This window comes from Ischnura elegans, chromosome 6 (genome assembly GCF_921293095.1).
Source record: "Ischnura elegans chromosome 6, ioIscEleg1.1, whole genome shotgun sequence".
In the NCBI taxonomy this organism is placed as follows: domain Eukaryota; kingdom Metazoa; phylum Arthropoda; class Insecta; order Odonata; family Coenagrionidae; genus Ischnura; species Ischnura elegans.
In genome coordinates this window covers 78,783,367-78,914,172 of record NC_060251.1, presented here as the reverse complement: position 1 = coordinate 78,914,172, position 130,806 = coordinate 78,783,367, and the positions used below count along the sequence as shown (strand labels likewise).

The following is a 130,806-nucleotide window of genomic DNA, read 5'->3' as shown; positions in this document are numbered from 1 at the left end:
TTTCCATGCTTAAATCTTACCTATAACTTGAACAACCATTGCTTGCCCCCCCCTCCCCCCCCAGTTTTGATCCTGGGTACGCCCTTGCTGTAAATGGCAATATTTTGAATCAGGATTGACCACATCTTAAACCAATTCCTACTCGCATAGCAGTTGCTGTCAACAACTCAAGTGTAATCAATGTTAACACATTAAAGACTGGATTTTTTTTTCGAACATACCCCTGTGGCCGGATAGGTATATTCCCCAGCAAGCTTGGTGTTTTGCTGTCAATGTTAATTAATTTAATAACTCTATAACTAATAGAAACACCAAGGCAATTGAGTTTAATACATTGTCTGCTGATTTAATCTCTGCTTACACAAACTAGTTATGATGTATCATTACATGTGGCATATATTAACTTGTGACCCATTCATAACAGATGGTACATGGTGGCGAAAGGCAACTCCTTTATTTTGCTTTCATTTTTCTCTATACCTTGCTATATTTATAACTTTGTCATGCCACACTGCTCTACCATATGATGCAATGGGCTGTACCACCCCATAGTACACCGTTGCCATTGATACACTCCCATAGGATCTACCGAACCTTCTTGCAGAGTGAAATATTTTTAAAAAATTTTTGTGAGACTGAGTGTGGAAGTTAATTTTTTCATCTAAATGTACTCCCAGATACTTAAAACTAGTGCTTCTTTTAATTTTCTTACTATAAATTTTTACACAAGGGATCCTATGGAGTTTCCCTTCAAAGACCACAAATTCACTCTTAGTTGTGGAGAGCTTCAGTTTATTTACCTTAGCCCAGTTTTCTACCTTGCTAATACAGAATTTGGCTTTAGTTTCCATTTCAATGCTAGTGTTGGTATTTATGAGGAACACAAAATCGTCCACGTGGACGATTTTGTGTTCCTCATAAATTTGAATTTTTTCACATATGTACACGTGTGAAAAAATTCAAATTTACTGGAAAAGTTTACTTTCAATAAGTACCCATGATTAAAGCACAAATGGTAATATCTACACTATTTTATTTATCACTTAACCAACCATGGTTTCGGCACTTGGTGTCATTTTCAAGGTAATCCAACAAAAACCTCTCTCCGTATACTATATATATACCTATATACCCAGGCCAAGGTAGGAGGTGGGGGGCATATGGAATTGGAGTGAGGGGAGTGGGAGGGGGAAACAGTTTTGGTGAACAAATGAGTGAAGGCCGAAACCAGAAGACGTACAACAAGAGGAGCGTGAAGGTCAGGGTTTTGACGTCATGGGGAAGCTTATAACTTTAACAAAGGTGAGTCCATATACAAAATAAAACATCATTACAAAGTCCATCAGGGCTGTTGGCAATTTCAAATTTTTCCATAAAATCTAATTTAAGCCCTTCGTCAAATTAGATTTTATGGAAAATTTTGAAAAAAATTGCTGCATGTATCTTAAATGATACATATTTGAAATCCCACATCCATCCTTGGAGCTATATTTATGTCCCTGCACAGAACGTATATTATTTAGGGCAAAATGCAAGGGAGCTTTTCCAATGTATTCCCTGATATAATGTTGGCTCCTTAGAGCATGCACGCATAAATTATGCATTGTGTTCCCTGATCTAATGTTGGCCATTTAGAGCATGCCCACACAAATTATGCATTGCATTCTGTAAGGCTAAGGTTGACTATAGTAATTACCCATGCTGAGGAGCTCTTCACCAATCATACCTGACGGTCTACTAAACGGCTTTCAGCCGGCCGAAACATAATCTGTGGGTAGTTGACTGTTAGAAATATTATTGGTACCACATAAGTCTCATCCTAACTCTACAGGTAGGAAACTAGTTGAAAATCGCGCCATGATTGCGCGTATCGCGTGTCTTTAGCTAGTTCCACCTATTATCACAGATGGCAGTAACTTCCGTATAAGCTTGCAATTCAAAATGTCCAGACGAAAGTGGTGTTGAACTTATAAATCCATGTTTTTGGAATAATCCTTTTTGTCATAGCATTCATAGTTAATGGTGTATGAAGTTTCCTTTACTCTGTTATACGTATTAGCCAAGATGAATGAAGATGATATGGAATTACATCCTATGGTTTGTATTCTTATTGAAATTATATTTGCGACAGTGTGATTACATACATGCAGTTTTATGGTATTTATCTTTATTTTTCCTTTAAAACAGTAATTATCCAAATATTAAGTTGGTAAATATAATAGAAAGAGGGCTAATTTTTCTAACGATGCGCATTCGGGAAGGGAAAAATACATCCTCCTAAGTTATATCAAATTATTACTTAAGTGATCTGGTTCACTTACTTGGGTGCGAGAATTTAGCTTTTGATTAAATTATCTCCGGGGAGCGTGGTTGGGTGGTGGGTAGAGCATTTTGCTGCTGATCGATGGGCTTCGGGTTCGAATCCCGGGTAAAGCCTTTGGACACCCGGAAGCATATCTTAGAGTTGTGTGGTGGTCCAGGGAATTGAACCGTCCAAAACCTGACTATGTGAATTTAACTAGCTTTAGCCAAAGTCTGGGGAGATATATACCCTCACCTATTCAAACCGACTTTTTGGTTGGGTCACTGAAAGAGCGAATTTTATCTCATTTGCTACCCAAAACTTATCATCTAAATATAGTCTTTGAATACATATTGATAATAATAGTAGTTCTGGCTTTTTTTTTCAAATGCTCAAGGCATTTAATACAATATAATGATTACTTAGTTTTTCGATCAAATTATTGAGAAGCAAACTGAATATTTATCGTTTTGCGTGGGTGATAATTCCAAATGCAATGTAATCTCTACCTTCAAATTAATCAAAGTTTACCCTCAGTCTATATTCTTGATATTTTTTTGTGTTAGGACAGTCTGATAGATGTAACAACCGCTCTACCATAAGCAACTCTTATTCTCCTTGAACATTTTGATTCTATTGTTTTAAAATATCATGCGCTATACTCAAATCCATTTGCAACTCATAATAAAAACTTTAAAAATATCCTGAACCTTTTCCTGCATTGGAAATATTTCAGCCTTGCTGATGTACATATTCCCTATCCAAATGAGCAGCTTAATTATGGAACTCCCAATCCATATTATCTCCTTCACCAAATGGCCTAAATTCAAGTGACCTGGCAAAATGTTTTCCACCTATGGCCTTTTATGGAATGACCCATATGTATACAATCATTGTCCATTGAAGTCTATACAAAGGAGAACTGGTCACTACGCACCGTGTAACGGAGTAGCTGAAGTCCATTTGGGCCCTGCAAACATGGCTGACTTTCATGTATTTTAAGATTGTTAACTGGGTACATTAGCCCGTACGAGTGTATGTCTAAATGTGTGAATGCGAATGCATGAATGAACATGGAAATTCACCATGTAATCACCCAACTTGTGGGAATGTATGTACGGAAAATAGAACCTGTTCAACTTTGGTTCATGCATTCATACATGTTCTGTTCTGGTCCACAAAAATCGTTTATGCAAACAGACATCAACTCTTATATGTTAATGTATCATGTAAACAGGACTTTAAATACAAAAATGCTCAAAATTCAATTAAAAGAATAGTGTATTTTTAGGTGGAAATACTGTTATATGGGTTCCAAGTCATTTATTTAAGTTGCAATGGCATCCAAATAATATTAGTTGAAAAATGTTAAAAAGTTGGATCATTTCACATGAACTTTAATGGAGTGCAATTCCAGGGGCCCATCATAAGATGGCCATATGCACAATTTCTTGGCTTCACTTGGGAAGAGAGAATTCTATTATTTACAGTTCAGTGCCATTACCCGGTATTTTATAGTACATAATTTGTTCCAGGTGGAGAAGATGTATGCATTAGGTTGCAAGTCCAAGCGCAAGATCTCGCTCACTCTTCGAGTTTTTTTCGATCTTTGTGAAGGTATTTTCTTAAATCTTGCTATGTTACATGTTTCTGTTATGACTTGTGTGAAAATGTTTTTCTTTTTAGTTAAAGGTATGTGGGACACTCAATGCATCTATAATTCCAAGCTGGACTTGATCTATATCACTGGAAAGTGGGGGAAAAAAGATTCAACTGAAATTGTTGTGCCAATGTCAGCCTCGTCAAGTGTTTCTCCATGTAGCTTGATTGAGCTTCAATCTGAATTAATCCCTGAAGGTGAACGGAAAATGTAAGTCATGTCAGGAGCAGATTCAACATCAATTTTGGGGGGAGGGGGGGTCATGACCTGGGTCCGGGGACTATGGAATACCCCTGAGAAGTGGGGCATTCTCCTGTGTAGAATTTTTTAGTGAGTGGTAGTAGTGAGACTCAGCTTATTTTATTTTTTGACCTTGTTTTTTACAGTAGGGAGTGCTTTGCTCTGTGAGAAATACGACTAAAACTTCTCTCATGATTGGGATTTATAGCTTTGCATTTGAATATACAATCCCTTTACTCCTTTACAAGGGTAAAAAACTATTAAACCAATAAAAATTCAAAATTTAAAAAAAAATTGGGGGTTTTCATGACCCCGGAAACCCCCTCCCTAAATCTGCCACTAAGTCATGTCTATTGAAAAAATATGTTGATAAATCAACTGTACTTCCCTTATTTTGAGTTGATCAAACTATGTATTCCAAAGAATCCAAGATCAGGGGTGGAATGTAGTCATTGTTTTGGGGGCAGTTCATTGCTGTCTTTGGTACCTTGGTGGTATGCAACTCCTCTCATTGATAATGAATCTGATGTGTAAGGAAGTGGATTTTATATGGCCACCAATTACGTTATTTTGTAAACATTTTTTGTGAACCTGGTGAAATAAAAACTTTCAATGGAGAGCCATCTTAGAGATGACCATCTTTTAGATTTTTCCAAAATTATGGGGGGCAGCTGCCCTTCCCCATTCCCTCCTCAATCTGCTGCTGTTTAATATCGGTCTGTGAAACCAGCTTCATATTTTTAAGGGATTACAATGGATGTCAATTATTTTTTAATTTGCATTTTTGAGACTTCCTATTCTTATCTCTTTTTGTAACTTCCTCCCATGGCCTTAAAATTGCATTAAAAAGACTACCCTATTGCCTTACTTTGGTGATGCTGTTGTAATTTACCATGGATTAAACTGTTTATTTATCTTAGAGGTCGCTTTCTATAAGCTTACCTCTCATGCGGTATGTGTTTGCATCCGACAGAGATATAAAATTTTTACAGGATTCCTAATAGAGAATCAGCTATGGTTCAAATGCTGTCATTAATTCATTACAAAGGAAGCATTATTGAAAAACCTAATTTAGGAAATGATAAAATATATTTAATGTATATCTTACTATATTGTTCCCCCACTTTCTTTCAATGACTCAATGGGAAAAGTAGCATGAGATCCATGTTGAACACTGGTGACTTTGGCATATATTTACAACTTTAAGAGGTTGTAAATGATATCACTATGGAATGATGATTCCGGTGTTCTTTAAAGCCAATGCATGATATTTGGCCAATCTTTGTCCAGTTTTTAGACAGAAATACACCAGTTTTAACAGATCATGTCACATTTCATGAATTTGAATGGTATATCCTATTTGAAGTGGTGCTTTTGTCTGTCTTGGAGAAAAAATTCTCTGTTCAGCTTAATTTTTGGAGGTTTTTGGGTGAACCGTTACAACACCTGAAATGTGAGATACATAGTGCGTCTCATTGAGAAACCTCTTTTAATGACCACCCCACTTAAAGACCAGTAGGTATTAAACGGAACCAATTGTAGTTCCTGTAAAGTTCATGGTTTTCATAGATTACCCCTCACTCCCACTAACAGCCATGCTTCTATGGACATTTCCCTATGTTTAGTGGATAAAAATGCTTAGGTGAAATGTTAATGTGCATGTTGTCTTTTGTTTTTCGTGAGAATAATGAGACGAATGCGGAAGGTGCTGAATTTTTCTAACCTTGGTCTTAATGTCTAATTTTCCAAACTGGTTTCTCATGATTTATCAACTACAGTCATAATAACTACTTTAGCCATTTTAAGTAGAAAGACTTGTGAAGTTGTACGAGTGTTGATAGCATGTATTTTGCATATGACCATAGTAAAGAAAAATAAATGTTACTGAACTGAATTTTCCATTTTAAATAAACTCTAACATTTCTATTTTTTTAGAATAACGATTGCATTTGTGGTTGGAGATTCATCAATTTGCTATTACCAGGCTGAGAGTGGGTTACATCCACCAGATTCTCCAGAAACAGTCAGGAAAAGAAGAAATCAGGAAGAGCGTCGTCAGTGTAGGGCTGTGGAAATGATTCATAAGGCCCGTGATATGTTGTCTAATGTTCTAGAAAGTGAATCAGTGGATGAGACTACAGCAAGTGATCCAAAAGGATAATTGCAAGATCCTCTTGATACTAAAGGAACAAGGTGATTACGTAGGTACTGCGTGTCTTTTGACATTAAGCGATTTTTTTATGCCCGGGTTTTTTAATTTATCCTATCTTTGAAATAATAATTCTTGATTATATGCAGATAATATTTCCTCGTGTAAAGTTGTAAAATAATCTATAAATTCTTTAAATACTTTTTATCCATATACATTGGCCATCACCCTAAAGAAAATATCCTTTTTCTTCCTTAAGTTCTTGAAGTGTGTCCCCGACCTAAGATCTCTTCCTACCCAAGGACTATGAGTTATTGAAAGTGAAGTGAATTAATTTGAGAGTATGAAGAAGTTGATTTACATGTCTTAGAAGGTAATTTTTATTTGAATTATTTAAAAACTCTTATATTTCCTTCATAATATGTAATCCTTACATGTAGTAGAAACAAATCATCCATGTGAGTCATGAATTTCATATGTATTTGTAATTTATGGCTTTCTGAATGTCTCACTCCAACAACTTAATTCCCTTGTAATCTAATAGAATTTTGGATGACTGGGATAGTATAAAAAATAAAATTATTCAAGTGCAGTCTTAGTTTCTGAAATGGACTTTTTAAAGTTAAAAGGTTGATTTTGAAGAAATAACTGATGAAAGCTTGAGTTAAAAAGGGAATTTTTAATTTAAAATTAATTTAGTTTTTTTTTAAGGTGAGTTTTCTCGATATATTTTGTGTTTCCCACTTATTATTAAGCTTCTTCTTACTTAATGATAGCCAAGCATTGTTTGTCAAGCCCTTTTTATATCATTATTTAACTATGAAAGCTTTGACAAATGGGTGTTCCGTGACGATGAAAGCATGCATTATTGCATCACCTACAATAAATATCTATAATTATATTCTTAAATCCATGGATGAGGTTAAATTTATAAAATGATTGAAGTAGAAAAAACTGAAAATAATCCTTGTTAGAGTGATCTGAAGTTGAGATTAGATGATGAGTCATCATAAACGGCTGTTGCCCAGTTTTCTAAGAAAGGAGGATTAACTTTTTCTGCATCTCCAAAAATTGAAAACTTGTTTGTTTTGAATTTAGCCAATCGGTGCCATCGCCACCACCTCTCTAATTCCCTTCTTCCCTATCCATGTGGCCGTCCAGCATTGCCAATCTGCAAAAGTAAATGTATGCTCTCTCAAAAGCAAACCACGCAAATGAATGCTGTGCGATCTCCATGAATTATGTTTGACAACACAGTGGGCTTGAGAACAATCTTTACTACATGGAAGTGAGATAGAGACTGAGGCCCTTATTCTCAGTCGCTCTTTCAGATCTTGTCTTCACATAGGATTCCTTCGACGGCCTCTTTCATGAAGGACGCGATTACGTTCGAGAGGCGATCCTCAGTGAAGCTCTTCTTTATCTTCTGACTTAAGCTGGTCTTTTGGATTATTTTAGTCACTCATGGAATGTCCTGTTCTGAGATCCGTTCACCCAGTCAAACAAAGACAAAGCATAACTCACCTAGCGTCACATGGGTCACAAGATATGCCAAAATGGAGCGAATGGGTAACACGGAAAGAGTTTTTCTGTTTATTTTGGTAATCAAACATAGGGATATTCTAGAAAATAAGAAAACGGACATTGTGACAGTATGAATTGAAATCAGAAATCAAATTCACCGAAAATTCATAGATAATTCATACTTCAAATATACAACAGACCGAAGCGTGGGGAAAAAACAACCAGTTTCCTCAGTTAGATGATTAGTAAATATCAAGTATAGTCTTTAGGAGTCGAAACGTACACCTAAACAATCTAGCATTAACATAAGCCAACATGATGATTAAATAATTACTGGAGTATAGGTCATATAATGCAAAAAGTTGTTTGCCAACGTGTTGGTTTATTTTAAAACCTTCATCAGGGCTATGAATGAAAAAATGAGAGAACAATAATATACAATATTGATACATAAATAAAGTTTACAAAAAAGTTTATTTTTGCAATAATATAATGAAAAAATGTGAAAGGAATACACAAGGATTTTGACATTTAAAAATTATTTTTATGTCAAAATTCTTGTGTATTCCTTCCTCATTTTTTTATTGTATTATTGTAAAAAAACTGCTTTGTAACCTTCATGTATGTACCAATATTGTATATTATTGTTCCCTCATTTTTTCATTCATAGCCCTGATGAAGATTTTAAAGTAAACCAAAACGTCGGCTAAAAACTTTTTGCATTATATGACCTATACTCCGGGAATTATTTAATCAATAATTATAAGAGGTCAGGACAAGAGAAAAAGGAAAATCCAATTATGTAAACCAACATCATAAAACATGAGATGCATTAAAAATATTCGTTTATATAAAAATTCATTATTCTGTAGCATATCAAACTATTAAGCACTTTTAGATGAGTGATGATGCAAACATGCTAGCTTACCACGTCCGCTAACTAAGTATGTATAACGAGAATATCATGAGAGTTTATCATGCACGCTTGAAATATATTAATAAACCAAAACTCTATCATATAAATGCCAAATTACTACTCAAATCAATGATTTTTGAACATACCATCCCTTCACAAGACAAAATTTCAGCACACACGATCACGAAATAAAAACATTACCTGCTGTGCTCGGTGAACATGTTTACATTAGTTCAAATCAGTTTTCCCAGGCAATATATTACTGATCTGGTACTTTAAAAATCACGTAAAATGATGGAAAATATTATGATTATCATTTCCTTCGACGAGGTTCGTACAACGTTGCATGACTCAGGAAGACCACAAAAGAGGGAGTATCACATAACACTAAAAATGATTCGTGATGTACATAAATAACCTCTGCTTGGTGTTTTTCATGTAAATAACTGTCGAGTACGAGGTATGAAGTGACATGATATAAGGTAAAGAAAACAGCCTTTTTCATCTACGCCCTACCAGTTCGACACAATCAGCTGTTCTCATAGATGCCAATGATGCCGTCTCTGGGCAACGAATGTTTGGAGTGGGCAGTCTTCAAAATGCACGATTTGAATAATTAACAATATTATACATACCACACTTTTCAAAGAGCTATTTATGATCACATATCACCTACCTTGATTATCTCAGACACTGTGGATTGCGTCATCTGGGATAATTCAGAGCAGACTATCTGTAAACGACGAAATCATAAAATTCATAATGGCATTCTTGGAAATCAGAAACATGCTAAACTTAGATAGATATATCACATAATACACTATCTGGTGTCACACAAACAGAAATAAATAATAACGTAATGGCATTCGTGTTTTCTTAGTAACATTACCACTTTTAAACAAATAATCTACTGAGGTGAATTTACGTTCAATTCTGACAAAGAAACGAATATTCTTAACACATATTTTAACGGAGAAATGAGCACTTAAAGAAGATGATCTTAGGCTTTCCCGGCGTATAGATTTGTGGAACGTTACACAGGATTTCCACTGGGTCAGGTTCTCCAAATCCATCTCGGCCGACGTTTCAATGGGCGAGTTGTCCATCGTCTTCAGGGTATGTCGAGTCTTGAAAATCGTCCCCCTTATATATGGATGATGGTATCAACCGGGGCAGGTGTTGTGTGATTGGTTGAGAGCTTCCCACGTTTTTCCTCGTTCCTCACGAATGCTCCTCAGCACCGGTTTCTATGAGGTGCTCAGAGTGTAGCACTTAAAGGCTATTCCACAACATGCGGAAGGTTGTTATTGTTGGCCTGTGCCAATATTGGTAGGAGTACATCTGTCACTGTCTCCTTGGAAAACCTGTACCTTGACATAAATTCCCTCTCCGAATAAAATTCCACTGGTTTTTGGCGATTCCTCAAGTAATGCCAAGGTAAGTAATCGTACACGGAAAAAAAAGTTTAGTTAGAACTATCGAATTCTGAAGAAAATTATCAAACTTTTCGGTCATCATATGGCTCATTGAAAAATTCAGTAACAATTACCAAACCAGTTAGATAAATCCTATCAAACTGGTTTGGTAATTGTTACTGAAATGGCCACAGCAGTTCGATTAAAACTATCAAAATCAAAAGGATAATAAAACCGACGTAGCGTGCACATGTGAAAGATTTTCGATCCAGAAAACACTATTCTGATTGAAAATCATAAAATTAATAGTTTAACGTAAGTTTCTGCAAAATAAATACAATAAAGAGCGGAAAAAAATTTGCCTGCAAGCAGTATCGAATGTGGGCCCTCCGCGTGGTAACAATGGACTCTAACAACTGGTCTATATCAGTTGCTGTAATATTTGCTCACAGAAACGCAGTAACATATTATTATTGTAAATAATCAACCTTAGTTTTGAAATGTGAATAAGATGTGACTAAACCTTCCCTTTGTAAGCTTAAGAGGAATACTTGATGCACACAATAGGGTAGTTTCCTTCATCAAAGAAACCGAAAGGCATTGATTGCGATTTGTTACCCACAATTACTTACTGTATTCATAATATACAAATTATTTCGTTTTAGAAATACCGGTTTCGACGAATGGCAATGGTTCATTTTTATCCTCATTTGAAAAGGGCCAGATTGGCGCCCATGCGATGCCACTCCACGTGACGTCACAGGGACCTAGTTTCTATAGGAGAAGATAGGAGTTATACATCGTCTGAGATTACCAATGCATGCATGAGGCGCAGAGCTCAGGGAAACATGTCTTAATAATCACCTATTAAAACTGGCTAAGGTCGGAAAGTTTTCTTCGTTTGATAAGGTATTAATAAACCTTTTTTAAGCCAAGCGCTACCAGACAGCAAGGTACTCAGCTACCCTCTAGCATCCTGCGTCCTATCAGCGCTCAGAGCCTCGATCAAGGTCACCTCACAAGGCGGGAGGGGGAACCAGAAATACGTCACACGGAGAGATTTCCTTACCCATCGCGTTTTCGCGCGCTTGAAAATTTTCACTTTTCATTTTATCGCGAAAAATAGATATCGTCATTTAAAAATCTAAAAGCGTGAAATACGTACTCCAGGAGAAATAATCTTCCGATATAGGCAATAAAAAAATAATCGGAAACCACCCTATTGCATTATGTAGTTACTCCATATCAATATCTAGTGCAGATGCGCAAGAAAACTTTATTTGTAGGCTTTTTACATCGATGTATAGATGATTTTAACATGCTGGGTGATATCCTTAGCATTGATTGGGTCTAGTATGACGACTTTTATCACATGATCACGACCTTATTCAACTTGATCGCGAATGATTATACCTCGGGAATACCAGATGCAATCTTCTTGTTGGTGGCCATGAGATCATTTTTTTATATTCTATAGTGCCCTCCATGAATAACACTACCATGCAAATGTCGATTGTGGTATTTTTTTCTTATTAATTTTTGGCTTGCTTGCTAATCTTCTGTGAATTTGTCATTTAGTTCTCTGCATTAATTCTCATTCTTAAATCTCTTGTAACATTTCCATTAGCCAAGAGCCTTAGCTTTGGTGTTGCTCTACTCATTGTTTACCTACCTTCCCATTATATCGTTTGTCACTGCAATTTGGTCCAGTATTCTTGTATTTTGCATCATGAGAAAGATATTTTTCCTAATATGGAAGAGCTTCGAATACTTTTAGGAAACAGTTATGATGCGCTGTAGGTGTCGCCGCATTCTGCCGAAGCTATTCTAGTGCGTGCCTACCTGTGACCCATGCCGTGTCTTTTTAAGACTACCTGTGGATCCCCGAGCGGTCTCGCTTTGAGATTATGTATGCACGGCCAATCCCTCTTCGTTTTTCCTCCTCGCTTCCGTGCCCTCTCTTCCCCACCTTCACCTTCCCCTATTGTTACCCCACTCCGTATTCCGTAGCCGTGCCTGGGCCTCCCCAACTCCCATCCTCCCCACACCCCACTTTCTTTGCGCACGGCACCATCTTTCTCCCGCTTCGCAAGACACCTGACCGCCAAACAGCCGGCTTCCAGGGCATTGTCGGTCGGCTTTTACCTTTGCTCTGCACCTCATCACAACGTGCCGGACACCTACTGCCGTGAAAGGTGAGGGAAAAGTTGCATTCAACGCAGGGATTGTTTTGTGTTTCCTCAGTGCAATTCTCGGCGAATATTCCGCTGTATTTTTTCTGTCTTTACTTGTTCGTTCGGTGGAAAATGTCCTGTTTTATTTTCGAAGGAACTTGATGATGAGTGTGAACCATCGTGTGATTGTGTTTTCTTGGTGGTACGCTGGCGTTGAAATTGCTGTTGAGCATCTTAGTGATGAAATAACGCGTTTCTTGAAGAGGATGAAGGTTGATCTTTTAGAATTCGAGTTTCATTCGCAGTAATTTGATTTGTTTGCGTTAATGTTGTCGAAGTTTGTTGCCTAAGGGTCGTGTGCTATCATATCGTAGGTGAGATGGGTTCGCTGTGATGAAGTGACTTATGTGTGTCGATAATTTTATCTCGATCTTGGAGACTCGGTGTCGAGAGATCTTGGTACAGCGCTCAGCACCCCCTCTGAAGTCCTCAGAGTCGGCGTGTTTACATTCAATGTTTCATGGCGGGAATGCAGTCGAGTGTCCATGGGCTCCGCTGGACGGAGGGCGTATTGCATTAACACCTTGAAGCCTCGGTAGTCGCGCTTAGCGATAGTACGTAACTGTCGCATTGAAATAATAAGTTACACTGGGATATCGTTGATGAACAAAAGAGCAATGGCGTAACTATGGGGAGGATGTCTGAGTCTTTGGCAGTGGCGGATACAGATGGGGGGCGCAGGGGGAGAGCGCCCCCCCCTTGCGGGTCCGCCTGTATTGCCGAACATTGCAAAACCACAATTGTAGCTTTTTTATATCATAAGATGGCATTGTCATTTACATGTTTATAATCACTTTAAATAAAATTTTCATATACTTTGCCTATGACTTGATCATGTTTTATTACGATAAAAGTAAAGACAACTCAAGATATGTTGCGCCCCCCCCTTGAGTTTTTTTCTGTATCCGCCACTGGTCTTTGGAGGGGATAGATCCCCCCCAAAGCCTCAGAAAAATAAAAATATTTAAACTATTGTGTAGTTTTTGACATTTTATAGCTGCATCTGCTTAAAGCTAAATTTGTTCTGCCAAAATTATGTAAAATATATTTCCAAGCATTTCAATTTTCCCGGACCCTCTTTGCCTGAGGGTAGAGGGGGGTCGCCACCCCAGGCCATCCCATCCCACCCAAACCATATTCCTAGTCACGCCACTGCAAAAGAGAATATATTTATTAATCCATCCAGGCCTAATTTTTAGTGGCCAATTAATCACGTATGAGGTGCTTCGCCGTAGGTACGGGGGTTGTGTCTGCGGATTAACCCCCTGTCCCCCTAAATTCTTGGGAGTTAATGAAGTTATGGGAGTTCGTTCCCCTTCGAGTAACCTCCCCCTGAAATGCAACCCCTACTCGGGTGGATCCCCTCAAAAATGTTCTGGCTATTACTATCCTTATTTGTATCCTGGTTAACTATTCGTCTTTAAAATTATTACGTTGAAATTGACAGGAAAAAAGTAAAAATCAAAATTAGTGTTTATTTTACTGAAATTGTAAATGTAGAAAGTTTTACTTCAAAAAGTTAAACTGAAAAAAAACACTAAACGTGGAATTAAGAGGGCTAAATGATACCAATCCCTTCTATATGCTCGCACGTATAGGTACTGTTCCGTATATAAATGATTGAAGCAATTATGGTTGGTCAGGGGCGGAACAGGATTTTGTTCTGAGGGGGGGGGGGGCACAAGGATACCTCGTAATACAAAACGAACGCAATGATGATGGGACCGTAAAAAAATCTTGCATATATTTTTAGGGTCTGAGGGGGGGCACATGCCCCCCCCCCCCCTAGACCCTCCTACGTGGTTGATCGTACAAATTGTCATTGCACTCATTCAATCTTGTTTCTTGTGGTCACGCTGTGAATTTTCTTTAAATGAAAGTGTAAATGAACTCGTACGAGTGTGATAATTCCATCCGAACCAAAAATTTGGGTAGAGTCGATTGATTTCGAAATAATTCGTGCGGATGCAACGCAAAAGAGGTGATCATTTTTAAACTTATATAGGGATGAATGTCTATATTTTTCCGAAGAAAGTTATATTTTTACTCGCTTACTATTTCGTTTCCCTGGACATTATTTATCTATCTCGATCTTTAATTTCAGCGTATTTTTATATTTTGTTCCTTGCCTTCGGAATATGCAGAGGTATGAAAATTTCTTAATTGTTTCTTCACTAGTGATCTCGATTCCCGCTTAGTCATCATCACCCCTCTCTGTATCACGGTTTTCAGCATTCCCTCGACGCCGTGTACTCGCTCCATCCCAACCCTGTTTTTCCTTATTTCTGCTAGAATTTTCGTCTCCTTGCTGACTATGTCTAGGACTTCGTCGTTCCTCCTCCTCTCCGTCCGCTTCACTTTCCCATGCTTCTCCGCTCCTACATCTCGGATCAGGTATTGACAAATATCATATTCTCTTCCTTCCTCTCGCTTGTTTTCCCAACATTCTACCCTCTAACACTGTTTTCAATATCTCTTCCCTGCTAAGTACTCGCTCCGCCCATACCTACCTTTTGTGTCCTCCGCATCTCATCTATAATCTGCGTCTCCTCACCCACCAAGTCCAGCACTTCGTCGTTCCGCCTCCTCTCCGTCCATCTCACCTTCTCCTTTCTCATTCACTCCCACATCTCGAGCGTCTTCATTCTTCTCTCACCCTTCTTCTTTTCCATCCACATTTCCACTCTTTAACAGAGTAAAGGTCCATACCAGTCATCACCATCTCTTTCCTTACACTCCACTCTAGCGAACCTGTCATTCTGGTAACCTGATTGTTGTGTCTGTATTCCTTTAATGTGCCACCCAAATACTAACTTGCTCACCCGCTCAAATTTGGTATCGGCTACATTTGATGTTAATACTCTACTTTCTATGTCTCTCGAAACTTGGCCAGCAGGTATTAATTAATTGTTAAAAACAAATATGTATGAATCTATGGAGAAAATTTGCCCCGAATTATGGCCTTTTTTCCGGGGCTAGGTGTGTGGAGGGCGTATCTTATCGATTATTGGTCATGGGATATTATCCTTCCATCCGCCGATCGTAATTGTTTCACTAAACATAATGAATAGTAATCGAGCGCAACTATGCGTGTTAAAATAATATATTTTTCAGCAAAATTTTATTTCTTATTCATTAACTCATTTTCCTCGTTCCAATTTTGTACTAATTCGAGCGAAAATAATGCTATGGCTAATGCCTTATTCTATGTAATGATGAGCCATATGAATCCTTTTGTCAGAATTGTAGTAATTAGTTTTCTTTCATCCAAAGTTTTGACCCAATTAATGAATGGAGGTGAGCAGTGATATCCTAGTACGTGCATTCATAGATATATCCTGTTTTCAATCTGTAGACACGGAGAAGGAAACAGGAGGGGAGACGTACGAAAAGAAAAGGAAACGTGGCGGTTCATGATGTGGTGGGTGAATAGAGGGAACTTCTAAGGCAGGGGCCGATAAAGATTTTTTTTGGGGAGGGGGTCATTACCTACCTTGGTGGTATGTAGTACCTCGCAGGGAAAATGCGTCTGTGGTCTGATATGAGTCGACAAGTGACTTTTAAATATTCCTCAATTTACTCCTAAACAATGTTAGTTTAGCGGATGAAATAAAAGCTTAAACTGGAGACCCAATTTTAAAAAATCCCTCTTTTTAATTTTTTCAGGAATTACAGGGCGGGGGGAAAGGGCAACCGCCCCCGTAATTATTGGTTGAAATAGAAAAGTCTTTATTGAGAGAATGAAATGAAAAAGCCCTTACTGTGGATTGAGTAGGAAATTTGTTAGGTGGGTGAAAGTGCAGGCTTGGATGATTCGGAAAATTTTCCCTCTTCAACTAGTAGAATATCTTTGATAATGCTAGGTAATGATACACAGCGCATTTGACTGTCCTTAGTGTTTCTGTAGACGGTAACTTTAAAATTTAAGTTAACAATCCACTTATGGATTATATCATGCATCATTAGCGCAAAAAATCTTGTCCTATGACTTCTAAAACTGATCTTACGGGAGCATTAATGTTTCTTTCGATAATGTCAGCCGTTCCTAATAAGTCGAATCATTCTTATAGGTCCAGCTGCAGTTTCTTGGTAGGTGAATAGCGAGTAATTAATCAATTTCTTTCCCTTTCTTGGTCATGTCCTCATTTCTGTGACAGGTCTCGGATTACTAGAAAATACCCTGATTATATTTGATTTATAACATCCTTATAAAACAAACCAGGTGTCTATTGGACAATGAATTTGCCTCAGTGAGCATGGTCCAGGGATACTTTTCCGGTTTGAAAAAATACCTCAAACGCGCGTGATGGCCTGATGAAAACAGTCTTAGAAGAACAGGTGGAAAGGAAAGATACGGCTCCGAATGAGTTTAATTGGATAGGTTACAAAGGACGTAAAAGAGAAGAAATCCGTCACTTTGAAAAGGCTTGAATATAGGAGAGCGGAATGGAGAGCTTCGTCTAACCAATATTAGGGTTGTTGACTTGTGATGATGAAACATTTTAGCGATTTTGAGACTTACAGTAGTTGAAAAATACTTCTTTTTCTCTGCATAACTTCAGCGCGGCCGTTTAAAAATTGTTTATTTCTCTTTCTCCGATGGGTTGCCGTCCTTTCTTCCCCCTGTAAGTTCGTGATAGAAAGAATGATGCTGAGGAAGAGAAGAGGGTTAATGGATAGATTGAAGAGTTATTGGAACTATGCGCGGGATCGGATTGTTGAGGTGACTAGAATGTTGGCTTCCCTTTTTGCGGGCTAGTACCCAAATCCGGGCAGTAGTTTGGATTTTTAGTGTGGTCCCTGGTCTTTATTGAGTGCTAGGTGGTGGGCACTTAATTGTAATCTGTGACGGATCTATTGGGTGGGGGCTAAGGGGGCTATAGCCCTTTGGCCTTAAATAGGCCTTTGGGTATCCAATTTACACAAGATAGAATGGTAATTTTTTTCCGACCCCCACTACTGCTGGAATTTTAACCCCCACTTAGCCCCCCCCCCCACTGTCCCTATCCTGGATCCTCCACTGATGGTATGGTATTATAGGAGGCGACCGATAGCTAGGGTCATTTGCGCCATGAGGGAAAGGTGGAGAGAAACCTGGCATCGGCCTGTTTTTAAAGAGAGCCGCTAAGAGGACCATGGCTTAACGTCCCATCCGCGGACGGGCTGCTGCGCTTGAAGTGCCCTCCACAGAGCTCTCAAGTATGAATTGCAGCCTCTGAAAAATCTCTGCCACCGCCGTGATTGAAACCGGACCATCTGGGTGGGATGCCAGCACTCAAGCCACCACACCAGCCCGATCTCCGTGGGCACTTGAGGTACAGCCCCAGTCGCATGGGATACTAGGCCGTGGCCCCCCTTAATGCCAATGCCGGGTTACCCTCCAGTCTCCACCCTATCTTCATGGCCCAAAAGCCGGCCTCGGTGGCGATGGGGTTAAGTCCTCGCCTCCCAAACCGTAGGTCGCGGGTTCAAATCTCGCCTGGGTAGGTGGTCCTTATCCAGGGCATGGATGTTTGTGTCGTGCTTTGTTAATTCCTCCGTTGTAAAGGTTTCTATGCGCTGTTTACGGGGAAGATGAAAATAAAATAAATGAACTAAGCTGTCGGCGACGTCCTTCGAATACCATGCCATAAATACGTGGAGGGATTGGAGTTGAGCGTTGATCAGAAATAAGATAGGTGTGCAGTGGCAATGCCAGTAATTTCGTTCGGGGGGTCTAAAATTAGGGGGAAAATAAAAAAAGCAGAGTGCTACGTATAGGGCCTTAGACTAATTTTATCACTTTTCACAATAAAAAAACTCTATTTGTCAAAGAAATATTTTTTAAATTCATGATTTTTCAGTATTTTGTTTTGTTTTATGAAGCAAAGTAATTGTGTTTTTATATTTCGGGGGGAAGGATTCGGAGCCCCCCGAAGTTCCCCGGGCTACGCCGCTGTAGGTGTGTCATCTCCATTTTAAACTTTACTTCATCGATAGATTAACAGTAATGATGATGTCGATAATATTATTGCTGTTAGAGTATTCTACCAGTTAAGGTAGGTTTATATGGGTCATTTTGCCTATCTCCCTGTGCTGTCTCCCCTCTCAGCTTGGACTTCCTTCGTCAGTGAACAATAAGGCCTATTCCCTTTCTTTGTATCTAAAAATCCTATCTTGTTCCTTCTTTTCCGTGGCTCACCGACATCAATCCCTGTTAACATAATTAACACTGTTTTTAACATTCCCTCCCCGCTTAGTTCTCGTTCCATTCAAACCTTCCATTCAAGTCTTTTCCTTATCTCAAGCTTCCTCTCGTCATCCACCATGTCCAGCACTTCGTCGTTCCTTTTCCCTTCCGTCCGCTCCACCTTCTCCATTCCTCTCCACACCTACATCTCTTAACGCCTTCGGTCCTTCCCGTGCTCCTTCCGACCTTGTATCCGTATCAGTGTGCACTACACTCCAGGCCAGACTCGTCACTAGCCTTTTCTTGAAACTCTTGCTCAACCATTGCACTACTTTTACGCTATTATCATATAATACAATCTTCGAATTTCAATTCAAATTTTGCGCTAGCCGGTGAAACTACAGTTTGACTCCAGAACTCAAAAGAAAAACCCCAGAACTTACATTTGGAGTATGATTCTCTACGGAAGTGAGGCATGGACAATGACAGCTGCGGATAAATCAAGGGTAAAGGCCTTCGAAATGTGGTGCTACAAAAGAATGATGAGGATCAAGTGTAAGATTAGGAGAGAAGAGAAGCCTCATGAAAACCTTGGCAAGAAGACGGAGCAACCTTATAGGCCACGTCTTGAGACATGATGGCCTGATGAAGACAATCGTCGAGGGACAAGTAGATGGCAAGAACGGAGAAGGAAGACCTCTAACAAAATATATAGAACAGGTTAAGAAGGATGTGAAAGAGAAGAAATACGAAGGTGTGAAAAGATTAGCTGATAGAAGAATTGAGTGGAGAGCGGTGTTGAACCAATCTTAGGATTATTGACCAGTGATGATGATGATGAAACTTGTATTTTACTTCCGCCTAGTCCCTATTCTTCCTTTCTAATTAAGTTTCAATCAACGGTTCATAACTGTGGATTTAGTGTCGCGTGGCTTCTTACGGCGTGTTTGGCCTGGTCGCTGACCTCCTCACCCCTCTCAGATTGGATCACGTGCCGTTTCCCATCCCTCCTCTTCGCATATGAATTCCTTTCCATTTTCTATTGTTTTCTTTTCAATCCTTCCTGTTTCAAATAATCTATTCTTCTATACTATCTATTTAGTATTCCAATGCCTAACGTATTCTTGGTGCCTCAAAAGCGCCTATTTGCAGTATAGTTAAGCCTTTCTAGCCATATCGCTGTTGTGTAATATTTTATACTTTGAATTCTAAATAATAGTTCCTGTAAGTCAATCTCTAATTATCGTCAACACGCTTAGGAGAATGTGTTCTCATGTTTCTATTTGTCCTTGATTTGAGTTTTTTTAAAATTAGTCATTAACATTATTGCTTGTTTGTTATCTCCAAATACAGTCCAAGCTTTTTTACATCCAGTTAGTAATCTTAATGATTTATGTGTAACTGTCCCTATTTTCGTCATAATATACTTCCATTCTCTGCTCTCCATGAAGACTCGTTTGAATCCCAAGGCCGGGCCATATCGTTAAATAAATGCGCTCAGTCTTTCATTGAAGGTTTTCGAGAGTGTTACAATATTTTTTTCGTAGTCTTTTATTTCTTTAACCTTAAATTTCATTGTAGGTGTGACACAGTGGCGTAACTATGAGGGGATAGATCCACCCCCCCCCAAAGCCTCGGAAAAATAAAAATATTTTAGTTTTGATTTATAATAACAGCGTCTGCTAAAAGTTAAATTTTAAGTGCCAAAATTATGTAAAGTATATTTCCAGGCATGTCATTTTTCAGAAATTTTCCCAGAATCTCGTTGCCTGGGGAGGGGGGTCCCGTTCCCCTCCACCCCCCCCCCCCCACAGCATATCCCTAGTTACGCCAATGGTGTGACATAAGTATTTTTAAAGGCATTCTCCCGGTGAGGTTAGGTTTATATGGATCATTTTGCGAGTCAACCCTACCTAAAACCCCTCCCACAATGAATTTCCCTATTTCATTTACAATAAGAACTATTACCCTTCATTCTATCCTTGAAACTTATTTTTCTCATCTCATTTCTTCTGGTTCATGCACGTACTATCCTTCCCTCAAAACACGGCTTTAGATCCGCTACATACCCCAGAAAGAATACATCAGAAAGTTAACTAGCCTTTTCTTCGATATTTTACCCAGCGTTTCCGTCATCAGCTCCTCCTTATTTATTGGCGTCTCTTTTCTGACGCAATTTCTTTCCTTACATTGATGGAAGAGAGCCCATTGATTGTCTAACATAGAACTATTATTTATCAACTTTATGGATAATAATTGTTCGCATTATGAATACTCTTCACCTGCTTTTTAAAGAAAACAAAACTTCATACCATGTTCTTTAATTCTGATTTTAACATATTGTGTATTTTGTGGAGTATGCGTAATCCTTACTCTGTCGATGGTACTGTATTTTTCGCTTCATATTACTCGTTTGAAAATTATGTTATCATGCTGAAATGTTAAGGGCATATTGAGAAAACCCTTGTTAATATTTTCCAGTATCTCAAATATAAAAGTTATTCATCTGAGAAGAGTCTTAGGCGAGATTTTCAAAGTATAGGAACAGCTAAATCTTGACTGGGATCTACTATATATACGCGATGGGGGTTGTGCTTGACACTAATCGGAATTATTCCGTACGGATTTAATTCCGAGTGGCTGATTCCGATTGGCTGGGAACGCGATCGGAATGTGTTGTATTTAAAATTTTCATTCCGGCGACGATATGAGGCATCGTAGAGAGTCGGCGCGGCGGTGCGAAAATTTTCACAATAATTTCCGATTGCGTTGCCAACGAATCGGAATAAACCATTCGGAATGAAAATGATCGGAATAATTCCGATCAGTGCCAAGCACATCCCCCCTTGATATTTCAAAATGATTCCAAAAATTTTAAAGGAGCAATCCGTTACAAAAAAATACCGGTCGAGCCGGAAAGATGCGTTCGCTTGAAAGCATTTACGAAGAATAGCTATATTCGTTATGAATTCAATGTGTTAGGAATACAATGAGTCGGCGCACAGTTACCCAACGTGATCTGATTTAATGCGGTGACCTCTTAAGAAGAACGTTGATCACTCTCACTGTGACCTTTTGATTGAACATCGCGATGTTGCCTTTGTAGCCTGTTCGGGCAATGTGGAATTATGTCACTTTCATTAATATCGCCTCTACTTGCGCTTCTTATGGATTGTGAATATAAATTATGCACATCAATAATATGAAAGAGTACAAAACTCTCTCGAATGGTCTGTAGAGCAAGGAACAAGAGGCTTCCCATGAAAGTGCATGTTCACAAATTTGAGCTGGCGGAAAAATACAATTATTTGGGCTGCACATCAGTGGTGAACGGTTAAAAAAATATTCTTCCAACGGTAACACCATTTTTACATTCAATATACAAAAGATAAATAAGGTCACTTCACGTATGATACGCATCAATATGACAGCAAGAACTATAAATGTGCAGTGAAGAAAAACAATAATAATGAAAAGTGGGCATATTATGCAAAAATCAAAAACATCTAATAATGGGACGGATATTAACAGAAAGATAGTTTTAACGGTTTAACAGCAGGAAGGATATGTATAAATATGACCATAATAAACTGTATGTGCTATAACAAACATAAGAAAAAAATGAAACTACTTTATAATAGGAAGGGACTAATATCGATATTTAATAATAGTAAACTCAGTGCAATAAGATGTAAAGATCACAACAATAGTAACAATTTACAGCAAGTTATAATTTTAGCAACGATAGTAAGTAGTTACAGATAGCAAAATAACAAAAGCAACTTAAAGCGGTAAGCAGGGACACAAATGCAATTGGAAGAGGGTATAGTAGAAAGGGGGTAACAGCCTAACAGGTGGCCCGGGTACCCCCGAAACGAAGAAATTTTTTCGTCTACAGCGAGGAATCGCTGGGCATTCTCCGCAACTACTTATTCTATTGTATATTCCGATTTTTATAAAGTTCACATATTATATTTTAACATGGGACATATCACCGCAATTCAACAAGCCCTTGATCCTTAGGATCATAGTCTTTGATTAAAATTTCGGTGTGGGTATATTAACCTTTTACCTAATACAGTTTGAACTAAACTATTTTCATACGATTAATGCTCTTTCTCATTTTTGCACCTTTTTGCCCAATAAATTGCCTAAAATCATGACATCCCATATATTCCCTCATCCACTGATCGTAGATCCATGATTTTGCGTTATTTTAAGGCTTAATTAATTTGGTTAATACATTATTTATCAAAGACATTTATGTCAGTATGTAGATTATATCTTTCAGCGTTTAAAAATATTTCGCTAAATTTTCGTAAAGACTCCATCTCAGAATCACCCGATACCGTTATTTAGCAATATGGACTATAATGTAACAAAAAACAAATTAGCGACAAATCATAAATATTAAAAAAAAAATTTAATCATTAAATTTTTGCCATGTGGCCCTTAGCCTCCGCCATTAGAAGCACATTCAGTAGGCTCAAAATACAAGTACTTACGTAAAGGGGCGGTCTTGCAAGGCCAGTTGGTTGGCAAACTCCGTGGGCCCCGAGCTTTGGAGGACCCCACAACGCTCGCGTCAATTGTGAAACTTTTATGAAAGGTGTCATAAAAAAGACTCAGATTACTTGAACCGATTTTTTTTGCAACTATAAAATTCCGCGTTTTCATTATTTGCAGCATACTCAGAGTAAAAATATTCTATAAAAATAAATAAAATAAAGGTATCAGCAGATAAAAGAGAACCTGATGCTTTATTGAAAGTGGTATTGAAAAATGTTGATTTAGAGGTTTTTAGATGCCATTGCACTTTCATGGAACAAATTCATAAAATAGGTGATATAACCATTATACTTACATTATTAAATTTTATAAGCTGTGTAGTTCTCAATTTTCACAATATTTTTTATTACGAAATTTCTAGAGTTTATTAACTTTTACCTAGGTTTTTTAGAGCCAGAATAGCCCCAAAATCTATTTCTTCGTATGCAATTTCCTAAATTTTCCCGCAAGAGGACCACCACAAACCCTGGTAAGGAGGGTCCTATCATGAGCCCCGGCCGAGAGCCCTTAATAACCCTAGACCGCTCCTGAGTACACGGATATACTGATTGCTCCTTACCGAAGTGCAAGTGGTATGTCCTAAACCTTCAATTATAACTTATCAACGTCGCATTTATAAGTTATTTGTATAAATAACATTTTTTGGCGAAATTTATGTGAAAGCAGTATAATTAGAAAAAAATCATAATGTGAGATGACATGAACTTCAACCTAGGACGAAGTGGATCCCTTCAACCAATGAAACTAACACAGCCACTCTCCAATCACCCAAGGTGATATTTAAATGAGTAATTGATCAAATAACAACTTATCCCTATTTATGTATGTGTAATTTGAATGAGTCAACTTGGTACTCAAGACTTCATGCTGTTTTTCAACCCAAATCTTCAGCTTTACTCTCGCATAAACTTTGCCAAAAGCATTTGGTAAAAAATGTAAATAACACATACTGATGGTGCTGATACTTTTCGGGAGCAACGGGACGTATCACATCGGTCTGGATCAAGGGATACCTACAAGTTTTTACGCCGCTTTGCATGGTGAATGATCATACGGATGGAATCATTCGCACTGCCGTCATTCATGGGATCATGCGAGTATTGAATAATCATTTGCATGACGGTTCATTCGCGAATTTTTCCGTTGTTCTCTGCGAATTATTTCATTCGCATGATCATTCACCGTGGATAACGGCCTGTTGGCAAGGCGAGCACTTCACGAGCATTCACTTCGTGGGGTCATGCGTGCACCTTTAGTGGTACGTTCGCGCAAGGCCGTATTCAGAAATTTTTTCGGGGGTTAATTTGGAGTGTGTACACCTGTGACTGTATCCTCCAAACGGTTTGGAAAGGGGGGTGTTTGAACTCCTTGCTCCCCTCCCCCCTCGCTACGGCCTTGCATCCGGAGAGGGGTAGTTACCCTTCGCCTTGGCGGAAGGGAAGGGTCGCCTGCGGGGCGAATCAATGGAGGAGGTCCCCGGTATAAACATTTTAAGCGGGGCGCTGCTCGATCCAGCCAGGCGGTGGCGGGGCGCACCCACACCCGCCGACCCTTCTCCCACGGAGTCGTGTGTGCGAGTGTGGCGTCAGCGCGGAAAAGTGTGGATGACGTCACCGAGCTCCCGCTCGCCCGCCCTCTGTCGGTCACTGGGCCCTTCAGGCGGCAGCGGTTAGCTTTCCCCTCCCCTCCCTGCGATTCCCCTCTTCCCCTCCCCCCCACCAATCCACCCTCCCAGTTCCCGTATCCAAACGCCTTGTGTCTCACTCTCGTTTTCTCCTCGCTGCAGCACAGGCACGTAGTGAATCGAGGAGAGCTGCAAGAGACACGTTTCTCGGTCAGTCGCGCTGGTGATACTCGAACGGAACGTCAACAAAGGCTCCTCAACCGGTTCATCGCCGACCATCTCAGTGTTGGGCTGCTCCTCGTCCTTCGTGTCAAGGGTTTCCACTCAGTGTCATCGCCATGCCCAACTGCCCCAAGTGCGACAAGCCGGTGTACTTTGGTGAGTACCTTCTTGTCTCTCACTGATCGGTTTTTGTGTAAGTTTGTGCGCGTGTATTCCAGATCGCAGTAAGCCTTCTCGCGCTTGCATCGGCCTTCTGTGTCCCCAGGGGCCAAATCCACTCCTTTAAAAAAAATCAATTATTGGATACCATTTCGTCGATAATGTTGTTATTCCAGTCTGCCCCCGATTTATGATAACCGTCTGGAATATGTTAATGGTAGTGTTGAATGGGGAAGCGGTGATCATGTTTACATATTTAATTTTCCACTGCACGTAAATTTAATGTAACCCTGGCGTAATTTTATCTAATTATTGAGTTGGAATGTAACCGCGGTTTCCTTTTTGAAGAGCTCACTTATGTGATGTTTAGATTAAAAACGTAAGCGAATAGCTCCAGTCAAATCCTGGTGTAGCTGAGTTTATATGGAAATTGCTTTGCAAGTCCCTGTTTAGCATTTTTAAGGTGTGCATGAAGTATTGCTCCGTGTGTTACCGTACTTATTTTTCATACGTATTTTAAAGTTTAATGTACTATTGTTTCATATCATATATACGTAAATACCCTGATCTTGGAATTCGTAAGGTACAGGTAGGTGCCCCAAGGCACCCATTTCACGCCACTTCTGCTTCGTGATGGTGTGGCAACTGCTGCATTTGTTTACAGTTTCAGTTGTGCAGTAATCTTATAGCCCATCAAAATTAAAATTGAAGCCAATTTGGTCTAATAGGAAGGAAATTGGATCTAATACTTGGTTTGTTTACATTCTCGGACTGCGTCATTAGATGAGGATGCTACGTGGTTTTCTATGGTAAAATAAGTATGAGAATAGGAGTAAGGCGATTGTACAACGACTTGATTAATTTTTTACGTATAAGCATAGCCGTAGTGCGAATTTATCCCTCTATTGTTAAAACAGCTGATCGCAAGAAGGCCGGAGGATGCAAATTCCCTCGCTGAGGGGTGCGGGTTGCTAAAGCAGGTCATATCGATTTTCAGTTGAACTCGTGCGGTTGAGAAAATATTTCAAAAATTTCTAATAAATTTTTCTCCCGCATGTTTCCCCTTGTTTTTTTTAATACTCATGTGTTATTTGTTAGCTTTTAGTGCGCATTTTCCAGTGAAAACAATTTAAGGTGGTCTGTTGCTACATTCATTACTTCATTATCTAACAAGCACCCGTAAGGCCATTATTGTTATATTTAGTGATTTCGTGTGAAGTCATTCAGTTATATTCGTGATTCTTGGTTTACTGGAAGTTAGTGTTTTTTTTGTATGCATGCATGAATATTAAAATATGTAAATTATTGATCTCTGTGAGTTTCTCTTTCCGTCGCATATTACTGTTTTTTATGCTATCATTCAAGTTTCTTGGGTAAATTTTTTTTATGGAAAATGAATTCCTACATCATTTGCATACAAAAGAGCACTTCATTAGGGCATGCCGATGGCTGTTCACATGCATTAATAATATTTATTATTGTGCGCAATGGAGCGTAGATGGGTGGTTTGATATTTTTCATTTACTTTCGATTAATTTAGTCAGTATATGTTACTGACTTAAGGATGTCTTTCGGAGGATATATTGGGAATGTACGAAAAAATGCGAAATTTATCGTGAATTTTACGTACCACCCGAGTTGTCCTTACGGTATGCTATCCTGGAACTCTCACCATACTCACTTCTGTTCGTTACAACAAATAACAATTGTTTCTGTTAAACTCTGTTCTATGGAATGGGTTTTGCTTTTTAATGTCAAGGCATTTTATTTAAAGACTTGGAGCAAATTTCAAATGTTACTTTTCTAAAGCATACGTCCTAATGTTGGACATTTGTTCCTAAAAATTGAAAGAGCATACGATATCATCAGTCAACCTGCCCAGAATTTTCTGGGTATAATCTTCTCATTAGGAAGGACGAAGTGCTGGACATGGTGGGTGAGGAGAGGAAGCTTTTATATGAGATACGGAGGAGACAGAAGGTATGGATGGAGGGAGCACTTTGCGGAGTGAGGATGTTGAAAACAGTGCTATTGTGTAGAATTTTAGGTAACCGTGGGAGAGGAAAGAAGAGAAAAGGATTTTTTTTAGATAGAAGGAAAGGGGGTAGGCCTTACTGTGAATTGAAGAGGGAAGTACATGGAGGAAGGGGAGGCTGCCAGAGTGCTTCTTAAGTACTCGATGGGAGTCTACCTTAATCGCTAGAATACTTTAATAAAAAGCTTCTCTTGAAAAAAATACTGGTGAAGTGTCCGTGATGATTTTTCCCTCAACCATTAATTTCTAAAATCGTCTTTCTATTGATTATTAACCACGCTTTTCAAGGATTAGAATAATTAAAATACTCTCTTTCTAGAACGCTCCTTTAGTGTGCCCATATTTAAGCAGTGTGTGAATTGACCGACTGTATCCCGCCGGCTTCGGTGGCGGCGGGATAGTCCTCTCCTTCCACGCTGAAGGTCGCGGGCTCGAGTCCCGCTGTGGTAAGCTTCCCCTAACCAGGGCATGGTTGTTTATGGTCATCCTTTGTTATTTTTTGTAAAGGCCAATGAGCGCTGTTTTTGGGGCAATGAAAATAAATAAAGAATAAAAAAAATATTCTGTAGATTTGGGCACCGTGATGACGTCTTAAAAATGTTGAAAAGACGTTATTGAAAAGGCTTGCTTCAAAGACCGCGTGGCAGAAAGCCTTAAGATTTTAAAACCCGATGCGGTTGACCATGTTGACAGGAGATAATTGTCCGTCTTGTACGGCCTCCCTTGCTTACTTTATGGAAACAACGCTCTTTCCCTCGTAGTGTGGTTATCTACAGCGCTTCCAAGTAGAGAGCCGTACGGTTGCTCCCCGCCTTCGTATGGTCTCTCGCTCATTATCTCCGTGGCGTCTACCCGAATCACGTAATCCGAGAGCGGAACAGCTGACGCTCCATGCCCTTCGTCCTTAAAACAAAAACAAAAAAAAACTTTATAGCGGGTCGCGTCGCTCTCGGTGCATCCGCTCTGTAACGGATGGAGTTTGTGAGCTGTGGAAACGGGTGTGAATAAAAACCGCAATCATATTTGTTGATGGACTATGGAAAATATATATTCGTGAAGGAAATTCCCCTTTTTTGTCAAGGTTTTTTTTTCTCAAAACTGAAAAATATCAGTAGATGACGAGTTACAGCGCTAGTTTAATTTAATTTTTGACTATTCTCATCATATTTTTACACTTACGCAATTCTTTAATTTAGGTCGATTCGTTTCATGTTTTTATTTTTTTCATTGTTCTAATCTTGCATGGATTTGTTTCAGGAATTACTAACATTTGGCATGCTTTGCCTTGTAATGAATGCGCACGTATTTCATTTTGTTATTTTGCGCATTCTGCATGTTGGCGATTGATCACCCTGTGCCAAACTCCCTAGATCTGTCTCGCAGTGTATTATCAGAGAGGAGAATCCTCCTTATCCTCGGTATTATGTAGGTGTAGAATTCTCCTGTTTTATATCCTTCATCACGTCCTCCTCATTGCCCCTCTTTTACCGTTCTTCTCTTCCACTTGTTCTTCAACGATTGTTTCACATTACGTATCTCGTGATGTGGCCGGTTGAATTTTCCTTTCTTTTTCTCAAGGATTTCATAAGACCTCTCATGTCTTCTACTCTTCTTTAAGACTTCCATGTTAAGTACTCACGCGGTCTATTTGATTTTCGTTGTTTTTCTGTTACGCCACTTTTCGAACTCTTCCAACCTTGAATTCTCCGGAGCTGTCATCAATCACGCTAACTTCTATCAGTATGCATGCTCCAAATGTGGATGAATTTCTACCTTATTACAAAACTTTAATGTTCCCAGCTTTGGGTAGATTCCTCCGTTGTAAGAATGCCCTTTTCGCTTGGGGTGACCTACCATATCTTTCTTGCGTCGTCCATCGCTGGTTATGCTATTCTGCTACTCCGTCAGCTACTCTGGTAGCAGAAGTTCACATCTATAAAATACCACCTGGAAGTAACTACGTTATCTCGGGTTAAAAATGTGGTGAAGATCCTTTACCTTCCTCAACTTTCCTTATTCCTCTGCCGTTTTATGATTTTTAGTCTTGTAAGAGAGATTCCGAAGTCATATTAAAAATCGGAAAGTGGCCTAAAATAACAAGCATATTCCTGCTTTACATTCGATATAAGCGAGTCTCACCCATCACCTGATCTCAGATAATGCTATTTCACTATTGCGCAGTTTCCGAAAATTCCTCTTGCCTATGATTTCTCTGTGGCATAGCAACGTAGCTTTGTCTAAAGCCGAAACAACGGTTAAATATGAAGGAGGCAGATTTTCAATCATCTTGAGATGACATTTTCTTTACCCTTTTAATTTAATTATTTATTACGAATTATTCGTATCCCTATAATTTAATTATTTATTGCGTAATATTCATTTTATTTTAGGCTAAATTATTGACTAAATTTATTTTATTTCGGAACAGAAATTGTATAACTTCAGTCTTAAACTCCTTATCTCTTTACTTCAGGAGTGCCGACTTACAAAAAATATTGGGGGGCCCAAACCGGGGACCTTGCCCCGGTAAATTTTTTATAAGTATAGTGAATTTTAAGTTTTTTAAGCATTTTAGAAGAGCAATTGGTCAACATTAGAACCCTGATCATTCGAATCTCGATATCTGGACACTCTGGGGAAAATCGACAAGCCTGACACATTTTTCCTCACATCTGTAACGAATTTTTGGGGGGGCTCGGGCCCCCTCAGGCCCCATGGAGTCGGCGCCACTGCTTTACTTATATGATATAACGTGGTGTATGTATTTATATGGAGAAGGAGGAGAATGGAGAAAGTGAAGTTGATGGAGAGGATGAAAAGGAAAACGAAGGAGTGGACATGGTGGATGAGGGGAGGCAGCTTCTCGATAGGATACGAAGGAGACAGAAGGTATGGATGGAGCGAGTGCTGAGCAGGAGAGGAGGTCGAAACTGTTAGAGGGTAGAATGTTAGGTAAACGAGCGAGAGAAAGGAAGAGAATGGGATTTTCAGTTAGAATGGAAGGGTGTAGGTTTTACTGCGAATTGAAGAGGAGAGTGCTTGAAGGAATGGGAGGCTCCCAGAATGCTTCTCGAGTACTCCATGTAAACTTACCTTAATCGTTAGAATACATAAATAAATCAATTCTTCGCACATGGCCGCATCGTTGTACGAGCGTATAGGTCATACGTGGGTACATTTCGGTGGGCTAGTACGTTCCGAAGATATACTTTAGTTAGTACATGGTGTATAATTAGATGGGAAACTTGGATTGGAATTCGATATGTGTGTATTTTATAACTCGGATGGAACCAGTGTTAGACCGTAGGCTGGAAACTAGACTAAACCTTTTACGTAAATTGAAGCGTTGACATGGGAAAGGTAGTTAGTCATAAATAATCGAAATTTCATTTATTCATGGAGAAGGTGGTAAATGCATATTCCAATGGCCTGGATAAGGTAGAGAATCAATTGCAAAAATATATCAGTTGCTACGATTGACGAAATTCGTATACCAATAAAAGCTTAACACTGTTGGCAAACCTCTTCCTTTCGTCTACCGAAAAATTCACATTTAGTGATTTACTACCTTTCCCATGTCAACGCTTCAATCCAAGAGCAGTTTATTTTCCTAGGAAGTTAGCCATATCTTTCGATCGACAACATACTCCTTTAGATCAGATTATAACAATAAAATAAGGAAGATGGGCTATTGGTCAGATAGATTTAGAATGCCTTTTTTGCGATCGATAAGGGACTTTTACGTCGGCGTTGGCACTTGCAAATAGTTTAGTTGGCCTGTAGTGTAGCTTACTTTATGTATTCCTTGATGCATTTTTCTGAATTTACCTAGTATTTCTAACAGCATGTTTTGCATGTTCTAGCTTCATTGACATTTGGCTTTCATGTGTAAGTGGAAGGGAAGAAGGATAAGAGAAGACCCGTAATAAGTTGGTCATTGTACAAGTCAAGGATGTAAATACGAAGAAATTCGTCGCTATGAAAAGGATATCGGATAGGAGACAGCAGTGTAGAGTTGTGTCAAACCAATCTTTGGATTGTTGGCTAATAATAATCATGTAGTTGGCAAGTTTTGTCTTGGCATGAATGTGGAAGTATAATTTGCTGGTATAGGTAACATTTTTATGACCGTGTGGTGTGCATGTTGGAATCCTCTTGCTTGCTGATGAGTGGTAACCCCCTGCCAAACACCATAGAAGTGGCTCGAAGGGTATTATGTAGGTGCAGATGTACTCACGCGTGACCCGAGGCGACGCATCATGTCGCGACGTGTTGTCGAATCCTGGGGCCACGCGCGCGCGAGGGATGCAGGTCTCATCACCTTGAACGGGGTGGGTCCAAGTCGTTACATCCTTGCAGGAGGGGCGGGATGCTGAGCCCCTGACCCCTTTCCTCCTCTCCTCACTTGGCCGTATGTTTGCGATCGATATGATTTTGAGCCGTTCTCGGGTCGTTTGTGGGACAAAAACTAGCGCGCTGACGAGTCGCGCGTGCATTTTTTCCATTTTTATTTGTAAATTCCCTTCACTCCTCTCGTACGATCTCACTCTCACACTAACTCAGGAATCACAGTTACCGGAATCGCGGGATCTCATCAGGGCTGGAAACCTTGGAATTTCGGGACTTAACACGCAAGGATTACGGGGTTGAAACTCTTCTTTCCGGTGACTGATGATTTTCTGGGAGGAACTTCATACGGTTATTACCGAGTTAACGAAGGATGAGTGAATTTTAGTGCGTATTTTTTGCTCTTTGATGTGATTTTTCATTGATGGGAATCTTTATACAGAGTTTTTGCTTTCTCAAAAGAGTACAAATTCATTAAATTGAATACAGAAAAAATATTTTACGATTTTCGTATATGTTCTTTTATTTTTTTATTTTTCGTTATACGAGAAAAAAGGTTTAATGATTAGTAATTTTTAAATATCTTTTTATAATATATCTAATCTCATCATCGAACATAAAACTATCATGTATGTCCCAATTTTTTAGTAAATGGTATGAAATTGTTATCAGTGTTTTCATAAAACTCAGCCGTAATACTTCATGTTTATTACTCATTTTACACCTTACGCATGCATTGTTACAAATCAATTACTGAGTAGCATAATTAACCTTTATTCGAAAAACATGGACAAGGGCCAAGCCACTTTAATGCAATCGCTCCCGTAATGCCGTTGAAGAGTCAAGCTTTTTTGTTTTCCGGACGAATGTTGCATGGGGGACCAGTGTGGTTAAAAATGGGTTTGCCGTTATGGATCGAGAAAGGTGTGACATATATATGCCAGGACACCTTACGAAGGCTCTCTCATTCTTCCAAGAAATTTCCGCTCGATGTACTCACAATGGGCTGGAAGATTTAATGTGATAAAGAAGGTGAAATTAATATGTTTTAGAAGGGTGGGTAATAAACTCCGAAGTGCTGATATAGGCACGTTCCCAGAAAATGGAATGGAGACTTGCGGAGTAACTGTCGCAAAATCAGGAATAAAGTGTTTCTGCTAAATTAGGCTGTTTTGAAACACAGTTTGTATCACCTAAGTGGATTGAAAAACATTGTGGCTCTGAGCACAGGCGGAGGATAGCAAAATATTCGAGTGATATTGAACTGACTGGAATAAAGTTACCCATTTGTAAAACGTTTGAAGATACTCCACCTTTGCGAGGATAATGATGAGCGAGTAGTCGTTCATAAGTCAATAATAGAATGCCTTTGCATGGATGTTGATTTCGGGGAAGACAGGGAGAATTTGTTTATGGTTGGAGCACCCCGGCTTAACATTGGCGTGTTTTTTATACTCTTACTACCACTTAAATATTTCATTCCGTTCTGAAAGTCATACTGCTTACGTATTTTTTCCGGGTATTCTCTTCAAGGAAACGTCAGGAAATTTCTTTTCCACGATTTTGCGACAGAAATCATTTACTTTCATGCGTCAAAGAAATATTCTCGTATTGTAAATTCATTGTCTTTCCTTGAAACTCCCCCCTGCTGCTCTTTCTCATTGTCAACAATTGAGTTCGTATTTTATCAGAAACCCGAGAGTTGACGTCTTACTTAATTGTCCCATTACACTTTATGTCGCGGCTAATCGTATTCATTGATTTCACCGTTTTCCTCACATATTCATGGTGCGCCCGTTATTTGTGTTGATTTTGAGGATTATGGAAGAGGTTGGCGGATTTACTAAAATGCTCCGAAACTATCCTTGAATATATAATTTTTATCTCAATCTCCTCATCTGGGTGATAGGTTGTTGTCGGAATATGATTCATTGTTTCTCTTTGTCTTTCTGTAGTTCTGGTCAAATTTAGCAACAACCAATGCTTTCTGTTCATTAAAATTTCCCCATTTACTTTACCAAATTTTCCAGAAAGAACGAAGAAACAATGTTAGACTGTCAGTTGAGAAACCATCGATGTTATTTATATTCGTGTAATTATTGATTTCATTTGCAAAGTTTTAAGGACATTCACATCGCGGCAATTCATTTCTCGCGCTGGCATATATCGCGTGTTTATTCTATGAATTTTTTTACGATGTGAATGAAATGAGGTTGAAAAAGTGATCTACCCGGTCTGGATTCCTTCGCGCTTCGAGTAAAGTAATCACGCTGAGTATGTTCTCCTCGCTCGACTTGCGATCTCCGTTTGATCCGAGTATCTTTGACACGCTAACAGTGAGGGTAGCGTTTTTCGACTTCCTCGTCTTAAAAGGACCGTTTATCGTGTTCTTTTTTCTATTGCAGTTCATAGGCCGGCTTCATTAAGTTATGATGTTGAGGCTCAATTTGGCCCTCTCGTCTGAGTTGCATGCCCATCCATGTTGCATCTGCGTTGTGACATGTCGCATCCCTTTGCGTTCGCTAGTTTACAATCCGTTGCAAAATTCTGTCACCAGAGTTGGATGACCTATGGTTCAAGGAACGGTCATTCGATTTTAATGCAAAGTAAATTATAATACAGCTCCTGAGTAATGGTATGAAAATCATTTTGATGTTAATTTTTTCGTTATTCGCACCGAGTTAAATTTCAGGCGCATTTTCATCTGCTTGCCACATGGTTGTAACTCATTTACACCTTTGTGGAAACAAAACTGATTGATATTTCATCATTTTCTTTATATTAATTTTAGCTGAAGACTTTTGTAATAGTCGTATGAATTTCCATTATGCTCATTACTTTTTTAATTATTAATGCAAATTTAAACGTGTTAAAACACACTGGACGCGTCCCCATTGGTTCGCATAGGGTCAGGAATAATATAAGCTTCGTTAGCTCCAAAAGAAGCTTTGTTGGCATTGTTTCCAGGTCCAATTGCAAATCATATAATTAGAGATGCATTTTCCAACGCGAAAGTGTAGGATTTTTTTTCCAAAGACAAATAAAATGAATATAAGGCTCAGAAATTAAAGTATGGCCTTTGTCGCAAAACCCCAAGCGCACGAGTAAAGCTGATATTTTGTTTTATTTTTCGGGCAAAAAGCTGGTATCCCGACACTCCTCGTCAATCGCTCATTTAGGCGGCTAAAGGAGTAGTATTTGGATGAACGTGATGTAAACAGCTAGGGCGGTGCTGAGGAGCAGGGCTCTTGTGTCTGTAGCCCTGCAATGTCCCATATTAGCCTAGTAAAATGACTTCGGAAGTAATTATGATTTTTTTAGTTTTGAAATTTAAAGTGCATTTGGGTTCATTCTATAATTTCGTAAACAAAGCATATCTCGTACTCGTAAGCGTATCATGGATCACTCAACTCGTAGACAAGCCCTGATGACGATGGACGATACGGTTACCGAAACGTCGAAAGAGATGGAGAGACTTACCCTGTGGGAAACCCGAAACAACTTCAACATCGTCATACGCCGGGATATCCTAAAATTTTTCTTCAAAGCTTATCTCCGTATTATCATAAGCGTATTATCTTAGATCTCCAGCGTAATCATATTGCCACATACATCAACACAAACGTTTATCGACGTTGGTGCGATCCAACTAAACATTCATCCAGTTTTCGAGGCTCTATAGTAAGTCGTCAAAATTTAATACGGATCATTTCAACCTATTTGTATGAAAATTATCTTTGGTTTCTGCTGTATGTCACAAAAGCCAAATGAAAATAACATTGAGAAATAATCAGTACCAAATATTTGCATGGAGAAGTGAATAAAATCATATAATTTCCGTGGAAAAGTCTCGAGAGCCAGAACAGCAGTAATGCAATCTTCCTCTTAAAGAAAATTTTGTTTGAAAATATAAAGTTACTAGCTGACCCGGCGAACTTCGTATCGCCTAACAATTAATAAACTTACAGTTTACTTACACCATTTATAAATCAAGAGCGGCTGTATCGTTTTTAATCATGTGTAATTTATTATAATGAAATAAGGATACAAATTCAATAAAACTACGTAAATGAGTACCAAAATTGCTTGTCAGAAAGACATTTTCTTTATTGAATCTACTTAGGGTGGATCGGAGCACGTTTACGCGGATTTTTTTCAACAAATTTTCTTACGTTTTAGCTCAAGAAATTTTGGGCATTGTGGTTTAATAAAGCAGTTCATGAAATAAAAATTATACGTATTCAGTGGTTGGCTATTTGCGTTATTAGCTGTAAAAAAATGTTTTTAGGTCCAAGTCCGTTGCATACACTTGGCCCATTCAGGGGGGAGGTTGACACAACCCCAGACCGACGCTTGACTGATGCTCAAAATCGTGCAAGAAAAGCCCATATGAGGCAGCATTTGCATTAAATGACTTAAGGCGCGCCAGTTTTAGTATCTCTGTTTGGTAAAAATGCACTGCGTAAACGTACTGCATGCGTAAACGCACCACGGTGAGCCCTACACATTCGGGTTTAATGTCTTGTGTCAAGCACCTTCTGATAAACAACAGTTTTTGTTTTGTTATCAGGCGCAAGATGAAGCAGATGAAGCTAAATAAATATAGCGAAGCAAAGCAGTGACGCAGCGAGGGGAGGTTTTGGGGAATAACCCCCCCCCCAAGAGCTTAGAGAATTTTTTTATGAAAGATTTTGTTATTAATATTAGGGGGACGGATGACTAACAAACAAAACATATTTAACTATTCACACAGCCGCAAAACCCACTATTTTGAACTGTTTATCTATTTTGTAAAATGTCTGAGGGAAGTGCCCCCACACTTCCCGCTTACCTTAGCGAGTTTTCTATACCCTACAGACCCGTGGTATTAGCTGCGCCCAAAACCCCCTATCCTAGCTACGCAATTGAAGGGAAGGAAGAAATACAGAGGATGGTTTATCGACTCGTGAACATAGCACGTTAAATTGACCATGAGAAAATCATGGGTTTTCATTAGCACATGAGCACAAACAACACAAAAACTGAAAGACTGACCATGCGATTTTTTAATCGTTATCACGAATGCAACACGAATTGGAAATTGAATAAGTTTAAGCTCAAAAGGGCATATGAGTTGAGATAATGGAATCTACGGAATAAGGACTTCCTCACCTTTGAATTTTCCTTTGAGTGAAGTTGCGTGAATCACATTCATTACCAATTATTTTAATCACCAAACACGTTCCGTTGGATAGTTATGGTTGGTTTAGGCTTCGAAAGATCATGAACACAGAAACTACATTTTTCTGTAAATCGTGCCTTGGTAAGCCAGGTATGTCCAAGGACTTAAAATATTCAGATAGATAGTTGGTGATTTCTTCTTCGTTTGTTACACATTTAAAAGATTCGAATTCATGCAGAGTACGAACTATTTGAATTTACCTCGTTTTAGTCATCCGCATCTTAGTTCTTGCTCGCTAAATCAACCATCTTTGATTCTTTTGGAGATCAATCATATTCTGGAACTCTTTGTTGATGAGCTCACTGAAACTAATTTGAAATCATTCCAAGGAAATGAGTTAAAACTACTCGATTCCTCGACAGGAACACGGACATTACCGTTTGTCAACAATTGCTTGGAGATTAGTTTACAAACACGGTAGTGAAGTGTCAACTCGAGCTGGGCCACGGCTGGGCTTACAATTAGCTCGAATTAAATTTTTTAAATGTAATTTCAATTTAATTAATATTTTGAATATATTTAGTAATTAAAATGTTATATTGTTACTAAATTCAGTTATTAAAGTGGTAAAAACAAAACAAATTATTTAATTTGTAGTTTTGACCGACTTATCAATTGTTGTGTTACTATAACTCCTAAAAGCATGTCCATAGGAAAGAGATGAATTTTTTTTGTGAAATTATCCTTTTTTTAATAGCCTATATGTTAACCCCGCCTGAGACGAATCCAATGAACCAAATCTCATTGAAATCGGTGCAGCCGTTCTCGAGTTATAAGTGTTCTAACTAACACGATTTTCGACTTTCTTTTATATATATAGATATTAATCACATGACTGATTATAGTTCGCATTCATTTTAAGTTCTTTTTCTCAGTAGGAATTGAAGATTCCTGTGGATTTGCACCGTTTCCACGAATAACGGAATTGGTAGTTGACGTAAAGCATGCTCCCATTGAGGCAGAATAAGTTGTTAAAGAATCGATATAAATAAATTGAGCATTCGAAAAAATGAAAACTTTACATTTATAACCTTCATGTTTGTAGATTGGTGTGGTTGATGTGCAAAAGCAGTTCAGCCTGTCTGAGATTTTTAGAGCCGAAGTTAATACAATGGCACGCCGATTTCGTCACAGTGCTGTCGTAAAGTTTATCCCAAGGGTAATGTGGTGATGTCACTGACGTACTTGGATGGACACTAAGTACGTCGGACTTGCCTCAAGAAAGCTCACGCCTACTGTATGAGTCAGTTCATGTCTGACTTAAGGCATTGTCTTTGTTTTCTTGAATACGTAGAGCCTTCGATTATCATCATTAAATTAAAGAAAACAATACACTTTCTAAAATTGGCAAAAATATTATGCTAGTTTCTGCAGAAAGAATAGTGAATATGAAGGCGTATTTTGAAGGTAAAACAAGTTGAGGTGAGATGTGGTGGAGTCGTTCCATCTTCCAACTACAGATAAGATGTGGTAGAACATTTCCTCTTTATAGAAGAATATGAAATGGATATTTCATTCATGTGTAATAGATGGCTTCTTTCGTTCAATGTGGGAGAACGTAATTAACGAAAACTTGTTGTTTGATATTTGAAAAGTGAACTTTCTTACACCTCAATCCCTAGCACCTTTCATTAAAAATCAACTTATGTCACATCATGTGGTAGCTAATATTGTAAAAATAGAATTAAATGATAAGATAAAAAGCTTTGAAATAGGAAATATCGGCAAATACGGACCCGGAGAGAAGGAAAACTGAATAATTGCGAAAACTGGACATTTAACTCGATGCTACTGGTTACGTGACTCGACCGAACCTGCGTCAATGCAGTTAATTACTAAATTAGTGCAAAGTGAAGAGAGTCTACTGCATCGTAAGAAAACAATTCTTTGATTCCTTATCTCATTGGATAAGATTGCATAAATGAGATTATAATACAATTAAGGTGTATTAATCTTGAGTCATGAATAATATTTTCAACAAATTACCAGTCGGATGGGTCATTAGAACACTGAGAATTTAAATTAACACTGAGGAAGAGTAAATATTTATGGATTTCACGATAAGGAGTTGAATTTTATTTTTGTGTATTAACAGTTTATTGTAACGTTGAGAATGAGGTTCTTTTTTGGGATAGGGGACCGGCCAGAGTTTCTTGTCCCATGTAGACCTAAAATAAAGTTTTTATCTGAATAATTATTATCATGGTTTGAAGAGCGGAGACTATTTCTCTCTCTTCGGGCCCTAGGATGCTCAGCACTGACTATAGCTGCCCGCTTTGCACGCGCATAGCTTCGTCCTGAGGCTTTAAAGGGAATGTCAACCGGGGCTCATTTGCGTGACCTGGTTTTTCGCCTAAAGGCCTGGCCAAGATTTCGATATTTTACTTCCCCCATCTTTCAGGCTCCCGTGTTGGTAGTTGCGTTTTTATCTCGGTTGCTGGTGCGATACGATGCGAAATTTTAACTTGGTGGGCGCGTTGTTTCTTGGGTCAGTTTTTCTCAAAATAAGTTTCATAATTTATCTAGTTGCTACGCTAAAAACGATGGAAATTTTGCTGCTATTCATCCACCTCGAGCATTTAAGGTAGCGTCATAAATAAAATTTAACCTTGGAAATGTGTGTTTGGATCTGGTTTAGTTTTGATTCATTTTTCACTGTGCATGGTTTTTTATCTAGGTTGTACACTAGGGCGGATCGCAAAAATCGATTTTTTTCAAATCCATCTGGCCCAATGAAAAAAAGTTGTGGGACCGATCAAAAATAAGGCCTGAAAAATTTGAGACCTGTACGTGAACCCCTGACCCTCGCTCAAATGCAATTTAGGGGGGGAAGTTCAAAATTCGAAAAACATAATATTTTATGGTCATTTCCTATAGATTTTGCCGAGTTACTGTACTGTTAGGGTAAAATTTCGTGCATTTTGACGTATCTGCCACCGTTTAGCCACAAAATGCCTAATTTGAGTCCGCGTCCGCGAAGAAAATATTCCAACGCCCACGCAGCGTCGCGGATACCAGAGCCGCAGGCCGATCCCTTCCCCTCAACGCTCGCTTCTCCCCATCCCACGCCTCTAATACAGCTAAATTCATCTCGCGCATGCTGCTAGGAGGTCGTTATCTTTGATAATATAAATCAGAAGCTGGTAGAAGGTAAAAAACGATGCGTAGTGAGACGACTTGTCCCTTATTTGGCGCCTCGTCGTCGTTAAACAAATCGATGTTACCAACTTTTAGAGAAGTGATGAAATATTTTTAGATCTGCGCACGCAGGAAAGGAGACTACGGTCTATGAAGACGCCTCACGAGTGGCTATGAAGGTGTGCGAACTATGGTGACGCGCTTCTCTTCCATTATGAATGTGACTAAATGGATTTAGCGGTACCACAGGAAGTACTAAAACTTACGGAAAATCGTAATAGGCCAAAAGTAGGGTTTTATTGAAGTATAAGACTCAAAAACTTTAAAGGAACATTTTAAATTATGCGATATTTTTGCGTGTAAGTGCATGGAGGAGCATAAGGTTCCCCCAATGAAGAAGTATTTTGAGAGACAAGCTGACGAAAAGAAAGATGATGGCTGCTGGATTGAACCCTGAAGAAACTCGACTACTGAGGAAAAAAGGGAATCGTAGGAGAGTGTTGAGTCATCATCGTCAATTCTTGTACGGGAAAATAGTATCAAAAATTTTCTTCATCAATTCATCCGATGAAAATTAAACTGGCGAGAAATTAGCCGATTTGTATCTCTACTTTCCTCATAAAATAAACATTAAGGACTATAAGCTCAAATTGGAACTTCTTCGGGGAAAATGCGTCTGCCAACTGTGATAGAGGTATATGCAAGAACCAAGCAACCGCAATGATCGTTCCCGCAACTTTAGCTGACGCAAAAGTCATAACTTCGTAAGATACATTCAAGCTAGTGTACCATAATTACTTACGTAGACAGAAAAAGATTCTAATTACTGTGAATAAGAAAAGAGAGGTGTCATCAAAGGGCCTTATTTTATTGGAATGAAAGACTACACTCATGTCTGATGAAAAAAGGGAAGAGGACTTATCAATACAAGTTTAGAGGGGAATGTGTGGTGTTAGTTGAAGAAACAGGTTCCCACTTTTGGAGGTTTGCCTCCCCCGTCGGAGGATTAGCAAAAGTTACAAAATCTGCGATTATCGATTCCTTTCCGAGTGAAAATTAGATACACAGAATTAAAAAGGATTTTATTATGGTGGTACCAAGCGAATACCGCCCAAAAAGGAGGCATCATCCCTTTGCTATAAGCATAATTCCAACATCCCTTGCAGTGTGGGTAGACTCTTCTCGGGATTCCCACCGGGTTAATTTTTCCATAATGGCCAACATTTCAAGCTCCGACTCGGGGCTCATCCTAAGGGATAAATTGTGTTGAACCCCGAAAAGAGTTCACCCACATCATTCGCCGGGAAAGCATCAATTCCTATTTCATCCTTTACAGTGGTCTATTTGCTAATTGCACTATGTTGACTTGGATTTGCGACATAAACGTTGGGAGGGTAATCTAGGGACCCAATTTGCGTTTCTGCAAGGATGCGTTTGGCGATCAATCCGAGATATTTTTAATTGCTGGATTTTAATATCGACGTAAAGTACTACCCGCTGATGATATATATAGGAGAGAGACTCCGGTTCCTTCGGCTATATCTGAGCTTAGCGCTGTGGAATTTAAAAATCTATTGATGAAAGTTCAAATTTAAATTTAAATATTCCTTTTTTTATACAATCGGACGAGAGATTCGCGAAAAAAATTACCAAAACTTTGTTGACAGCAGCAAAAGACGAGGAGTGACACTAACATAAGATATACAGACTGGAAAGCAGGTAATTGAGTAATTCTTTCGTGATTGTTCCTTACCGGACGATGCTGATACATCAAATAATAGTAAGACTAACGAAGAAAGACGCACTTGGTGTGAATTTTGGTGCATCTGGGGCGTTCGAGGGGGGAGCGGGGAGGGGACGCCGGCGGCCTTCACCCAAAATCCATTTAGTCACAGCTGTCGGAGAATACCGGAATAGAAGTGCATAACCTAAGTTACCTAACCTTCAAAGCCACTCGAGAGGCGTCTTCATAGACCGTAGTCTCCTTTCCTGCGTGCGCAGATCTAAAAATATTTCATCACTTCTCTAAAAGTTGGTAACATCGATTTGTTTAACGACGACGAGGCGCCAAATAAGGGACAAGTCGTCTCACTACGCATCGTTTTTTACCTTCTACCATCTTCTGATTTATATTATCAAAGATAACGACCTCCTAGCAGCATGCGCGAGATGAATTTAGCTGTATTAGAGGCGTGGGAGGGGGAGAAGCGAGCGTGGAGGGGAAGGGATCGGCCTGCGGCTCTGGTATCCGCGACGCTGCGTGGGCGTTGGAATATTTTCTTCGCGGACGCGGACTCAAATTAGGCATTTTGTGGCTAAACGGTGGCAGATACGTCAAAATGCACGAAATTTTTGCCCTAATAGGGCAGTAACTCGGCAAAATCTATAGGAAATGACCATAAAATATTATATTTTTCGAATTTTGACCCTCCCCCCCTAAATTGCATTTGAGCGAGGGTCAGGGGTTCACGTACAGGTCTCAAATTTTTCAGGCCTTATTTTTGATCGGTCCCACAACTTTTTTTCATTGGGCCAGATGGATTTGAAAAAAAATCGATTTTTGCGATCCGCCCTATTGTACACCCCTGGAATTTCGAACGCTCGAATTAATAACTGAACTAGAATACCTTCAGTTTTTTCATATTTACGTAACTTTTTTTAACTATTGCTACACACACTGATGTCGTTCTGGATTAATAATCCACCGAAATTAGCTAACGCAGCCAAAAATTTAATCCCAAATTTTTTCCTAATAAGGTGGTAAATCATGGGCGTTCTTGGATTCAGTGTTTGTCCCACACTGTGGGTTGAGGTGGATGCACTTCAAAGACAGGGGTCTTTATTGAAAAGATAGTGCTCACTTTCTTATATCTATATCTGTGTATATAAGATATTATTCAGCATTATATCATGCAATTGGTATATTCAATTATCTGTAAGCTTCCTCTTGTCTGCTGTGACAATGATGAAGGCACACACTATCAACATGGTTATTGTACAAATACGACAGTATTTGAGTCACCGATTTGGTCTAAAACCGTGGTCGTATTCGTCTATTTGTCCACGTGTGTCTAATGGAAGGAGTATTTTGAGATTAAAGTAAGTTTGGGAGTATGTCTATTTTTAACCAACGACCCATTTAGGACCGATTCGTGTCATATTTTGTGTGCACCACAATTATAGTAAAACTAAAGTGTATAATAAAGCGTTATATTTGTCCCTATGTCTTGGAATATCGAATGGGGAAGGGAAGAATAAGTTTTGTTTCTAGCATACAACCAAAAGCTTTGTGGTTTATAGCATGCCATCCAATTTCGAACGATCGCCTCTTGACTTTCCTTTTTTTAGCTCTTTCTCTGGGGCCGTTAAATAATTTTTTCCCCTTTTCTTTTTGCGTGCCCTCAGTGTGTCCCGTTGGCGACGCAATGTCGGCCGGTCCTTGGGCTCCGTGACCGTCCACTTTTGGGCCGTCTAATTGGGAAAGCAACGCGGATGAAGTGAAAACCAATGGAGCGTGAAAGCGCTTGCTGAAATCACTCGTCTGGAGAAGCAGTCGTCTCCCTCCGCGGCGGGATGTGAACTCACGGACGGTGATAGCGAGCCGAAATCCTTGTTTTGTGACTTAGAGTCGCCGTTTCATTTCAATGGGACGGTTATTACAACTCCTGGCTAAACTTTTGTCCTCTCTCTTATTCAGTGTGTTAAATTCTCCGAAACTGGGTTAATGCAACGTTTTTCCGTGCATATTGTTGTTGTAATTTTGTCACTTATTTCGACGTTGACTCGAAAAATAAGTCATGGTAAGCAGTCTATACTGGTCTTATACTCACTTGAGGTCCAGTGACCCCTCTCCTCTGTTAAACTGCGGTAAAAATTGAGGCAATGGTCCGAAGTTATCGTGGTGCTAACAACCTTACCGGCCCTCGGAATCACCGTATGTGGCTCGCTCACTGTGCATATTTGTATATTAGTTTCGTATTTATGGCATCGATTTGCGAAACGTTATTTTTCCTCGAATACTTGTAATCGAGATGTGTAGTAGCTTAATATTTAATACTTTATGCTTATTTGATTGGTTATTTCAATATATTTGATTATGACTGCTGGTATTTGATTAAAGCGAGGGCCTCTACCTAATTATATACTATCAAAGTTATTCTTGAAACCAATGAATTCTCTCGCTTGGTCAATCCCACGGTAGTCCTCGCATTGTCGTAGCGGATGTCTTGGACACATGTGATTACTGTACGTACTTCATTACGTACAGTAATCACTACGTACCACACTTCTTCATTTGTGGATTTTCATTTGAATTCATTACGCCAGTAATTTTGGAATAAAAGTATCACGATTCCGATGGAGATAAAATAGACCGTTTGAAGACAAAGGTTGAAGAAATAATAAAATGTAGGGGACAAAATGGAATTAAATCGATAGCGTGAGTGTGAAGATATGTTTTGTATGAGTATTTAAAGTTTAAGGCTTGCGGATTTTTCCTTATCCCTTACAATAATGCTAGATGCTGATTTTGCAGTTTTTCGACGTTCGTCATTTCCTTGTGTTGCGCGTTGATATTGCGGAACTTCTTCGGAACTATCCTCCATCAATCCGTACTTCTAGATTGTGGACATAGTAGAAGATATTACGGCATTTTCCTCTTCACGTATATATGCTTATCTTTCCGCATTGAGGAAAGGAGTCTGGACTAGGCATGGGTCCTCCGAATCTGCGACACTCAGCATCTCTATTGATTTTCTCAGAGCAGATGCTTTGCTAGGACGTGTCATCGTCATTGCAAAATTATGAGTATCTTCCTACTCTGGGTCTTGAGCTAATAAATAGTTGACTTTGCCTATTTTAGCTTTTATTCTCGCATCTACCACGCATGGATTGTGTGAAAAATGAGCTGATGAGATTCTCTCGTGTAAATGCCGCGTCGTTCGTGTAATACGGGAGGGGTCAGTGAGCAAATGAAATGAAATATGCCACTTGGGTGGGAAATTGAGTAATAATGGGCAAAAGTTAAAGTGATACTGCACGAAAGATTGAGATGTGGCAATGGAGACTATTTTTTTTAGCTGGGGTGAAATGAAATCAGGGAGATTTTAAATAAAGGCGCCAGCATTGGTTTAGGCGGTGTTTATGGCAGGACTTCGGTGAATTGCCTTTAGGTTAAAATAAGGAATTAAAGCAAAACTGGAAGCTTGAATGTGGTGTCATGGCTTCACATTAGCAATGATAAGTCACGTAAAAATGATTTGCGGTAGTCACGACGTGTTTTGTAGACACAACAGCTTATAAAACAAAGGGAGTATGAAGGGTGAAGTTTTGTAGCATCTCATTTTTTGGTGTGGTGGAATAAAGCGGTGTGTTTGGCTGGCAATAATAAAATGTCCAGTGGCGTGTGGTGATGAATGAGAGGAAAGTGTTGGATGTCATTGTAAGCAAGTGGAGTTGTTTTGGTTTGGTATTAAAAAAATGACTGAATGGATACTCGTGGAAAATTTTATAAGGTTCATTTAAGTACTGTAGAGAAAGGAGAAGAAAGGAATTTTATAATGTTTTCGAAACAATGCATGATAACTATAACATTTAGTCCGATTGAAATATATTTCTGTTGGTAAGAATTATTTACTATTGAATTATGCAGTTATGAATACTTAAATCAACTCCTGTTGATTTGGGAGACATTAAGTGGAAGTGCTTTATTATTGCTAGAAAACGATAAAAGGACAAGGTTAAGATATTTGAAATGGAGATATTGCTGTCTCTTATATTAGCTGCTACACTAAGGTAAAGGCAATTTACCCACCTACTACTTTAGTTGCGCTAAGTACAGTATCATCAGATGGATGCTTGAACACCGTGCTAATTTCATCATTAATTAAAATGCTGTAATGAGCCAAGAATTTTTCATTAAACCTTGATCACACAGTTCATAAAGCAATCGTGTCTAATAACCTTTCCATACCGAATGCGCTTGCTCCATGATCTTTTCTCTGTATCCTCATGCCTTTTACCTACATGTTTGTGCAATTGATTTTAAAAAATTTGCTTGATGACGTAGATAGAAGCAGCTCCTCCTCAACCTTCATCTCTTTTTTTCCAGCGTCACTGAAGTTTGGATTACTAATATTGTTTTTTTTTTTAGCTCAGCAGAAAAGCTTTCTCGAGTAAACATTGTGTGGGCATCCGCCCTTGGGTGGTGAAGGGCTGCACGGTGTTTCTCCGCGACTCGAAAGCAAACGCTCGACTTGGTATTTTTGCCTGCATTTTGAAATTCCTAATGCTTGCTGGAATTTGAACCGAACCGCCTTATCTTGAAGTTATTAACGCTCACAAGGAATGTGCATGCGACCATTATCCTTAAAGAGTGTCGTCATGCTTTTTTCTGTAGTGTTTGCCTCTGCGTGGTCTACGTTGAGAGTTATGCGATGATGTATACTTTTATGTATACTTTTTTCCGGAGATAATTTAATGCTTGCTTCCCTGCATATTTCCTTTGTAAGCTATTTCTATAATGGTACTCCACGCAATTTTATGAATCATATCGAGTGTATGCCCATCTCATTTGCCTTATAACCCCTTGTAAAAACTCTTTTAAGGCTACAATTCTAAAATACTTGTTACCGTGAACATGCGAGAGTGTTAATTTTGCAATGAACTCCATTCCCCAAGCAAGCAAAAGTAAATGCGCTAAATAGCGAATCTATTTCGAGAGATTTTACATCAAGAACAAATTTTGTATGAATGTGGAAGTTTAATTTGTTAGTATGCGCAACATTTTATGATTGTGTGGTGTGCATGTGAAGGAATCCTATTACATGCTGCAAGCTGCTGGTTGATAACCCCCTGCCAAACACCCTACATCTACATCTACATAATACCCCGCAAGCCGCCTAAAAGGCGTGTGGCAGGGGGTGTTAGGACACCAGCCGTTTACAGCTATTAAAAAAAAAAAGAAGAAGAAGTGCTCTAACGAGGTTGGGACAAGCGTTTATTGAAGTCCTTTATTGTTCGGGGGAAAAACGAATTCTTATATCTATCCGTTCGGCTAAAAATCTCTCTTAATTTATCGCTTCTGTCGGACCTGGAAATATAGTGTGGCTCTAAGATTATGTTCTCTGTGTCGCTCTTAAATATATCCATTCTCAATTGCTCAAGCAATCTAAGCCTAGCGCGCAGCCTCCGAGTCTCCAACGGCTCCCAGCCTAATTCGCTTAACATCTGGGTAACACTGTCTGTACGCCCGTAGCGGTTTTTGACGAAACGCGCAGCCTTCCTTTGTATCTTATTCAGCTCGCGGATTAAGTCTTTCTGCACTGGATCCCATACACTCGCTGCATATTCAAGGTGCGGTCGGACGAGAGCGAAATAGCACCTTTCTTTTACTTTCTCATCCGAAAATCTTCCCACAATACGCTTGACGAATCCTAATTTCTTCAGGGCTATGCCGCAAATATTCTTTATATGAGTTCCCCACGTGAGGTTCGAGGTTATCGTAACTCCCAGGTACTTCACTTCGTCTGTTGCCTTTATGTTAATGCCATCCACTGCATAAACATTGTTAGTGTTGGACGAATTCCGCAAAAAATGTACCGCCATGCATTTGCTCAGATTAAGTTAGAGTCCCCACTCTTGACTCCACAAATGAACGTTGTTTAAGTCCGATGATAGATTTTCATAGTCAGAGTGAAAAGTGAGTTTTTGAGTGAGAAAAGTGAGTGACCCTAGAGGTGACTCGGAGGGTATCATCTAGATTTAGATGAATGTTCTCAAATTGTAACAGTGTAACCGCCAGATTTTAGTACTCCGTTTCACTGCTGAAAATTGTTTATATTTAAATTTAATTTTTTACGTAATTTATTCTGTCATAAAATTGTACCGTGGGCTCCCATAAAATGAGCCGTTACACTTTTTTAGTCTAACTAGGCTACATACGGGAGTCTCCGGCGCCGACGCTGACTATGCTAAAAAAAACTCCGCTCAAGGATATATACTCGATATTTGAGCATATTTTTGGGTTTCTAAACTGTGGAAGTTGAATTTTTGTCGATTTTTGACGCCAGGCTTCGTCGAACGCCGTATAATGTACGTAACTCAAAGCGCATTGAAATGTTAAAGGCTTACGCGGAGTGGTGCAATAAGAGCAGCTGGGCTTTCGGGTTGTGCTCCGCGTCGAACGACGTGACGCAAAGTTATGTACGAAATTAAGTTATGATATAGTCAATTTTAGCGGAAAAATGGATTGCCAAAATGAATCGGTAACATTATTACGATTTGAGAACATTTGTTCTTGAGGTTACATCTCTCAGAAGTACGCTATGAGGTGTGTTTACTTTTGCTTGGTCGAGGAATGGAGTCCATTGCAATAACATTGCAAATATCTCCGTCGGATGCTCACAGTATTCAGTTCGAATTATTTCGACAGGGTGGACAACCCTAAACACTAAACTGCGTAAAACACATTGCTTCGTAGTCTTCAATAGAAACAAAGTTTCACTTCTCCCACACGTCCACCTGCTACGACCGGTTTTTCGGAAATAGATTCTTCCAAACCTTATATTGTTTACTGCGCATCTGCCGCCAGCTTTTTCAAGGATTAAAGTGCCCTTTAAAGCCACCTGCCTGGGTTAAATTGGGTCATTAGGTCTGTCGGGAGAGAAACATGAAAGGGAAGAAAGAAACGTGGAGTATCGTGGCGTCTCGTGTTTCAAGTCGTAAAATTATGAAGTGAAATCCTAGGGAGTCGATTCCTTTTTTTTTAACCATTTAGTCATTGCTTTTGTTTTTCAACTTCATCGCTAATTATTTGATAAATTGTAGGGGTTGATGGTTATGATGGTTTTAGGATTTTTCTTGCTGGGTTGTGGACTACCTCCTTTTATGGGTATTATATTATTGAAAAAGTTGATGGTTTGAGGCGTAACTTTGTGAAAGCGATTCATTATTAAGATATTTCATGTGAAAGCACAAAATTTCTTCTTTTTCATTCGTCACATGGGCATACCCAGCGAGGGGATAGGGGAAGGGCAACTGCCCCCTCCTAGAAGCGAAAATAAATTTAGTTCAAAACAAAGGTTATGAACAAATTTTCCCTTTGAAGAAAAATGATATTAGTATAAGACATGTAACTAAAATAAAATCATTATTTATTCAAGCAAATAATTATATAAAAACTAATAAGTGCTGTCATTATTTCCTTAAATTTTTGGTTTCATTAATCCTTTCTGTGCAAAAAAGTTACAACTTGAATGACCACGGCTAGCTAGGATTTTGGGTACGTCCATAATTCTTCATTATATCATCGGTCATATAACATAGTTAATTATTGGGTGCATAAGTGTATAATGTCAGTATTTATTGCGTAATCAAACAGGTATTTGAAATAGTTGAATTTTCGCGATTTGTTCGGAGCTTTGAAGGTCTCTGCGTAATTTTAGGCTTTGAAAAATGTAAGCGAATTCTTGAGACTGCATTGCTCAATCCATGTTATCTCTTCGCAAAAAGTCGATATATTGTCCCAAAAAATTGTAACCGAGGATTATGGTGCTCTAAAATAAACTTTCGTAACCCATTGGGAGTGCCACTGTCTGAGATAAGATTTATCGGCGTCTTCAGCTAGTTTGTCGATGTCTCGGGCAGTTCAGCGATGTTTATTCACGAAGGTGACACTAATATCTTCACTATTATCGCTTGGGAAATATCCTCAGTTGAAATTTCCCTAATTTTATCGCTAATTGATTTTTGTTCGAATATTGGTTCCTAATGTTTCTATTGATTTCCAAGTACTGGAAATATAATCATAGTGATAAGCACAAATGGAATTTACCTTAAAACTTTCCCTTTTTTACGTTTTATGTTTCGCCTTACTTAGGAAAAGTGCTGTGAAGTTTCGGCCATGTCATCGTTACTGAACTTTACGGAAACCTAAAGAAATGGTCAAATTTTAAACTTTACACTAATATTAGATTATCATGAAACTCTCTTGATTACTTAAGCGTAATAATCGATGTAGAATTATGAATATTTTCTGTTCAAAATCTAAATATCATGCTGGAAAAGAAGAGGATTTCTAAAATTATAAAAACGACTATTTGTCACAATCACCTACATATCTCCACTCAAGGAACTTCCATGGAGAATGCTTATTGATATTTTTAAGTCCTTTTCTTTAGCATTGATCAGTTCATGGCCGATTCGAGATGAGTTGATATCTGTGCATTTGTTTGTTTATCGGTTTCATTTCTTTGATTGGATTCATTTTATGACTATAGCTTCACCGACCTTCATTGGTGAAAAGGGATCTGGTTGATGAAAAGAACATGCCCGCGATTTGGGTCGCTGAGGTGAAAGGTGACGTAAGACGAGGCGTAAGGGAAAGTGTTGGGTAATCGAGTAAGACTTAGAATATTGGTCACATGAAAGTAAGGCGAGGAATGATAAGGAAATTAGTAAACGTCTCGTATGTAACGTTCAGTTCCTTTATCTCCCTTTTTATTTTTGTTCTCTTTACAATGCTTAAAAATCATGGTGGAGGATATTTTCTCCATATTATTAAACCTTTCTCTGAAATAATCAACTGAGCTACCTTTGAAATGTTGCTGTCACTAAATGAAAATCATGACCTTTTTGTCAAAAGCAATTTTTTAAATATTTATTGGAAAAGAGAGCAGAAATTATTTTGGGCTGGTGGTTAATAGTCATCGCTAGGACAAGAGGGATAATAAACTGAACTTTTGAAATGAACTGAAATCGCTTCAGGCTTGACGTGGCGGAAATACGATATATCCGCGATAAAATATTAGCAACAAATGATAATTTCCACACTTCAATATGTAACTCCACTTAATCCATGGTTTCGACACTCTATTCAAGGATAATGACATTGTGTGTCGAAACCATGGTCGGTAGTGGAGTATGTATTTAAGTGTGGAAGTTACCATTCTCTTGGGGAGTGAAAAGAAAATTTAGACACTCCTAGAGAAAAAACTGTGATAGAAAAATTCGTGAGTAGTAGGAAACAATTGAGACTATGACTTGCCGAGGAGGGGGACGTGCTTGAAGCTAATATAAATTATTGCTATCGAATATCACAACGAGTGTCTTATTCCGACTGATTGGCTACGCGATCGGCATTTGTTGTGTTTGAAATTTTTCATTCCGACCTTGTGGCGAGCCCCACAGCCCATTGATGTTAGAATATTTGTAGATTTCAAAGGTTAAAATACTTGAGATCTTGGTAATAAAAAATAGAATTTGCTAATTTGGATCGTGTTAATGACCTTAGGAGGTAAATCTTTTCGAAATTGTGTGGGGCACTGGTTTAATTAAATATATGCTCCCGCAAACTTAAATAGTAAGCAGTTGATTATGCTCTGGATCTTGAACTCCTCGGACGGCGGAGATACGTTTGCATCCCGACGCAAATAATCATCATGTACATCGTGATGTCACGGAAAATTTCTACCGGGTGAAGTGTAAATTAGAATCGTGCCGGAATCGCAGGGATTCCTTTCCTCACCGTACAATTCACGTCTCTACGTGAGAGGGGTAGGGAAACGATAACGGCGATATTGCCTTCTTTCGAGCGCGTTTTTATGCCGCATCCAATCCCCTCTCGTGTTAGCCAATCGACCGGAAATACTCGCCAGACTGACATTGAATGAATACCTTCACGTCACCTCTGTGATGTAATAGTGGACTCGTTTGTTGCCATAATAGGGAAAGGGTTTTATTCGCCGAATATACTTGTTAGCGCTGTCTCTCGAGCATGACTACGAGGAGATCGTCGTTCACGCTTGAAAAATGGATATAAAGGCTTGAATCTATCTAAAGAGCTCATTTTTTCTCCTACGCAAATTTCGTAATTGCCAACTGAATGATGATTTAGGTGAATACAAGCGGTTGTAATAAGTGAGAGGAAATCACGCCGAATTTCGCCAAGTATGTTCCATTTCGACTTGGTTATCTATGCCAGTATTTCTAGTAATTTTGTTGAACAGAATTTAGCGCGCGGTGAATTTGGAAGTTTTGTGAAAATAATTTAAGATTGTTCATACATTTTGATGGGGTGTCGTGTGGTAATTTCTAAATATATGCTTAATGTAAAAGGGCATTTTTGGATATAGATAAGTAAGAATACAGCTATAGAGCTAAGAATTGCGTTATGACCTCTTTTGCTCCTCTTTTCCCTCCGGTGGTGCTATATATTTGTATATTCGCTCATATATGTTCCTTTAATCTTAAGGACTTTCATGGGGAATTTATAAGTATAAAATGCTGAAAATGATCAATAAACAGGGCTAAAAATGATATGACTGTTCTTTTTCTGCTATTTACTCAGCCGGTTCTTTCAATAAAACTGCCAACCAAGTTATTCTCTCGACCGCTACCACTCTTTTGCTATGTTTAGCTGTTGATAATTCAATAAATATTTCGGCCATAATTAATAAAATTTATCAGAATCACCACATTGGTTCGAAAAATAGTATTTAGTTTCTGCTTTTGATGAATTCAATTTCACCTTCACATGCAATCGTGTTATTCATATTCAAAAATATACTTCATTAAATAAGCTCGCTTACCTTAATTATCTAGTATTTATACGCATACTTGCTAATAATATTCAACTGAAACCTGTAAAATAATTAATAAATATCATTGTTTCCCGATTATTTTTTTTTGAGAAGCTTTGCTTGCCAACGTTGAATAATTGAACTTGTGAGAAATCCCAATCGATGTCGCGTAATCGTCGTAATTTACAGTCTCTTTTTCTACCAGTTATTTTTATTTCAAGATTTTTTCCCTACGCAATATCCATTTCTGATCGCTCGATTGACGTGTCAAGACGTAATGTGAGTTAAAAATCTTAAAATTGAGCCCATGCGAAGTTGTAATTTCTCTTGATGGCCTTGCAATTATACGAAAATGTTAAGTCTGATTATTTGTTTAAGAGGGAAGATGATTTAAAGACAAGTTAATTGCTGTAATTTGTTGCACATTATGCGAAAGCAATATTTTCCATTCCCAGTAAGTATATACGTCTTCAAAAAAGCCATTGATAACCCTGTGTTTTATTTTCATTCATCTTACAGTTAGATAGTTCTTTTAGAGACTTCGCTGGCAGCGCATTGACCGGATTCTCGTGAATATTTTTTTGCGGATTCTGTTTTTTTTTTCAAGGCTGTGTCCTCGGGGGAAGAATTAAAACGTCAAGTCGATCACAAAAATCTCTTTTTTACAGCGAGACTAGAATACGTATTATCTTTGTTCAACAAACTATGATTTATTACCTTATTAATGGACGACTAAGGCTTAGCCGAGAGAAAATACATCCAGCTGTTTTTGTCACGTTTATTTCGTCATCTGATATTTATTATATTGTATCTTCAAAACATCAAAAGGATCTAATCCTAATCCCTGCTTAATCTTCGTAAGTATTCCTCATCCTCCTTTTCGTATCTTTTTGCTCGGGTTGAACTTTGTCACTATCAAAATTCCATTTCCTAAAAGAAATGTATTCCATTTATCTTGTGTCCCTTCTTTAAATGAAGTTTACTCATTGAATAGGTTCTATAGATATGATCCAATATTTATTTCTGAATAGCTATGTGATTTGTATTAAAAATATCGTGCACGGCGTAGTGTTCTACGCTGTAAACTATTTTTAGCGTGTTAAAACGAATAATGGTGGCAATGTGTGGTCTTAGGAAACTATGAACTCTGTTTGTACTGAACTATGTTGGTAACTGTGAGCACTTTTAGACATTTATATCGTCTGTGGAAGATTTCTGTAACTTGCTTAATACGCACGTGGTCCTTTTTTATCGTGCGAAGTATACTTCTTCTGCATGGACCTTTATGCGCTTGAACTAGGAGATTCTGGTGGTTTATTAGCTCTTTTCATATCCGTTTGCTAGGGTTGCACTTTTGGTCACAATCAAAATTCCATTTCCTAAAGAGTGTGTTCCATTTATCTTGGGTACCCTGATATTGATGTGCGAAATTGCTTTCGTGGACGTGGGGGTATCATCACTTCGCCTTATATGCAAGGAGACCTGAATGCTCGCGGCGATACGTACTAAAATAATCTTTGATGAGGGGATGGAGTGGTGGAGTATTGCTTTACAAACATGACCTCCCAGTACAAGATGACTGAGAGATACTTTTAACTTCCTCGTAGTGTTTAGAAACTTGAAAAATGAAAGAATTATGGATCGAGGCGAACGTGTGGAGAAAGGCGGCGTTGCCACATCTGTAATGACTCTGCGCCTACATCGAAATTATTATCTTGGGTTGGAGTGACGCAGTAGTTATTATCAGTGTGAAATTTACACGAGTCTTATAATTAATGGTTTTCAGCTGCATAGTATTAAAAGAATTATTGGTATTCGTCGGAAAGAGTTATTGCTCGTCATTACTTTTGTCTAGGACGTCACACTCATTTCACAATTGTTTGACTTTTATTTCCTATTGTTTGCTCTTTTGTGTGATAGCGTTCTTGTCATTCTTAGTCTGCATTGTGGGACTAAATATAAAGTTGTATTTGAAGGCGATGAGTGCATTGGAATTTGGTGAGATTCTTGGGCGTTCTTCCAGTTGATGAAGTGGCGTTATATGTTGAAACAGGATGAACTGGGTGTCATAAAATAAATTTAAACGGAAGAATTTTGAACTTATCGAAGTGACATAATTTAATAGGTGTAAAATGTTCATTAATGCGAGCATCACTTGTGTGTTTTAATTTTTATATTTTGTTGACGTTTTCGAAATAAGGAAATACTATCGAACGTTGTCATAAACCTCATTGCTGTAGAGTTCTCGCACCTTTCCACGTGTAGGAATTTTTAATGGATTACATAGTGTAATTTCTATCGTTCCTTAAAGAGATTTTGATGCGTACTATGAAACCTGCATAAATGGCCTACTCCTTCAACAGCCGTCGGAAGCATGTTTTTCGGCCAATGGCAAATCTTCATGCCACCATTCCCTGACCTTATTAACTCTGGTAAAATACTGTATCTATTGGGAATCACTCTCAATCATTTTGAATGCTCTACGCTCTAAAGAATGCCGAAGGGAAGATACATCCTCAGCTCTTGGTCATCTTACTCCATAGAGGAAGCGGACTAAAAGGATGAACACAGCCTTGACTTGCTACCAATATTGCTCCATCATACCCCTATCGCACTTACATGCTCGAAAAACCCTGCGAGCAACCTCAACGGTGTTCGGCAGGGGGTGTGCATACACCAACATGAAGCATGCAATACTGTACGGCTTCGTAGTCGTCGAAAGAATAGGTGCCACACACATGCCACCTACACTTTGCTACAACCGTGCGAAAATATAAATTGTTAAATGGATAAATATCCATGCAGCTGCATAAAACTAGTTAAATGCCGAAAGGGAAAACAAGGACCAATAAACCGAAACCAGAAAAGGGGAAAAAAGGTTTATCATTGACGCATGAAAAAAAAATCCTGAAAACCTTCCACATTTAAATTTCGTTCAGCGGTCACCTCCCGTTTACCTTTTACCCGTCATTTTATCCGTTCGGTGCCCGCTTTGAGATAATTGCCACTGTATACTGATTTGGTTCGGTCGAAAAAGATGGAACTGAGCCATCCCTACGTTTAAGCAAGGCCATGGTTGGAAATATTGGGGGTGGTGGATGGTTTCTAGGGTAGAATGCATTTCGTGGGGAGTTCACTTAATACTGCACCTTCAAAGAATTCCGTAAGGGGCTTGAATCCCTTGACCTCACTGCGGCCCTTGTTTTAAAGTTCAGTGAGTCACTCGCTGGCCGCGTGGCAACGTCGCTTTTCTCTACGCCGGCGGTGAACGCCTATCATCTGGAGAGGAATGAATCCTTAGAGAGGCACACCCTTTCTTTTTCCCTCGGTGTTTTTTATCGTGGTTTCCCTCTTCCTCTGTGGACTTATGTTCTCGGGAGAGGTGAAGGGTGAGCCTACTCCATAGCCCCGGATGTATGCTCGGACTCGAGATCTCGCATCGGGAATATTCACCTTCCTATTGTGTCCCTGTTGGAGGTGCGTGACAGACACGTATGAATGTCAGGCTCCCACTAAAGGGCGTAGGTGAGTACGGTTTCAAGACATCCGCTAACGGCCACCTTCTGTAAATAACTTCCCATTGGTTCGTCTGTGAAACTAAAAGTGTCGTGTGTGGCTTTTATTCAACAAACCATATCAGCAGTTTTGTGTGCGTTATAAACATAGGTTATTGAATTTTGCACATTCTTTAATCCCCTTTCTTGCCTTTGGTTCGAACTTACGTTCCTAATTAGGACAGTTGCCGGTGTAGTTTAAGACTGTCCTATTACGGTTTACAATAACCCAATGTCCGATATCTGGCTCTAAGCACGTCGGTTAATCCCTTCATTCATCCCTTAAGTATTTACGTCTCATGCTGTATTCATTAAAAATCACTTTTCCAATTAATGTTGTCTGATTTTGTAAGCATCCGGTGTGGTTCTACTGTAATGCTATCTCTTGCAGAAATTGAGTCAATATATCATGATATTTATAATGAAAGGGGTAGGAAGAGAATGTGGACAGAGAGACTGACCTGGGTAATTCTAAAAAATGCTCCATGCTATCTTATTCGGTTGATGCCTTAAATGATAAGTTTACTATTCTTGCATTTATTATTGTATTAATTTATTATTTACATGGACTTTTAAGAGCCCCTCCATTTTACCATGTATCGATAAAGATTCCTCTCCTACCCGATAAACTTACGCCCTCATTTTTAAAAATTGGCAATGCTCTTCCCTCTCAGCACTTCTTTCAATATTGCTTTCATTGCCTTCTCCGAATCTTCGAAGCCTACTATTTTTCTCCCCTACTCTCTCTCTGAAGACTCGCATTTTTATAAACTTGTCACATCCTGAACGTTTTCTCCTGTGAAATAATGGAAAAATTAGTGAAATTGAAACTTAAAATGAAGATTCAGCTAATTTTTTCACGTGGGTTCATATTTATTTCCTTCATAAAACTCAAGGAACTGTGAGGGTTTCCCTATCATGCTGTGCCCGGAAACTGCCTCCTATATTGGTGTACCACCCTCCACTTGCAGCCGCAAGGCATATGATTGAAAGCGTACATTCAGGGGACACAGTAAAAGTTAGGATGACATCTACTTGTACTGCTTCTATTTAGATTTTATTTGCATATTATAGGACCAATAGTAGATCTGATGGTTAGTAGTAGACCTAGATCTGATAATTAATACTAATAGTTGGGCTTTTCCAGATGCTTCATTCCATATCTACTTGATTGAGCAACTAGCTAGTGCATCTTGTAATCTGTCCTCGCGGAGGATTCACCGGGTGGCTCGAGTTGACTTGCCTGTGGATACTGCGTGGGTCGAGGGCTATGACCTCGTGAGTTGGCGGTCTGAGAGGTGACTAAGGTCTCAAGTGTCCGAGAAATCTTGAAAGAATCTTGTCTTCAGCGCGATCTGTGCAGTGAAATAGCGAGCGAAACAAGATTTTAAAAAGACACCCAAAGATATGTAAATAATTATTCGTTAATCGTTTCCGTTTTCCTCAAAGATGTGGTACTAACAAGTAATTGGCAAAGAGGAAAATTATTGCAATCAGTTCATCTTAACATGTCTAATTATAATCCTTAATGTATATGACATTGACTCACGCTGGTTCTTGAAAAGACCTTGTCATTTGACAGGGCATAGTTTGAATGCGCTTTTGTATTTCAACGTGAATGTTTTATAAATATTCCAGCAGAAAATTTTACACTTTGTTCTCAGTTTTAAACTCTGTTATCAGAGGTGGTAACATAATGCAATTCTCATTCTGTGGACGATTAAGTAGTTAAGCATGTTTTCGTTATTGTTTATCGGTTCGAATTCGGATTTACGGTGTAATTTGGGACTTTCTGTGAAGTACTGGATGCTTTCAAATAATAAAGTTAATATAACGTTGGATCACCGTGCTCTGTCGTGTTAGAAGTCAAGAAGTTCAATCGATCTAGATTATGGTACTGGTAGACTCTCATGTATGTTGAACTTCGCTGGATCACCGTCATGTGGTGTCATACAAACATGTCAGTTTGCACAAGGTTTAATGCTGCTAATTTGTGCCGCAGTTAATCATTATCTTCAACGTAATCCCTTTCAATAACATGTATATTTCCTCAAAACTTCAATAGCTTGATATCCCATGTTGTGAGCTGATGGTAATGCGTATGCTTCGTAGATCCGAAGGTTATCGGAGCACCAAGTCAACTTTGTGACGTCAAATTTCCACGAATAAAGCACACTCAGGTGTTTTCCCTGGGTATATCATCCTGTGAGGCTACTCGGGTTTACCACGCGGTCATCCACACTTGTTTCCGTGATACTCTACCAAATGCATAGCTGACGTAATGGACTGATAAAACAAGGATAGAAATGGAATAGGCTTTGCGTTCGGATAGTTGGTGATTTCGACCAACTTTCCAAGTCGAACCGCGAGGTGTGGGGTCTGTTCTGTTTCACATTGCCAAAGGTCATGTCCCGGCTTAGAGCCGAGACGTCGTACATTCGCACTCTGAATCTGGTGGTGTTTGCTTATGATGAGTTTCGAATTCATCCATTGCCTAAGGTGTACCACTGTCGACATGAACGTGTGATATTTTTGCTAGTGAAGAAATCTGTTTCATCATTTAAAATTGTTTTCTCTGAAGGGAGAATTCACTGTTTAAAACTGGATTTATTGGAATGAACATATTATGATTGGAGCTCTTTTGGTTAAATTTTTGCTGTGTTTTTCTTATCGAGTATTATATTTTACAAAATTAAATTTTATAACATTAATCTTCTACTTTTGGCCGAGCCTTAAATGGCGTATAAATATATTTTTAAGGTCAAGGGTACGCCGAGTTGAACTCATTGATCGCTTGCAAATCTGTTTGACTATGAGATCAGTTTCTGAAATCCTTTGTTTTTATGATGGCTTGTGGGGTGGAGTAAATATCGTTTTTATGAAATGCTTAATGAAGGAAAAACGTTATAGTGACTTATTGCGAAGCAATACCTTCTGTGTAAGAAATAGTTACGTAGTTTTAAGGTGAGAAAAATGCCATTATCATCAACAGCCAGAAATCCCAAGATTTGTTTGACGTAGCTCTCCTTCTCCTATCTGGTAATCGTTTTACACTCACATAATTATCCTGTTTTACATCCTTCATCACCCACTGATGTCTAATGATTCGGCAGGAAAGTTGCCCCCGTCTTTATCTCAAGGTCTTCAAAAGACTTCTTTCCTACTTTTCAGTGTATTAGTCCGAATTTATCTCACGATCGATGCTACTGGTCATCGTCATTCTTCTCAAAGGCCACATTTCGAACTATTCAAACCTTGTCCTTTCTGTTACTTTCATCGTCCATGTCTCATTTCTTTGAAGGATGCATGCTCAATTGACAATTCAAAGGTAATAGTATGAATCAAAAATAGCGATGGAAATTTGTCTGGAATATCAAACTAGCCGTATGGGGACGATTGTAAATTTACGGTAATCCGCATTTTGATGAGATTTATGTATAAGGCTGTCTCAATAAATTATAATAACTATTTATAATAACTAACTAATTTATAATAACTAACTAATTATAATAATTATTTGTGCTTTGCGGGTGACTCCGTAAAAGTTATAACCGTGGCTAGTCCCGGTATACTTAAATAATTATAATAATTTTTGACCTTACGTAAAATGTCTGCTTTATTTTCAGCAATGATTTCAACCGTGTTGTTGTCCTTTGTGTAATGGTCAATAAGCACGAAGGAAGCCCAATGTCATTGTCATCTCCTTTTTTCTTTGAAATCGGGTTTTTGACAGCAATTATCATCCCAATCATCGCTCAAACATGAAGTTAAATTTAAAGTTCGATGTGGCTGGCAATGTACCGCAGTCTTTGGCAGTAAACTTGGAACTTCTGGCTGAAATACGATTTTGATAAATATGAGAGACCATTCTGATTTAAGACTTAGTCTATTTTCGTGGGCGACAAAGGAAGACTCGGGGTTTGTTTTTTATGCCATCATAAAATCGCTGATCGATGTCAGACAATCGGAACCCTACGAGGAAAATGAAGCTTTAGTCATGACGTTCAAGTAGAAGCAAAAGAGTTGAGATTCGTTGAGGAACTTGAGGAGAATGTAACCTGTCTCAATATAATGATGATACACGTGATATTTGTACGCAATAAGAGCCCTTGAAAGAGAAAGACTTTTAGATTACACAATTATTCCAGATAGAGCGAAACGCATTCGTACTCCTCCGATTTGAGTTTGTAAAATTATTTCCTTATGGAAATTGCAATGGCATATTTATATGTTTTACGTAATATTTGTTTTCCATTTATTTATTAATGCACATCGGCTGAAAAATGGGAATGGTAAAATGCGAAATTTTATCAGACTTAATCGTTTCTTTCAAGGTCCCGCGTGAATGGATTTGATATGTTGGTCTAACATGTGGACGTAGTGTGATTGGATATCTCCCCAATTATGACAACCAATATCTTTTGAATTGTGCTCGAGATCAGCGTTAAAGAAAATGAGTGATGATAAGTCATAACAAAAGTTCATAAGAAAACAAAGGTTAAGGTAACAGGGAAAATGGAGAAGTACAAAGCATGTGAGACATTAAATTTTTCGTATGTTATTAGGTAAATATTCTCAAGACTTGAGGATATGTTAGAATCTGAAGTCAAAATTTTAAGTGTTTTTTGTCAGTCTAGGTCTTTAAAATATGTTACACAATAAAATCAGATTACTAAAAATGTAGCAATAACATTTTCATGCGGTTTCCTGAGTCTTTGAGTGTTTTTCATTCAAGGTGTAAGAGTTTATTTCGACCTAAATTGCATTAAAAGAGAATCTTTTCTTAGTCTTCATTGTTACGCAATGACTTCCGACAGCGGCGCAGTGAATGGGGATTTTGGGGGATAAACCCGCTCCCCCCAATAGCTCAGAGAAATTTGGAAGTTTATTCCATTTCACTTAATTGAAATGATATTAATTATAGAATAGTGTAAATTAGTGGTGTAATAAAATATCCCTCAGAGGGCCGCAAAACTCACCATTTTGAACCATTTATATGACAATTTTTCCAAGGGAGGGCCCCACACCTCCCGCTTACCCTGGAGGGTATTCCACACCCTCAGACACCCCGATGTTTTGCGCCTAAAAGCCCCTAGAATTAATTCCTAGCTGCGTCCCTGACTTCTGAAGCTTGTAGTTACTTGACATTTAGTTGGAAACGTGTATTAGTAACTAGTTCCTACCTTAAGCATTCTTAATTACTTATGAATATATTAAAATGACTTGCATAAGTTGTTTTTCCGAAGCGCGAGTAAACAATTATAAATTCAATTATATTAACTAAGATTTTTTATCTAGTACACTTAAAAATATTTCAAACATCGCTCTGTGAAAATAAATTGTGCTAAACGTGATAAAAATGAAGACTGGTTACTGTTTTCACGATGAACCAGTTGAGCTTAGACTTATGTGTTGAAACCACGACGACGGAATTTTGATGGTGCTTCAAATGGTGTGTTTCAAAACGTAGATAATCTCAATGATGAATGAAGTAATATGCCATTTTGGGTTGAAATTTTAGAAATATTCTTCTAAAGAAGTGCGAAAAAAAATTTCCTTCTCATTGATAAAGATTTTCATGGAAAAACGTCATGTTATCACGAGTTTCAGCTCAAGCGTAAGGCGTATTTTGTTTTTTAAACTTTTGAAAGTCGAGCCTCTCCCATCTTCAGACCATTTTCAAGTGACGTCTCAGCGTCGCGCAGTGGTCCAGAATGCTAAAAAAAAAATGCGGCAGCGTAGCCTGTCGTAACCAAAGTAGAGTATGTATAGTTTTTTGGGGTATCTAATTACAAAATGAACCTTGTGGCTTGAAAATCAAAATTTTTGGGAACTCTAAAAATCTATAATCGTGTTTGGTTATTCTTGCAGTCCAATCATATCTACCGAGTTTAAAATATTTGCTCAATAAAATCTTGTTTTTCCAACAAATGATGCTCGATGGATATCAAGAACGATACTTACTATCTCATGAAAAGGAGATATCAGCCATATACTCATTCTTCTTGTTCCAAGTAAATCGTATTGGCTACACATAAGATACAGAATAAGCAGGGTAGGAGGTTGTCTTCATTTTTCGAGCATAACCGTTGCACGTTATCGAATATGCATCGGATGATGACGTATCTTCGTTGGTTTTGCATTGGTGAAGCTGAGCGTCACTTTTTTCGAAGTGATTACATTTCACCTTGGGAACAGTACGTTCTCACTTACCAAGAAAATTGAATCAATATAAGAAAATAACGCGTCGTCGAACACTGAATTAAAAAAATACATGTTTATTTATTCTCTTTATAGTGTACAGAACTAAAGTAAGTCTAATAGCAGCGATGAAATAACTTTCTGAAGTGGAGATTATTTTGCCTCGATAAGTGAATGCATCGTTAGTCTCGAGTATGCTTAATTTTAGTTATACATACGTGTGAAGACTAGTGTATTGCATGGTACCTGTCACTATCGCTAATATTAGTAGAAAGGATTTTCGTAATACTCCTTGCCCGCCAAATTTTTCGGAAAGAAATTTCATTTTTGAGTCTTTTGCTGATTTTCGGAGTTCTTGGACCACTGTGTGTCGTGTAAATGTGGCCACTAGCGTCCTGTTATTCCCTCTTTGCCCACCGAGGTCTCGCAATGCGTTCGATTTATTTCACTCCTTCCTCTTGTGTTTCCCAGGGAAGCCCCTCGTTTGTCGCATCCTCCCCCTACAGCCTCTCTTTCCCGCATCTCCCTCCTGCCCCTCCCCTACATTCGAGTCGAGGCCACATGACACTGTCCCACGGAAAATCGCTCCAAAGGTTTACTTCACCCGCTCATCTGTAGCCGGCGATCGCCCAAAAGTGCTATTTAATATTAAAGTTTAAAGATAATAATTTTCAGGCGAATAAATAGGTGAATATCTCTCGATTTGCACATCGAGTCAGGTTCTTCTTGCAAAGTTTCGACGTGCAACTCGGCCCTCGTCAACAGGGATCCAGGAATCCAAGTGAGAGGTCTTCACCGATTATTTAAGTTTTCCGCAGCTTGAGATAGGTTTTCGCCTAGCGTTTTTCGTATCCCTCTTCCCATTCCCAAGTTCAACTTCCTTTTTCATGCACGGAATCGGATTGGTATGATGGCTATAGTATTGGCTTCTCATCCCGTGGGCTAGGGTTCGAATCCCGGCAGAGAATTTTCAGAGACTGCCTGATCTCTGCTTGGATGTTGTGTGCAGGACATTTCAAGCTCAACACTCCGTCCGTCGCATGGGACGTTATGCCGCGGTCCCCTCAAAGTCTTTAGCTAAGAGTAGGCTAATGCCGACGCCGGGTTTCTCTCCATCCTTACTTCCATACCATTCGTTCATGGCGAAAATGACCTCAGATGTCGGTCACCTCCAAATACTACCATTTTCATGTGCAATAAGGCCTGTTCCCTTTCATTCCGTCTATAAATCCTTTTATCATCTTCTCCTTTCCTGGCTCGCCTTGACTTCTTCCCTTTAGTAAGAATTATAGTATCTTCTCCCTCTTATCACTTACTCCTTTTAAACCCTCTATCTCCTAGATATCCCCTATAGACGTTTCCTAACATCCAACACCATGTGTGCACTTGGTTATACCGCTTTCTCCTTCCGTCCACCTCACCTTCTCAATTCTGCTCCACCTCCCGCTTTTCGTGCGCCTCCAGTGTTTTCTCGTCATCCTTCCTCAGCGCTTACATTTCCGCTTCGTAAAACGCTACACTCCCGATCAGACTCTTCGCTAGCGTATAGGTCACTGCTGTAGGGGGTAAGGTGGAAAATATCAAAAGAGAAATCGAATTATATATGATGAATATGTTGGGTGTGTGGGAGGTGAGATTGAAGGATGGTGGGAACCGAATGGTGTATGATTGTATTAATTTACGTTCACAAAAAGGTTGCTGTCACTTCTCAAGCTTGACGGCCCACCAGCCGTCACATCTGATGTCTCATCTGTCCCCTAAACTTTGATGCAAAAAACATGTTTGAACTGGAACATTTTCACAAATTTACTTCCTTTCCCATTTAATCTCCCTACTCTATTACATTATTCTCGACCAACATTTTTGTGCGAAGTAAGGTGTCTTATATTTAAATTTATTATTGGAGTGTTGTCATCTTGGCAGCATTCTTTATGTGGTGTATCTATTATTGGATACGACGTGTCGATGGAGTTAGATACCTATGAAAATCAAGTGCTGTAAAGTACTGGCATGAAAGCCTGGCCTCTTTGGTATGGGTTTTGTGCTAGAGGAGACGATCGACAGCTTAGGCATTTTATCTACGAGGGAAGGAAGAGCGGTGAGAAACCCAGCGTTGGCATAAGTCTGCTCATTATGGAAGGCCCTAATGAGACTACGGCTTAACGTCCTATCCGACGGACGGGTGATACTCTTGAAGAGCCCTCCATACAACACTCGAGTACGGATCAGGTAGTCAATTCTGAGCCTCTACCGGGATTTCATCCTGGGTTCATTGGATGTGAATACAACACTCATATTCGTCATGTCTAAATGACTCCCTTCTGTTTCGTTCCTCGGAGCCCGATCTGAGATTCATATTGGGGCATGAACGTTGGCGTCAATCTTAAACAGCAGTAAACAAACAGTAAAGCAGTAAACGCAAAAGTAAACAAAAAAGCAGTAAACAACAGTAGTCCCCGCCCGTACTACTCGGAGCCGTCGAACGCCTGGAGGCTTTGGTATGTTTATTGGCGATGGCCTCTGGTTCCCGACTCGAATACGGGCGTAGGAGGGCGTAGTCGCATATCCGCCGTCTTCCCTCGAAAAAAATATCGTGAAAGGACTCCGTTGTTCCCCTGGGAAGTTGAATTCGAGCTATGGATGGCTCTATCTTCATAATGCTTCTTCATATCTTCTTTTCTTGGTTCATGGATTTAACGGTTTTTCGGTGGCTCTTGTTGAATGTATATCGGTTGCTTACGCTTGAATAAATGTGTGTCTGGCTCAATGAAAATTTTCTCGTATTATATTTTAATGCTCGTATTTTATCTAAACCATATCCTGCTAACCTCCTTAATTTTTTTGACTTTTTCTTTTCTGTTCAGCGAGCCTAACTCTCCATATCACATTGATTTGAGAGTCACCACGCTTGCATTTGCGAGTGTGGCTGGGATTAGCTTCTTTTAAGCTTTATTTTTTTCCTTTCTGCTTTGAAGTTCGTTAGACTACTGAAGTTGAGCATCCATGGTATCAACAGATGTTGAAAAATCCGTGCGTGTTGTCGTGCTAATGTTCCTGGGATTATTATTAGGCAGTAAATTGATAAAGAAGTAAACGTTGCGTGATAAAGGCCTAATTTTTATACTAATGTGGCTATTGCTTCGATCTTTCGTTGCCGCCCCGGGGAAAGTTTCCTCGGCATATATATTTTAGAATCTATTTTTCTAATTTTGTTTTGGGAATTCCGTCCTCCGTACTAAATTGGGTCTCTCATGTTGACCTTGAAATTTTCAAAGTATTTCACCGTGGAAATCATTTAAAAGATAGTTGAACTGTAGCTTTATTAGCAATTAGTAACCTCAATCTATTAAATTTGAAATGTTCACTGGAATATATCCTCCATGCAGCTTTCCAGATCATCTTAAAAATTCTCCCAAATAAATTCATCTATAATTATACTTTTGCCATTGTATTGTTCGTAAGTTAGTCTGTTTGGGTGGGTTCTCAAGTAAGCAAGGGCACAGATTTTCTCTTCAAGCTGATGAAACCCCATCCCCCAATTGTATTTAGTTCTGCAGTTTGGCTAGCCTAGCTAGATAGGCCATATCTTGAGACATGATGGCCTAATGAAGACAATCAACGAGGGACCAGTAGATGGTAAGAACGGAAAAAGAAGACCACGAATGAAATATACGAAACATGTAAAGGAGGATGTGAAAGAGAAGAAATACGTAGGTGTGAAAAAATAGCTGATATGAGAATTGAGTAGAGAGCGGAGTCAAACCAATCTTAGGATTGTTGTCCAGTGTTGATGATTATGATGTAGAATTTTAGTTTATATTTTAGCTGAGTATCCATAGTAACTACAGGTGTATAAAAATTCGTGCGTATTGTCATCTGATGTTCCTATAATTATTATTAGGAACTAAATAGATTAGTGGTAAGACAAAAAAAGTGTATGACGATGATGCGTTTGGCTTGTAACCCTTTCGTAATTCTATCCCTGAAAAGTTTCTCTCTTTTTGATTAGTTCATACTACTTCGTCCACATTTGATCTAGCTATTATTCTCATCACTCACCATTCGTAGTTCATCGTCTTGCTTTTACCTGTCCTACCAACTCATCTTTCTTTCATTCTCTACCGTATCTGCTGGTAGTCAACCATCCTGAGGTCCTTGCGTTTTTTAATCTTCTGATTCTCCTAAATTTTTCTAATTCTTGTGACCCTGAAAGATTTTCATTCCAAGCCAGCGGTGTCTCGTTCTTCTGCCTTGTCTACCGTCTTCTTTCTTTCTATCTATACTCCTATTTAGCAGAATACCATATTTACATATCCATTTTGACTGAGGGGCTGAGTGTCGCGAACTGCTGTTTTATCCAAAAGTCGTAACCTCGACCTCAGCGAGGATAGTTCTTGGCCACTAAAAATACTCGAGACTGACATCACTTCCGGTTTTCGGTTGGTCGCCCATCCATTGAGATGGAGACGCTAGATAAGCTCAGATCTTATCTCCAAATTGAAAAGTGACCTCCTCGGAATATTTCAAGCCCAATTTTTCCGGTTCCTTCCCTGTAAGGAATCAAGAATTGGCTTGTCTACAACGGCTGTAAGGAACTAGTTTACCTCTCGCTTGTTACTTGCAGTGTATTGAAAATTATTCAGTCAGGACCCCCATCTATTTTGTAATCTGTGAAAGCAATATGTAATTATTGTTAAAGGCTATACATCACCATTGTCATTATTCTTTTCCAGTTCAGTGTCCTGGTTGTTGCCTACGTGTCTCCCCCAACTTCGTCTGGGTCTAACACTACAAACTACCATCTGGGTGTAGTGCTATAAAATGTCAAATTATAAAGCTCAATCTCTTGTCGACGTGGCTTAATGACGGAAGATCTAGAGTATTGTCTTGTCAGGTGATCAGTGGTTAGGTTATTTAATTATAACTCAAATAACTGATTCAAAGTCATTTTTCAAGGGAAAATTTTGAGATGATTTACGGGTTGCATACAATGTGCTGAATGTAAGGTCGTAGCAAATGCACCTATGTCCGATTTTCTGATGGCTTCTTGTCGGGTGTTAAAGAGGATAAAACTTAATCAACATTCAACATGTTGTAAAAATCACGTCGGCCTAAGCAGGATGATTTATTTGTGGTGGATACTTGACATGTTTACCTAAGTTTTAGTTTAAAATATTTATTAACCGCTAGTCAATGTCTTTCGTAGGAGTCCCCGTTCAAATTCGATTAATAATTTTGAAACCTGTCACTCGGGTATTAAATATATATTTTTTCCTATCTTTAAAGTCTTCTCTGATTGAAGGTTGTTTTTGGTTAATAAAAGTTTCGTAATGTACCAAGCTCACTTATAGAAATTTAGATTTCTCTCAGTGTTACGACATTTAAATCTTAAACATCAGCGCTATAGGTTGGCTTAGTTGGTGGTGTGTGTAGTATTTTCGCGTCACACATCATCGCATCGAGGTCAGAAAGTCTCCTTATGGCTAGAAAAAAAATCAATGTTCATGGATGAAAAGTTTGTGTGGTAGTGTTTGGAAAAGATCGATTGAGTATCCTATGAGAAATTTCGCTATGGCTATGGAGGAAAGATGGACTCTAGGAGAGGAGATGGAAAGATGGAAGGACGTGCAGACTTGAGGTGTGCGGGGGCCCTATCCACTAAGACAATCTCTCGGATAGTTCGTGGTTGGTTCTCGGAAAGACGTCATCATTACGAAATGAGCTATTCACTAAGGTCTATCCGAACTTTCCGTCACGGGAACTCGTCCGAGAGCGGCCGAAATGACGGAGGGTGTCGGAAAGTGATATGCCAGCTGGTAAGTTATGGAATATTTTTACCGGTAAAGTGATGCTGTAGAAGCCGGTAAGAAATCTCAAATCATTTGCAATACTGGCACGGTATGTGTACTAAATACAATGGTAAATAGATGATTATGTACGAATTTTATTGATATTTACGCTTACCTTTCAGTATTTAAAAGTGAAATTACACTAGGTATACCAACGTAAAATTAGGCGATTTCGCTACTTACGAATAAAATCAATGCTGTGAGAATTGTCCAGTATAGTTGCCTGCGACCTAAAACAATAATATTTATTAAAAATTAACATATTTTCACTTACCTCCTCCGCGTTCCATTTTCAAAGGTATGATAAACAATTGCCGGACGATAATCAGCTATTGGCTCCGAGAGGATACGTCATCAGTGACTTCGGCAATCTCCGCCTCTTCTGCCCAAGAAGGGGGGAGGGCACGGAATATATTCCGAGAAGCATAGTGGATAGCATAACAACGCTTCCGAGTGACGGAAACGGAATCGGACTCGGAAACGGAAAGTTCGATTCCGAAATCACGGAAACGAGGAGACTTAGTTACTGAATAGGGCTCCTGAACAGTAAAAAGCTATTTCACTCAGCGGCCCCGATGCTGAGTCTGCTGAGTGTAATATCATGACTCTCCCAGAATGTACTCAGTACTAGTATACATACTCATTATTTGATCTAGTCTTTCACTTTTCAACTCCTGGGAATCGATTTTCAAACGTTACAGACGAATTCATTCCGTAGAAATAACCGGGTTGGACGGTGCCGCCATCGAATTTTCAATGCCAGCGAGCGTCTGTAATAATATTCTTTGAAGAGGAACTTTACTAAAGCTAGTAAAGTTACTATTGAATTAACGGCTAGTGAATTTAACTAGGTTTAAGTCAATTCCAATTTTTTTTATTCCGAATCTAAATTCGATTCTTTCAAATCGATTCCCAATTCCGTTTCTTTTTCATTCTAAGAGGTGGGATATTTGTCTGTAGTATTGCTGCCATTAAAATATAAGGGTTGAATAGAATAATATAACAAAGACAAGTGACCTAAAGAGTATAATTAATAGAAATAGGGAATAGCATTATAGTAATACCCCCTGAGCTTTAATAAAATAAATAACACTAACTGTTTCAGTCATAAAGTGTGAAATCGATAGTGTACCGAGCGCAGTGACACAGGAGTGAGACGAGCCATCGCAGAAAATAATCGCCAGGAACGGTAATTTTTTCCGCCATCGTTGGAGCTGTCTGTTTAAAGCAGGGTTGACATGTGCAACGAAAAGAAATCTAAAACCAGTAAAATTTCCATAAATACTCTACACAACTCTATGAAAATTTCAGTGGTTTCGTTCCAGGGAGCGGAATTTAGAAACGGAACGAAATGAATTTTAACCTAAAACCCATACCGTTTTTTTTTACTGAATTTTAACCTCTGATACCGTTTCGAACCTGAGCTCAGGTTCTCAGGTTCGAAACGGTATCGGAGTCAAAAGTACTTCGGGTTGAAACTAAACTAAAACTCTGGGACGAAACAAAACGTAGATAATGTTTCGCACCGGAGGGACCGCGTGCTTTACCTTCGAACAGTTTAGTTTCGACCCTCACACCGAGTACGAAGTATGGTTGAAGAAAGTGCAGGTTCGGTCTACCGGCATTAGATGGGTCGAAACTATTCCCTCTTATCCCCATCCACTCAACTTCTGGGATCGATACATAAGTATGAGCAGCGGAGTTTCGATTAATTTTAGCTTCGTTCTAGGGAGTAAAGTTTCGTTCCGGGTCGAAACTAAATTCCTTGGTGATTTTTATTTCTTGCGGGAACGAAACTAAACCTAGGCCTCGTATTTTTGATTCACTCCGGATCGAAACTTAACATTTTCGTTCACTTGCCAACCTTGCTTTAAAGGGATGGAAAAAATGATCGTGTGATTCAGGCTTAACTTTGGTGGGGAGGAGTATACAACCGCGATAAGAATTACTTAAGGCCTGTTTACACGATACATTAACACGTACGAGTTAATGTACGTTTGCGTGAATGATTTTTGTGGACCGGAACGGAACATGTACGAATGCATGAACCAAATTAGAACAGGTTCTATTTTCTGTGCATGCATTCGCACAAGTTGGGTGGTTACACGGTGCATTTTGGCGTTCATTCTCGCGTTCATACATTTAGACATTAACCCGTACGAGTTAATGTACCGTGTAAACAGGCCTTTACATACTGGAAAAATACTTGACCGATAAGTAAAGCGTTGCGCCTCCAGAAATGAAATTAATCGTCGTAACTCCCTCGTCTTCTCCCATGATTTTGACTCCAGATTCTTGGCAAGTTATGGTTTCTTCTAGAAAACATGTGAAATAATGCACGAGCCTCAATTGAAAAAAGGTGGGTCGAATATGATGTGCGCTAAGGTTCATTCGTTTTATAGCCTCCTAGGTGGTGAGGGTGTGTGTTGTCTACAAGCCCGAAAGTTTAGGGGTTCTAATGTCGCTTTGTTTAGAACTATTGGGAATATTTTTGTGCTTGTGAAGCTGCATCGTTGTCATTGAAATCTGTAACTGATCAGAAATATAAATATTATTTATATTTTTGTCGATACATGTAGTCTCCGTTTTAGTTCTCGACAACATCCTCTGCACATCAAAACTCAATGGATAGGTCTCAATGGGTAAAATCAACTTGTATAAACCAATTACATCTCGATGGTGTTACCGTGAAATATACCATGAAATATTACCGATAGCACCATCATTTTGGGTTTCACGCCTTGGAAATCCATTTATTAGCTTTTCTTGAATTTAATCCTGATAAGGCGATTGCTAAGTGTTTAATTACTTCATTGCGTAAAATAGTTTTCCCCCTTCGAATGCATTACGAAGTTTGAACTTTTTATCATTTCTCTCATTTACTCTGCCAGGCATAACTCTGCTCAATTGCTCCTTCCTGCGGGTCTTTCTCTTCGTCTACAAAGAACTATATTTCTCCTCATAACTATTTCTGCGTCTAATTTAGTGTCCATTCTCGTATTAAATTTATTGAATTCTTCTTCATGAGTGTGGTTTATTCTTTTTTATCTATTTTCATCTCATAAGTTTTCTTTAAATCATCTAGAATGAATGATCTCAACGGTCATCGTAATGCACCTCTCTGTCACGTTCAGTATTCTGATTTTGTCTATGTCTTTTCCCAACCTTTACTATCTCCACACCTTTCCCTTTTTTTATCAACGGTCCCCCCTTAACATTTTTTGTTTTAATGAGATAATTAAAATAGAGTGATCATCAAAGTATTATATTCTACCTGATGTGGGCAATGATGCCTGCTTTTAATGTTTATGATATATTTGAAGATACTTTTAACCAATGTTTCTGTTGTTCTCTGTCTTTATCATATCCAATTTTTACCCTTATATTTCCCTCAACCTCAACAGGTGTAGTCGGTGTATTTTTTGTGAGAATCCTCTTCTCACTCCGTCAAGCGGATATTATCAGTTTAAGTTCCTACCACTCCGCTGACTATCGAAATTCTCGTGGAGAGAACATCAGTCTAATGGTGTCTCCAAGGGCGGAATAAAATTGTGGTCACGCGATACAAAAAGCACTGCTGTAATTCCCAAAAGAATTGGGGCCACAGTTTCATCAAATTGACTCTTAAGATTCCCGGAATAGTACATACTAATCCCATCCCCCAGAAGCCTTCGTGTGGGCCGTTGTGGGAGAGAGAAAAAAATTGATCATTAAGGGAAGCATTTAGAACCTCCGTGGGTTCATGTATTGAAATACAGGGAATATGTCTGTCCACGATTTTATTCCTGGGAAGAGGAACGGGACGGGTTGATCAGTAATAATATTACAACATAAAAAATAACATTTTTTCCTAAAACCCCAGGATTTGTTAAAAAGAAAAAAATTACGTCATACAGCCCCTTGTTTTATTGAAATTTTCAAATATGATTGTTTAGGAAGTTAAAATAAGTTTTAGAAGAACATTTCAGGTATCAAAAATGAAAGCGTGGTGCGCATGTAAGATTAAACTTGATTTCGCAAAGAGATAAGTCTGATATATATTGAACAGCTAGTAATTTCATAATGTTATGTTCTAATATTATTTTAGACTTTTTTTAGTTTTGTTAGAGAGGATTTTTTAATATTATAAATACTTATAATAATATTTTTTAAATTTACGCGAGCTATCTACCTCCAAAAAAGATCGGTCTAGAGCAGGGGTGGGCAGTTGTTTGGGCTCGAGGGTCGCACCGTTTACAATGATTGTATTCATCAGTTAACATTATATTTAATTTCAGAAAAAATATAAATTATAGTAAAAATTAAGCAATAGTGGTAGTTCTATTCTACTTAGTTTTTTTGTAAATTTTATATTAGTTAGATTTCTAGCTGCTAGCACATCTTTCATTATATAATCAATTTAATGAGACAAATATACCCTATCACATTTTTTTAAATTCTGTGTCAGGCCATCACAAACTGTGGCGGGCCGCGTGTGGCTCGCGGGCCACAATTTGCCCACCTCTGGTCTAGAGGAAGGGATGCGTCCTCTAGGACAACTATCTATTCGACATGTCCTTCTGTGACGTACCACTGGTTTAAGATTAAAGTTACCATTTTAATAGTAGAGAAGACACTTTCCAATAATTTCCTGTATCAAAAATTTGAAAATCTACTTCATCATTTTCTCAGATGTATTTTTTTGTATTTTAAATCTTGTCTATGATTAAAGTATTCTAACGATTAAGGTTAGTTACTATGGGGTTCTGGCAGTGTTCTTGCAGCCACCCCTCCCTTCATATATTTCCCTCTTCAATTTACACTAAAACCTACTCCCGTTTATTCTATCTAATGATCATGGTCTATTCTTTCCTCTCCCTCGTTTACCTACCATTCTACCCTCTAACACTGTTTTGAACATCTCCTCCCCTCTAAGTACTCCCTCCATCCAAACCTAATATATTCTCCATAACTCAAAAAGCTACCTCTCCCCACCCACTATGTCTATCACTTCGTCGTCCCTCCTCATCGCCGTCCACTTTACCTATTCCATTCTTCTCTACACTCACATCGTGAACGCCTCTAGTTGGTGATCGAACTCGAACATTAAAATATCTCCGACGCCTCCAGATATTTTCTATAAACACTAAAAGTGTTAATATTACCTATTACGTTAGTTTTAAACGCGTTTTACATCACCAAATAAGATAATAAATGACCATTGAATTGGGAATGTTACATCGTATTGACCGCTAGAAAACTTTAAATTAATTTAAGTAACGGAACATTTTTGATTCGAGTGGGACATTATTTTTTAATAAATGGGTGAATCTCTTGGCGTATCAATCGTTTTTAGTTTTTACTTACTCACTGGCACACGTGTTGGGTGTTGATAGAATTATATAGACCTACTGGCCCTGATTTTGTTTGCCGTGCGATGCATGAAATTTCGCCGAGTGACCCGTCATTCCACGTGGCCGGGGTGGAAAATAAACTAATCCCATTGGGCAATTTATTGACGTGATCACGTCGAACTCGCTGTTTTTCCTGCCGAGGACGAGCATTCCAAGGGCTTCGAGTTTTACGCGTGATACGCATTTGAGAAATGTAGCGCTCTGCGTTTACGGTGCCCTGTTCCTCGGGGTGTGCTTCCGTCTGCTCCTTCCCGTCCACCCCTGTTTTGAAGGGTCGGCGGAAGCCATTAAATTTCTAATGGGGAATATAATGTGTACCCCCAAATGAAGGGCTTTCGATGAAAGTGGCGTAGCTAGCCTCTTAGACTCTAGGTGGAAATATAAAATTTGACCATCACTAACCCTCACCCGCTAATCTGTCGTTTTTACTGTGTACCTACTTAAGAACACTTCCAAAAAATAGGAGTTTTTTTCTTGGATATTCGGTAAATTTTTTTAAATGACTATTTTTTCTTTCTATCCAACATTTCACCTTTTATTTTAGGCATCATCTGGGTTTCATAAAACGGTTCAACGTGAGGAAATTCAAAACAGAGTGTAACTAATGGTTCTCTACCACTACCGCCATCGCACATGAATAAATTCCCTCGTAAAAATTACATAAATCCTAGATGATGATGTGTAATAAAAAGCAAAATGTGTTCTGTGTAATGCCTTCCCTTTGACTCGGTGCAGAGGAGCTTTGTTATATATAAATTCCAGTAGTTTCTTCTCTCATACCATGTTATGTACCCTCTTGTCACTGTTCTTCTTTCTACATGTTATCTTCTTTTCTCTCATCCGTACATGCATCATTCCCCTTTTGCGTTTCCACCCCATTAAGCGACTTCTTTGTAAGCATTTTATTTCCGCTCTTACAAAAGGCACATATCATTATCTTTGTCCTCATCATCATCATAATTCAGCAATCCCACGAATAGTTTGACACAGCTCTTCACTCCGTCTCCTTATTTGCTAGCCGCTTCATATTTACGTTTATGTAATCGATTATTTATTTTTTATGCATCCTTTTTCCCTTATGTGTGTCCGCGTTCTTCCACTTCCTTTTTTCCTCCATTTCTTTCATCATTTTGCCCGTTATCTACGGCTTCTTTATCTACTGAGAATAGGAGGAGTAATGATTGGGAAGTATATTTCTTAAGGTGATGAATGCAATAAGAATGAAATGCTTCTGTTCGCTAACGTTTCGATCAGGGAATGTTCCTCCTAAGGGATATAATTAATTATTATAAAAACGATAATACATTATTTATTCAATTTATTCTATCGGCGAAGGTAGGTTTACGGGGAAATATATGCGAATCGCCGCTGCCTGTACCCCAGTCAACTGAACTCTTCCCTCTCTTCTTCATATAACCAATTCCCTTCCTCCTCTTTCCACGCTTATTTCAAACATATTTCACTCCACTCGAGTTGTATTGAACAAGGGACGTGCAACAAGTCGTCTTGACCTCTAAAAGAGATTCTAGACCTTTCGAGACGATCTCTCAAGAGTGATTGGTCAACATAACTTAAATCGAGATGATCGGCCTTTCAAAATGTTGTAGAAAGCTTGCATTGTCTTGAATTGCACGTTGTTCTACATGATCGACGAAGGAATAGCATAAAGTGTAACCGAGACAATTATAATCATAATTTCACTTTCAGGAAACAAATTTGTTGCAATTTCTTGAAGTGCCAAACTTCTCTTCTGCTTTATGTGGTAGTCTGGGGAGCTCACTTCTTATCAACACCTTTGCTCCTTGTAAAATTTAATGAGGTCTTCAACAGTGTTTCTCTCCCAAGCGGCCATAATGTCAATACTCATCCCATCTCCAAGGTAACTCGGGGAAGGCTATAAAACCTTCAATGATTGGTAGAAACGCTCCAATACCATTCGAGATTCAATAGAAATTGGAACGAATTTGACGGAAACGAAGGGATTCGAGAGCGTTCAAAAAATATGACTGCAGTCATGGCGATTTACATGACGTCATCCATTCGAAAATCCTTGTTCAACGACTCTTGAACGGAATTGGAGGTGAATTTGACTGTGTCAGCTGTAATGTGTTTCGGATGTACCCCGCGTATTTATTCGTTTTTTTTTTGACGATGTTTCGTGGACCGTTCTGCTTGAATTTTATTAAATTTTATTTTAACAAAGCAGGATCCCACGGTTGGTTGAGTCACACGTGGGAACCTGCTCTAAAACTATGAAAAATAAAATGGCAACTCCATCACCCCCTCCTCTTTCAACCTCCTTCGATATAAATACCCTCATTCCCTTTGAAAAAGTGACCAGCGACAGCCACGAAACGTTGGGCAAAAACTGAACAAATACGCGGGGTAGGTACACTAAAAAAAACATCACCAATAGGTAAAATGACCCTCGAGAGCTTCAACCAAGAAATTTCACAGTGTCAAATAATCGTAACATCCATACGTTCACAATAATTAAAATATGTCCGGAACCCGTTTAACTGCGACCGTGGACTTGAGCGGCGTTACGTCCCTCGCTAATTCTATCTGCCTCGATCGCGGCGAATCTCGGCGAGATACGCCTCTTGACGAATGCTGTGCGGCCATCTGCGCTGCACGTTGCCCTCTGCGTAAGCTCAGCTCGCGTCATTCCCGGGGGCGACTGCGCGGGCATCCGCTTTCGGGGACCGAGTGTCCGTCGCTCTTCGCTCCCAGGCCCCTCTCTTTCCCACGGGAACATCCCGGTGATGACATATCTGAACTCTGGAAGCAATGTTTCCCGCTCTTCTCAAGTCCCCGTCTTCGTCAGTGAAATCTCCTTCGGATTCACTTTTGAAAGTGAAAATTTTATTAGGTGCACAGAGAACATCTATGTTGAGGTAAAATATATGAACTCTCGATACGCAGAGGAACCGTGGCGCTTGTATATCTGTACTCATGTGTCATTGCGAAATAAATTGGGGCATTAGTTTATGAAAGGAGATGTCCAAACAGACTGATTCATCAGTATTCAGTACTACTAACTACTAACGATAGAACCTCGAAATTTTGAGGATATTTGATTCTGTACCTTTGGACTTAGGCGCTCTAAGTAATATCGCTCTAAATATTTTTGGGGTGCTTATAACCCCATGAATAGTTCCGTTGTTATAGTCTCCTGACTATAGTTATTTCGCAAGAATCTCTGTAATAGTAATAATGATTGATATTGACTTTTTCTTTTTTACTGTTCTCCGAATAATGTAATCGACCTCCGTGCAGTTTTTGTTGTTGTTTTTCATCTCATATTCACTCACTATTCTTGGTACTAATTTATATGGTTGGGAACGACATAGAATGGTGAACGCTATCATCATTCATTCAAATTTATTTTACAGCTATTTCTTACTCATGAATTGCATTTTAAGCTTGAAATCCATCTGCCATTCCAAATAAATTAAAATCTAATTTTTTTCTGCCTTTCCAACAATCGATTTACTCTCTTCCGAAAGTCCGTCAAGCTATGGTTCAATAGATTTCAATAAAAGTGCGGTTGCACCTGTTAAAGTTATACCAATTTGAGTAAAAACATAACTTAGAAAACATAGCTATAAAATGCATTGTTTCGAAAGGTTTTATAGAAGTGCATATTCCCGTTTGGAATATTTTAATAGCCACAGTTCTTATAAACTTATAGTTTCGCCCTTTCCAAGAGTTATGAATTTATTAGCATCGAGAACTTATAAAAACAGAATCAAATATGGTTTTATGTACCCTCATTATTAAAATGCATTATTTTCCTATTTAATTGCAAAACTATTATAATTCAGTGAAGTGGTTTACGGAAGATGTCAAACTGATTCCACACACCAACTTCAATGAAATTTACTAAGGGATAATTTCCTAAAAATATTTGTGAATGGGTACTTCATCATTACCAATAAATAGTGAGGTAACACTTATTGTAGTCATTCCACATGGAGGAAAAATTATTATTAAAGTATTTTACCGATTAAGGTGAGGTATACATTAAGCACTCGTGAAGTATTCTGGTCATCTCCCCTTCCTTCGTGTTCTTCCCTCTTTATAAAACGATATGGCCTACTCCCTTTCATTCAATAAAAAATCCTATTCTTTTAATGAGAGTAAAATTCTCGGTTCCAGGAAAAATAAAACTTGGAAAACATTGTTATGATATGCATTGTCTAGAAAGTGTAATGAAAGTGATCTATCTCGGAGATTATATACAACATCCGGTAAAAAAGCATTTTTTTTTAGAAAAACCCAACATTAAATTGTTACAATTACTGATTGCGATGGGCTCTCAAATGAGAATTTTAAACTTTGAAAGTGCTGTGATAATGATGTGCAAATGAACGTGTTATCCAGGAAGTGACAGCTCAAATAGATGCAGCTGTCCCGCCCGCTCAGATTTAAGAGGTTGTGGCTCACTTTTTGATGGGCATTGCCCGATTTGCAATTTTTCGCTATCATCCTTAGCATCTACGCTCAGATTTTGAACGCTGCTCAAACTTAAATGTAGAAAAAAATGAAAATCCTCCCTTTCATCTACCACTTCCCCCGCTTAGCTGGAGTGTACATATAAAGGAGTTGGCCCCACCCTTGTTTTCAGGGTGTCGTTGCGCCCCTGCCTTAGAGAGGCATAAAAAGTGATCGTTTGATTTTCATTGTTTACATTGGTCGTCCGCCTTTTACCTGTGGGCGTTGGAAGGATAAATGGTATACCATCTATAGATATGAGAAATCTTCGCAGCGATTTTAGTCCTGTTCAAAATATGGTACACCCATCAATGTTTTTCAAGGGCGTGCGCAATCAAGTCTTACCTTGAAATACCTTTTCCAAGGTACAACCATGCATATCGGTGTTGGCGTATGGGAGCGGCATCATATCTAAATCCTTGATTACGACTTAATACTGAGGATGTTTCTTTTTATCTCACCATGGTATTGCTTTGTTCGGTTAATCCTGCGAGGACACTACTTGAAAGATAAATTTAGAAGGAATTGTCATTTTGGACTATATCTAATCCAAATTTTACTATATCGGCCGGGACGGTTTCTTACTCAAGAATCAGCTTTAAAGTTTTTTGAATTTTGGTGAAATATTGAAATAGGTAACAAATCTTCCGTAGCGAATTCATTGTTTATTTCCACATTTGGGCTTCACTTTATGGGCGCTCGAATTGCTTTTACGCACCAAGTATGTATAATCATGGGCGTATCCCTGGGGAGCAGGGACGGGGCAACTGCCCCCCTAAAAGCGAAAATAAATTTAGTTCAAAACAAAAGATATGAACAAATTTTCCTTTTGAAGAAAAATGATATTAGTATAAGACATCGAACTAAAATAAAAATCATTATTTTTTCAAGCAAATAATTATAAAAAATAATAAATTGCTGTCATAATTACCTTAAAATTTAGGTATTATTAACCTTTTTGGGCAAAAAAGCTACAACTTGAACGACCACGATTAGTTTTGCCCGCTCCCCCCCTATTTTTGTTTCTGGGTACGTCCATGTGTATAATCGTGATGCGAAATACAGCCGCAAAAAATACGTATCGAAGTTGAGGCTAAATACATTTTCATACTATTTTCCTAAAAGGGTTGAAAAATAATAGTATACATCTATAAGCTAAATGATGTATGATTGCTGTCTAGGGAAATAATAGCTACCAATTAGTGTGATTAATACCTGTTTTCTATTCAATATGAAGCATAAAATTGTTTTTTTTAAAGTTACTTATTCAAGTGGTTCATGGAAGATGATGTGATGGTGTGGTAATTTTTCAAATTGCCACCCTTATTTCCTTACTCAAAGTGGAATTTTTTTATCAGTTTGGGGAAATTCTTGTCTTCTTCTTCGTCTTCCTTTATAGCTCATAATTCTATCCTTCTTTAACGTTTACTGATACTCCTTACTCAAAATATTGTCCCCAAACTATTTCGTCGTAGCCCTGATTTACACTCGAGCATTTTTTCATTTTGTGCTTCTCTCAGTTCAACCTCATAGCACTGTTTTTCTATCCATCTTACCGCGGTTTACTTGCGAAAATTGCGACATTTATGAACCGTGAAGGGCGAATACTTTACCAATAAATATGTTCTCTTTTACGCTATTTGATTTGATCGCACTTTGAAGTAGGGTGCTGCTCGCTGTCCGAAAAATATTAAGGTAAATAGTGGTACCTAATCTTTCTTGATGCTTTTTACGAGATAAATTCCCTAGAGCTCTCGTAATCTTGGGTGAGGCATTATCTACTTCGGTATTTTTTGTGAATGTTTGTTTACTTGGGACGACATTCCTTTGTTTTGCCTTATCATCAGTAAACATTCCTAAATTAGGTGACATCGGCATGATTGATATCAGACTACGTAAAACTCTTTCTATATGTCCTGAAAATGGCTCCCCGAGAGTTAAACACTGCAGAACGCATTTTCAAAAAAAGCGCCAAGAGCGTACAGCGTTTCCCGCCAACGCTGGCTCCCGCGCAGTGGCGTAGTGCTTCGAGATACTGCCGACAGGTGGCATACGGAGCTCAATTCCTCCGAGAGCGGCACTGAGTGCACGGATCGATTGTAGATTATCCTAGATGGGTATGTCTGGTAATAATTTGTTAATAAAAAATACAAATATACCAGAAATTATATTTCTTGGTTTAACTCAAGAATGTTTCAACTTCTTCTTTTTTACCAGTCAGTTAAAGTTTGCTGGTGATATCATTTTTGATTATGGCGTCTGCGCGGTTGTCTTCGAACTAGGCGTTCGTTGATATGCATTGCGGCTCTTCTGAATGTTTATCCTAGACTAAATTCGTACCCTTGAAAATTTTTCGGTAAATATTGTGACTCTTTGTAAGAATTTATAGGTTTAATATCTCCACATGTCATCTTACTCTGCTATAAATATTATTTTGAAAAGCGGCGTAGCGTAAGTTCTTTATCGAAAAGGACTTCACTATTCCGGTATTTATAGATGTTTAGCTTGGATATATGTATCTCCTTCGAAGGTGTAGCATTTCAATAATTGGTAATTTCTATTTATTTGCGTATCATGACCCTTTATTTTATTATTTTTTCGTATCATTTCCTTATTCTTATAGTGTTTTAATTTTACTCTTGGGCGTTGAAATTTTTCAAGTATCGTCCAAATCAGACTTTTTCCGGGTTAATATTGCGGTTAGTAGGTTTTTGATAAAAAGTGAAAAGTTGAGGTTTGTTCCCAATTAATTTTTTAAAAAGAAAAATTATTTAAAATTCCGTACATCTTTTGTCTTTTCTTCCTTCCATTGAGCCTACCGAACACACGTTGATATTTTGACAATATCTTTGATAGTTATTCGTTTACTTTCTTGCTAAGGATTTCCACCATAATGGGCGCATGCAATGGGGTAAAAAGATATGGCTATTTTATATTTTGATTTTTTGCTTAACCGTTTTTTTTCCGTTTTCCGTTTTTCCGTTAAATTTTCCGTTCAACTTCCTCCAAAAATCGCTTGCACTTTGTTTGTTGGATGGTAGATGCGGTGAAGTTGGGTCTACAATTATCACTTTTCTCTTTTTTCGCGAGGCAAAAAAATTAGAATAATTTATTTTTTAGACGGCTTCAAAGTCCATAATAAAGTTTTTGTGACCGAATTAGTTGTCATTCATTATTATACCGGCATCACTGGCGGTGGGGTGAAGTCCTCGCCTGTCAAACAAGAGGTCGCATATTCGTGTCCCGCCCGGGTTAGTTTCTTTTTTCGGTTGGTCATGTACGTGAAATTGTTAAATTTGTTGAATGCCCCGATATAAAATGGCCGATATGAGCTGTATTCGTTGGTTTGGGGATAAAATAAAAAAATAAAAATAAATATGAGCATAAAAAGAGAGACTATTTTAAATGAATTCGTCATCCTCCATCTTTTTACTTCCTTCTTCATCTGGCCTCCCGTTTGAACTCAACCATTACTTGGACCCACCACCGCTTCTACAGTCACTGCTAGAGAATATGAAACACCATTCTACCTAGCATCCCGTATAAATTGACTTTCCGCCTTAGCGTTTAGGAAATAGGTGATTAATAATAATTTTTAGCTACGGATATTCCACAGTTTTTAATTTTTTCTGGTTTCATCATAGTTCCCCCCTAGAGAATCCTATTGTAATGGCACCATAGTGCTGAAACCGCGTAGGTAATAGCGAAAAAATGGATTCGGACTGTGTAAATTAAGTTTTTGGACAGATATTATGTCAATGGTATTGACATATTTGTGATAATCCTCCAACTGTTTGTAGTTGATGTATTTCTCTGAGGTAATTATTATTAATGTTTTATATCGATTATGGGAGGTTTCCATGGAAGTTCTTAAGAAGCATTCTGGCAGCCTCCCCTTCCTTCATGTACTTCCCTCATCAAATCAGAATTAGGCCTACTCACTTTCATTTTATCTATAAATCCTATTCTCTTCCCCTCTCTCCCTCGTATACCTAACATTCTACCATCGAACACCGTTCTCATTATCCACTAAGTACTCCCTCATTCCATACCTTCTGTCTCATTCGTATCTCATGTAGAAGCTGCCCCTGTTAGTGAGATTGTGGACTTAATTTTTTTCTTTCTTGAAGAAGATCGGTACTACAATGAGGCAATAAGATATAATGAATTTTATCTTGCTCAAATAGGGGCAAGGGGAGCTGCTGGATTCTAAACTTATGGCTGTATAACTATAAATCAAGATGTGATCTATCGTAATTCGGTCAGTGCCAGCTCTCTATAATTGTTTTAAGACCTAACCAGTATATCAACACGAGATTCCCATTTCATGTACGATTTCGGCTACTGTGTGAAAATAGCTGCAACGACTAACTTTTGATACAGAATCCATACAAAGATATGAATCCCTTGAGGCAGCCGAAGTTCGTTAGCCGTAGTCATTCCTCCGAAATAGGAAATCGCGATTCGGAAAAACTATGAAGTCCGTTGAGCACGGATTTGCATGATGGAGTGCTAATTGATGCTCTCGGTTTTAAACTGCTGAAAAAAACAGCGGAAAAAGCTCAATGACCTGGGATGCTATTGAATTCTTTCGGAGATGGAGAATAGGAGAGAATCTTCCCTCTTAATTTAGGATCCATCAGTCTGAAGATTGACTTCTAAATCTGCCTGCTATCAACTGTTTTATTCCTGCAAAAGTGTCCATTTGAAAAAATTCATAGTTTGGTTTAGTACTGTACCTATCCTTGAGCTTCGTCGATAATTATTATTTTTATTATTTAATTTACCCTTCGGAACTCCTTCCGAAATCCTAAAAGAAATCTTATTTCTTATCTTTGGGGTATCGTTATTAAGTCCATTTCTTTTTTATTTGGCATTATTGTGTCTTAGTGTTACTTTCTCATGCATTGTGTAATTTACACTTTCTCATTGGCATCTACTTTTACAATACTTTACGAGGTCAGCAGCAAGTTTTAGTATGTTTTATTTTTGCTACCTATTTTCAGGCTGTTCTGTTAATACAATCGTGAAGTTTCCTCTGCCCCTTTCACTATCAACTGTAATTATTTTTCATCGATTCATTTTCGAGTAACTAAATAGGCTAAACTTGTATATAATTATTTTGAGTTGTTTTTATTCGTGTGCATGGCTGAACGACTATCAAAATGATTAGGTCTTTAACTACCACATTCTATAAGACCCCCATTCAAAACTTGCACTTATGCCCAAGGCACTTGAGTGGAAATAGTGTCTTAGTTCTTGATAAGGGCTGTGGCGATGTTCTCTATTTCAGTGGCGAATTTCGTTGGTATGCCAGGTTCCAATTTCATGCTACTTATCGCTTCAATGCCTATTTTTGAGATAATATGAATTTCAATTGAAATTTAAATGTAATATCATAGCATTCCTTAGGTATCCTACATGCAAAGGAGTCTATCGCAGTCCAATTCTCCGTCATATATTCAAGATTCTTTTTGTCCGGATGATGGATGAGGCACTGTCGATTATAGATGGAGTTTTAGCCTACCACTTTCTTAATTCACATCAAAGTTAAATCATTTACTGATGAATTTTTTCTGTACTTAGATTGGTGGGTTGGTTTCGGGCGAGTCAAAATTATTTTATTTGAGTATTGTGTTAACTTTCTTAATATTAAAAAATTGGAAATCGGAACTTATGCGAACAATCCTGGTATTGGTACCTACTAATTCGCAGTTTTTTCCTTTATTTCGGGTTATCTTTGGTTCTTTGCCATTTAATCCAAGGGTAGGAATAAGCCGAGGTATCTAAATTATTTAAAACGCCTGGGGTAATTTATTGTGGCATCTGGGTCTGTCTCGAGGAAAGGGGAATCATCTCCCTTCATATGTGGACTTTTCCCTTAAAGAACCTGCGAATGACGTTTGGTAATAGTGTATTAACCTATAAGAAATATAATGTTGTAAAGCCTTATAATAATGATGAAAAGTCTCCTCCTAATTACAGCTGTTACTGTTTTCTGCGCACGAAATACTCAATTAAGGAGGTCCGATTCTTAATAAATTCTGTATAACAGGTTTGATGTTGTCAACCAATAGTGAATACGGGGGAAACCAATTGTAAATAAACCCCACAAAACGCCGTTCGGGAATTCCGTTATTAACTATCCCCCATCATGTATGGTATATTTTAAGTATGATGTGCCCACCGAGTTTTTTTCGTGGATTCGCTAATCATTTAAGCATCAGAAATCGTCTTTAGAAAATTCCAAGAATTTGTCAAAACCCGACGACTTAATTATCCCTCTTAGTACCCTGTTTATTCTATAGGTAACCTCGTCGGCAGTTCACGGTAATCTTACGATGTCTGATTAAGCTGTAGTACAAAGCTTTCTCTATGCGAGGTGATGTAGAAATTTGTTCAATTTTTCGGGTTATCTAGTTATGTCTCTTATAATTATGATAACCACATTAATTTAATGTGAATGATTTTATCCCTATAACGTGGTCTAAGACTGTAGGCTAATTTTTCCTTTCTTATTCGGGCTATTTCATTGGCTGCATGAATGTTTACCTAAAGCATCGTAATCAACTTATCTCAAATTATTTGAATCTGTGTAAAAACCTGCTTATTTAACTAAATTACATGTTTTGTTATCGTGTATTTTATGAAAGGGTAAAAGGGGCTCTTTCCTCTTTTATTGTATGAAATGAGTCTAGGAAACTGCTAAGATCACAATTCTTCGTTAAAATCCTTGAAAAAGCGACCAGCATCGGTCGGGAAACGTTGGGACCACCCAAAGCATTGACGCGGCGACATAGCCCAAAAGTTTTTAATCATAATGCTAAAATCACTTTGGAAGTGAAGCAATGATGTAGATCATAAAAATTTTAATCATCACCTGGTATTCCCCGTAAAACTATTGTCATAATTTTTACCTTAAATGTCATGGATCACCTAGTGCGTATTTTGAGTTGGATGAAGAAGAATCCATTAGCGTAGAGATTGCTCTTTTTTTCTATGAGCTCTTAAGCAGATTGGATGTGAACAATTTCAGTAGAATAGCTCAGTACATCGCGGTTTCCCGTATATCCGAAGAATCATTGAATTAAGGATCCGCCTTGTTTTACTCTGATAAACTGAAAGCATTTGGACGACTCCATGCAACTGCGAAAGCATTCATCTAGCGTGAGCTTTTTTTTTGTGCGTCCGGTATTTAGTCTGAGTAAACGTTGAATTTCTTGGGTTTGCAGTGAGGATTATACAAAAAAATATTAAGATTCATCCAAAGTGTTTTCGAACAGATAGTGCTTTTTCTGAGAAAGCCTTCTTCACGGGTTACCTTTTTCCAAAAGAACCCTTTCTCGGATGATAAAGGCCACGGCATGAAAATGTTCAGGGTTTATATCTCACGTGCATTTGGTGATTCTTGTTCATTTTTTTCTCTCATCTCTACCTCCCTACCTCATACTACTCCCCTCGCGTTGACAGTGTTTTACTCTTCCAGGATCTTTCTTGTCCCACTCCAAGGGTGGAGATGGGGGGTCGTTGGGGGGATATAAGAATCTTCGCCATTACCCGCGTCAGTGCCAAACCTTCCATCCCACCTCTCCCGTCTTTCTCGCCCTGCATCCTTCGCTTACTCCCTTGAACCCTTGGAATTTGATGAGATGTACATTTTGCTGTCGCGTCTATAGCGAAAATGAATAGGATACTACGGGGAGTTGGGAGTGTAATACCGTCGGGTGACTTCGCGAGGGGGCGGGAGGAGTGTGGGAGGAAGGTTTGAGGTATGTTGCGTCAGGCGTGTGTCTTTTTTTGTTCCTTTAGTTTTTTTTTGAGCGCCGTCTTTCTCCTCCTCTGCCCCTTTTTTCTTCCAGCGGGGCACACCGAATGTGAAGAGAGAACGAAGTTTTTTTGTGTGTTCTTCCAGGGTAAGATGAATCGAGGCAGTGAAGAAGACGGGAGGTGGGTTTCCCACACCTCGTGCGCTTCCCCGCCATCTTGGCTTTTCTTTCCCGCCCTTTTCCTCGGGAGAGAGGTGGAGCCTTGTTTCTTTTCTGCTCAGCGTGAGGGACTCACGGGAGCGACTAGGACCCGGCAGGGCGAGGGGGTGTTGCATGCATAAGGAGGAGGGCATCGGTTCCTCTTCACCTTTTCCCTCAGAACCTTCCTCGCGCTCCCCATCTTATTTTCCCGCATCACAATAGCGTTCCTTCTTCTTCTCCTCCGAACGGCTCCTCTTCTGCACCGCTTGGGATCGATCCCGGTCCCCTTCCTCCTCACAAACTACCTCCAATGCGAAAAGGGAAAATAAAAAAAAATCAGAAATGGAAGAATTGTCGTGAATCGCCTTCGTGAAGTGGAAGGAGATGAGTTCAAGGGAAGAATATAGGAGTGCTTGACTGTTATGTATATATGTATAAATCTCTCTCTTTTCCTTCTTGGCGACTTGTTTTCTCTCACCCCCATGCTACTGCGCTCCGTAGAAGTGTTTTGTTTTTGATTTCGAGGCGGGTGGGAGTGTTGTATATGTGTGTGTTCGTTTGTTAGAGGACGCTCGCTCTTCTTCGGTTGCTTTACAGGAGAGGTAAAAAGGGTTTTGTTTTCTTCCAAGGACGGAGATAAGTCACGGAGGGATTGATGTTGTTAGCTGGGATTTTTTTAGATTCGGGTTTTCTCCCTTTCCATCACTTGTATTTGTGCTTCCGGAGGCAACGTGCTTTTTGTTATATTTTTCGATATTATTCTCCTTTCTTTTAATGGCTTGCGCTTTAGAAATTACCTAGTGACGAGGTACAGTCGTTCGCTCCTTTTCTTATCGACTTCGGTGAAGCAGAGGTATTTTCTGTTTGTTTTTTAAATAAGTTTTTTTTTAAGGGACGATAGGAATTTCTCTCGATAAGCTTACGTGACTCAACTGTTTTATACTCGATTGGCACAGTCGTATTCGCTGTATATTTCTTTAATAAGGGCTTTCCTCGATTTTTAAGCCTTCGTTCACCATAGTGGTGATGGTTTTACGCAGTCCTGGCAGTATCGATTAAAATTTTATCGAAGCAAGTTACGATTCATGACCTACGAAATCATTGGATAGTTTTCTTTTATTAAGTTCATTGTGTTTATAAGTTAATAGATTCCACGGCGTGTATGAAGTATTCATCGGGAATTTTATTAACTAAAATAAATTCAACTGTTTCTTTCACAATCATCATCTTATCATCCTTTTTAACTTACCGCAACCTCAGGGTACAGGTTATACCCACTTAACGTTTTCTTTGTGTCATTATATTTTCCTATTATGTATTAAATCATCAAACCAGCATCCTACGTCTCATCGTTGGCACTCTTCAAAGAAATCAGGTTCTCCTTTTAGTTCTGTTTTTTTTAGGCAACGTATCATATTCAATAACTGCCAGGAAATTAATGAATGGCTATAGAAATATTTGAATAATGACTGTAGAAGTATTTAGTTAATCGACAAGCGATATTAATTGATGAGGGATCATATTTAATCTTGCATATGAAATTTAGTAGTGCCTATTACTTTAAACGGTTTTCAAGTTGTTAGTATCAGTGAAATTATTTTTGTTAATGTGCGAAACTGGAGGAAGTGAAGTAACAGTTCAAATAGTGTAGTACGTTGATTTTCGATTACATGCTAGTATATTTCGATTACATGATAACTCGATAAAAATTAGATAGAGACCAGGTTTTACTCTTTTGGAATCACGCCGTTTTCGTTTTTCTTGGTCAATTAATTGAGAGATTTATTTCCTAATTGAAAAAATCTATGTAATAATTTATTTTCCAAGTAATATGCTCACGTGAATATAGCGTGCAAATGTTGTAATTTATGGTTTTAATCGCTCTGGATTAATGTTATCTTTTGATAGTATGTTTTCATTTAATCATGCTGGACAGATTTCGGCACAGGCTCAGTTGAATTTTGTTCTCTGTGATTGCGCAATTGCGTAAACAACGGAAAATATGTTCCTTATTTGAGCAGTCAAATTTCCACTCCTTCATGCTAGAGTGCGACGTATTTCATAGCAAAAAATATTGTTATTGAGCCCTAAATAATCTATTTGTATCTTTTGTATCTACATTATTGTCAATACGTAATTATTTAAATTTCTCACCCTCTTCCTGAATTTGTAACATCGTGCATGAGTTATCTTCATTCTCTTGAATATGAAATAACCCCTTGAGTTCATCACGACCGAATAGCTGTGGAATATTGCTCTCAGGGCATTTGTGAATAAAGGATAAGCTCGCTGGAGCGAAGCTCGTTACGGCATGAATTCGTTATTCGTTATTGGTATTTAAATATGTCATAAAGTCAAACAAAATTCGAGGTGCGAAGTCTAACTAAACTCACGTTCTTCCTTAGTCAAAAATTTTCTTTCCGTGGGTATACCATCGTTATAGAAATGCTTTGTATTAAGCTCTAATACTAGCGGTAGTTACCTGTAAGCTGAAAGCCTGGTTTGATTAATACATGACATATACTAAACGGCGCTGATTTATTTTGATATTATACGTTTTCAGATTTGGCTTATAGAGTTTCTAGTGGTATAAGTCATATAGAGTGCTAATGGGGCAAGATTCCTTTTCCTAACTAACTCACCAGTGGTGCTCATGGTATCACTACAACCCAGAAATGTTGATTCACGTGACCTGCTTCAATTAAGTTTTATAAATTTCACTATCAATTTTTTTTTTTTAGAAAATAGCGATTTTCATTCGGCCTTTACACAATGTGCGAGTAATAAACATTTCGATGAACGATATACATAACAATAAAGAAACCTTCAAGGGAAAGAACCGTTTATCTTTTCAGCATCTCTAACTTTTTTTAAATGTCCATTACTTGATATCTCTACTTGTTAGATCTGACTATTCCGTCTTAAAAGCGTATTTATGTGCCCAGATATAGAATGAGAGTATTAAATCCGTTCTCAAAGATATGTAACATCATAATACATAAGGTCATTAACTATTGTTAATAGCTGAGTAAATTGTAAGAAAGAACAGATTATGAATGAGATATATTGACATAATTCAATGGAAACCATAAATGCGTCACTACACGTCGATTCGGTCTGAACTGTGTGGAATTTTGATTGATGTGTAACATAATAATGCACAATGTCGATAACCATTGTTAATAGCCGAGTAAAATGTAGGAAAGAACAGATTATAGTTTAGTATTATTGGAATAATTCAATGGGAACCATAAGTTCGTGAATAAGAGTCGATTCGGTCTGAACGGTGGAGGATGTTGATCAACGTATAAAATCATAACATATAATGTATATAACCTTATAATACCTGAGTAAATGAAAGAACGAGCGGATTATAGTTGCGAAATATTGGAAAAAACTAAAGGGAACCATAAGTGCATGACTGCGCGTCGATTCGGTCTGAACTGTGTGGGATGTTGATCGATGTGAATCAGGAAGTCTCTCTTGCCGCGTAGGTACGTGATGCTGTCACCTCTTCGTGGAAACTCACCCTTGGTATGGATTTCTTGAAATTTCCGTGCGCTTCATTTCCTATCACGTGAGTAGGAACATGTTTCTGGAGAGGCGTGCCGACCTGAGAAAGGTCAGCACACAATGTGAACTTGCTTATGAGTAAGATACTTCATAGCCCACGTTGGATCAAAACAAGTGAATCAATGTTAAATCACCTCGAAGAGCTTGCTTTTGATTCAAAATTTCTGTTTATGGAGCATTTGTTAAATATGATTCGCGAAAATTTTTGTAATAACGTTCTAAGCAATTCCCCGTGGAAGATATCTTCACATGGTAGCCGTCGCGACGGTTTGATCCGATAGCCTCCTCTCTCCAATATTACGTCATTTTTCAGCTCGTTATGTCTATAACGCCCACTGTAATTCGTTGACGTAGTTCGTTCTATTCATTCTCCTCCAATTTTTACCAGAAACCCTTCTCTATGTCACAGATTTCAGCCTCATTTCGTCCCTAAGTGCTTGCGTAAGGAGGAGACGATGCGGATAACCGCGATTATTCCAATCGCATGACTCATTATGAACTCGTTTAGTGGCCCCTGATCAGCCATCATGTTGAGTGCTTCCTTGCAGTGGCGTAACTATGGGGGGATGAGGGGGATAGATCCCCCCCTAAGCCTCAGAGAAATAAAAATAATATTCAAAACTATTGTCTAGTTTTGACTTATAGTAAATTTTAACGTAACATTTTAATAAAACCCAAATTTTAAGTGCTAAATTATGTAAAATGTATTTGCAGGCATGTCATTTTTCCAAAATTTTCCTAAGGTGGGTGGGAGATCGCCCTTCCCCAACCCCTCTCATCCCCCCAAAGCATATTCCGAGTTACGCCACTGCTTCCTGATTCTAAATTCTTTCCTTTAATGTTTGTGTTCAGCTACATTTTTCTTTCAAACCTACGAAGTGTTGAGGGAATTCATGACTGATATCTTGAAGAAATGGAGTGGAAAATAAGGACCACCTCGGGCCGAAAATGTGTGGTAGAAATCTGTTAACTTTGCTGACGAAGAAGGCGATAATTAATGAAAGAGTTAATGAGAGATAAATTGTTTTTTCGGAGTGTTTAGAAAAGAGGGTTAAGAAAAGGGAGCGTAGTGACCCGGTTCCAGAGCATAGGGCTGCTGACCTTTGGGTCCCGATTCAAATCATGTTCGAAGCACAGTAACAACCTAAAGAGTACATGTCCCCCTATCCTGAATGTGTGGCATTTACTCGCCTGTGGCATAGTCCGAGGTGAGCTCTACCATATTCCATTCAAACCACTGATTGTGAGTGAATCACTGACAATCATTGTGAATCTGTGAAGATAAGGCGAGAGACAAATAACGAAGAGTCAGATACGAAGCGTGGCGTTCTACGCATCGGGAACGCATTCGTGGTGACGTAGGTTGAGTATAAGCTGCGTTCTATTTGTGTATATTTGAGGAGAGTAGTTGGCAATCTCATTTTACAAAGATGTCCTAAAATATATTTTCTTTTGATGTTATCATCACTGGTCAAAATTCCTAAGATTTGTTTGTCACAGTTCTCCTATCAATTCTCCTGTCATATAATGTTTTAAAACGTACGTATTTCTTCTATTTCACATCCTTCTTTACAGGTTACGTTTATTTCGTTCGAGTTTTCTTTTTTCGTTCTTGCCATCTTCTTGTCTTTCGGCGATTGTCTTCATCAGGCCATCATGTCTCAAGATATGGCCTAAAAGGTTGTTCCGTCTTTTTGTCAAGGTTTTCACGAGGCTTCTCTTCTCTCCTACTATTTTTAGGAGTTCCTCATTACTTACTCGGTCGATGGATTTGATCTCATTCGTCTGCAGCGCGACATTTCGAAGGCCTCTATTCTTGATTTCTCCCCGGCTGTTATACATCCATTGCATAGAGAAGCATACTTCAAATGTAACTTCTGATAACTGTTTCCTTACTTCTATGTCTAAATTTTCCTTTGTAAGTAGATATCTCTTTTGGTGGAATGCTCTCTTCGCATGGGCTTTTCTGCTGGTAATTTCCTTCTTGCATCTCCCATCGCTAGTTATTCTACGAATGTATTGCTAGCTCGCTCGCTCCCTCAATGACTGGGCTTTTCAGCCCTGATTTATTACTGCTGCTTCGATGCGTGTTTTAACATTTATGACTGTGCCCTTGGCACGAAAAAATCATTGGAGAAAAATTAATAGCTAAGCATTGGGAATAAAAATGACTAGTCAATAATGTAAGTGACCAGTGTCTACTTTTCCAGTGTAAGTGAAGGAGAAATTGAAGTAAAGGCCACTAGTGAGCGCTAGCATGGCTCAATAAAGAAAAGGAGAATAAAACTAAAACTAAAGTATATGAAATCAGTTTCCTAAAAATCAATCCAAACTGATACTAAAACTTACTAACTAATCGGCTACACTTATTGCCTGCACGTGGTCAGATAACGGTTCTCTGCAAATCTCCCAAATACACTTGAAATGTACGTACCCGTGAATTTTTCCCGGTATACACTCCTCACTCACATCATTCACACCACTGTCACGAATCATTGTCGCTCACGGCTCTCTTTTCGGAAATTTCCCGGAACAAACCGCCAATGGGAACTCGAAAAATAATTCATTTGTGATGACCGCTCGTCCTATCGAGAATTTACGATCGTCGAAAGAATGCTTACGTTTTTAAAATGTGGGTGCATTGGTCTCCGCGGACACGTCTCGGGACGATAAATTCATATCCCATTGTTGCGTATCTTTCCCCGCCGCCGCTCCGGTAGGCCTCCCCCACTCCTCGTTCCCCCTCCTCCCCTTCATAATGTGTCCACCTCCTCTTTAACCGGGTCCGACTCCTTTTCATCTCGCCGACACTCCCACGCACCCGCCTACTGATTGCCTTCCATTGCACATTGCCCTCGCACGCTGCTTGGATGGTTTAAGGTCTCGCCTCGACTGCGCAATTCAAAGGAAACGTTCACTTCTAACTTTCTGTGTACTATAACCTTCATAATGCAGTTAGTCACGTACTGATTTGAAGTGGTAGCTCATTCATCATTTCTTTAATCAACACGACAGGATATCATTATGGTATTCTAACGATTAAATTAGATTTTCCATGGAGCGTAAGTACTCCATGTTGCTTGAGTACGCGATGTTTACTGTGAATGGCGGAATAATTGATAGAAGTGGTTGTTGTTTTGTGCGATACAATTGCATTATTATTTAAATATTCGGTTAAAATGCGTTTTCTGGGTCCATGAGGCAGTTTGTCTCTTGTTGGGCGTGGTACACAAATACTCTACTGATTAAGGTAAGCTTCCATAGAGTAATTAAGAAGCATTCTGGCAGCCTCCCCTTCCTTCATGTAGTTCCCTATTCAATTCACAATGAGGCCAAATACCTTCCAGTCTATCAAAAAATCCTCTTCTTTCCCTTCCTCTTCCTCGTTTACCTAACATTACCTAACTACCCCCTCCATCCATACCTTCTGTCTCCTCCGCATTTCATCTAGAAGGCATGGATGGAGCGAGTACTTAAATTTATATTCATTAACCCGAAAGCAGCACTAATACGCTTTTCACTATTGATGATGGAGGAAAAATTTATGGATGCATGGGATGATTCGGAATATCGTCGATTGAAATGCAAAACCTCGTGAATCAAAAATGTCATAATTTACTGTATAAACAAAAATTTCATTTTTCTTGTCACACAACATTTAATTGACTGTTTTGGTTTTTAAATTCATTCAATTTCAAAAAGATTTCTTTCAGCTGTATTATACTAAACATGAGGTTTTACGGCTAATCGCATAAAAATCTGATTCTTAAGAAGTTTTTGATTTACGAGGTTTTATACATTTATGGTGACGATATGCTCCATGTAAACCTACTTTAATCGCTAGACTACTTTAATGAAGCAAACCTACATGACTCCTTCCACTTTTTCCTGACTTCTGAAATTAAGCATTTTTGGTGCTTCAGATTTATTTTGCCGCAGTTTCCTTGTGATGAACGAACTCTCTAATGATGATGGAATAACAATTTTGGGATGGTTGGGATGATTCGGAATATGCTCCATGTAAACCTATTCTAATCGCTAGAATATTTTAATGAAGCAGATCTATATGACTCCTTCCGCATTTTCCCCGACTCCTTTACCCGCCCCATCTGAATCCCTTTCCCGCGTTTTCGCCGGGTGGCGTCGTCCGCCATCATCTTCTTGCTCACCCCATTCCCTCCCCCTCCCTCTGACTATGCACACTAAGTACGCCACCCTCCTCCCCACTACCAACTCCTCCTTTTAGACCCCTCCTTACCTCCTCCTCCTCCTCACACCCCCTCGGCTCCCGCTCTCTACCCTCACAAAGTCCTTTTTCCATCCTTCCTGCTCGGAGAATTTTCATCCCAACGCTTCAGCCTGACGCTGATAATTAGCCCTTTTAATTAAGAGCGCCGGAGATGAGGAGAGGACGAGGAGGAGGTGGAGAGGGGCGGGAGGGAAGGGTTTTGCGTGCCCTCAGGGGGAATAGGGTGTTGGAGGGAAGGAGAGGGGCGGAGGGTTTTTAAGGGTAACGTGAACGGGTAGGGTATGGGGGGGGGGGGGGGGCGTTACGAGATGCCGCTCTTCGCCACCAGGGGGTGCTTTTTACCCACCCCATGATCTTTAACGCGTGGGCTCTACTCCACCCCTTTCCTAGCTTCCTAGTTTAAAAAATCTCACCATCTTTGCCCAGGGGACGTTGCGGAACGATGGAGTTCAGAAGCGGAGAGATATTACGAAAACGGGTTAGAGGGGAGGTTAGGGTAATCGTGGCGGCTATTTAGTTGTGCCGTTGGCGAATTTAGCATAGGTATAATAGCGTTATTCTATGGATTCATGATGGAAATCATGATAGTGTAATGTTTACTAATTCTTATAGGACTGTAGAAAGGGTGTTGACAGTGCTGCTGCATTTTTGCCGTTGTTCAAAGCGTTCCGGGGGTTGATTCGTTGGTTAGAGCGTGACCTCATGGAATCGACTTGATTTAATGCAATATTAAAAAACATTTTAATTAAATTAAATAGAATCACAAAGTTTTTTATATTTCATTATGTTCGGGAGTAATTTCGCTCCTCCCGCGAAGGGAACCATATTAGCCGTTTCCCCCCATTTGGAGTTCAGCATAGTTGAATTCATTATGTACAAGATTTATCGTCTATAATTAAGCTTATGTAGTGAATTATTTTAAATGTCTCTGTAAATAACATAGAAATTTTCAAAGTACGAAACCTAACCTTTTCCTCCCCACCCACGCTAAAGAATGATTGCCTTCGCTCACTTGATTCAGATGATATGGATATTCTTATCGAATGGGTATGCAGAGTAAATGTAGGTGGTAATTTCCATAACGTCCAAACTGATTAGGTATTTATAATGCTTTGTAATGGTTTTGAGTGTCATGTGAGTGGCAGAAGTTATAGTGAAAGCAGGAGATGCCATCAAATAAAAAACTCGTAAATAGATAAGCTCATTATATATTTTCGCTTCACAATTGTTGGGAGTAATAAGGCCATAAGTGCCCAACGAATAAGTTCTAGATACACACACGCTTAAGATAGTTGACTTAGGCTAACTTCTGTCGCATTCAATGAATGTTATCCGTTCTTCGTTTGTGGTCTGTCGTGGTGGTCTTTTTAGAAAAAATTGTGTTCTGTTGAATAATCGCTATATTTTCATTTATTATTTTCCCTATTCTAAGTCTGATGAGCTGTATTTTCAAGGGATTGGTATTGATGCTGATGGTCATGACTTATTATTCAACGATTTTATTTTAGCTGAAGTAAGGCCCTTCTTCCTAGGGGTTATAAATAGACTACGTTATGATTAATTGGATTGAAGTTCAAGAAACGCCAATCAGCCAGTATCCTCATGACCTATTTACGTACTTAATTAGTAGGTATTGAGAGGACGTTCGCAGGCATTGCTGGGGCAAAGGTCTTTGGGAAACTTACTACCTTCTTAACCGCTGGATAATCATTGCTCCCAGATTCTTTTGATTTTCAGCTTTATCCTCATCACCCGTACTCTAATCAAAGTAATTGCCATGTTTTCATCGATGATATCCTCTCTCGCAGCGAGCAGTTCATTAAATTTTATCCCTCAATTTCTTCTTAAGTACCTATTTCTTTAGATATTTCCAGTAAGTTCGTATTCGCTGCGTGTTCGTTCGTTGGAAAAGTGAATTCAATTTTTTTAAGGAAAAATAGTATTTTTTTCTTTATAACTTGGACTGATTAATATTTTCGTAAATTGAATAAAACTTGGGGAAGTAGCTAATTAATTTCATTATTCGTTGGTGTACTTAATATGTAAAAGTTATGAAAAATGTCTTTTTGGTATCGTCATTAACGTATAAGTTCAGCTTTGGCGTTTTTAGCTCAGTACATTCATGTGTCCTAATCAGTTTATGTCGGGTGTAATTTTATCCCGTTTTTGTGGCATTAACAGTATTATTATATGAATTCAATCGATTCGGCTTTTACTTTGTGAAAATCCATGTTGAAATGATAATACACAACCCTGTACATTCCCAAGTACTTGAGAATGTCGCCTCAGCTTCGAAACGCGTTGTACCAATAAATAATTTTCCAGTGAAAAGTTACCAGCATTATTATATCTTCAATGGATTTATTTTCAACATTATTATTTCACAATTTTGTGTGAAAAACTTATTTGAAGTAGTATTCGTTAAAAAAATATTTTTCTTTGCTTTCGTAGAGAACAGGAAAAAATCAATGAATAAGTGGGAAAGATTAGGTAACTTAGGCGTTTTTCCATTCCATCAATAATTTTTTCCTGTTCTATTAATTTTTTCGTCTCCTTCAAGACTAAACTCTTGCATTACATTAGCGTTAATGTACCTACGCTCAATGTCACTATTTCCTCTCTTTATGACGGTATAAATAATAATTTTGGAATATTTCAAGGCTGTCATGGAAAAATATATTTACTTCTTGTCATTGTAACTTCATTACTACCTAGTAAGTATTTTTTTGTTTTGCTGAAATTAGTTTTCGACGTTTGAGAAGAGCAAAGGGAGAAGTGCATTGAGTTTTTTGAGATTAACTGGCGAGAAAGTTTTTCGAGTATGAAACGAGCGAATGAAAATTATATATTAGAATAGTGTCCTGCACTTGAGGTATCGACTAATTCATTTGGAGTCGACAGGTCTTCCTTATTTTAAGCTAAGTTAAAACCTAAATTTATTAATATAAGTTTATCTCGTTGCTCTTAGGCGAGGAGATTATCGAAGTGTTATAGATACGTGAGGGAGGAAGTTATAAGGAATGGACCACTAAGGAAGCAAAAGGGCCCAACAGCATAGCATTCAAAATTTTTAGTTCACGGCGCCCCCCTCAAATAAGGGTCTCGGGAATTATCCAATATCATTAAGGGTGAATTGCAGGTGTATATTTTTCGCACCATTCATTTACTGTTGATGCATCCAATAGTTAGTCCTCCTCCACTTAATCTCGTTGGTAGGTATTACCACATAATTTTTTCATTAGTACGTTCCCTTCGGGCCCCATATTTGGGTATAGGTGGAGGAGCGTGGTAGATCAGTGAGTTGAGGGCTTGGTTTCTGACGGAAGTTTAATATTATACATTCTTTGTGAGGTGACCAGTACCTTTCCCTGAGCCTCCTATGATGACCCACGAAGTTATGATGGTTAAAAAATTTTCCATCAAGGATTTTGTCGGGGGAAAGAGAAATGTATCCCGTGAAAGGACTGACTTCTGTGAGGAATATTGTTAAAGTTTAGGGAAAGATAGAGAGAGGAAGATGGTGATGGAACATGTTGACGAGCATGAGCTATGAAGACCTCATGGAGGTGGCATAAGAATCGAATGCCGTTGTAGCCTGTCGCGTGACATCCACCAAATGAGAGAGGGCTCATCTTTCTGTATTCTCCGTTTCCTTTCAGATCGGGATTTTGTCCGAGAACCTACTTGTCTTCGTCTCCCTTTCCGATATTTACCGCACCCTTGCCCTTCGGTATTACTTTCGTCTAAAATTCATCTCTCATAGCAATTCCCTCTGCTGCCCCACAAAGTCGCATACTTTCGCATTCTTTTATCATGTCTTCATCCTCTTACTAACCTTAATATTGAGATCTGTCATTCGGTTCTTACCGACCTCCCTTAAAGATCACATTCCTCACTGTTAAGGGCGACAATCCGCATCTATGTAATGGTCTGCTCTTAGTTTTCGTACATAGAGCTCACTCAACCCTTCCTTTTATGTCGCATCCCCTTCGATACCCATTCTCAATCCTATGTCCCTAAGGAATTTTCCTAATGACCAATAGACAGAGCCACCCTCAAAATTGGTTAGTACTCGACTCCCCGAATTGACCGTAAATACCAGTTAATTTTATTAAATCATCCGTAATGAAGTAAATAGACAGCAGTGTCGAAGCGCCGACAACTATGGTACCGATCATCCGATGGGATACCCTAGTAGTCTTCCGTGGCGCATAATATTTGCAATTGTAATTCGTCATGGATCCTGCCGTCGGATCATGCTTCTCTCTCCCCAATATCTTTTCTATTGTGACCGCTTAACGTCAATTTTCTTCACGAGCACTGAAATTATTCTACCCGATTGATTTTGTGATCCCCCAACTTCTTTATCAAATCATTGAATATTGGCAGATAGTAGTCTTGAATGTAGATGTACAACCGTTGTAAATTATCAGATTTTTTATGTGGTACGACGAGTTTCGAGTGAGAGCCGAATCGATCTATTTCAAGAGTAGTCTTCTCAAAACTTGGCACTGAATTTCGTCTCCAGGAAAAAATAATGCCGGAGCGCTTCGAAAACCTGCTCTGGAGTTAAGTGCACCATCCGAAGCAGTTCGAATTGTGGAGTGAAATTGTGCGGAAGTGCCGCCGATAGCGGGAACTACCGCACGCAAGACTCGAAGTTTCGCAAAAAAGTAAGATATCGGCTCACACAGAAACCCTTTCGCGGAAGACCCTGGATTTGAGGAGTGGATCGGAGGTGTGAAGACGCTTCCCGAGGATTTTTTGGTCCTGCGGGAGGAGAGATTTCACCGGCGATAGAGAGAGAGATATTTGTGGAACGGGGAGGGGGGTCGTGGAGACGACGGATTGTGATGAGCCGGTCCCTCAAAGAGTTCGCTCCCAAGGTGCCCCGTCCTTACCCTCCTCTTTTCTTACGGGGGTGTATATTGGAAAGTGCTGTTAACTCTTTCAGGATGGGATCTCGAAGGTTTGCGAGCGAACCGGTATGATGGTGATGATGATGATGTGGAGGAGATGGAGGTGAAGGCTTCAAAGAGTGTGGAAGACGGACGGCGGGGAGGGGGGGGTAGGGAACTCCATAAGGAGTGGAGGGATATTTAGGAGGGAGACGGTGAAGTGGAAAGAGGGCGTGTTCGGCTCTTTTCGGCGCAGGGAGGAAAAGGCGTTGGGGGAGCGGGGAGGTTTGAAGACTCCAAAAAGGTTTGGCTTCGAAATGACTAGGGGAATTGATGAGAAATTGGAAAGTACGGGAGGTCGCGGGGGGGGGGGGGGGGGTATACGGTTGTGTTCCATAAAGCCCGGAAAGGAGGCGGGGTTGAAAGGTGTGGGGTGAGAAGGTAAAGGGAATATTATGCAAGGCACGGGGGTAGGTAGGTCGGCAGCCAGCCAGGTCGGTTGGTTGGTGGTGGTGACGAAGCGGAGCGATTGAGAGGATATATCTAAGGGTTAACGGAAAAGGGTTTCTATTGGTGGGGGTGCGTGGGAGTTTTTTTTTTAAGAAGAAAGAGAGGAGGAGCGGCGCACCGAAGGTATTTTCTTTTACTTTAATCCACGATCCCGCGCTCTTGGAAGACGTTGAGAACGGTTTTTGAGCGTCTTCGACGAGGCGTGGTGTGGCTCGGCGAAGAAGATTGCGTTCGCGAAGTCTCTGTCACGAGCTTGGCCTTCGATCCCGGGGGCAGGCCCCGATTGCCGAGGGTTACCTACCTATAGCTGAATAATTTATGCACCCTCCTCCGCCCACCTCGTAGTCTTTTTTTTTCAACCGAGCCTCTCTTTGCAACCGCTTCCATCCGCCGCGTTTCCCTGCATACCCTATTTCCTGGAGGCCCCTCCCCCTTCTTTTGTGGCTCCGCGTGACTAACTTGAGATCCTCGTTAAGACGGAGGTCCTGGCGGAATCCACCTTTTCGGAGGTGCCTGAAATTCGTGTGGAAAGATAGCCGTAATTATGTTCGGATAGATTTGATATAGTTCATTGAATATTCATTGGTATTTTGCCTAGATGCCTCAATAGTTCATTCCGTGAACAAGTATTGTTTCTACCATGTATTGTATTTTGGAGTAATATAAAATTTCTAGTCTTTTTTTGTGAAAGACAGCATACTAACATGTTAAAACTTATTGGGAGATTTTTGGTGCATTTAATATTATTCTCATCCACTTTTCAGAATATTTAGGTGAATATCCTTATAATGCAGTTCTTTTTTGGAGAACTTTACAACCTACAGCAGCCATTCCCTCTGAATTTATTTTTTTATTGAGCATAAGCCTTATACTTAAATTTTATCCATGAACCCTGTTCTCTTCCTCTCTCTTCTCCTCGTACCGAATATTCGTCCCTCTATGATACTTTTCAGTGCATCCTCCCTGCATAGCGCTCGTTTGTTACAGTTTATTCTGCTAACAAGGGAAGTCCCTCAAGTGTACCACCATATCTCGTTCAAATTGTGCTGGGTGATAGAGAATGGATGGATGCCCATGAGGAGTAGTTTTTCTTTAAGCCGCCAACGCTCAATACTTTTCTAGATATTAGCGAGAGAAAGCACCAGGAAAACGCCTAACTTTATGCAACCCACAGTACAACAATGCACCGTCATAGCTCTTCAACATAGTCCTAGCAACATAGTAAAAAGGGCCTATTGTCGTGATGCGGGTTGCATAAACATAAGGCGTTTACATTTTAATTTCCTAATATCTCGAAAATATTGAGCGTTGGCGGGTGAAACAAAACTGCATATCATGGGTGTCCATTTCCTATCACGCAGAAAAATTTGAACGAGATCTGGTGGTGACACCTGAGGGACTTTTCTTGCAAGCACTGTGTTCTTAATAATGTAATTATTCAGGTCGTCATGCATCCTACCTCATTCCAACTGTTCGATGTACCCAATTCTCTTAATTTCTCTCCTATCCTTGTCTAGCATCCCTGTATTGCATAGTTCTAATACCGTGCGTCATGAATGTATGATTTTCTCTAATAATGTGGAAGCTCCTAGGTCTTGTTCTTGTTTTCTATTTTAGGGATAGTGATCCTCTGCGAAGTCTGTAGGCATTCTCGTTGTGGCACTTCATCTCCTTTCCTGCAGTCGTGAGCTTTTCTCCCGGGTATCTTTTATTATCGAAATCAGGTTAAGGGATATATTTTTGCGGGATAAAATAAGATATAACGGCTCTCAAATCAGCGCGTTATTTCACGATTGGTATTATCTTGTTTTTCGAGTGCCCTCCATATCCCTCTCACTCTCCTCTCTCGGCCTTTATTTGCCAGACTGCTGGGTTTCTCAGTTGATCCAGTTTTCCACTTAATATTATTATGAAATAAAAAGAACTTTGAGATTCAATTAAGGGAATAAATTCGTGGGCACTTCTTGTTTTTTTTTTTACTCATCAACTTAATTTCGCTTTTAACGATCCTCCTTTTCGTATGGATAAAAAAAATAACTTCTAAAAAACCGCTTCTAATTAATCAGTTATGCCCTCCCTACCCCACCTCCTCTCTCCGTACTCTCTCCTCTGTATCGCACTATCTCTGCTTGTCTTCTTGTATTAGAGATATCGGAGATAATAGCAGTCAAGTCTTAGCGGCCTCGCCTTTTTATGGGTTAGCTCTCTAGAATAAGTTGCACCATTATCTTGCACCGTTTATGAATGGGATCCAAGGAGTAATGACGTATTCAAAGCTGAGGAACGAATTTGTGTTGCAGTGACAATGATATCATCACTATAAGTCAACAATCCTGAGATTGGTTTGGCGCAGCTCTCCATTCCTCTCTCCTATCCGCTAGCCTTTTTATGGTGACGTATTTTTCTTTTATAACCTGTCTTATGCAACTCATTCGGGGCCGTCCCTTGCCCTTCTTTCCTTCCAACTGTCTTTCTCCGATTGTTTTCATCAGGCCATCATGTCTGATAATGTGGCAAACTAAGTTGTCCCATCTAGTCAGTAACGTTTTAAAATTTTTTCCCATTCTTCTGAGCACTACCTCATTACATGCTAGGTCCGTCCATTTCATCTTTATCATTATTGGGTGGCACCACATTTCGAATGCTTCCACTCTTGATTCATCTGCTGTTGTTAATGTCCAAGCCTCGCTCCAATAGAGAAACACGCTTATTATATAGCATCTGATGAATTATTTCCTTGCTTCTTCTGTGCTAGTGACTAGGACATGCGGTTTAAAACGTCAATGATTATTATTTATACTTTCCTCTACTTTTCATCGAACCCTCGGTTGGTTGAATCATGTGTATTTTGGCATAATTGCTAATTTATGTGTGCGAAGCATGAAAATATTTTTGTGTGTGTAATAATTCATGGATCTACTAATGAAGAATTGACGAATACAATGAAAAAGATTCTCAAACAAATAAATGGGGCATATTGCCTTCAGAAATGATTTAAAAATAGCCTTCCTCCCTCGTGACAAAGGTATTTTACTTTGATTTTACTTTTGTATCTTCGATCATTTACTAAATTATTCTTTTTTTATCTTTGCAGGTAAGTGTACCACAGCAGATTATCCATTGCTGAGCCTTTTTGGTGTGACATGCCTTTGGTTGAATTTTATCTTTCTGACGTAAAACTCCTTAACTCTTTCCCGTAACTGTTGCGCCATATTTTCATTGAGTTAATGGAGCCAGTGCTTTTATTGAAGTAGAAGTGTGAACGAAAGGTAAGTAAGTTGTGCATGACTTAAAGGTTATTAAAGTCCATTAGGTTTCAGGATGTGATCTTTATCCAAGAAATTGCACAGTCATTATCGTTAAAGTGCAAGTGGCGATACATGTTCAATAAAGTGGTAACTCTCAACATCTCAGAGAAGATTTCTGAGTTATTGGACAATGTGTTACATCCGGATAATGCAAGGCCACCACCAGAAAATGGTTTATGGGGGTTTCAACTGAGGAGGGATTTAATCTGGGGGGGAGGGTTGTTGCCAGAATTTTTTTTGGGTGTTTCGCACCCATTGACTTGGGATTTTCTTACGATAGAAGATGGGAGTAAACATTTTCGATGTTAAGAAAACCCTGCAGTGTGCCTCAAAATAGAAATATGAATTGCTTGGTCCTCGTGTGTTTTCTCAATCATATGTACTGATTACTTAAAATCACTTGTATGATATGCAGCTCGATGTGGTGGAAGTTACTAATATTAGTTAAATGAGGCATTGCAATATTTCTACAAGCTTTATTTAAACACGACGCGTTTAATTGAAGTGACATGAACACGGATCGAGTTCAAATATTGCAATTTTTATTTATGTAGTAACTTAAAATTACCCTCAAATTTTGATTCCGGTTTAAGACTTCTTCCTGTATGTTGCGAATGCCCTTGTAAATTTAATGCTTGAAAGTCAATCGCATGCCTGAAGTCCGGCCGTCGAGAGTTGTCCGATGATAGTTAGAAGGGGTTGGGGTGCAATTTTGCTAGGTCAGAAAGGGAAACGCCCACCTCACATGTAAACAGAAGGCTTCCTTGAAGAAAGGAGGTGGAAGGGAGGACGCGCGTGAGGGGACTACGGAAGAATCCCCGTCAGCATTACATTTTTATCCTTTTCTTCCCCACTACTCTGTCCTCACTGAGAAAAACTGCGATCGCGCAAATTTGGCGAATTGTCGTCCAACGAACTTGTAATTGAAGGAATTATACAAAAATGCTGCTAATTTAAATACCGCAGTAGAATAATAATTAGAAATATTAAGAAAGAAACAATCATAGGATCAAATCAATGAAAGGATTTCGGTGAACCAATTGCAGTTTCTGATTTGAGATAAATTATAGCAAATCTATATAACCTTATGTTCGTTTTATCCTTTTTTAGTAGGATATGAGTGTTAGTATTAACCTGATGAGAAATAAGCAGTACCTTGTGGCGAGTCACGTAGGAGTTTCTTGTTGATTAGTCTGCTCATCATATTTTCCCTGCATTAAATCACAGTTCTACTTAGTGCCTTGGTTTTTGACCACATTATTGATCTGTTCAGGTTGTCATTATATTTTAACATTTAATAGATGTTACTTTTGGTTTTGAACCGAAGCTAAGCAGTTTACGTGCTTTTTCACATTTTTCTTATTTTTTTGTAGGACTTAGGTTGTAAGTTTTTTTCTAAGGTACTTTGTTTCCCCTGGATTTATTACGTGGTCTATGGAATTGTTAATTTTCGAGAGAGCGCAATTTTTTAATAAGGACTTGCAATAACGAACCGAACGGAAAATTGCCAGTCGATGTATCTTGAATGCTAAGCATAAACACTGAGGGTTTTCTGTTTACCGGTTTCGTGTTAGCAAGACGATAGTGACAATGGTTTCCGTGAATCTCCGATATAAAGCCCGCACCAAGTCGAGCAGATCAGAGTCACTTTATCGGAGAAATTTTAAAACAGAATTTCTCCAATAAAGAGAGTCACTCGAGACATTTTTGCATATTCGTTCGAATGCACATCACCTGCATGCATTTGGAGATTCCTTCAGAGCCCAGTGGAGGGAATGGGATAATCGGCAAGCGTAATTAAAAAAAGTGACTGCGACGGAGCGTCTCATCTCTCACGCGTGGCGCCCTTCTTTGCTATAGTTTTTATCTGAGTCAGTCATACGACCCGTTGTCCTCGCCATTGTTTTCGGAATTTTCTCCTTTTATTTTTCACTATTCTCTCTCTCTTCACTCCACCTTTTATTTTGTGTTCGATCACTCGGGATTTTCGTTATATTTGCATGAGCTCTATTTTTTTTCTGGGCGGCCTGTTCCCATGATGTCTTTTTCTGCAGCGACATCTTTCCGCCAAAATATTCAACTAACGATAAGCCGCTCCTTTCCAATCTATGTACAACTTATATTCCTCGGGAAATGCGAAATAAAGGCTACCCGTCATGGTAATCACTCGTTTCGAACTCAAAACGAATCGCAAAAGCCACCCTCATGAACTAACAACTTCCTCGGAAGCGGATCGAAGCCATCGTTTATCACCCATTTACTTTTATTGCTATGCAACAATTATCAATTCGGAACTCTGTGCCGGTGGTAATCCTGTTTTGCTCAGATTTCATTGCCTTATCGTCTGTGGACCAGAGAACGTCACGAAGGTCTGTGTTACGAGCTTCGTCTATACAGTGGTATCATGTTCGAGAGTAGAAAGGAAATATCCCATTTGCTTTCGTAAAACTTTAAATTTTAATTACCCCTAGCACTTAATTACTATATTACAATACTTATTACTAATTACGAGGTTCGTGCCCCCCACCCAGATGCTTAAAGATAGATAAAAATTTTTATACTGTTGTAATTACGCTCGTTTTGTTTTGGGTATTACGGGCCTCAATAATTTAATTTCATTTTAATAAATTTCGTGTTAAAATAGAGAGAATATTTGGTGCATTAATTGTTGTATCTTGTTTTTAATCGCAAGTATGAGAAGATCGTTAGCCTTTCAGACCCTTGTGCGCCTCCCAGAAAAAAACTGGATCCGCCCCTCTGCTGACGTATAATATACCGGGTTTATGGGGAATGAATCGATCACCTCAAAGGAATTCATAACAATAAAAAAGGCAGGAAAAGATAAATGAGGAAAACCTAACGATCCTAGTATTGTGTATTTTTTGTCCTCGTTTTCCTTCTTGCCATGATCACGTTTAGTCGCTTACCAACCCCTTCTCGGCGTGTGTCGTGTTCTTTTGTCACTCATACACCGTCGCGTGTCACCTTTTAAGGCGCCAACAGCCAGAGGAGAAAACGCCGACCTCCCTTCCCGCCCATGTTTTTCGTCACTCTCTTGTTTCATCTCTGGGGCGTCACGGGCGGCTCGCAGAAAAACTAACGGGGGGGAGTGGTGGTGTTTTTCGGTGGCATTGTCGTCTCACTCACTACTCCCACTCTTTCCCTCGGCTTGTCATGTGAGTCTCTCTGCTGCTGCGTTTTTTATTATTATTATTTTCTTCTTTCACTTTTGAGCCTTCACATCTCTTTTCCACTCTCTCGCATATAAGCGAGGTGAAGAGCTCGAGTTAGCACTCTCTCTCGTATGTGTGTTTGGTTCTTGTGTCTCTCCCGTGATGTACCTATGTATGCTCTTGGTGAGTTATTTTTTTTCGTGACGACGTGTTGTTAGTGTAGGTTTTTCATCCCTTGTCACGGTGTCTTTTGAAAAGTTTTTTTACACCTATCTCTCCCTCTCTGCACCTCAAGTTTTCAGGCCAATGTGTTCGCTCCCTCGTTGATTCGAAATAAACGGCGACCCCGAAGGGACGTTAATTATTGTGTTGCGCGTGTTTGTCATCGTCAGCGAGAAGGTTTCGCGGCGCAGCCGAGGTTTCGTTCTTCTTTTTTTTTTCTAAGTAAAAGCTTTATTTTTTTTCAATCGTTTGACTCCAATTATCTGGTGAAAATTATTCTTCACACAAATTAATTCTGCTCTGGGTGAACGGGAGCGGAATGCCGGAAAAGTGTGGTGGAGGTGGTTCCTTGTTTGTAAATTTCAGCGTTAAACACGTTAACAGCGTGTATCTTTCATCCATTTAATTTCAAGGTCTTTTGAATCATGGTTCGAGAGATAATACCCTAAACAAGGGATCGATCTCATGTGGAAAATCGAGAAAGTTTTCTTTGAGATTTTGTGTCGTAGTCCTAAAATTTAACAATTTAGTTACCCAAGTTACCCTTCGGGTCTCATTCAATACTTATACTTAAAAATTTGATTTATGGAGGTAGGTTCCTCGTTGCTAAAGCACTTCTTGATGATCATAGGAAAATATTTCCTTAGGAAATGGAGAAATGTATGAGAGCGTATCTATTAGTGTCTAGTGTCAAGAGTTTAGACATTAAGTTGCCATATTTTTGTTAAGTTACTTATATTTTACGAAAACCTTAATTCCCGTTTCTCACACGGAAATCAAGCACAGAAATTTATTAACTAACGCTGCGCTATTTGATGGATTTGATTTAAGTGTAATTTTCGCGGTGAAAGCTTGCCACTACCCTATTTAAATCCTATTCAACTTTTATTATAGCTATTGTAAGGATATAATTGTCTGCAACATGATGCATATATTTCTTGGAAAGTAATTTCGTAGAGCTCCTGGAGGAATTTAAAGTTATCCCAACTCCCAGAAACGCTCCACTTCAAGAATGAATTTTAAGAAATATTTTTTTGCGTACTGCCTCTTAACTCCTAATTTCACTGTTGTAGAAATGCTTTATGACGCATATACTTGTATCAGAGAGTGTTGATTTATAGTGTTATTCCCATCCCTATCTGAGTGAGCGCAGTGCTCCGTTATTCATATGCTGAAGAAGTGAATCCGTGGTCAAGTGGCGTATTTCATAATGGTAGTTGCTTTTCCACATTTGACCCTCCTCAAATCAGCCCGTTGCTGTTTAACTTTTTTATTCCCCTTCTCCACCTAACCAACGTAATTCCCCTGCCCCTCCTCCTACATATTCGTAGCCTTGGTACTCGGAGATCTGAATTCCACGTCTTCAAACTGCATATTTTACTCAATCAGGCAAGCCATCGTTTCAGAATTAGAGCAGGGGCTATTTTTTCCATCTTGCGTTGGTGAAATTGTGGAAATTCATCAACCTAGCGACCATATTACTCAGCCTTGTTTCGCTGAAAAATAAATTAAAATGTAACTGAAGATTTAGAGCTCGAATTGACTGGTATACACGGTACTCCAGGTTGTTGGTGAGAAGGTCAAAAATTCATCGAAGAGGGCATAAATTATTTCGGTTTCCCTTCGTAGAAAAAAATTACTGCGGCATAAGTATGGGTGTGAAGTCCCTAAGTCGTTGGTCATTTCCTTAAGTACTTACCTAACTCTCAGTAGTGATTTACGTTAAGAGTCTAGTGGTGTCCGTATCAGGCACTCAGCTCTGTGGTATGATGCCATCTCATTTATAAAGAGCTTTCCTAGTAGGCTCTCCTCGCTGATATGCAAGCCGCCGACGCGTAATCGTTGCGGCGAGCTGAAAAAAAGTGAATATCTCGTTGCGTGGCGGTTTAACGGTCGTTTATAATCCCCTACCTACGGGGAATGGTTCTGGAAATGGTATTGCGTTTGCCACGTCGACGGTGTTTCTTCATTATCCTTCCGAGGCATTTCTCCCTTAACGACCTAGCGGGAACTCCTCGGCGCATTTCCCCTATCATTTTCACTTGACGCCCCTTGAAGAAAAAAGGAAAGCCTTCAACCCTTTTCCGGCTCGCAACAATCTTAAGCGCGCCTTACAGTGTTCCTCTCAGTCCTTCCGCTTTGCTGACCTCGTAAGGGTTTCGGAGTGGGTGGGTATGGAAAGGAGTTGCCGGCGGATGGGTCCATCTCATCAGCATCTCATCCGCTTCTCTCTCTCTTATTGCTATTCTCTCTCTTTTCTCCCCTCTCCCGGTGAGTACCTTAGTGTTTCCCATCAGCGGGAGTTCGCCCAAGTAGCGCTGTAAAGCATTTGCCGATCCGATGGTGACATTATCTAAAATAAAAACGATGCACTAGTGAGCTTGTGATTACCTTAGACATTGTGATGACAGGTTAACGTGGTGGCTGAAAAGCTGAAGTCGAATTGTTATAAAAAGGACTGCTTTTCCCTCTTGGCATATAAGAAAATATAGCTCCGGCTTCATCTGGTGAAAATTTCGAGCGTTAAGTGGAGAAATCAGTACAATTGGTTGCTTTTCAAATAAACCCAACTTAAGCCCAAAGCTAACCTTGTCGGACGCCTTAAGTTTTGCTGTGGATAGCACTCATGCTTTTCATGGCGAATGAGTGGATGGCTCTATATTCGAATATTATTTTAGGGTAGACTATCTTAAATACTTCGATATATCTCTGATTGGATTATTTGGGTGAATGTGATTGTCACCTGGGTTTTACTTCAAGTTGGTCAGGATTCTTTTCATGATGGTTTGCTGGCGTTGGAGTCGGCTTCCCCGCAACCATCGACCTTTGTATGTGTAAATATAGGTGATTTTTGTTAGTTTGAAGTCCAAAAACTACACTTTTGGTGGTCATGAAAGACATCCGTGAATGTGTTTCCGTGTTGGCGGGCTTTTGTCCATAGAGGAGCCAATCATGATTTCTTATGTGCGGCTGTGACTTTGTTCGGGAGAGTATGGAGTTTAATTTTTGTAATTTTCCTTTTGCAGAAGGTCGGCACTATGTAAGATTATTTTCCCCATATATCCCTAGTGCATAGCCCCGTTATGGAAAAATGTTTGTTCTAATATTACATAAACCTGCACAAAGACATAACACCACCATTTAGGCAGTAGATATTCTGTTATTGTTTTTTACTGTTTCAAGGTACCACTAGGCAAAAGAACCTTTGCTGGCTCTGGGGAGCGAATTAATTTTCTTCTTAGAAACGTCTTTTTGTTGGTTCCGGGAATTAATGTATTTCGCATGTTGACCATTGACCTTATACTTCCGCCTTAGATAACGCCAGCTGAATTCCTTTGCTATCTTTCTCTCGTCAATGCCCTGACTGTTTCCTCATATCATTTACTTTTAGAGCTAACGTCCTTGACTGACGGAGGCATCAATCTTTTTGGGCGCTAATTAATTTATTTGCAAGTTTTCTTTGCTCTCTCTCTGTGCTCGATCATGGTTTTTATCATTCTGCTGCAAACAGGAATCTGCTTGTCATCTTCTCTGCGCGAGTAGTCCTTGACGATGGGTGGTTCCAAAGTGAATTTGAATAGCGAAGATGGCCACGAATATTGAAAGAGGATTCTCGCCAAATAAATTGTCATCCACCGCGTATTTAAATCGGTTTAAAAAAGTCTCCACTCGCGTCGCTGACTGGCGGAACGATCCGCATTCCGTGGAGAATCGAGCTCTAGTTGTGGTATAAAAAGAGATGTCTTCTGAAAACCTTAAGATGAAGGCGGACAACTTACTTGGCCGCATTATGAGACGTGATGGCCTGATGAAAAAAATCGTAGAAGGACAGGTGGAAGGGAAAAAGGGTGAAGGAATTTACCCCGATTTAGTTACATAGGACAGGTAATAAAGAATATAAAAGAGAAAAAATACGTCGATATGAAAAGGCTGGCGGATAGGAGAGAGGAATGGAGAGCTGCGTCAAACCATAGAGTAAGTATATGATAATATAAGAATATACTTACTGTATGTTCAAACCAATCTTAGAATTCTTGGCTTATGATTGTGTGATCTATCAAATTCCTGACTTTCTAATGCCCTTCCTCGCGATTGCAAATACCACACTGCAAATATTGAGAATAAGTGGATTGTTCTGCGCACATCGTCGCACCGCGGACATTGTGATAGCTGATATAAATGCGCCTAAAGTGGCACCATAAACAAAGTTACTTCGGGACGAATTGGTGCCGCCTCAGTGTTGTCCCCTTGGTGTTGGCTGTTGCTTTTGGTTGGTAAAACATGAAAACATGCAAGGCTTTGCAAGCTCATAATTGCCCGTTGATACGGCGTTGATATCACTCGCCGCCCTTTTGAGTAGCTGAGGTGTATTATCGCTGAAACCAATTTTGTGTGATTTTTTTTAAGGCAGTTGTCAGTTCCTTATTCTTACGAACGGATTTTGTTGCCTTATTAATATCGTAATCTTGCCATTGAGGCATATGACTTAACTGACCTAATTCGTGTCTCACGAGCTGAATGCGCCTGAATCTGTGAATGTGACATTAATATGTTAAGTTTAAGAAAAAACATAAAAAATACCAGTATTTAATATTTCACAATTACATGAGAATGTTTAGCTGGTAACCTCCTCAAATACGATGACGTTCAAGCAGTCATTGGTATATTTCACGGATGGGTTCTTTTGATATCGTCTTCTCATCCCTTCGCCGAGGGAATCGCATTATATCCGCGTCGTTTGATGCGTCGGAGATCTTATTTCGATGCACAGTTGTTTTCGCTATCCAATAGGCTCCGTTTCCTCTCCGTGGCGTCGCCCTCGGCAGAGTGGTAAATCCTCGAACCTTGTAAGGTATCGCTGTAAATGTTCGCCACGCGCCGCGGGTTCGCCGCTCTCCTCTCCTTTCGCCCAGGCGTCATCGGGTGGCGTAGGACATCATGTGAGTGCAGGGTGCGGAATTCGGTGAAAGCTTACAAGGTCCCAAAACGGATTAAAATGGCCCATGTGGATGAATTTGGAGTTGAGGGTTTTGCAGGATGGTTGAGAACATGTGTGCGTGCATGGTGAGGTCTCCGCGAGCTGTTTGTTTGACTAATTTGAAAATCCTCCAAGGACTCCTACCTTTTAATATAAATGCGAGGGCAAATATGTGTGCATGCGAAAAAAAACTCGCTCTAATGGAAGGTATCGTCATCGGATAGCGTCCGTTAGATCGGTTTTGCCTTTCTTGGTATTGGTATTTTGAGGAGGCGACCGACAGCTTAGGTCATTTGCGCCATGAGGGAAGGGTATGGAAGGAAGGGTGGAGAGAAACCCGGCGTCGGCATTAGCCTGCTCTTAACGAAAGGCGCCAAGGGGACCACGGCTTTACGTCCCATCCGACGGACGGAGTGTTGCGCTTGAAATGTCCTCCACACAACATTCAAGCAGGGATCGGGCAGTCTTTGAAAATTCTCTGCCGCTGCCGGGATTTGAACCCGAGCCCGCTGGGTGGGAAGCCAACACTCTAGCCACCACACCAACCCGATCCCCTTTTTGCCTTTCTTATATGCCTCAAGAATAAACACATATATCTAGTATTTATAGTATGTACCTATGATGTCATTCTATTTTTTGTGGATTTACGATTGAGCAATAAATAATTTTTTCCGATTTCTTTTTCGGGGATGGGACTTCACGGAAGTATTATAACAGGTTTAGTAAATAGAATTGTATATGAGTCGAAGCAATTTATCGGCCTTCGAAATCAGCGCGATAACTTTAGTATGGTGTCATTTTCTTTGTTGTCGATTTGTGATTAAGGAATATATAATTTTGTTCAGGTTATTTTCGGAGATGGGACTTCGCGGAAGTATTATGGCAGATTTAGTTAATACAATTGTACACAAGTTAGACCAATTTATCGCAACATTTTTACTTTCTCGTTTTAGTTTATCTCATTAGTAAATTTAGTAAATCATCCACTTGAACTATGTGTTGTTGTTTTATCACTCGTGATAAATTTTTAACTCCTGTAGAAAATAATTCTCAATAATCTGAGTGGTTTTCAGCTAACTTATCCGATATCATCATAATCCTGGGTTATCCCTAAGGATTTGATTCAAGTGTCCTTTATGAAAATGAGTCTCAAAATCGCAGTGTGCTACTTTCAACTCATTTTCACCGGGAGATGCACTGCAAATCCGTAAGTTAAAGCCGGTCAGTCCGTCGTCAGAGTTCATTTCTTGCTATTCGTCCCGTAAAATGCAAACTTCTCCGCCTTGTAACCGGACTTGGTTTGGTATGCACACACACACATGTGCTCTGCACCGGTTAAGTCCGATTTGATGACTTTTCAAGATCCTTTTCTTCCCTCCCTGCACTATTCTGTGCGATTCTCGAACTTAAAAAAGTCTCACTTAATCCATAGACTCTGCGATCTGCTATACCGTCCCCTTTCTTCTTAGGAAAAGGGGGCAGGATTTAGTCGTCCCCTTCGCTTACTCCTCTACCCGTAAGAACTTGTCCTCCCCCAAATCCTTTCTCCACCGTCTTAAGCAAACTCCATCCCCTCGCCCGCCTGCTCCCTTTTTCATCTGCACACCCTTATCCCTCCCTTTTATTGCCTCGTTTAATTTTATTTTTCGAAACCCCCCTAGTTTTCCTCTCGCTCCGCGTCTTCATTTAAGAGTCCGGGAGAAATTTAACGACTAGCAGAATTTAGCCAGGAATTGGCATGATTTTCAGGTGATTTTTCCCTCAAAATTACTGTTCAATGTGCTGTCCAGCAAGAATCTCGTGTTGCGTTTCGGAATTTTTTTCTTCGGATGTCGGGTACATTTTTTTGTGAAAACTACGTTGTACTTCCTCACATATCTTTGTTTTTGGCACCCTTTTGCATCAGTCTAGTTACTATTTGTTTTCAATGTGTGTGGAAAGAGATACCTACTGAGGAAGCCGAATACTATTTCCCGCCTAAGTTAAATTCTAGGCATAAGTTTTATTTCTCATCGGCATTATGCTCTACTCTTGATTCTTCCTTTATTTTCTTGGGTTACTCAGCAAGCTTTTATTTAAATATTTTTATTTCAACAAATTTTAAAGGAACTGACAATAGCAGCAAATGATATTGGCGAAAACTAGGTGAGTATGTGGGCTTAAAAGATCATAATTTGATGGAAGCATTAGCTACCATAGGAAGTTATTAATGTGGGTGTAGTATAATAGAGTGATGGTGCGGTATTGCAATAGGCCTTACTGTGAATCAAAGAATGAAGGAAGGGGAGGCTACCAAAATGCTTCTTAACTACTCGATAGAAACCTACTTTAATCAAAAGAACACTTTTATAATAATAATAATGATAATAATTTTTATAGTTTTCCATCGATTTAGGTAGGTTTCCATGGAGTACTAAAGAAGTAATCTGGGGGCCTCCCTTTCCTTCCAGAACTGCCTTCTTCAATTCACTGTGGGGCCTACTCCCTTTCACTCTAAGTATATAAAAATCCTATTCTATTCCTACCCCTCCCTCGTTTACTGAACATGCTACCCTCTAACACCGCTTTCAACATCATCTCCCCTCTAATAGTAATAATAATTAATATGATGGCGCGTCGCTACGTAGACTCGTTTTCGGTGTCGGCGGCGACCACCTCTAGTTGCGCCCTCTCCTCGGCGATTGCTGTCTGCCTTCGATATTCCCTGTCGGGAACCTCTTCCTCCATCCGAGAACCCTTCCCTTGCGCATATATATTCCGCCCCTCCCCCTTCATCCTGGGCTAATGACGACTTTCCCGCCTTTATCCCGGGGGTTGGGCGAGAGTCGGGGACGGTAGGGCGAGGGATTGTGGGAATTACGGAATGAAGCAATGCTATGCAAAATGGCCGAAGGTGTGCGGCTTGGAGGGGATGGAATGGCGTGCGAGGAAGGGTTATTCGCTTCAATTCGTTGGGGGCAATCCTTCGCCTAAGAGGACTGAAAAAGTTGATAGTAATGTCCATGAATTAATATTTTATTATGCATAGTTTGTGGCGTGACTCCTTGAAATTGCTTTCTGTTGAATCGAATACGCTGTAGATTTCACATTAAAAACTTTAATCTCGATCAATTTCGTGTCTCTGCTACATCGTCAGGTACAAGCATAGGAAAAGCATGACCTTATATATACTGAGTCAGTCGGGGTGGAAGGCTAGCCAAGTTCTGACTCAAAATATATAAGGTCGTGCTTTTCCTGCATCTGTGGTGTCGTACAGCGACGAAACTGGTCGAGAATGAAGTTGTCTACGTGAATCTACAAAGCTTTTTCGATTCAGAATTTTATTATGTATTTCAGGCAACATGTATTTCATTCATACAATCTTGTCTGTTGATATGTGCTAGAGTTATGATTTTTCTGGTGGTAGGAAATACGCTACATTTATGATATTACTGGTGGTATATCGGGTAAGGTGGGTTTGTGTGAAGCATTTTAATTGTCACCCACGCGTATTCTTCCCGCATAGAATTTCATTCGTCAGCTCGTCGTAAGTCTTATTACTCTTCGGCATTTTTCTCTTCCCTTCATTCTTCCTTCCTTTTTATTGGGTTACTCCGCAACCTTTCGCGGGTTGATTAGATACTCATTCAGTCTAACTAATCGGCTAATTGGATAACGGATGATTGAAGGGTGTTGAATGGAACAACGATTACGACTATGCTGTATAACCTTCTATTAAAACCATAGCATTCGATCTCCACGGTAACTAGTTGCCTCGCTCTTCGTTCAAATCGATCATAGTTCGGTGTTGTTGTTCACAGTTGTGCGGTGCATCAGAACGCTTGCCGCATAATGGCAAAGGGAGTGAGAATTTGATAACCCTGATCATTTATGAGTATGTAATGGTAATCGCCGAGTGAATTTCCAGAAATGAGATTTCCTTAATTAATGGAGGAATATAGAGTAAATTTTCGTGTAGATGGCATCAAATTAGGGCAGGTGGAATAATTGGACCACTGTGGCTTATCCAGTCCTATTGCAAGCAGATGAATTGTGAACTTGATATATTTAGGGATGCTTTCCTGTGGATGATAGATGGAGAGAGTACTTAGCGGGAGGGGATGTTGGAAACGGTTTTGAAGGGTAGAATGTTAGGTAAAAGAAGGAAAGGAGGGAGGAGAATAGGATATTTTAGTTAGAATGAAACGAAGTCGGCCTTATTGTGAATTGAAGAGGTAGGGTGTCCATGAAGGAAGAGAAGGCTGCCAAAATGCTTCTCAAGTACTCCATGGAAACCTACCTTTGCGGGTAGCTGTGGCGTAACTATATGCTTTAGAGGGCTACACCCCAGCCTTCAGGCAACGGGGACCCAGAAAAATTTTTGAAAAATGACATTTTACTTCATTTTTGCACTTAAATTTAATTTGAGGCAGATGCAGTTGTTATATTTCCAAACTAGAAAACAGTAGTTTTAAATATTTTTTTTTAATTTCTCTGAGGCTCTGGGGGGATATATCCCCCATAGTTACGCCACTGGTCGGTAGAATACTTTAATAATATTTGGGATCAAGGGGAAGCCAAACTTTGATTTAATTTACTCGCAAAGAAGAGGAGATGAAATTATTTCTCCTTCGCATCAGCCACTTCTTTTATTTTTATATTTATGGCATTACGAAGCGTATAGGCTATTGTGAGACAGTTCTGTGTTGACAGTAGTCGCGAGATGTCCTTGTTGAGCCCCTGCTTTAGCACTCTACGTCGACGTGTTAACCTTGCTTTACCGAAGGGAAAGGGTAGTGGATAATATACTAGGTGATTCAGGAGGAATGTAAATATTTCAGTAGGTGGTAGGGGAGACCATTTCAAGCATTTTATTAAACACTACGATTTAATGCAAATACGATTGCTTATTTCATTTTTTACCTATAATGTATATAATGATATCTAAAAATTTATTAAATTTTCTCGCAAAGAAGAGGCGATGAAATTTTTTCTCCTTCGCAACTGCCACTTCTTTCTTTTAATATTTATAGGATTAGGAAGCATATTGGTACTTTTGGGACAGTTCTGTGTTGACAAGATTAGCTAGATGCTCTTGAGTCCCTACTTCCGATCTATGTTCTACCGTGTTCTATGTTGACGTGTAAAGTAGCTTTTTGGAAGAGGTGATTGTGGATAATATACCGATACATCCACTGCACAAACGGTCAACAATCGCCCACCGAATCAAATCCGCTCATCTATTAGCCCCAGCAGTACTAGATGAGCGTCTGTGCAGTGGAGGTATCGATACGGAGTATTTCTGGAGTAATCTGCAATTTTTCAGAGGGTGGCTGGTGAGACAATTTTAAGAATTTTTTCCATAAACATGGGGTAGCAACTCCTTAGTTACCCACTGAGCTACGACAGTGAAAATATTTTTAGATGCACTTCGCAGTTACCATGAAAACAGTTTTTCTTGGCAATCCAGCCTCTTCGATATTTTATTTATTGTACTCTGAATTTTTAAGGACAATAAATAATTCAGGTTGGACAAAATTATGCGATTATAATTTTCCGACGCCATCTCAAAATGGGTGAGCATGTCCAATCGTATTGTTGATACTCGCGGAGTGTAAGCGTCAAGCTTCCATTTGTTGTCGCTCATTGCTAGGTGGGAGATAGTTGAAATGTCTGCGATTATTCGTAGTCAATGGTAAAAATAAGTTAGCATTCTCTTTGCGGATAGCATAAAATGAGTGAAACATATCTAATGCACGATAAGCACAAATTTCAGATCCATTCCGTTTTTGCACGTTATATTCAGCGTTTTCATGGGAACTGCAAGGTGTATCCTACAAAATTTTTGCTTTGGCATAGCTCAGTAACTAAGAAGTTGCAACCTCATGTTTATAACAAAAAAAAATGCTTAAAGTTGTCATTCCCACCACCTTCTGAAGTATTGCAGATTCCTCCTGGAACACCCTGTGTATTGGTATGATCGTAGCGGGGCGATCATTGATGGGGAAGGAAGTTGGTTGGGGGAGGATTTAGGCTCGATATTTTTTTATGACGAAAAAGGAAGAAAGAGCCTCTGAGGAGATGAGGAGGTGAGTTTAGGAGGGAGTCATGATTTTTGAGTGCCGGGGACGGCGAGGGAAAAAAGACGCGAAAGAAGGCGGGGAGGATGAATTAAACGCAATGGTGGTGGTAGTCTAAAAAAAAAAGGAAACCTCCCCACCCGAATAATAAAAAAAAACACTCGATGTATACGTTACCAAATGCGCCGTTGTAAGAACGGGAGAGTGGTGTGGCGATGGTAGGGGGCGGGACGAAGGATTTATAAAAAGGGGAGAAAATTACGCGCGAAACTTTTGCTCTAATTACTAATTTCCACCAAAACCTCTTTTCTTTCCACTCTTCTCCCTTACCGCCTCTCCCCCTCCCAACCCCCCGCGGTACACTCCCGCAAGCACCCCCTCCCACTCGCCCACTCCCCCCACACCCCATTCCATTTCGGTGCTGCATGGAAAAAAAGAGAAGAGTTGCCAGGGGATCTATATGTACAGTGTACGGACCGCACGATGATGTTCTTTTGTTTCCAGCTCTCCGCTTGCTTTCCAGATTCCCTTTCCCGCCTTACCCCTTCCCCTCCTCGCGCTCCTTAAATAAAAAAAAAAGAATTGAGAATCCTTTTTTTTTCCACCCCCCCCCCCCCCCCCCACCCAAAAAAAATAAAACCATACCCCCCACCCCTCTCCGTATCCATTTTTTTCACCCGCCATATCCTTTTTTTCTCCATTTCCCGCTACTCTCTTCACTCTTCCCCGCCAAACCCGCGCTCTATTGTCTCTGGGCGCTGTTAACGCGGAATATCTCTTCGTCTACGTACTAAAAAAAAGTCTCGCTCCCCCTTGTCCTCCCTGCCCAGTACTTGTTTCGGAGTAGCTTCTATACCGCACCGCTATCCTTTTCTTCACATCTTCCCCCCCCCCCCTTAACTTGCAGTGGCTCACTCACGTCTCCTGATGCCAATCCATTCTCTCTATTAAAAGCCTAGCTTCTCTTCATCCCACCCTCCCTTTTTACTCCGCGGGGTAGAAGGAGATTGCGGAACGTTTTGTCGCCACTGTTAAATGCTGCCTCGCGGATATGTGAAACGTTAATTAAGTGTTGAAGAGGGAGACTGGTGGCGACCGCGTCGGTCCTTGTTAGAACTTTTCGGTTCTACGTGTGGGTCGAGTCCGCGTTATGCTGGGCCGTGGTGGCGGAGGGAATCAAAGTACATTTTGTGTTATCTATATTACTTATTTTTTTGGCGCTGTTGTGCTCTGTATAACTTAAGGTTTCGCTCGTGTCTTATTGGGTTAGTTCCAGTTAATGTAGCCAATGAAGACGAGCGAACGTTGTGGGTAAATGATATTAATATATCTACATTGTTGGGCTGGTTTACGCTTTGTTCACAGCCCTTCTAACTTATTTCAAATTATCTTTTAGATGCAGTAAACGTTTTTCGTCCATATGGATATAAAGCACTTGGTGGTGTCCTGTGTTAACGTTACTTCCGTCTGATGAAAGTGTTCGTATCCTTGATATCTATTTCCATATCAGTGGCAATCTCGGCAATGTGCAATACATCGTGCATCTTCAAAAGAGAGTTTCGTGGGCGTAAAAACGTCTTTAATGTTGCCTTTAACTATTGACCTTTTATGAACGCTAAAATTTTGGCATGCATACCTTTTCTTTGATTTCTAAAGGGGTATGCTGCAGGTAAGTCGAATATCTTAAAAAAATTTAGCTTTGATCTAATGACTGATCCTCATTAAATAATGACAGCAAAATTCTCCAATACATCAAGCATTTCTCTCTTCACTATTAGACTACATGCATCAAGGCTATAAAACCAATGATAAGGTTCTTTAAAAACTAAAAAAGTATGTCTCTCGTTAATTGTAGCTCTAGAGTAGTGCATCTCTGACATATTATTTTTCCGCATTGCCTATAAACTCTCACATAAAACGATGGGATCTAATATACTTATTATTAGTCGTTGTTTAGGGGTAAGTCCTTACTTAACCTCAGTAAAAACAAAATGTACAAAAGAAATAATCATGTCATGCAACCTACCAATGTGGTTACGTCTAAGATCGTACCTCGTATTTTCCGAGATTCCTCTGGAAAATCAAATCCTACTTTCCTAAAACTACCATTCACTGTCGCAATGGGTATCATTTTACTCAGTTTTCTAAATTAATGAATTCTCATTCATATGATGAAGGATTGCATCCAGTTAAAGGCGGATTTTTTTCTCTGCAAGTTGTAAGCCGGGTCCTTGACTGTATACGGGACTAAGTCATAAAATTTCGCTGAGCCTCGATGTGATGTTAAGGTTTAGTCCACTTCTTATCTTCATTTTCTAGAGAACTAATTACTAGTTCACTTTAAATTCGCAATTTCTGCATTATTTTCTGCTGCTGTATCTTCGACGAATTATGATACTATTGAGGTTTAAGCAGTTAAGTAACAATGGGCATTAAATTTCCATATCACTTGATTTACTTTTATAATGCGCTCTTAAGCCAAATGCCGTTGGGTAAAATTTGCGTGTGCGATAAAAACTTAACTGAATAGTCTGAGAGAGTACCTTTCAACTTTGGATCTCGTAGGTTTCCTTGCAGTTATACACTGTGGTGGAATGTAAGAGTGCGGTTAAAAACGGAAACGCGTCCTTTATGGGTGCACACAATAAAACTTTTATAAATAATTTCGTTTCTCGTGAGCTGGAGAGAATAATGGCGTTAGTTGCCGCGTTATTTGTAAACACGAAAGGGAAAAAAATAAATTTCATGCGCGATTCTTTGGTGGAAAATGTTTATCACTCAAACCTTGATTTAAAAAAATGAGTCCTTTAAACAGTAGGAGAAGTTTCTTAGTTCTCGGCTCGGTTAAGGTTTTTTCCCCCTCAAACTGCCAATGCGTTCAATTCTTCCCAAACCATTCAAAATTTGCTCACCCCAAGCCTCACTCCCCAATCCATTCTCTTTCCTTCCTATTCTTTACCATTCCCGACATACACACCCTAGGGTTTCGATTCCCGCCTCGCCATACCATTCCCCAAAACACCCTCATACTCCTTTTCTCCATTCCCTTTTTCTCTATCTCTCTCTCCACCGAAAATAAAACTGAATTCATCCCCTTCCCTCCCTCCTTATTCGTTCATTCCCTAAAGCCACCCCTTATGCATATCCTCCCCCTCCTTTCGTCAGGGTTTCCCTCAGTATCTCAACCCCATACTATCCCTATCTACCCTCCCTTCCCTAGCGAATGCGTTTTTTTGTATTCCGTCCGGGTTTATTATTAATAAGCTTCCACGCGTCTTCTTCTACCCTTACCCCAAAAACTCCTACCTTACGGTCTTCCCACCCTTATATTTCTCCTCCTCCTTCGTCCCCCACGCTCATCGCTACTTATTCCCCGGATAAAACGCTTCATCCACCCAAAGCCTCCCTGCACCTCTCCCTCCTCTCCTCCCGGGCATAATAATTCTCTCTCGGCCTCCGAAAATTCCCTTCTTTTCACTTCTCTTCTTCTTATCGTCTTCTCACTCTCCAGCCTCTCTCTCAACTTCTCTCTTTGCCTCTTTTTTTCCAGACCGGACTTATCCACCTCAATGCTTATCTTTCTTTTTTTTAGAGCATGTCTGAGATGGAGGGTGGATGGGGAGGAATGTCCAGTTATATTGTGGTGTGCCTTGGAAAGTGGCGTGAAGAAGATCGTGCGGAGGGGATGTTACCTGAAATGACCGATTGTTTGGTGGTGCGATAAATATTTGTCATTGCTGGTATTCTTTAGATTTTAGTTTCTTTTGTTCGTGGAAAGGTTTCTTGGCTCTCTCCAAAGTGCCCATATTTTGTTCATGGAAGGCGCTCGGTACTGAAATGTGATCCAGGCACGTAGCCAAAAGGGGGTCTGTCACTTCTCGCGAAATTTTACTCTTGTGGCGACTAACCGCTATACATCTGCTGAGGAGACCACTGGCTCAGAAGCAGCTATCCTCTGATACTCGACTTGGCTGTACAATTTAATTTTATAATGTCTCCGTATAATGAATGATGTATTTAACTTTCGGAATGCAAACCAAGTATATAGGCCGTTTTACACGGGGCACGTAGTTGCGCAGGTTATAACTGCATTAATTTCTCATTATGGCGCGAATGTACGAACGAAATTAGAACAGGGGCTATTTTGCCATTTCACGGCATATGCATTCTCCCATGAGTTCTAGCAATTCACCGCTTTATACGGCGCAATTTAAATGCGCCTTCGTACACATTTCAGATTGTGCAAATACGTGCCCTGTTTAAAACGGCCTTAATTCTGATTTTATGAAATCCGTCCGATGGGTGAGAATTGACAACAAAATATAGGCAACCCTTGTGCCTCCGTAGCTCCGCCCGAAGCGAAATGTCTGGCTGCGTGTCTGATGAGATGATCTTAAATATATCAGGATTGCATATCCATCGATCGATCCACGAAATTTGAATGTAGTCGGAATCACAGAGGGGTGTCGATGTTTGTGGTGCCACCAAAGCCTCGGGATTATCTTGTGGAATCAACCGTTGTCTACGGAAATCTACGGCTTACTTGTAATTGTCTAACTTGTTTCCACGGTAGTGAGTTTCTTCCTATCAGAGGTTACTCACGAAATATCGTCGTTGAATTTTCAGTATATTGTGATTGAAATGGCACTGTTTTTTAGAACTTGTCGACAGCAAAAGTTTTAAGGTGTAGTTAATCGCGTGACACGTTAATATACGCTCCAAAAGTAATTCAATGCGTTTAATCCAAACAGAGTTGGCCGAAAAATTACTCTGTTTAGTCATTATTTTCTGATATGGTAATGCTTTCAATATCTTGTGTATGAAAATTTCTCTGACTTGCTTTTTTATGCATCTATCGAAATCAAAATTTCGAAATTCGGATTTATATTGAGAGAAAAAAGCGGGACTTATGTATGTAGTTACGCGTTGGCCAAATTGAAAGCCAATATGCTCCAATTTGTGATTGTAACTTTTGTTGTAGCCTAAATTGGATTCGGGTGTATTAAATTATATCAGTAGCTATTTTTTCATTGATTTATATGAATTCGCGGTGTGGGTTTACAATGAAATCTGTCTGCATGGAAATTGATTGATACGCTAGCGTTCATGGCCTTCTGCAAGTATCATCGGAGCAGTTATATATTTCTATCCATGTATCAAATATTTTTAGGCCGTTTACGTTATCATTCCTATTTTTTCATACCAAGTGCACTAGAACCTAAAGGCAAAAGTTTCGAAGGAGTTTTTCTTTGCAGTTGTTATTGTGGATTGTCAAAAGTCAGAACTTTTTTTTATGTTTTTCAATTTCTATTTATACCTTTCCTTACTTTCATTCATTATTTTTATGCGATTTCTTTAAAATTAATTGCTATTTATTTAAATACATGGCTCCTTAAAAGTAAAATATATTCTTGTGGCTGTGGGAAGCGTAATTTTTCGGGTCGAGCATAACAGGAGACTGCTGTGTCAGACAACTTCGGCTTGTAAACTAGGATTGAATAAAATTTTGACCGTTTCAGTTAAATTTGATTTCCTCAGTTACGGGTTAGATGCCACGACGCCACTGTCAACCTTCTCATTTTACCACGTTTTTATCAGCCCTTTCAGTCATTTTGTCCATTTAAATGGGCATGATTTAAAGGGGATTTTTACCTTCCAATGTGAATATTTGTCCATAATTATGGGCATAGACCATAAAATTTACTACGCAAAAAATAGCCAATATTTTTGGCAAAGTGTTAAGACACCAAAATTAAGGTTAAATAGCGAAAAATAGTAATTTCCATCGACGAAGAATAAAATTTTCCTGAAAAGGTTAAGTTACTTTCTATTTTGTTTTTTGTTTGTCCTTCCGGGGAAATATCTTATAATTTAAATTTAATCCACTTACCGATTAGCTATCGGCTTAATAGTTCCAGTTCAGATAAGAACCTTATGAATGTGCGTTCTTACGCTATTTGTAGTTTTTCATAGACGGCGTGAGCCGTCATAGTCGACAGTTAATGTTTTTATTGATTAATCACTTACAGCATAATTTTAAACTCTTGCCATTATTCATATCTTATTTCCGTACATTCCGCGCTGAGCGAATGTAAATAATTTATTTTAGTTGTATTTTAAAAATAGATAAATGACTATTATAAAAAATCGATTTTATTTAAACTAAAAAGAAGTTAAAAGTAAATTTCGTGATTTTATTGGAGCTAATAAGAATAAAGTAAACTTCCCTGCCTTAATCCAAGATCCCATGTTTAAATTTTACAGATAAAAGACTGCATTTTTAGAACCAAAAAAGTGGAGCACATCGATTTCGGTATCTTCAATCAAATTCTTTCTTTGCAAATATTCATTATAATACCACAGCTAATCAGAAATATATGGTAATGAATTTATATCACTCCAGTGTCAAATGTAAAGCGAATGCTCACCACTTTTTTGATTTTGAACAATTAGTCTTTTATCTGCCAAAATTTAAACTTGGAACTTTGGTCAGGGCAGGGTGGTTTATTCTTTTCAGTTCGAATAAAACGGTGAGCTTTTTAAATTAATTTTCAACATTCTAATATTCACAAAAACAACGGGTGCTGGACATGATGTATGAGAATAGGATTTTTAGATGGATTGAAAGGGTGAAGGCCTTACTGTGAATTGAAGAAGGCAGCGCTGGAAAGAAAGGGAGGCTCCCAGATTACTTCTTTGGAACTCCATGAAAACCTATACTAATCGGTACCTGTGGTACTTTAGTGTAATATTCGCGAGCGAGTCCGTGATGGAGAACGTTAAGCAGATTTTTTAACTCGCTCCGCGTCATGCATAGCGCTGGGGTGGTTTGCGCGATCAGACCACTCGTCTTCTTTCCCACGCGCAATTAATGGTGGCATTGCTGGCGCAATTTTATTCGTGCAAACTTTTAATCTCAGCTTGATTAACCCGCGCGCTTCACGTTGCTCGCCTATCAATCTTCCATATTTGCCCATCCCGTATTTTCCAAGCACTCCACCTCGTGCGAAGTCTCCAATCTGAGCCTCATATCCCGCCTTTTCTTTGCGTACACCTAGACGGGCGAATAAACGCAGAATTCGTGCCATTGTCGCGTGCTTTGTGCTCGCAGCAAGAGCCCGCGAGTGGGGTTGACATGAGCGTCTAAGTCCCCAGGCGGTGGGCTACAATCGTTAAAACGCGGCTTGAAGGCCTGGACGTTAACTGCCGACGACATTCAATTGTCACCGCGCTAGGAAGAGGAAATGAGCGTGTCGGTTCATTTGTCTACCGCCTCTTCCCTCCGCTTGTCTTCCCCGGCCGTTTTTGAGCGGTTATGAGTTTTATTTTATTATTATTGTGTGGCCGTCATTTCATCCACCGGTGGGTCATTGTTCGGTTGGCGGGAGGGCGGTACCGGTCACCCGCGGCGGATCGGCGCATCTGTCCGGGCCGCTTCGAGTTAGTTCCGAGTTGTTGATTGCCGGTGGGGTTGAAAGATCGTCCACTTCTCGGTGCTTTTTTTAAGTTCTATAAGCTCGTTTTATGCGGATTGGGGAAAAAGTTCCGTTGTCCGCGCGACGTTAAAAGTATATATATTTATTTTTCGCTTACTTGCTCATTGTGCAGATTTAATTCGCTTGTGTTGAGTGGTATTGCGGACATTTCCCCCCTTTCACAACCCTTGTGCTTATTCGTTAATGAGCGAGCTGCATTGACTCTGGGCCGGCCAACAAGGTATTTTCGAACGAATTCTATTCCGTGATTGGCTCCCCCGTACAACTTTTAAAACTTAAAACAAAGAAATATCCACGCTAATAAAATCCTTGGACTCCGGTATTGAAGTCAGTGAATTATGTTTTTCCTAAAGCCTGTTCCTTTTCAGGGGAATTTTGGTTTTATATTGATTTAGTTGCCATTCGTTTGCCGCGAAGCTTCGTGGTCAAGTGCTTGTAACGTAACTAAGAATTATTTCTGTAACTTTCGATTCCAAGATGGTGGCCATAATGCTTTTGGTCTCTCTCTCTCTTATGCGCTCGCTCTGCTTCAGTTACGAATACCACATGCTTTAGGTGACGACTGGTGAACATTTTGGCGCTATAAGGAGTTTTTCCATGTTAATGTGCGTTGGGAATTCCACCTATGAATGTATGTGAATTAAATTCCTGTTCATTGATGTACTTCTAAGCACTTGAAGTTACATTTGACTGCGGTGGTTCAGAGGTGTTAACTGCTATTTATTTACGGTCCACAATACGCATCCGATAGAGGTTTCCTATTTCGTTTATACTGGATTTCATCGTGAACCATCCTCTGTTTGCTTAGTAAACTAACGACGGTTACATTTCTGCTTGTGAATGTATGGGTTTGCTTTTTATGTGTAAAAGAATAATAAAAGGTTATTTTTCAGTATATTTAGTTGACTCTGCATGGAAGATTTTTATTACCACAGTTACTGGCTTGTGATCCTTTAACAAAGAGCTTAATTGGCTGCTGAATTCATTATTGAGCATAAAACAGATTGGCAGATTTTTCTTGTGCTTCATTTCTAGCAATTTAATGATAATGTCGCTCTGGCGAAGTAAATGTTAAGGTACGAGTTCATTTTCTTTTCTTCACCCATAAAAGGCCAGTTTTCTCTCCCATTGATCGTAGTTCATCATGTTTGGCACCCTGGAATAGGTTTTGTTATAACCTCAAAGTCAAAGCTGTTTTGACCCCAAACTTTGGTCTGTGTTCATCGTCAAAACTGCCAGTTCCTTCTCCCTGTATATATTCTCTGAATTAATATTCTTTTTTCTTTTATCCCTTTCAATTTGCAGCCGAGAGGAAGACTTCGCTTGGCAAGGACTGGCACTCGTCATGTCTCCGCTGTGAGAAATGCAACAAGACCCTAACCCCGGGAGGTCATTCGGAGCATGAAGGCAAGCCCTACTGCAATAAGCCGTGCTACGCTGCCCTTTATGGACCCAGAGGTTCGTATGACCAACACGAGTCAAAATGTCTCATTGGTAATCATGATAATAAATCCTAGTGTCAAATGTGTTCTAATTATTTTTATTTCATTCCATATGCACATTCATATAATATCTCAAATCGTTCATTTTATCCTCCAAATTTATTATTCATTTTAGAACGGCGACGAACGTTTTATTTCAAGTTGGCAGTTATACGTCCGTTCTCATTATCCGCGTACAATTAAGTTCATTTTTAACGTTGAATTCTGAAATCAGGTGCAATTTTCCTAATTAATTTTATTCGTAAATCTAGATTAGGAGAGTGATAACTCCAGTATATTTAAGAGTGCATTCTCAGCCATTGTGAGATAAGTGAGGTCGAAAGGTTCCGTTGAAATAATTGTTTATATCACGGGGTCCAATAAAATTTTTTCTCAAAACTAGTAATTTCAGAGAAATTTTTTTACTACAACGTGTTTGATCATTTTTTAATGTGTTTTGTAAACTTGCCATTTAAGGCTTCTAATATCTTTACAGACTCAGTTTAAGTGTTTTGGTTTCCTTGATACTTACCTTTACTTTTCATAAGTCAAATGTTAGCGGAATGATTAACTGGTAAGAATCGGGTGTTGACATCATCATTATTAAGTATCAAATTTATCTGCATGCATGAATTTCATCTACTAAAGTGGTTAAGTAAATGCCGCACTATATGATTATATACACCTCTTTGACTTTCCGTGTGAATTTTATGATAGCCACTATTTTTCTGGGGGTTAATTATTGTCCTGTTGAAATTCACAGTTCTTGGAAATTTTCAAATATTAAAGTCCGATCGTTCATTTTCAATTTAATAATTCTCTTACTTAGTTCTAAATTACTTTACATCATTAAAAACTGAATTTAGAGACGAAAAGTTAATTTTTAATCTAATCTTCGGCAGCCATCAATTTAACTTTGGTATTTGCTACCCTCAGTTCATTTTTTTCATTTTCCTATATCAAAGCTTTAATATCTAAAATTTAATACATAATGTTTAATATGTAAAAATTTAATTTTTGTTTATTAAAACTTGTTTTAGTTTTAAAATTTTATTTATCCATTTGGTATCTAAAAATTAAAATTAAACTCGAAAAATAAGGTTTTCAAGCGGAATCGGGGTAGAATACGGTGAAACTTCAATAATCATGGAATCATTGTTCCAAAAGATAACATTTGGAAATATTTGTTAGCTTCATGGCTAACGTAACTGTGACTTTATCTTTACAGGTTTTGGCCGTGGTGGAGGAGTGGATAGTTACGTTTACAAGTAACTTTCGTGTGAGATGTCTCTGCGAACAACATTCCATGCAGTCTTGATCTTTGGATCCTCTTGGTCCAGCAGTATGTCATCAGTACAAAGATCTGATTCCAATCTAGTTGATCATCATCCATATTTGTCGAATCGAGTTTAGAACAAACTACACCCTGATTAATTAGTGGAAAACCTGAGATCTCTGTTATTCAATTCGTTCTGGATATAGAAAATAATTTACGAGTGTCTCATTCCTTTGCGGTTAAAATTTTTACCGCCTTTCATCTTGGGACCAATTGTTTACATAGTGACCTTCATAATGTGATATGTACTTCTGGAATATTTTCTTTTGCATTTGCCATATCACCTTTTGTAGTTTACATTTATTTTGTAGCGTCAAATTCCCAAACCATTGGATTAACTACTTTAAGTGATGTACTCTGTACATTTCAGTATTATTATAATCGGCCAATCTTTGTCATGGAGTGTTTCCTCCCTTTTCGCTAAAATTTATGAAACTTTCATGGTAGCTACAGTTGTTATTATGTAGCAATAGAATTAAATATTAGCTACGGTTGTATTCTAATTTTAAGTGTCAATGTGCACCTATGTTTATCCTTTTTCATATTTCATGTTTAAGCCCATCGTATAGTTATGATGGTTTGATTATTTTTCTTTGTTGTTGACTTTAGCTACCGGAACAAAGATATAAGTTGTAATAAAGTTTTTTGAAAAATTTTAGTTTTAAATTTTTCTTTTGCCCACTGTATAGGAATGAGAAAAGTGAAGTAAAAGCAATTCTCCGTTAGCTGGTTTATTCCCAGGTTGCTTCCCATGTTCACTCTCGGCCGGGCTTAAAGTGTCTAATCGAGAACGTGACTACTGAATTAACGGTAGACCCAGCGCTTGTATCACAATATACAGCTAGAGCCAACACTTAGTAAGGCATTTGCGGTAAAATCAAATTTTCGAACACCCCACCATAATAATGAAGAGTTACTGGGAAAAATTTATTCTATGCATTTTATCTTTTTAATGTGTTTTTTTTTCATTACCCGTTCAATATTACGGCATGGATTTTTTACAGTATGTCATTAAAATCTATATACACGTGTGCGTAATGAATTGGGCAACGTAATTCTAAGCACTGCATGAAAGAAGTAACTTTGTGCGCAGTCACGTGCACTGGTACAAAGTTATGTGCACCAAGGTTGAACTTGTACATTTTAAAAATATTTGGTTTTGTCGAGATTCGAAACCGGATCTTCCGTCCGGAACACCTTGTTCGATAAAAACCAGCCAGAGATTCGCTTTGCTAGAAGATGGCTTGGAGGTATAATTGGTAGCATATCCGACCGGAGATCGGGAGAGTCGGGTTCAAATCCCGGCTTGGCTAGTTGTAAGTATAACGAATTGCATCCTTGGTGTATAGGAACGTGTTGTCGGTAAAAAGTGCGAATCTTCTTCGTTTAATAGTGGCATCCTCTTTCTTCATGGCTTATTTAGCATCAGCAAACCCACAGTTCCGTTGAATCTCCTCGAATACATTTCATAAATACAAAAAAGTCATTGAATATCAATTGTTACGAAAAGTAATAAGCTCCTATAACTTAGTCAAGCTACTAAATTGCATTACAATTTTTTCTTTTATTCATTTTCAATTTTCAGCCTCTTATCTTGCATCAGAATTTGCAAATAAACATAAACAATATTGGATCAGCTGATGATTATTATTGTTACTGCGTTGGTACTCGTGTGAGTGGAATTGCTCATATCGCGTAGGTTTATAAGGTTTATTCTCCATTGATGAGGAATACAGCAAACCTATAGCGAAGATGCTTTTGAGGGGTGACCGCAAAGGGTTGCCGCTATGCAGACGTAGACAATTTAAGAAACGACATTTTTTGTCTGATTAACGGATGTTCACTAAAAGGAATCATTGAATTCAGGTTGAGTCCCGCAGTCAGACCTTTGAAAATTATCATGAGCAAAATTAAGGTCTAGTCTCTCTGTGGCATTGTCTTTAAGTTATAGATAAGGGGGAGTTTTTTTGCTTTGGAATGAATTTTATGTCCCTTTTTATAATAAATAGTGAAAGGGTATAAAGGGATCGTAAAATTTTATAATATCAAGTTATTTTTCCAAGATATTTTTATCATATCATCCTACTACTTTCCAAATTTGAAATTCCTCCATCTGATGATAAGCGCTACTGGTGGCAGCTAAAGAATCTTTAGCTGTGGAAAAAATATTGCAAAATGGAAAAAATATGAAAAACATAAAAATTTTAAAAAATCATAATATATGATAAAAACCCCTAAAAACAATAAAAAACCAAAAATTCAAAAAATAAATGAAAATTTTGTTTTAATCGTTGTTGTTCATTCGGGCTTTTCCCGATGTCAGTTGTCAGTGACGGTTTAGTTCTTACTAAATTTAGTGTACATCGCACGCTCTCACTAGTAGTCTGTGTTTCATCTTTTCCTGCACTTACACTGGAAAGGTAATACTGGTCCCTTACTCTTGTTATGCCTTATGTCCCTTTCGTGCATCTTAAGCGCACAATTAATACCATCTGAAGAGGTAGTAACTATACTCACCGGTAGCTGGTGCTGTGCCCGGAATAAATACCGAGTATCGCCGTCGAAGGCTAACTCCGGACTGGTAAGTATTAAGTTTCGAGTTGTGTGTGCTACTTTTCTCTATCCAGTGGCAAATTGTATTGGTATTGATATATTAACTTTCAATTACTCTTATTCGTCGTTGACTCATCCATTTAACGCAGTGCCTGGCAGACTGGTTGCAATTGTTACCTACGGTGAGAATGACGAGAGAACCTGATTGTATTTCTGCAGATATAGGCTGTAAAATTTGATTTCATAGGTAAGTGTAGTTTATAATTTTGAAAGCATTTATTTCTAGGGCCTTTCTCGAGTGATTTATATAACACTGGGGTTTAAAAAAATGAAGAGATAATGAATCCCGGAAGAGCTTCTTCATGTTCTCTGTCAAGTTGTTGAGCGTGGAGATAATAGTCTATTAGTGTTGTGCTCCAAGTTACTTTCTAATGTCTTGGGCCTCTTCAAATAGTTCGCTCCAGTGTTGCACAGATGGCAGCCCGTGACTTACTTTACGGACCTTGACTGTGGGTTTGCAATGGACCTAGGTGAGGACCGTGAGGATATGAAAACTGGCTTTCTGGTTTGTGATGTGTTTGAAACCGCAAGGCCACTAGAGAGATTCAAACTCTCAATTTCTGTTGGGTAGTTCATTCTTGTCAACCACAGCGTAGCATAATGTGTACTGACTTGCTTAAAAATAATTACGAACTTGTCAAATCATGGTACATAAACGTCGTAAGAGCTTGTGGTTAGGAGTTGCTCCGAGCTTCACAGTGGTTAATACGCTGCACCTTTTAAACGTTCATACAGGTACGTCATTTAATAAGAATCTTATGACGTGGTACAATATGTTAGGCGCAATCAATGATAAGTAGGATTAGATGTCATTTGCAATTTGACGGTACAAGAGTTTGAAACTATAGAAAGTCACATATAATTCCACCTTCGCTGTCGAAGTAACAACGGTGATATTTGATCGTTGTAAGGTAGCTTTAATCATAGTGATACGTAGTGTATCATGC

The 130,806-nt window shown here is 39.1% G+C and overlaps 2 protein-coding genes across 4 annotated transcripts; both read left to right on the top strand.

Annotated features, from left to right (window-relative positions):
* The first annotated feature begins 1,908 nt into the window (after nucleotides 1-1,908).
* On the top strand, nucleotides 1,909-6,943 carry LOC124161040. Of its 3 annotated transcripts, none has more exons than XM_046537188.1 (5): nucleotides 1,909-2,097; nucleotides 3,838-3,919; nucleotides 3,989-4,172; nucleotides 6,138-6,395; nucleotides 6,611-6,943. In XM_046537188.1, the coding sequence occupies exons 1-4, from the start codon at nucleotides 2,020-2,022 to the stop codon at nucleotides 6,361-6,363; spliced, it is 570 nt and encodes a 189-aa protein (XP_046393144.1). In that variant the 5' UTR covers nucleotides 1,909-2,019; the 3' UTR covers nucleotides 6,364-6,395; nucleotides 6,611-6,943. The 3 variants fall into 3 exon arrangements, with proteins under 3 accessions (XP_046393144.1, XP_046393145.1, XP_046393143.1); XM_046537189.1 differs by having other exon boundaries at nucleotides 6,138-6,407; XM_046537187.1 differs by having other exon boundaries at nucleotides 6,138-6,943.
* Nucleotides 6,944-12,297: 5,354 nt separating this feature from the next.
* On the top strand, nucleotides 12,298-127,904 carry LOC124161039 (cysteine-rich protein 1-like). Its single transcript, XM_046537186.1, has 4 exons — nucleotides 12,298-12,401; nucleotides 24,965-25,180; nucleotides 125,735-125,887; nucleotides 127,139-127,904. Exons 2-4 carry the CDS (start codon nucleotides 25,141-25,143, stop codon nucleotides 127,180-127,182), a joined length of 237 nt encoding a protein of 78 aa, XP_046393142.1. The 5' UTR covers nucleotides 12,298-12,401; nucleotides 24,965-25,140; the 3' UTR covers nucleotides 127,183-127,904.
* The last annotated feature ends 2,902 nt before the right edge of the window (nucleotides 127,905-130,806 follow it).

Excerpts from the sequence above, each read along its gene's own strand:
- LOC124161040 (XM_046537188.1), top strand. The coding sequence starts at position 2,020 with ATGGTGTATGAAGTTTCCTTTACTCTGTTATACGTATTAGCCAAGATG. Across the intron at positions 2,098-3,837 it reads ATATGGAATTACATCCTATG|GTGGAGAAGATGTATGCATT; the intron begins GTTTGTATTCTT and ends AATTTGTTCCAG. Across the intron at positions 4,173-6,137 it reads CCTGAAGGTGAACGGAAAAT|AATAACGATTGCATTTGTGG; the intron begins GTAAGTCATGTC and ends CTATTTTTTTAG.
- LOC124161039 (XM_046537186.1), top strand. The coding sequence starts at position 25,141 with ATGCCCAACTGCCCCAAGTGCGACAAGCCGGTGTACTTTG. Across the intron at positions 25,181-125,734 it reads CGACAAGCCGGTGTACTTTG|CCGAGAGGAAGACTTCGCTT; the intron begins GTGAGTACCTTC and ends TTCAATTTGCAG. Across the intron at positions 125,888-127,138 it reads TGCCCTTTATGGACCCAGAG|GTTTTGGCCGTGGTGGAGGA; the intron begins GTTCGTATGACC and ends TTATCTTTACAG.